Source organism: Centroberyx affinis, unplaced genomic scaffold, assembly GCF_046629955.1.
Source record: "Centroberyx affinis isolate AG114_WGS23_722 - 3 ecotype Tasmania unplaced genomic scaffold, CSIRO-AGI_Caff_v1 ptg000034l_1, whole genome shotgun sequence".
NCBI classification, from domain to species: Eukaryota; Metazoa; Chordata; class Actinopteri; order Beryciformes; family Berycidae; genus Centroberyx; species Centroberyx affinis.
In genome coordinates, this window is record NW_027278748.1 from 1 (window position 1) to 144,179 (window position 144,179).

The following is a 144,179-nucleotide window of genomic DNA, read 5'->3' on the forward strand; positions in this document are numbered from 1 at the left end:
CCACCAGCATATAAAATATATTTATATATATATATATATATATACAGTATATATAGAGATATATATAGATATATATTCTATATCTTTAACTTCCACTGTCAAACGTTAACATGACTGTTTTTGGCATTCAGCTGATAGACTCTCGAGTGAGAGAACATTAACCTGAGGATTGGTTGATGAGGTCTGTTGCCATGGATATGAATACATTTCATAGCAAACATGACAGTCAGGCAGCTACACTTAATCTAACATCACGTTGTGAGAGATTTCAATTGGGTAATAAATAAACCATGTCTACAGTATTTGATCCTCTACAACATTTGGTTTCGGATCCTTACTGAATTGGACACTTTGACTAGTGAGCCACAGTCTTGAGACCGTATCATTTAGTTTTGCATCAGAGCACTCCTTCAGTTGAGAAAACATTTTTATCAAATGTTTATTTACGATTACATGAAATGAAATGAAAATGTTATGTGATAATGGCATGTTTACTCAGCAGTGATTAAGGAGCTCTTATGGGAACAGTACATCATCAGATTCAATAGGGAATTTCTTTAGCCATCCTGGTATTGATGCACATTTAAGTACAGTTATTATAGAGGTCACATTTTTTACTCACATGTACGATAGAGAATCAAGTAGGAACTACTGGTGTACTGTTGCTCCATCACCAAAAGGAAAATCTAATTTTCCCTCTATACAGTCAGACGATTATTGTAGAGACACATTTTTTGTTCCTGTTATTTCATTCTTACAGCATTTAAAAAAACAATATGTTGTAAGGATAAAAGCAGAATTAATGCATGATTGGGGACTTCCATAGGATGTACAGTATATGATGTGTATATACAGTATATGTAGTATGTATATGTATTATGTAAATGACATGTATATGGTATGTAAACCCTTTGAGACTTGACTGTGGTAAAGGGCTATATAAATAAACAAGACTAATAATAATGGTCACCACTGTAATATATGCTGAAGAACTGCTGCAGGGATCTGCTATGGTTTTAACAGATTCCATTGATTTTGACGACAACATTATGTAACCCCAGTGCACAAAGCAACAACAAGTCACCTAGGAGATTGAAGGTTGAACTTTAAAGCATTTGTTCGTCCCTCCAGGACCGCGCTTCATACCCTCCCAACAGGCGAACGGCCACCACGACTCTGACTGTGGACGTTCTGGACGGAGACGACCTGGGCCCCATGTTCCTGCCCTGTGTTTTGGTCAACAACACCCACGACTGCAACCCCCTCACCTACCGCGTTGTTATCCCTGAATTCACCGAACCGGTAAGAACCAGACAGACAGCTAGCCGCGAAACACGCTGCAGTTCCACAAGGTCGTTTGGACAGAGATGATGCAGAATTTCCCCCTGTTAATGTGCAGACATGCGTGTATACGTGAGCATGCCTTTGTTTTTCTCTAGATTTGTGTGTGCGTATGTGTGTGTGTGTGTGTGTTCGTGTCTGTGATCCTGTGTCTGCATGTGCCTGTGTGCACATGTCATTCAGATTTCACTTTGTGGTACATCTGTGTGCTACACCCTCTCCTTAAATCACATCATTACTATACATGTCAAATGTTTAACTATGCAACACTTTTCACACAGTCATCTAATCTTTGCCTCCTCACCTGGACGTCAGAATAAGCCTTGCTGTTTTGTCTCAGCATGGTAATTCCAGGGGCATTTTCTGGTCCGTTGGATGAGCAATTAGAGCTGAAGGCTGAGTTGACCTCAGATGAGAGCTGAACACCGCTGGAATTCAGAGAAGCAAGGAAGAGGGAGAGAGTGGGAGAGAACAAGAGATAAAGAGTTTGAAGTGGAGAGAGCAAGTGAGGCACCAAGGCACCGATAGTGAGAAATGGACTGGGGAAAAGTGAAATATGATGGAGTCTTTTTTTGGAGTCTTGAACGGATGTGCACATGTTAGGGCAGGCATAAATGCTTCAGTTTTGCTTGGTCCCAGGTACACAGGTGGAAGACAGGCAGACAGACAGATAGAGAGAGAGAGAGACAGAGAGGGAGAGTGAGCGAGGGATGGGGGAGTGGGGGGGGGGGGGGTTGAATAACACTGGAGCTGGGAATAATGACGCAGAGGGAGATGTATAGATTGGTTGAAAAGATCAAAAGTTATAGATTGAGACCAACAGGGCGAGAGACAGATAGAGAGCGACACAGAGGGTGTGTGTGTACTGTATGTGTATGTGTGTTTATGGGTGTGTGTGACGGGGTGAGGGCAGCCATAGTGAATCGCTGTTGTTTGTTCAGAGTTTGCATTCAGAGTTGCCCATGTAATGTATAATTTATGATAAAAGGTTTGCAGACTGCTAAGTATGCAGGACCTTGAAGCTGTGGCTACGCAAAGCACAGCTTTTTCATCAGTGTGAGAAAATCTTGGCCTTTCCCCTCTTCTGCCTTATTTTTCCCCCTCTGAACACTGGTTTCATCCTCCCACTGGTTTCATCCTCCCACTGGTTTCATCCTCCCAAAGCCTCACACCAATAAGGCTACTGACTGGCCATTTTACCAAAGCAGAGCGTTGACTCACTCATTCACCCTCTATACACTAAAAATACACTCCACACACAGCAAATGTGAGCAATGAATATCAATGTTTCTATTTTAATTCAACATTTTTATACACTCACCGAGCACTTTATTAGGAACACCTGTACACCTGCTTATTCATGCAATTATCCATTCAGCCAATCATGTGGCAGCAGTGCAATGCATAAGATCATGCAGATACAGGTCAGCAGCTTCAGTTAATGTCATATCAAACATCAGAATGGGGAAAAATATGATCTCAGTGACTTTGACCGTGGCATGGTTGTTGGTGCCAGACGGGATGGTTTGAGTATTTCTGAAACTGCTGATCTTCTGGGATTTTCACACACAGCAGTCTCTAGAGTTTACACAGAATGGTGCGAAAAACAAAAAACATCCAGTGAGCGGCGGCTCTGCGGACAGAAACGCAAGAGAGGTCAGAGGAGAATGACCAGACTGGTTGGAGCTGACAGAAAGGCTTCAGTAACTCAGATAACCACTCTTTAAAACTGTGGTGAGCAGAAAAGCATCTCAGAATGCAACACGTCGAACTTAGTATGGATTAGTATGGTGGTCCTAATAAAGTGCTCGGTGAGTGTATACTGTATTCTCTGTACCACTGAGACAGATCATTTTTCGAAATGTTGCTGATCTATTAAGCAGGTTTCATAACATTTCTTTAACTTTTTTCCCTCTGTTTACTTTCTCTTAACAGCACTTAATTTAATTTCATAACACAGTGTTTTAGGAATGCCCTGTATTGGCTCTGCAATTTTCCGTCGTTTTTTGCTGGTCTCTGATTTTCTCCATTCTGCAGTGTAACCATTATGCTAACATATCTGTCCATGGGGAGATTTGTCTTCTCATAATTGATGAGTGTATTGTAATTAATCACAATAGCTAGACACGCATTATTAAGTTGATCTGTATTTATTTTTGCCCTGGGGGGATATAATGTGGGCTCTGGAGTCCCCTGGATAATGACTGCTGGAGGAGGGTATTATAGCTAATCATCATTGTGCAGAGCTAGGGGGATTTGATTTAGCACACCTCCAGACATTGTAAAAGCGAGAGGGCTGGTTAGGGAGGGGTGTAAGGATTACTCCAGAGCTGAGGGATATAAATATTCCCCTAAGGGAGAGATTCTTCCTGCCAGAGAGCTGTTAGCCATGTGCCTGTCTGTGCTAAGGAACTTCAGCACAAGCCCCTTAGCATATTCACGCATACTGTATTAGCCATATGGAGGTCCTCTGCAGTAGGGGAAGCATGCTTAAATACTGTGCGCTAAACATATTCCCACTTAGCCATATGTTGGTGCGCTAGGGCTGGATAATTACTTCTGATGATGCCTCAGTATGCGAGCAAGAAAAGTGGCCTACAGCACCATAAACAGATTAGCCTTGATGTACGGTACTATTAGGCATGTTTGGAAGCATGCTGATGAGTAATAGATCGAATAGCACTAGCTTATTAGTTAATTACCCTAATAATTAGCCAGTGTATAGTGTGCTATGGATTATGACTGATAGGGTACTGGCCTATTTAGTTAATTTTGGTTAATGAATTGGATATCAGCAATTTACTCTTTGTTTTTTACTTAATATTCAGTGTTGTAGGCCTTTGGAGTGCATTCCAGCACAATGTGTAAGAATCTCTGAGTGTGTTGCTGTTGGTATCTGACTCCCCACTCCTTGTTGCAGACCAAACTGAACCCGCTGAACGTGACCCCTCAAATCCGGGCAGTGGACATGGACAAGAACATACAGCCCCCGTCAGACAGACCCGGCATTCTCTACTACATCCTGGTTGGTAGGTGCAACACGTAACTTCATTGATTTTTACACATTTCATGTTCTTGTATTTTTGGGGCTTTTGTCTTTATTATGCCATGACTCCCGATGTTCATCCTGGTGTTCTTTTATTGTATCATAAAATGTACCGAATCCAAATCTGAGAATGTGATTATTCTTTGTCGCAGGTCACCCAGCCACATACAGAGAGTATTTCTCCCTGAACAGAACCACTGCAGAACTGCGTGTTCTGAAGCCTATCAGCAGAGACCTCTATCAAAAGTTCACGCTCGTCATCAAGGTAAACAGTGTAATCTCATTTAACTCTCATTTAATTTAACTTAGCGTGTATTGAAAACCTGTTTAGCTACGGTGAAGTTACAGGTGTTTCTCTCAACATGGAGACTAGCCTCTCTGATCTGCAATAGATGTGGTGTTCAGAGTCACCTGCTGGTAAAGACACGAACAGCTTCACTTGGTGACTACCACTAGCTCTCATATAAACAAAGCACATTAATGTAATGAAAGCTCCGTAAAAGAAACAGGTACCTCACCTCTTTTTAGCATTGAACGCTGAACCTGTTTTCAAGTTGAAATAATTTCAACTTTGTCTGAAGCGCACCGCTCATTAATGTCACTTCAGAGTTCTACCAACCAATGAGGATGAGGCAGGGGCGGGACCAAGAGCCGGCATTCTGCCGTTTTGCAGCTAACGTTAGCTAGGCTAACGTTTATCATAGCAACACCACCCAGAGACGTCGTCTCAACGCTCCCCACTCCAGCGCTCACCTCACGCTGCCAAAGCGCTCAGCACCAGCGCCTCAAGCACTCAAGAGGTTGCTTGGTGGACACGGCCCCTTAGTGATTCTGCCAGCTCCTCTCTCTGTTTTGCTGCAATTCATGAACCCAAAGCCTTCGGCTATGTCGTTATTTACGTTCGAGAGCGAGTATAATAAAAGCACGGCGGAAAAGTCATCATGCACCATATTTTCTCTGAACATTCGGCTCCAGCGATTCCGTTGTAGTGTGAATACTTGACCAACACATTATGGTTGGAGTTATCTTTATAGTTGTCGCTCTAGGTGTGAATGGGCTTTAACGGTATAAACAACGCAATATCACATATGCCACCATAAGTCTTGACGCCACTTCTTGTGTGACTTTCAACAATGGGTAGTCAGTCAGTCAGTCAGTCAGTCAGTCAGTTAGCTACATTCACTCTTCTGGGCCGGTCCCAGGGGCCCGGCAAAAATAAAATAAATAAGCATGCATAAATGACAGATGTGCAAATATATTTATCTTAATAGATATCCTAAATAGCTTACATATCAGTGATCATGTGTAGATTAGCAGGGTTCAGTCCATTATTTAGGTAAACTATCCTACACTTATTTGCCTATCCTCTTCTTGGCATCTTCACCTCCATTAGGTAAACAAAGCCATGTTGTACAAGACCTCAATTCTATCCTTCACATTATTTTATGCACTTGTACGACATCAAGATAAACACATATCCAGATAAATTTAGCATGCACCTTTACCCGCTTCACCAAGATAACCTCATTCATGAAGGCCGTTAACCTTATCTTTAGCTGCTTTGGAGATTGGGGTGAAAAAGATGTTATGATTTATGGGCTTGGCAGGAAGATAGGCTGCTGCACTCTCATGAATCCTAATTTAGAGTGGAGTCAGGGATTACCTCAGTGCTGGTGCAGAGCAGCAGTGCAGAGTAACTTCCCATCCACCCATCACTAACCTCTACACACCCCTGAGCGCTGTGGAGCCTGCTGTTTACCAGGAGAGCTAGGGAGTAAAGAGATGAGAGCAAGATCTCCACAAGAGGAAGGAAATGATAGATTGAGCATGTGTGAGGAGCATTTTGCATGTCTCCAGGAGCATTGCGTGTAGCTAGAGGAAGGGAGACAGTTGAGAGAGGGAGCGAGAGAGGAGCGAAAGATAGGAACCTTATCTGAGTCATAGAGAGATGGAGTAACCATTGCTCTAGGACTCAGTGGGGCAGGGAAGTGAGAATTAGACTTTGGTATCTTAAGACTGCTCTGATACAGTGTGGTATGTGGTGAACATACCTAATGCTAGTGGAATGAATTGAGGTCTTACTTGGAGAGATAGAATCACCACACTATAATGGTGGAATAAGATTTGTTGTGCTTCCAATGCCATCATTGATCCTGATGGAACAATATCCGCCAAAGGTGTCTAGAATGAAATGAAGACCTAGAACAAGTGACAAAGGCAGATGAAGATGGAGGGAGATGGGGTCGTCAAAAAGAAACAGAATGAGAAGATACAAGAGCGGAAGGACGAGGGGGAGATGGAGTCAGGGTGGGAGAATGAAGAGTGAGTGATAAAGAGTGACTTTTGGTCGCAGCGAATCTCCTGCAGGCCGGTGTATTGTAGCAGTGGAACACAGGTCATTTACCACTGCCACCCAGAAACGGGGACACTGCTAAAGAGCTAAATCACCAGGGAACACTCTAATCCTACACTTCCCCCATCTCTCTCTAATACATATATAGATATATATATATGTGTATATATATATATGTGTGTGTGTGTGTGTGTGTATATATATATATACATATATATATATATATAGCACAGTTGGTGGTATATATATATTTATATACACACACATCCACACACACACACACACTTGGTCTGTCAATGAGACCACTTTTCCCTCAGGTGTCTGTGTGAGCAGATTGGATCTTGGGGGAGGACTGTAGGCCGGGGCTGTGTGGGTGTTCTTTATCATCACTCAGATATGGGAAAGAGGTGGAGGAGGCTTGGGAAAGATAGTCTGGCACCCATGGTGGTGGCAATAAAAACAGGTGTGAATCTCGACTGGATGTGCCAACACTGGAGCAGTGCATAATATGCAGGGGCCTGCAATCTTAGGGGATGCACAGAAGACAAGAAACAACAATGCAGTCTTTTGGCCCCCGCACTTTACTAGTACAGCAATGGAACTATATCCTTCCGTTACAATCGGCACCCTGCAACACAAGCCCAGTGAAATCAAGTTAATGTGCAGAATTAGTTCCAGGTCATGGCTTAAACTGATGTGTCGCCTCACTCCCCCTTTCCATCTGTATTTTCAAAGCCTTAATGTTTCTGAAGCATCCCAGTGTGGGAGGCAATGGTGCCATACAGCATGTGTTTAAGAAGAGAAATATTACAGTGACAGCTTGACCAGGCCACATTCATTTGGCTCGGTCTCACAGGGGCGAGGCAGTGTCAGATGCAAGTCAGGTTAAAGTACAGCTTCTTCTGAGGCGCACAGGTTCTTTGCTCTGAGTTTGAATAGCAGAGAGAACATACATATTGATATGTGGTAATGTGTCCTCTCCCTCAAGCAACCATTCAGCCACCAACTGCACTGGAAAATGCAAGGGAAGGAATGTGTACGTTTCAGTAATTGTGCAATATGGTTTGGTACAGTATCACAGTTTTCACTGTCTGTTACACAAATACCAGCTGAATTTGTATCCAAGCGAGTGAACATCTCACTTTTGTATTTGACTGCAGAGCTCGGGGGATTTGCGCATTAGCTGTCTTTTAAAGTGTATCATGTCAGTTTGCACTGCATGTTACAGTATTTTGTAATTTTTAATAGATTAAGGAAGTCAAATCTATGGGGGGATTTGTGTTTTTTAGGGGGGAATGTAGTTGGTTTCTTCAGAACTTTATATTCTCTGATGCAGCAGAATCACCTTCACTATTCATCCCACATTGCTGTCTATAGTGGACATTGAAGATGACATTTAGATAACGATTTTTACTGCTATGAACGGACATAATATTTTATGTCATGGCTGGATGGTATATAGGGCTGTTTTTAGGAATAGACTGTTAATGTACTGAAGTGTAGTCCATTTGGATTTTACCATATCAAGTTCCCAATCCATTCATGTGAGAGCTCAGCATTCCACATCAGGAAAAATAGAGAGACACTATACAGAGACACAGAAATTTAGTTAAGCTTAGCTGAGTTTGCACTGTCAACTATAGCAGGAGAGACAGAGAGACTAAACTGCAATTGAGTGCTGATACATTCACTTGTTAGCTAATTGAACACAGTTTTTTGCTCAACCCTGGCATTGATTTAGCTAGTAATATTTCCGATGAGCCTTCTTCTACTGTTGGTCGCTCATTTGACGGAGTAGCAAGAGTCCCTAATTACTATCTATTCCTCACAGATGATGGTATTTGCGTTAAGTGCCTTGCCAATTACTGAGGCCTAATCCTAAGTGGACCTATGATTAAATTTAGTCAATGCAGCTTTTTTGTAATTGAAATGACACTCTGAGAAATTACGCCGTTGTGTCCCTGTGCCTGCACTCCAGCGGAATGGGACTGTGGAGTTGGGACTTAAACGCTTTTAGTTTATGTGCTGTAACTCCCAGCCAAAGGTGTTGCTCATGTCATCCTGCCTCATTATTAGAAAGACAATAGGAACGATTTCCAGCAGGGTGGTTTTCCGTTTCATTTAATAAATAAATACATTTTATAAATCAGGTTTACATCAACATGCATTCTTGCCATGCAACTGCATAGTATGCGTAGTATGCATGTCTCTCTCTCTCTCTCTCTCTCTCTCTCTCTCTCTCTCTCTCTCTCTCTCTCTCTCTCCCTCTCAATTTCCCTCAATTCAATTTCAATTCAGTGATGCTTTATGGGCATGACAAAACTCACACATTTGTATTGCCAAAGCATATTACATATGTAACAATATGAACAATGTGAAACAAGTAAAATAAAAATACTACACTATTACTACTGTTACTATAATTCTAACATCTCTCTCTCTCTCACTCTCTCTCTCTCTCTCTCTATCTCTCTCTCTCTCCCTCTCTCTCTAGGCTGAACAGGATAATGGTCACCCCCTCCCAGCCTATGCCGACCTCATCATAGAGATCCTGGATGAGAACAACCAGGCACCGTACTTTGAGTCTGCTAACTATCAGGGTTACGTCAGCGAGTCGTCCCCAGTGGGCACCACCATCTCAGTCAGTACCAACCTCACTGCCCCCCTGGGAATCATCGCTCTGGATAACGACATTGAAGAGGTAGAGAGAGAGCCATTGTTAGCCTATGCGCACTGTTGCCTACAGTTTACACTTATCCACCCATGCGTACACGTGTGCATACATGTGCACACACAAACACAAACATGCTCACAGTCCACTGATTACATATCCACATTCATTCATGTGTTTGTGTTGACAAGTAGGTACATTTGTATGGCACAAAGTCACATGTCCATGAGTCATATTCCTGCTGTTTGTTTCCCTGTTGTAGCTGGCTCCTGGTGATACACCTGTAGGTAAAAGGGCTTCTTTTGGGTGCTCTGACAACAAATACGCTGAAGTGCATGCATCACTTTGCAAAATGTAAAAACAAATTGGAGGCACTCATCACTGCTGGAGACATCCTCAATGTACAATTAGCAACTTTGTAACTGTGATTTGGAGAAAAACAATCTCTGCAGTTAGCTCTCCAGTGTGATCTCAACAATAGAAATTAGACGTTTTCTGTTAGTTCCAAATTCCATAAACAATGAATAAAACACCAAGCAGGTCTCCAGTAATGATGGGTGTGCATAAAGTAATGCAGCTGACGCATTGACTTTCGTGGCCTATTGGGAGTGTGTGTTTGGAGAGTTTTGCTGTGTTGTGTTCTCCTTGCTTTATATGCAGATGGATGTCTCTGCTGTGGTTTCTGCACTTGCTGTAGTCAAAACCAATACAGTGGTATTTTCTCTGAATACAAACTTTGTTCTTCCAAAAGAATATATGATGGTATTGCTTCATTCTTGATTTTTGTATGTGTGTGTGTGTGTGGTTGGATGAAGGGGGGCATTTTGACATAATTGGTTGACACAATTGACAAACAGGCACACAACATCAAGTAAGTGTGTGTGTGTGTGTGTGTGTGTATGTGTGTGTGTGTGTGTGTCTGTGTGTGTGTGTGTCTGTGTGTGTGTGTGTGTGTGTGTGTATGTGTGTGCGCGCGCTTGCATGCATGTATGATCATTCCAAGAGAACACAAAATTCCTGACAGGAGTGGGTTATCTGACATTTTCAACTACATTTTAAATGGGTGAAAACACATTCACACACATAGCCAAAACAAATAAACAACCTTCATAAGTATGTCAGCTTTCACCCCAATTGTCCGTATTTCTGAACTTTCTCATTGTGTTTTATGATGTTGAAAAGTTTGATGATGAATGTTTGTCCTTGTCATTTCTTCAGAAGTCCTCACAATGATCTCTCTTAACTTAGATACTTTCTCTTTCTCCCTTAGTTCATCTTTCCAAATGTGTCTCTCCTTCTTTTCTCAGTCTTTGAAGAAGATTAACAAATCAAAGTGGAGTGCGAACACAGATAACAAAATCAATAAGCCACCCAATCCCGGTGTTTACCAAACAGTCTGAGAGGACTCATTGACAGACATGAATCACAACTGACTCTCAGCAATGCACCATAATGGACCATAAAGTTTGTTTGTTAACAGAGTCTAACCATAGCAGTGATGTGAAGCTCAAAATGATGAAAAGTCCAGGCATCACTGTTCTGTAAAAAAAAGATCTGTAACACCCATATCCTTTAAGAGATGCTTAATGTGATCAATATTTTTCTCAGAAAAGGAAGGAAGAGTGGATAATGGGTCTACCTTGTTTTTACAGAAGACATTTCCTTTCCTCCTTCCTTTATTGATACATCTAAAACAGACATTGGTTTCTGGTTCCTTCCTTAGCTCTTTTCCCACTGTTTCCTGAGGACAGACGAGGGACCTACCAGCAGATTTCTTTTTTTCCACTCTTTGCCAGATCAAAATGTTCTATTTGGTAGCTTTTCTAAGCCCCACAGCTGCGGCCTTGAAAAAAAAAAAAAAAAAAAGATGAAACAGCCACATCACTATGGTAACATGCTTCTTTTTGAATATCTTTCTCTCGGAAGACTAAAGACCCCATGGTGAAGATTACTCTGGATGACTACACCACGATCTTCGGCGTGACCCCGACCGGGATAATCCGCTACCTGAGGCTCCTCCAACCCGTGGACCGGGAGAAGCAGATGACCTACACGTTCACGGTAGGCCCTGGACAGAAACACTGAACAGCAGCTACCCACAAGATGCAGCACTTCCCCCCTGTGACCCACATCCCGATATCTGTGTATATTAATAGAATTCACAGGTTAGGTCTATACCAAGAGGCATGTCCAGACACAAATTTGACCTGACACTTCTAGAGCAATATGACCTTTACCAGTGGTCAATTACCAACATTGCAGCTCAAGTAACATACTCTGTTCAATTGAATCGAACTTATAAATGTCCATCCCAAGCTAAACATATCAGATGTTATTGACTGTTCAGTTGAAACAAAGCGATGACATGCAAAGCTGATCTCTACTCCATACCTCATCTGAATTTGCCGTTCCAATGAGATAACCTACAGCACATTGAATCAATTTTAAAGAGGCATACACTGTTTTCTACAGTAACTCTCTCACCTGTGAAGAGCAGCATGGGATGGTACGGACTCATCGAACTCCCAGGCTACTTTCATGTTCCATTTGGATTCTTAACTAGGTTATTTGTGATCGTCGTGATGTTTAAAAAAAATAAAATAAATCTGACTGTATTCTGCAAGTTTCAAAGGGTTTATTTTAATTTCTGTTTTTACTGTTGTTAAACTGACGTCAAAGGCCTGGTTTACTGAAGTGAGTAACTCGCTCCTGCACTGCTCAGGAGGATGGCAGGATCTAGGAATATAGCTCCTTCCCTCCAGAGGGATTCTTCAGGATTAGAAAGCATCAACAGGCCAACGCTGAGCCTACAATGAACGCTGTGGGAATGGCTCCCTGGAGACTCAGAAAGTGCAGAGAGTTTCTGAACAGGGATGAATTGGTTTTCTTTAGTTTCTAATGTATTGCTGGGTTTGGTCAGGTTGGTCTATTTGGAGTAGTGGTGCTTTGGACATCACAAATTTCGGGCATCACAAATTTATAAAGCTGCAGTGTGTGTGTATGTGTGTGTGTACGACTGGGCCCTGTTGTGTAGGTGCATATGCATGTATGTTTTATTTAGTTGTTTAATAATGGATGTGTGTGGTTTTTCATCCACAAAATATAGGTGCCAGTGTTTGTAGACTAGACATGGAACATCAGACAAATAATATTATCTTAATTGGCTAATATCAAAAATTACAAGTGAATGCACAAAGCTTTCTGAGACCTTTCTAAAAGCTAGTTAACAGTAGCATAATGTTTATTAGATAACTGCATAGAGGTTTTAATGGCTGTCCTTTTGCTTTTATGAAGATGGTGTTCTTTAAAAGATGGTTATTGAGAGAAATCATGGCTTTCTGTAATTGCTAGCATCAAATAAATTACAATTATATCCTGGTCTGGAGAGAGAAAGAGTACACAGATACCATTTAGTATGTCAGCCCTTCAAAAGATTATTATTTTTGGGTTGTTTCATTGGTTATTTGTTTTATGGTAATGGTTTTAGTGTGTTTGCGTGTGCTCAGTGGAGAATAGAAACACTAGCTTTGTCCTGGGAATTCCACAATAAAGAGAGCTGCTCCCTCATGTATGTAATCACATGTTTCAGTATACCACCTTCATTGTGAATCTTTTGCTGCTACTAGAGGAGCTGTCCTGATGTCTAAACAGAAAGACATTTCATTTCAGCGCTGAGTGCAAATTTTGGGGAATGGCAATTTATTTACATATATTTCTCACTGCTGCTGTTACTTTTCCTCTCTCCTACACTTCATTTCTTGTTCTATTCAGTCCATTTTCTCTTTCTCTTGCCAAGTACTTGAGATCAGAGCTGCCAATGACAAGGAGGCATGCAGTTTGCTCAGTTTGCACATTGTCCTTTAGGCAAGCTTTCTACAAGCTTTCTCCTCTGCTCTTGTGGAGGGCTTTTCTATCTTTAAGAGAGTTGTAAATGCAAAGAATACAAAGGAGGAGTGTAAGTAACTTTGTTGTGGGCTCTCTGAAGGAAATGGAAGTGGTAGTAACCTGCTGCATTTTGACACTTTCTCATATCAGGAAAAAAACTGAAGCCATTACCTCAAACCATATAAGCTGAAAAGTATCTAAAGATCACTGTGATTCAATTCAGCAAAGCCATTTTCTTGATGGCATTTCACTTCAATTTCTATAGTCATGCATATTTTGTTCCTGTGTTTGTAAGATGGTGGCGTCGGACGGGGTCCAGAAAAGCAGCCCAGTGACTGTCAACATCCTGGTCATCGATGCCAACGACAATACACCCACCTTTGGCGAGGTCTCCTACAGCGTTGAAGTCTTTACCAACATGCAGCCAGGAGAAACAGTATTACAGGTAATCAATCAAACAATCGTTCCCTTGCCTTTCTCCTTCCCTTTCAATCTCTCGCTCTTGCTCTCTGCTTTACACCTACCTCTTTGTCCCCGTCACACAGTCTCCCTTTCTCTTGCTCACACACGTTCTTTCATGCTCAAAGCGAATAAACACAGCAGTCCGGCGCATTGTGTTGACAGTCAAACCTTTGGAACAATCCCCTTCCTCTGATCTGCAGTCATGACAAACAAGTCAGAGAATGTTTTCCTCTCTGTCTTCAATGCACAGGCATTTTACCTGATAGATCAGCTTCTATCATGACTGTGGCTAATTCACTGTGGTAGATCAACATCGGTGACCATTAATCAATCCCCCCCCCCCCCCTTTAGACTGATTTGACTGTAAATCCTCGCATTGCATCAGAAGGATTTGGATGTTTAGATGCTGGATTTCTGCAGTTTATTTTAATGGATTAGGGAGTTTGTTTATTTGATTTGATTAGTGCATGGGATTTAGAGGTCATGGTGTTTTTTTATGTTTAGACAGTCAAACACACATATATACATATACGCATGCCAACCCCAGGCGCATGTACATACACACACCATCAGGGAAACTTACCTCCAGACTTCATGCTGCTATATGTAGTATTGTGGGGGCTTTTATTGTCTCTTATTTGGTAGGCAGAGCATGATCTTTTGCCTTTCAGTCGATCACTCCGCTCAGCACAGCCTCTCCAAAAAAATGTCAGACACCGAAAAGGTCAAGTTTAATCTGTCTTAAAAACCAGCCGTTTCGCCCTCCCTGAAATGAGGCCAGGGGTCACAAAGCGTCTGGTATGACCGCTTAACCGATTTTTATAAGCCGTTTATGAGAGCCCCAGGGCCCCTGAGGACGCTGCTGCTTATTTGATGCTACAGCTTTCTCTCCAACGTCAGGAGCATGGAAAAGGAGGTCTAGTAGCTTGGATTAAAGTTTCATGGCCTTGAAAATATGGAGCCAGCTACACTACGAGATCTCATGATTACAAACAGTGGGGTGCCCAAAATAATTGGCTTGAAGGAACTAGTGGCTGCTTAATTCATTTCATAACATAGCATGAAAAAGATTTTTTTTTTTTTTTTTCATCTGAGTTTCCAAAAAACAGTATCTGATAGCTATCTGATAAGCTGCTTTTCATTATTCATGTACTTTCTAATCCTAATCATATGAAAGGTAGCATGGTATGAATTCCAGAGATTTGTTGTAAAGTAATCAATTTAATCCAAACCTTTATTATCACAAAGGTCACTCAATTGGAATCAATATTTAAGAGGGAGAAAGGAAATTGTATATTGCAGCCCATAGAAACAGTCAGTCGGTTTGTACACAGTGTGCAGCATGTATACTGTCAGCTAAATGACAACCATTTCTTCCTGTCTGTACATGAAAACAAGTGTCATGGATTCATGAATTAATAGCAGGGCACCAAAATGGATTCTAACATTTCTCCTATCATTATTGGCACAGGTGGGCAACTTGATTGAAGTCAGTCACCGCCCCCTACTGAGAAACATTTACTGCTTGACTGGTACACTAAGCATGGTGCTGATAGCTGTGCAGAGCTCCCCCTGCACTGCCACTAGACAGTGACAAGTATAGGAAGACATTACTTGTGTCTTAATCTTTAATTTCTATCTCCCTAATGCTCTCTCTCTCTGTCTGTCTGTCTTTCTCCCTCTCCCAGTTGACAGCAGTAGATGCTGACGCGGGACTGAATGGTCTGGTGACCTATGAGATACTGGCCGGTGCCCAGGGAGATTTCGTTATCAGTAACCACACCGGACGCATCACTGTGGCCCCAGGTGTCATGCTCACTGTGGGACGATCCTACGCACTGACTGTTAAGGCCTCTGACAGCGCACCAGACGTCCAGCGAAGGTATAGCTTGCTATCTATGTTTCTTCTTATCTGTTTTTTTTTTTTTTGCATATTAACAGTTCCCTTTGGATATTTTTATCAATAGCAATGAAAGATTTGTTAATGTTTGTGAAGTGATGTGTAGTTGTTTACTTATCAAAGTGCGGATATGCTCCCATGTTATTCTTTGTTATACAACCAAACCTTTAAACATATTCAGTCAATGTTCCATTTGACTGTATCCTATCACTAGTACATTGTTTTACATGGCTTTATTTAATTGAATGTGTGTTCATATAGTGATTCACTAATTAGCTTCTGAATGGCATTGAAAGCCCTCTTTGTGCTGAATTATGCAGAAAAGCATTTCTGACAAGCCTTTAGACAAGCTGTTGTGATTCAACAACAGATGGTCTTGTTCAGTCTAACATTGCAGACATTGTTTTCTCTCTTCCCTTATTTTGTGGTATGAAATGTTTGATACATTGTCTCGCCTTTATCTTGTGTTGATCAGGCAAAGAACTTTGTTTGAATACTCTGCAAAAGCAAATACTTTCAGATGCCAGCTGAAATTACAAAGCATTTGGGGGATTTTTTGGGGTTGTGGGTGGAATAGGTATTACATGAGATAGTTCCCCATGACTGGGTTTCACCGTGCAAACACATCAATTGGACCTGCCAAGAACAGTAGGCAAAGGCACATTTCAGCAGCTCAAGATTAAAGTGTAGCAGGTTGCATGTGGAAAGGTCCTTGGAGATAGTGTAGAACAGTACTGTACATTATTGTCCATGATTGTCCATATTTACCATGATCAAAGCTGGGCAACATTTTCTTCATGTACACAAGTACCTTTATAGCAGGCTAAACACAATGTTTCATGATAAATGAATGAATGAACACATTCATAGTTCTGTTTTCATGTCGGCTATGTCCGCTCTTAAACAATAATATCCCTCTTTAGCGAACAACTAAGACTCATAGCCCAGTTGATTACCGCTGCAAAAATGTATAATTGAAACAGTTGATTGTTCACTCATGAATATGTCATGAATAACAAGCCCCTACCAGTTTGTTCACTTACGAATGTGTCAAGAAACATGCTGTGAGTCCATTGTAAACCTGATAGAAGTGCCACTTACAAAGAAATGTTACCAAAACCTGTTAGTTTCACTTTAAATCCATCAGTTTCAAACACAGAAAAGAACCTTGGCTGAGAGGCTAGATGTTCTCAATGAGTAATACATAATAGATATACAGTATTTTCACCGTGCTATTGGCAAGCTAGTTCAATACTGTGACTCAACAACAAACGATGCAGGGAGTCAGTGGATTGATGTGCGCTTTTGTTTCTGGCAGGAGCTCCATCACTACGGTGTACATTGAGGTGCTGCCGCCAAACAACCAGAGCCCGCCTCGCTTCCCCCTCCTCACCTACAGCCTGGAAGTCAGTGAGGCCATGAGGATAGGAGCCATCCTGCTCAATCTGCAGGTGAGACACTCAAACATGAACACACACACACACACACACACACCAAGACACGTATATGCATAAAATTGTGGAATTTAATGAGACATATGATGCTACATTTTTTTTTTACGTTTTTCCAACTACACAAATACTGTCAGTGTTCCCACAGGCTTTATATATATAGGCTGTATTGTATTGATGTAGCCGATTTGACCATGACTTCTTGAGTAAAAAGAATGGCCTCTATGATGTTTTATTTTAACCCTAACCAATGTCATGTCTTACAACAAAACAAGGCAATTTTGAATCTGTGAATTTAACCAAACAAGACCATGAAAGTATATTGCAGTTGTAGTGTTCCCATCAACATATTTTGTCCTTTTGTATCATGCATCACTCTCTAGCATATGCTCACCATCACTCCAGTCCAACATCCTAGTTGCTAAATTGTCAGATCACTTAGCCTTCAGCTAAAATGGTACTATGTGACCTTCAAGCCCCTCCTTTTTTCTCCCCAGGCCACAGACAGAGAGAACGACCCAATCACGTACCGCATTCAGAGTGGGGATTCCCAGCAGATCTTCAACCTCTCTGAAACGTAAGCTCATCTATTTTTCAAGTACAGACAGCCCCATAAGGTATGCCTATGCCACCACAACGTATTAGAGAGGGAGGGATGGATGGGTGGGTAGATGGATGGAGGGATAGAGAGGCGGGTGCATCGGTTGCTGGATGGATGGATGGATGCATGGATGGAAAGGTTATTGAATGGTTGTTTGACAGAATTTTGTCACATGTTCCTTTGACAGCATAGTCTTAGAATGAAAAGAATATAGCAGCGGCTACATTGATCCATCAGAGAATGGACAGAATTATTGACAGATAGATTTCTGTCTATTGGTTTGCTTTGGAAGGTCAACATGGTGGGCGAGGCAGAAGTACAGGAAAGTAAAGCTTTGCTCATAATGGTGCTACTTCATAGAAAAAAGAACACTATACAGTATCAATTCAGTAAAAACCTACAGTCATCCCAATGTTTTACTGGCTTTCTCTGTTTTATCTTTGTTTTGGTCGTACCGTTATCTCCGTGTTCACTGCTATTTTTTCCAAAACAAAGGTAGGGTCACCTGTGATTGACTAAATAGATGGTGACAAATCCGTCCGTCCGTCATCAGCCCTGTCCAGACAACAGACAGCTGAGACGGATAGACACAACAGATCAGTGTGGCCGTGGCCTAAGAATAGGAAAATGCTTTCCTAGACTGTGGCCCAGTTACCCTAACAAGCCCCTTAGCTGGCAAACTGTTATATTTCTACAAGGGCACTCTACACTACAAGGATTTTTGAGGAATGGGACAAAATATATTGCGTACAGTGGCTGGCTTATCAAAGGCTCTGTGGAACATATGATCTAAGGAACTCCAGCAAAGGAATATCTTGACTATAATAATCTTCGATAAGCTTTAGCCTTTCATGTTGTTCTCTCAAGTGCAAAGGCTAGAGAAGGGCTTTGGCAAGGAGTAATGACATGTTGTGACCGAGAGTTCACAACTGTCCTTCCCTCCACTGTGTTGGGCACAGACCACTGGATGAAAATCAGGGGAGAGAGATGGGAGGGGAGGCAGAAGGAAGAAGAGGAGGCGCTTCAAACAACTAGAAAGAAGAGGGAAATCATCATCAAGCCTCCCACTGATGATACAGACTGTCAGAGGGAGTGATGGTGGTGGAGAAGAAGGAATGGGAGGAGAAGGGATGTGAGAGTGTGATGGTGGGGTGCAGGGGAAAGGCATAAAATATTTAAGTGGCCAGTGCTTTTTACTGTCCCTTAAATAAGCAAGTAAATATGGAGGGAAGAGGGCCTTGCATACAACTGAAGGGACGTGGGGAGACTGAAAATGCGGGGCACTGCCAGACACGTTTCTCACTAATTGATTAAAGCCTCTTTCGTCTGCATCCTCAGTCTCCCAGCTATGCAAGGACAAGCTGTGTTGCAGCATTGTATTCCTGCCTTTTGTTTACTCTTAATCTGCTCCGCAGTGTTGAAATGGTTTGTTTTATGGAGGGATGATTACTTTCCAGTTTCATGGTGGCAACAGTAAGAGAAAACATTGTGACACTATCAAAATGATGGGAGACAGCTGTTGTTGTTGCCACTGTAATCTCTCAAACCAGATATGACAGAAGTCTTGCTGAAACAAATACACACGTACTGCTCTAGTACATCCTCTGCGGGGCAGAAATATTACAATCACATCACAAGCTCTCAGCAACCTTGCAGTATAATAACTTCAAGCAGGTGCTGATATAGCGCATGATGAATCAAAGGATGATTAGCTGGTAATGTATGCTTGATGAGCATGCAATATACTGAGCCCTTATTCACACACATTTTTCAACCCCCGGAACTGCAAGATGATGCAGTGAAGAGTTTTTGCATAGCTGCGTGTTCAGATTCAGGCCACATATGGGGCTGGTGCGTTCGATCTAGCTAATATGAATAATGGGCTCTCTAGTCTATAACTCCCCCTAAATGGGGCAGGTTCCCCAGGGGGACGTGGAAGTGCTTCAGATTCACTCACCATTCTAGTGGTGAGCGGGACTCGGGGTCGTACGTGAGCCACGAGACACTACACAGATGGCTTACACTAATGACATCCTAATCAAACCTCAGGTAAAACAGATTACATTTACGCCAGCTGGAACTAAAGTCCTGTACAGTGAGTCCAATAAACCATACAGAGACACGATCTGAGTGGAATGAAAGATCAAATGTTAGCGTGCCTTTTCATCAAATATAATCCTTGGATGGATAGCCTCTAACCCCCGGCCTTCTCGCTCTTGACTGCGCTTTTAACAAGATCCTATCTGTCTGGCAACATCTTTCCATTTCTGGTGGCTGGGGAGAGGAGGCAAGCCGCTATCATACATGATCAGTGAACCTCTCAGACCCAGCCTCAAGTTCAGATCAGGACTCCCGCTCTAGCTAGGGATAAACTCCTCTTGCTGGCTAAAAGGCATATATCATTATTATCAGTGTCATTATCACCATCACCACCATCATCATCATCATAGTCATCATCATTATCAACATCATTACCATCCTCATCATCACTATCTCTCCTCATCTATTGCTTCCTGTACCTCTAGCTTCATTGAGCACAGAGAGGGCTTTTTTTTTTTAAGTATAAATAAACATGAGCATAGCAGCTTGGCTGTGAAGGATGGTGCTCTGCATGTTTATGGTGTTTGCTGGAAAGCAGCACTTGCTCTCATGAACCTCAGCTCAACTGGTGGATGGGATTAAAAACAATGTGCTGACTATAACTTAGAGCAAGTGCTTAGAGAAATGGACGACGTTAATCGAGGTTATAGCGATTTGCCTGTCAGATTTTAAGATGAGCCTCTGCGGTTGGATGTTATGGGCCAGGAGAGAAAGGCAGGAAGCAGCGGTCAGGCTGTGCTTGGACTGTTTGGCCACAGGAGCTTTAAATTAGAAATGTGAAGGAGCGGGGCGACAGGAGGGAAATGCAACAGGCATTAATCTAGCAGTGCATTCAGATGCAGTCGTCCTGCCTTCCATTTCTGGTACTGACGGAACCTCTCCTGAGTGCAACAGTGAAATTGTTTTGTGCACGGTGTGTGTGTGTGTGTGTGTGTATGTGTGTGTGTGTGTGTGTTTATGCTCACGTGTCTTGTGTGCTTGTGTGTGCCTGTGTGTGCAAACAAAGATAATTCGGCGTTCTGCTTGGGAATGCATCCACACTTTGTGTTTGGATTGCCAGAGTGCCAAATTATACCTTGTGAAGGAGCAGGAGGGCTGCTGTGCCTGCTGCAGTCATTGGGAGGAAAACGTGGATGCTTCTGTCTGTAGTCTGTGTGCTTTGGGAGCAAGAGGCGGGGGTGCAGAGAGAGACAGACAGAGTGGGGGCATTTAAAAGCCCACCTGCTCATCACCCAGAACTCATCCTCTTTTATCAGCAGCCGTGTTTTACATCTGTTTAATCTGGAAGTAAATAAAGTCTGAACCACATCTTTCCCATCTCCCTCTCTTGCGTCAGTGATGCAGTATACACAAGTATGGAACAAATCTCCCTAAATGAATGCTCTTTCTTCATTATGACAGAAAAAAAGCCACTCAGGAACATTTCTAAACAAGCCCTATCATTGTGTACTCCCCTGTGAGCTTGTTGTATTAATGAGAATGAATTGCATTTCCACATGATTCTGGCAAAGGCGATAGCCAATGCATTGCAATCCAATGCAGTCCATACAAAATCAGCAACAGATCCTTGGCTATCAACTACAAGTTAATTTGTATCTGATGAGTTTTTGTAGCTACTGAAAGGGGTGGATTTCAGTACACAAGCCATGTCCTATTTTTACTACCTCTTTTGTTGTTTAATAAATATTGGGAAAAGGAAATGAAAGAAATATGATGGTACAGATAGAATATGATAACATCAGAGATATTAGTATGAAACCTCTTTGAGAAATCCGGAGAGAACAGAAAGTTAAAGTCATAAAGTCAAGATGAGGTCAGTCAGGAGGTAGACTGAGATATTGCAAAACAAAAAAGAGTCAGGAGGCAAATAATTGCATATTGGTTCCAACTGTATTAAATCAACGTTTTGGTCTGCAGACCTTTCTGAAGACATACAGAGTATAGCAATGAGAACATCACATCATCTTCCCTTTATATGTTAACAGCCAGGAAGTAAACATCAGTTTTCAATTAGTTCATAACAGAAGGAGTGTCCTCTTTATACAGTGCTATCCATATATATATGCCTGGCTGTCAACCTATATAGGGAAGTGATGTTGTCATTGTTGTACTATGTCTTGAGAAAGGTCTGCAGACCAAAATGTTGACTTAATACAGTTGCAACCAATATGCAATTATTTGCTTTCTGACCTGTTTCATTTTGCTTTATGGATAGTCCATAGGAGGCTTTTGCTGCTCCTGTGTAGCACTGTGACATATGTCTTTTATAGACTGAGATATTGGACAGAAATCTGCCTCAGTCCTCTTATTCCCGTGTCTCTCTTATCTCCAGAGATGAAACAGTGGATGTGCAGAATAAGTGTTTGTGTTGTCTAGTAATGCCAGTGTCTTCTCTCTGTCCGCTCTCTCCACAGGATTGGCCTTCTGCTTCTGGGCAAGCCTCTGGACAGAGAGACCACTGATCAGTATCGTCTGATTGTCACAGCCTCTGATGGCAACCTTGGAGGGGTGAGACATAACTCCTTATGGTCAATGATCCTGAAATGTTTTGAACATATTCACCCCCAATTAGTTCAGCTCATATAAATTTGTGGTAGTTTTCCAAAGCTCTAGGGCCCATGAACTCAAAAATTTGGCTGACTGCAATTTACGAGCTCCATTAGTTTGGAAAATCTAATAGTGTGTTTGAACCCACAGGGCTTACTATCCGATGACTGTGTCAGGGATTCATAAGAAAGAGTGCTTGCAGTGGACAGTCGCACAGCCTGTCCAGACAATCTAATAGAGTGTCACAACATTACAGTTTCACCCAACAATACTACTTCAAACCAATCCCACACCAGAGTAATGAAGGCTAGCTGCTGATTAATATTCAGTGATAAAGCATTGTCATTATGCTAACCAGCACTCTTATTATTTTTTAAGTGGGCAGCCCACTCATCTTTAATTTTTATTTCTTTTTAATTTAGACTGTTGGAAAGCAGAGGGGGGCAGAGGAGAGAAATTTCTGTTGGGATTTGATTGCAGGCTTAACCATTCGTCTGTCTCTAGGCACATAGCACCTTTGTTATTACACCTGGTCATGATAAGAGGCATATTTTTTATATAGTATTGTTTATGCTTCATCCTTTATTGAACTTAAAGGTTAATACCCACACCACTATCACGCATCGGAATCTTTGGTATCTTAGCTATGATCTGGTGTCATGATACCTCGATATTATTTAAGTATCATGCAGTGCTAGATAAGACAGTGTTGCTTGAAATGACCGCAGGATTAGAGAAATGGGTCCCACATCAGTTTAGACAACACACTGTGTTTAGGGGCTCTGCTTGGACTGTATCATAATTTCAAGATAAGCAAGCAATTCCTCAGGCAGTGTGGATGGGCAGTGTTCACTGAGCTGGGCACAGGGATGGAGAGCAAGAGCAAATTCAATGCACAGAACATGCTGCAAACTAAAGGAAATTAATATTGATGTCAAATCTTGTCAGTGAATTTCTTTTGCAATATTGCCTTTGGAAACAGTTTTGGATTGATATCCATATGGATGATTTACAATGGTTTAGAGCAACCCCTCACTGTTCCACATGGAAGAAATATGCTTAAATAACTGCTGCCCATATAATGCCATCACAAGCAGTTGTGTATTTTGGTTGTTTACATTCACTGAGCTGTCTCTGTGATTTAGCCCAGAGAAACACAGCAGACACTGTAACTGAATATGAATGCTGGACCCTCTGTCTCCCAGCTAGAGCTGATAATCATATAAACCGTCTTAATTTAATCAGACTTAACCTCGGTGGGCTCAATTTCGCAGCTGCCTCTGTTTGGGGCCGAGGTGAAATGTGGTTTTCTCTTTAAGATGCTGTGTGTGATAGGTAATGAACATTAGCTGATGAGCTGTCACAGGAGTGATGTTGATTGCCCCCCCTCTCACCTGCATACACATAAACAACCAGTCCTACGGCTCCTTTTCATCTGTTGGCAGACAGAGTGCTCTGTGTGTGTGTGCATGCGTGTATGTGTGCATTTGTGTGTACATGTGTGTATGTATGTGTGTGTGTGTGTGTGTGTGTGTGTGTGTGTGTTGAGCAGAGCTATAAAAGAAGCATATGGGCCGCTGGTGTGTCCCAGTATTTAAGGATGCCCCAGAACACTACGAGTGCAGAGTAGAAACAGAGTGTCACAGTTAGAGAGGGAGGGGCAGGGAAGACGGACAGGGACAGGGTCAGAGAGGAAAGAGCAAATAAACAAAGAGAGAGGAAGAGGGGGCTTGACCTCACAGAATGAGGTAACCACAAACAGATGCACTCTGTCCTAATATTGATGGACGGATTGTAGGAACCAAAGCCCTTTACCTGGCTAGTGTGTGCGTGCGTGACTGTGAGTATGTGTGTCTGTCTTGTCCCCATAGTATATTATTAGCTGACCCTCGTGGGCTAAATGTCACAGCTAGGAAGAAACGCTGTCACAACAGGAAGGGGGCAGGTTGAGGGGTTGAGGGGTGCAGGGGGGCGGGGGGTGCAGGTGGAGGTGAGGAACTCAGTTTGTGAGAGTAAGAACTGTGAGAACGGCTGGAAACAGGCAGAGGATCAAAATAAGTACAGGGCGAGGAGGGGACAGAAAGGAGGAAGCGAGAGCGAAAGGGCGGGAGGGAGGAGGGGTGGGGTGGGGTGCACCAGGGATTCTGATATGTAATTAGAACAGAACTTCTGTAACCATGGGAACCTGACACAAGCAAGGAAGCAACCCCTCCTCCCTCCTGGTGCTACTCTTTGAATATAAGCAAATGTACATCTACACACACACACACACATTACATATGCGCGCAAGTTTAAATTGTTTTCCCGTTTGCAATAATGGTTGAATAATGGTTGAATAATGGTTGAATTTAAACTGTTATTAGTGCTTGAAACAGATTTTGCTCATCTGTGTGGCTGGTTCACAATTTATATTCTTAACAGCGCAGGCTGTGATGATAAGTGCAGTTGCCAGGTAGGCTTAGGGGCTAAACATTCACCCAGGGACGGTGGATAAACCTGGTCTTCTTACCCTCAGACGAGGCAATATGTGGTTCTTTACACTCAGAGCACATCAGTCCCTGCAACATGGCTTCCAGTAGGGTTGTCACTTGAAAGGCAAGCACTACCGGCCGAATCCTTGAGACTGCGGAGACAGAGCAGTAGACATCACAGAGCTGTGTCTTTTCTATGATAAATAAATAATAGCAGCTCATTAATCAGAATGATGGCCGTAGAGCAGCGTTGCTGTAGCAGCGGCATGTTTGCCTTTGATAGGAGCGCCCACGCCAGGATGGAGACCCTAATTGGCTTCAGGAGGTGTAGAATGCAACCTATCCCAGTAGTTAGTTTCATGTCTGTTTTTAAAATGAAAGTAAGGAGAACACGAGTCGAGTCCTCATGCATTCTAGCTCTAGTTCAAGTAGGGAAAGAGGGAGAGAGACATCAAGTGTGATGGCATTCGGCATGGGTTGCCATGTCAGTCCGCACATGAAAGGGCTGATTATGTACGTCTCAGAAGGCAGAACAAAGAAAACAACAATGGTGAAGGCATTCCCAAAGGACGGCGAGATGAAGGTGACATTAAGTAGGTCATTTCCCTCATGTCGTGTGCCTCTGAATGCCTCATCTGCCAGGGCAACTTCAAACGACTGTCTTCCGGGAAGTATTTTTCTTGCATGGGCCAACTCCTCCCACAACCAACCCATCCTTTCTCCCCCAAAGGAGACCGTTTACACCATTATGTACATTACTGCTTTGTCCCAGCACACTGAGGGATTATAGATTGTGCATATTCAGCTATCTTTCCATGTTGATTTATAGGAGGGCTTCAAAGGTATGCGTACTGTGTCATTGTCTGAAGGTTAACAGCAGCATATTGGTACAGGCTGGCCCTCCAAATCATAGATTACTACTATTACCCGGGTGAGGCAGCAGTGCATCCCATTTATGACTCGAAGTTGTTGTCTTTCATTATTGAAGAATCACATTTCTTCCAACGGTGAAATTGTACAAAAAAAGAATGTAAAAAAAAATAGCACTAAATATAATAAAAAAGCAGTTGCACATGGTTTTTCATGTAGCTAATCAAATATACCAGTGCATCATGAGCTCCAGAAAAGTCCTTTCCTACTCTAACTTCCTATAAGTATCATAAATAACATAGCTGCTAGTCTGTGCATGCAGATGAGATGTCTCCATAACACCGTAGTTGCCTAGTGATGGCAACAGTGTTCGCTGCCATGTTTTTTTGTTTTTTTCAAATATTGTATAAATTAGTTTGTGTACTGTATGTACTTGTTTAATTGTTTGGCTTCTCATAATACTTAGTTGTCACTGCAAAGATACCTCTTAAGATTATTTTTGTTATCATTTTGACTAAGTATTTAACTTTTGGCCTTGTTTTTCTAATGCTATTAATAAAGCTGTTTGTGCATTAGAGAATCTCATTTTCCAGAGTTCATCACATAAATTATTCATTTAGAGGTTGGTCATACATTTCACCCAAATGGAATTATCCAAAATATGTTTTTATGATAATGGCTCTGTAGTTTAATGGTTTTTCCAAATGACTCGTGTGTGTATAGAAATGTAAAAATGCTCAAAAATACGACATTGGTCAATGTCACAATGTGACATTGGTCTCTATTGCATACCTGTCAACATTGAGCTTTGAAAATAAGGGAGATTTTCCAGGAACCCCACCCGACCATAATTTTTACATTATGAAAGGGATTTCCTCTCTCGGTTCTACCAACTAGCATGCTGGTTGACATCTTTTTTCCCACCGTGACCAATACTAAACTCCACCCTAAACCTTGCAAAACGCATGGTTGTTTCCCAACATACTTCTGGTCAGGAATGGATAAATAGTCTCCCAAGTGTCTAAATATCTACAAAAATATAAACGCAACACTTTTGTTTTCGCTCCCATTTTTCATGAGTTGAAATAAAAGATCTAAGACTTTGCACAACTGCACATTTTAGAGTGGCCTTTTATTGTGACCAGCACACCTGTGCAATAATCATGCTGTTTAATCAGCTTCTTGATATGCCGCAGCTGTCAGGTGGATGGATTATCTTGGCAAAGGAGAAGTGCTCACTAACACAGATTTTAACAAATTTGTGAACAAAATTTGAGAGAAATAAGCCTTTTGTGTGCATAGAAAAAGTCTTAGATCATTTATTTAAACTCGTGAAAAATGGGAGCAAAAACAAAAGTGTTTATATTTTTGTTCAGTATATATATATATATATCTATCTATATCTATATCTATATCTATATCTATATATATATACATATATAGCAGGGACGGACTGGGACAAGAAAATGGCCCTGGACTTTTTGACCCAGACCGTCCCACATCCAGCCTGTGAATATTCCACCATCCCCACCCCATTGACGCATTGACCACAGCATTGAGATTTAGCATCATGATAAAGGGCTATATTTGAAAAGGCGATATAATCTATATCAATACAGATGAAATCAGTCAGGGATTGCCATTGCCATTTTTAGCACTTTCATTTGGTAACTTTCCACAATAAATATTTAAATTAACCAACACCAGGTAACAATAAACTCGAATAAACTATAACGTTGTCTAATAACAAACTATAAACAATTAAAAGGTGGAGTAAAAGGATGGGCATGTAGAGAGAGGCACTGAGCCTCTTGATGCCGTTCCACCGGCAATGGAAATGCTGCCGGTGCTTGCACTACTGAAAAGGTCAGTAATTTTTGCGCATTTTGATGCCTCAGCTTCACGGGCTGTTATTTTTTGTCCCTAAATTTCTCTGCCCCACCTTTCCATTTTTTGGAAGGATTCCTTTCTATTTTGTTAAGTTTTACTGCTGTCTGATCGCGCTGATCGGCTCATCTGAAGCTCCGTTCGCGAGGGGTGGGGGCATAGCTCACTCACCGCTCTCTCTCTCGCTCACTCACTCACCTCTCTCTCGCTCACTCACCTCTCTCTCTCTCTCTGTATAACTGTAAAAATAAAAAAAGGGAAACACAGGAGATTTACGGGGAAAATTACCAAACGGGAGCACGGCGGGAGAGGGGGTAAAAATACAGGAGAAACCCGGGAAAAAACGGGAGAGTTGACAGGTCTGCTCTATTGTGCTTTTTTCCCCAGACGTCCACTACCACTGTGAACATTGTGGTCACTGATGTCAATGATAACGATCCTCTGTTTGACCCCACCATACCCACCAATGTGACGGTCCAAGAAGAAGAGGCCGATGTCTTTGTGGGAAAAGTCAGGGTAAGCATGTAGTCTAATAAGCATAAAACATTGTGTTCTTGTTTAATGAATACATACATCTTGTTTTGACAGCAAACACCTGCATACCCCTCCTTTCTAATCATATTTCACCATCCATTCTTTCCACTCTAATATATACAGATGTCCTCGTTGATAAGTTGTATTGGCCACTGAGTGACAACTGCACCTCAGTTCTCATTGTTATCATGGCAGTTTCCAACATGGTTGGTCTTGTTGGGCAGATTTGTCACCCAAATCTACATCCCCGCTGACTGGTTTGGTTCAGCTCCACTGAGCAGTCAGCCTTTTCTAATTACTGTTGTAGATTAATTGGGCTGATGCTTGTCAGTGGATTAATCATAGAATAATGCAAGTATACTTTCTCTCTGTACTGTACATGATGTAGTCTTGTTTTTTTATTGCTTTTATGTCTCTCTTAAGTCAAAAAGAGTAAGGGAGATGCCTTAATTTACTTAAGGCTTAGCCACTACTCTTTGATACAGGTTCAAAATATTTTTTTTATGAAACATATAAAAATAATTATTAATATAATGTAAAAAAAAAGCTATAATTATTGTCCACAAAAACAAGAGGATGTTTTATTCTAATTTAGTGTAAAAGCTTTGGGTAGTGAGTGTACTTACTCATAAGCTCTGGCAAGGTCCTTCACATTCTTCTAATTTCTGATTATTACTATTTCTTTTGGTTTTTCAGAAATGTAATACTACCTCCTTATCCAGTGAATGTTAATGTTATTCCATTAACTATCGTTAAATTGGTTATTGCGTGCAACATTTGTATTTGGGGAAAGGGCTACAATAGATTAATTACCCAAAACACAATGATCAATGAGTTCCATGTTCCTGCTGACTGCACCCATCCGGTGCAGTCAGTCAAGTGGAAGTTCTCAATTTACTCCTTGTCTTCCCTTCAGCTGTGTTTGGAACATATCAACTATTTTTTGTGTCTATTTTGAGGGGTGAGATGCTTAGGAAATTCATGCTGAGAAGAAAAATATTATAGTATGTTTTCACTCTGTTATTTAGCCTATTGTCTCTCTGGAATTTGCAATTAAACAACATAGAAAGTCACCAACTACATTTTCATTGATTACAACATTATTGGATTAGAGCATATTTTTGCACCATTTAAATATCCCACAGAAAAAAAACCCAATATATATAAAATGTAGCAATTGCTTGTGCATACAACAAATTCTGTGATTAAAAAACACAAAGTGAAATGTTTGATTTCATCATTCCGTTCTGTAAAATTCAGATCTGGGTAAAAAAAAAAAGTTCAGTTCTGGCCAATTTACTTTTTCCTCCATTGCCTCTGGCGGGGGTCACCAGACGCTCTTGTGTCAGTCACATTTGCCTGTCAGCTTTCACGCTATACACTTTTAACATTATGCATTCCATTACATTTCTCAACAGGTTATAGTGTGGATTGCCAGTACATGTTACCAGTTTATGAAGTGTGAAATGAGAGAAAAGGACAGACGAGGGAAGCTTGGTGTTTGCATGAGGCAAAGCTGCTTCTAGCCTCACTCTCCAGTGTGTTTCTTCAGAAATGCAGCCTGCAGCCACAGTGGGGCCCAGCCCACCCCACCTTCTCTCACCCTCTGTCCCATCACAGAAGGTTTTCTCAGCACTTGGCGCTTAGCCAACATGAGCTGAGGCTGCGCCTTTCTGACTGAAAAGAAAAGTACATTAGACAGTTAGTGAGACACAATCCCTTTCCATGCACATGCACATGGAGAGGCTATAGCCCAGTCTGTGGTAGCTGATCAAGAAGGGATGCAGGCTGTAGTTTGATGTAACATAGTCTCATGACATTTTGCGAAATAAGCATGATCTCTGAGATGTCAGATTACATGTTGTGGACACAAATTATGTGACAATAGCACAAATCAGACATACCATATCCACCTGTTTGTCACGAAAAAAGTCAGCTAACAGTTTAAGTTAAGTTTAAATAAAACAGCTTTGGTTAAAGTTAAGCAACTAAAACACTTTGGTTATCCTTTTGTGGTGAGAAAATGTATTTCTCCCATTTTTGTGCATGGAGCATGTATTTGCATTATAAGACATCATGCTCATTTCACAAATTGAATACCAGGCTCTTCTATGTGAGACTTCAGGCTAATCTATTAACTTGGGCTATTCAAGATGGATCCAGCTATTGTTGGGTCTGTTTGTAGTGGGTTTTGCAATGTCACAATGGGATTAATATTTCGCTGTATCTTTCTGTACAGTTTCATTTATGCTTGTAGGCAAATCGAGACTTCTCACAAGACTGTGGCTCGTATTCAGGGTTAACATAAGCACATATAGTGGAGATTTATCCGCAGAATTGATTGACATTCAGCCTTGTCCGTGCACCAAAGCTCTCTCTAGGCGCCTCTGGAGCAGCTAGGCATGCGGAGCAGTTTCCCCAAAAAGAGGTGTTCCAGACATCTTTGGGATTCTGACTTTCAACAATTGTTCTTTCTAATACACAGCCACTGTGTGTTTTTGATTAAGCTTGCATACAACACCCACTATAAAGACAACAGCTTCAATTTATTTAGCCTGATATTGTATTCAATATAGGCAACCTCTTTGGCCTCAAGCCATTTCCAAATTATAGCACTTGATATTGAAATCAAATTAAATAAAAACACAGATTAGCATATTATAGGCCTAATGAATGAACAATGCAATGATGCAAGTCCATATAATATGCTAATTAAAAAAAGGCTATCATATAATTGGAAATATGGCACAGCTTTTAGGCCTCTTTGATCTATGCTGTTTCCCTGTAGGCCTACATAATTTTCAGTTTCTCAAAATTAAAGTCACGTGCTTCTCTTAAAGGGAATGTTACTGGCCCGCTGAGAGTGCCAGTCCACAAAAACTAAGGTCAGAAACCTGACAAGGTGTGAGAGAGGACTAATTTATCCCCAAACTCAGAGCTACGTGTTCGTGTGGCACGAGTCAGAATATGAGTATTTCGCCTTACATAGTTTTTGTCTTGGCTGAAGGGCGAAGGTGCATGACTTCAGAGCCTGTCTGCCTAGCAAGCCTACAGGGGAGAGAAACAGACTAAGAGAATAGCTTCTGTAGCTCTGCGCCTGTGTCTGTAGGCTGGCTGTGTGTGCATGCAGGCTTGTGAAGCTTATTCACTTTTCTAAGTACATCTTGACCTTAAAAGCATTCAATCTTTGTAAGTGAAATGAATTGCCACAATGCAGCAATGAATAAGAGAAAATGTAAAAACAAATTCTGAATACTGCAGATAATATCTGTTTAGAGAGCACTCCTCATTGCTGAATATGACATTTGTATTCACTTATATCCCTAGTAGGGTTGTAAAAGTTCAATACTTCGATAAGTATGGATACTAAAAATTTGAAACAGATACAATACTCATTTGCAACAGTATCGATACCAGCAGTGCTTTCTCTTAATGAAAAATCAAACATATTATTTCTCCGCCTCGACTAGCCACACACACATACACACACACACACACACACACACACACGCACACACCCTGGACCGCTGCCCATAGCCCCTGCTCTCACTAGTAGCAGTCAGCTGGGTTGTCACCTCAGTCAGCAAACAATGCTACAGAGTGGTGCCGACGAAGTGGGGTAACTATGGTAACACGTCAAACTTGGCGAAGCACCTTAAGGACCGACACGCCAGTCTATATAAAGAATTTCGAGAGGTTAGCGAAAGCTCCTGTTTCAACATCACTGAAGCATTAAACATTTATCATAAACGTTAACGTACCCTGCACATTATCCATTTTAGTTTAGCTAGCCAACCAAACGTTAGCTACAGAGCTAGCTAACGTTATCATGTAGGTTTGCCAGATGCCCGGTTTTTGACCGGACTGTCCGGTTTTCAGATGCATTGCCCGGGCCTGGTCAGAAGGCTCGACCGGACATTGAAACGTCCGATTAAAATCATTCTGTCAATAATAATCCACTAACTCTAGCCCTGCTGATTTTTCCCTATCATTGGTGGGTATCTGTTGCTTCAACAAGCTAAAAGTGTTCTGATAGGCTGATGACTAGAGCAGGGTAATCTGCTGTGTAAGTGCAAAGTTTTTAGAGCTGCAACGATTAATCGATTAATCGATTAGTTGTCAACTATTAAATTAATCGCCAACGATTTTGATAATCGGTTTGAGTAATTTTTTAAGAAAAATAAGTCAAAATTCTCTGATTCCAGCTTCTTAAATGTGAATATTTTCTGGTTTCTTTACTCCTCTATGACAGTAAACTGAATATCTTTGGGTTGTGAACAAAACAAGACATTTGAGGACGTCATCTTGGGCTTTGGGAAAGACTGATCGACATTTTTCACCATTTTCTGACATTTTATAGACCAAACAACTAATCGATTAATCGAGAAAATAATCGACAGATTAATCGACAATGAAAATAATCGTTAGTTGCAGCCCTTAAAGTTTTGAATGAGTTTTATGAATTCTTTTTTTCTCATTTTATGAATGTTTTTGAATGAATTCTAGTATCGTGACAACCCTAGTCCCTAGTGTATATATGAAAGTGTTACTTTTGGCACATTTTCTTAACTCTCACATAGCCTCTTAATAGATCTGAATCATCCACAAAGTGCAAAGGCAGCCAAGAGGGAGGAAAAGCAGTTTTACACAGATGAGGATATCTGGTCTTTTGTTTAACGTAGCATACACCATTTAATTATTGCTTTTTGTTTCATCACCCCTCCTGATAGGCTGACAAAATGTTCTATCACCACTAACCCTCTTTCCATGGGCCTCCGTATCGCCTTCTGATGTGGAGATTTTAAGAGCTTTGTGTACAACTACACGTCTATTACAAGTTGGTCTGTCGGTTAGTCAAGTGGCAAACCGACTATGGAATGCATTGGATGGGGCTTACAGGCTGTTTGAATTCATCTACTATTTGTGTTTACTCAATTATCCATTCAGTTGGCAGGTCATGTGTTAGTGTGAAATCCGTTCTTTTTTCTGCACTGCATTGAATTTACCTGCAGGGAGGGAGCTTTGATGCAGCAGTCTACCGAGCTACAGGCTGTTGCTACCAGTGAAGATGACTGCAGTGCAAACACATAATGCTGTTAAGTAGCTTAATGCTATCCCTAAAGCATTTTGGATTATCGCTATGGCCTAATTGGAACTGGTTCCCACCTGTTCTTATTTTACGCACACTCGCATAGACTTGAGACTATTTACCATGCTACCATCACAACTGACAGGATTGCTGCGTGTGTTTATGAAGCCATTTGTATACTTAGGGACATGTCCCACACTACACAAGCCCATACTGTTTGCTCTTACTAGGGAGCTGTCATCTAGGCGTGCAGATTGGCAATGACTGGAGGACAAATCGATTAGCATTCGTGTCAGCGGCACCATGAAAGCATCATGTAGCATAGTCGCTAATTGGAGAAGCTGTTGAACATGATATCACTCATTCATTAACAAAGTTATTATTACCCTTCCCTTGCAGATTACTTGGTAAAGCTGTCAAACCCACTGATATGTCACGCACTGTAGGCATGGTTATGCTGCATTTCACTTGGTCAATACACCTACAATAACAGGAATACTGTGAAGTGATCTGCTATCGTCATATCACACACAAACTGCACTTAACCATAATTTTAATTACGGCTTCATTATCACATCACTGTTTTTTTTTGGTTTGGTTGTGAGAGGTAGGCATCAGCACTTTATTCCACTCTATGCCTGAGTCTGGCCAAGATCTATTGAGACATCATTTGTACCGATAAGTGGGTAATCAGACTCATTCACACAGAAAATTTCAGGTTTCAACATTAGTTGTATCTCAGCAGTTTTTATTGTGGCAGGTCTAATTAACTTTTAATTGATCCAAAAGCAAGATGAATATGCTCTTTTTATGAGTACAAGGAAAACACCCTTGAACCAAGCCTGCAGCGCACAGTACAATGCTCGGTGTGTGCAGGCACAGTATATGCTTCGTCCACCCGGGGCTACAGAATATTCAAAATCGTTAATTGATTCATTGGGTATGAATTAATTGGATTACGCCTCTTTTAAAGCAAAGAGCTGTGAGGGTAATTTTGTTATGTAATCCCACTGCAGAGAGCTGGTGATCCATATGCACATATTGACATGATGTTCTTTCTTCTGTTTTCTAAAGGCTTTATTTTAAGGTTCAAACTTTAGTCTTTGCTCTGAATGTTTGTTCATGTAAAACAAATTGAGGGCAACGCTCTGTAACCATATGTGTATCTTCATTCTGCTCCCTCTGCTCATTGTGGTGCTTTTCTTTGATTTTCTTTTTTGCTGCCCTGTCCTTATTTGCACTGAGGTCAAGACATTTTCGCCGAACAGGCAGATGAAACGTTGCTTGATATCAAAGCCTCTCTCTCTCTCTCTCTCTCTCTCTCTCTCTCTCTCTCTCTCTCTCAATTACAAGAAGGAATTAGCACTACACTTTGGAGACTATTGGAGTGTGAACACACTCTTTCTCTCTCTCTCTCTCTCTCTCTCTCTCTCTCTCTCTCTCTCTCTCTCTCTCTCTCTCTCTCTCCCTCCCTCTCTCTCACACACACACATACACACACACACACACACACACACAATCCACAGGCTTACTAATGACCTGTCATATCCAAAAGGGATTTGGAATTTGTAAAGCAACTAACTTTTTTTTTTCTCCCCTGCAGGATCATCACAGAGTAGCACCATGTGCCTTGCCTTACTTTCGTCTCTCTGATGATTTTTTTCCCATTTTTTGCTGAATAAAGAATGAAGTGCATGCTATCAAAACGTGATTTAGCATTCAATGATTTCCTTTTGATGAAATGCAGAGTTTGCATGAAAAAGGCTTCTGGCCTTTTGAACTTGCAAATGATTAGTCATGAGTCTGTGACAAAGACACTAATCTCAATATGAAGAAGAGAAAATGAGACTGAAATGTATGAGGGTTGTGTCGGCTTAGATTTTTTTTCAGTCTCAGCACTGTAGCTAAAGTGTGTTTGTGCTTGAAGGCTGTGTAAATATGTAAGGCATTAAGATAAAGCCGAGCTGTAATGGATCATGTAATGGATCACACCGAACCCAAAAGAGCTGATATCTGCCTAAAGGGGAATACCGCTGCATTTCAGCGTTCAAAAATGTCATTCATATAGCCAAGGACAATTCAGCCTGCATTGGTGAGCATCACCACTCACTCCCGTAGCCATAGACTAGACAGAGTTTCACCTCCATTCATTATTTAGCAGTCATTATATAGGTTGCATATTCTGGTTCAGAAATGATATCAATACAATAAAATAATGTAATAGTTCACACAACCATTCACTGATTCATAATGTCTATCTGTCATTCTTTCATTCATTCATTCATTCATTCATTCATTCATTCATTCATTCTCTGCCCTGGGATGTACTTTGGTATAACATCTCAGATTGGAACACTGACGGCTCATATTGCTGATGGAGCTGTCCTAAACTGTGAGAAAGGCATATATTAGCTGAGAAGATATATGCTATTATTGATATATGTTAATGGTTTCTTAGTGTTTCCCACAGGTTGTCAGTTCACGTCGACGGCGTCAGGAGGAGGGATTATTACTGACTTGTTATTGACATTTCATTTAGCGAGCCCAGTAACTCATATTTATTTTAGGGCTGCAACTAACGATTATTTTCATTGCCGATTAATCTGTCGATTATTTTCTAGATTAATCGATTAGTTTAGTTGGTTTATAAAATGCCAGAAAATGGTGAAAAATGTCGATCAGTGTTTCCCAAAGCCCAAGATGACGTCCTCAAATGTCTTGTTTTGTCCACAACCCAAAGATATTCAGTGTACTGTCATAGAGGAGTAAAGAAACCAGAAAATATTCACATTTAAGAAGCTGGAATCAGAGAATTTTGACTTATTTTTCTTGACAACTAATCGATTAATCGATTAATCGTTGCAGCTCTAATTTTTTTCACTAAAGTCTTTCAATCTAGTATAAGCTAATGGTATTACAACATTAGCTGACTATTATACTTCCATCTGATTATCGAGGCTACGTCTCAAACTGTCTCTCCATTCAGTTTGTGTTGGCACAGGCACGCTGCGGCTCGAAGGAGCACAGATGCACTGGTGCAATGAATTACGGTCATTGTAGTTCACTAACTCGCTTTCAGTGCTTGGCAGCATTAAATCTTGATTGTTTGGAAACTACATTGGCGAGAACCACAAGCTTCATGCATCACGACACCTGAAATGAATCCAAAACAAAAATTTACTTGGTAGGCTGCTAATTTACCTGGGCGAGCCGCCCAAATATTAGCCTTGTATGTGAAACAATGGGATTCTTATGTTGAGGGGTACTTCCCTTTATCTGCTATTTGACAAAACAATCTCATATGTATCCTCATGTCTAACCCCTCTCATCATTTCTCCCCAGGCTACAGATCCAGATCTCGGGGCTAATGGTCAAGTGCGCTACCGGATAGTGAATCATCCTGACTTGTTCACAGTCGACGTTAATGGCAGCATTTTCACAGTGGTGCCTCTTGACCGGGAGCTGAGAAGTCAATACAACCTGGTGGTGGAGGCCTCAGATGGGGCGGTGGACCCCCGACGGACAACCCTGACCCTCTCAGTCAAGATCACGGACATCGATGATAACAGTCCAGTCTTCTCCCAGGAAACCTATGTTGTGAATGTACCTGAGAACAGCCCCGTGGGCACTGTGGTCCTCAACCTAACTGTAAGTCTGGGTTTGTGTGTGTGTATCTCCATTGTCAGTTTCTCTCTCTCTGTCTCTCTCTCTCTCTCCCTCTCTCTCTCTCCCTCTCTCTCTCTCTCTCTGTCTCTTGTCTCCTTTTACATCACACAGCATGCAGCAGGGGTGCATTAAACAACTGCTGTATTAACACTCCTTCAGCATCCTTTAACTTCAAAGGAGCCGGCAATTTGGTCTGTGTTTAAAATGTCATACGCTTCCAGGTGGAAACATTTAGCGTTTCACAAACGCAGCAGAGAGAGAAACGTTTTTGTTTTTTTCTTCCTTCATGTCAGAGCTCTCTGGGCATTTTTGGACTCAAACGGAGTAAGACTTAAAGCTGGATTTTTCCACAGGAGTCGTAACCAGGCTTTAGAAGGGGATCATTTTTCCTTCCCTCCTGACAAACATTAATGTAACGCTCCACAAATTTCGGAAAGCCTCGTAACTTGATGGAAGCTGTCTCGGGTAGATGCGGCACTGTCAAACATTGGCGCAGGTGTTTGCACTGAAGTGGAGACGCATGGGAAAACCGAGTGCATGCAGAGCAACGACAGAGTGGAGGGGGGAGTAATTGCTGGCACAATGTGAGTGACATCTCTCTCCGGTAGGAGTGAAGCAAGAGGGGAGGGTGAGGAACAGGAGATGGGGGTGGGGGGTGGGGTGTGAGTGAGTGACACTGGCACTGTGACAGCATTAATCTCCGAGACAACGACACCTCAACCCTAAGCGGACGGGGGTGGCTGGCATGACACCTGAAGAGCGAGATACAGCCAGAGAGAGAGAGGCGGGTGGGTGGCGGGGCAAAGACCAGTGACATACAGCCATCATCTGGGCAGATATGAAACCGACTGCTCAGCCTCCTTTTCTCTCCTTTACTCTGCATTCCATCTTCATCTATTTCTGAATGTATTTAATTTTTTTGTGTATCAGTGAATAATGTAATTCCCTCTGCATCCTTATCTCATCATATATGCAAATGAGGCTAATATCTACTTTGAGAGTTGCCATTTGATGCAAAAAGGACCAACCAAGCTCTTCCTCTGTGATTCATTTAATCAGAGCTTATTAATGATTCATATTTGTGCCTCCCCAGCATAAAAATGTTGAATTAAAATAGAAACATTGATATTCATTGCTCACATTTGCTGTGTCTATTTGTCTGTATGCAATATGCCAATTTTGAAATATATGCAGATCTCCCTCACTCTCCTGTCTTGCCATCAGACCACTGTCTCTCCACACATATCCTCTGCTGTCCTTGACGCAATTCCTCTTTTTCTACTTTTCCATCTCCTCCTGCTCTTCACAGGCGGTGGACTCAGACCTGTTCTCCAATGTCACGTACCGGATCAAGACTGAATCGGCCCGGCAGCTGTTTTCTGTGAACCCTGTCACTGGGGAGTTAGCTGTGCTGCAGACCCTGGACTTTGAGGACCTGACAGCCATGGGTATGGGGGCCTCTTACACTTTCCAGGTGGAGGCTGTCGACCAAGGAGGGGTCATGCCCCCTGGGCAAGCCACCGTCACGGTGCGCATCAGGGTAAGAGTCCCAGATCGTCAGACCACTACCCTTCCCAGTGTTCTGTATTCACCCTCCGTCTATCCTCATGGTCCCTCAGGAGCTGCAGTGCTGGCAGCGAATACGCTGTGAGTCACTCGCAGTGTTTTACCAACAGCTAGCATAAGCCACATGGGGTCCATATGGGGATTGGAAAGATACACCATTGCACACTGCACTGCGTGTTTGAAATATTTTGTTCCCAGTCTGTATTGACTGAGCAGAATATGATAGATGCATAACAGACGTTAATTGGGTAACGCTTTTTCTTTTTTTTGCGGGTCTGCAAATTCCTAATAATCCTAATAATTCCTTCATATGTAACGGTTGACTTCTTAGGAAGTTTCTTTGAAAGAACCATGACATTATGTACTAATGTACTATAATTATTTCAAATAAATAGCCTCTTAAAATCTTTAGTTATTTACAAATCTTTCAAGCAGGTACATTAGAACAACAACAAGATCCAAAGATAAAAAGTACATAAAAATTCAGATGACTCAAATGAAAACATCAGTCAAGGCAGCAGTATGTCTCTAAGCTGTTATTAATGTATTTTTGAAAACGGTGGGAGCCTATGACTTCTGGGAGGCGAAAACGGCAAACCTGCAGTGCTACAGAAAATAGTAGCGCCGAGCGCACCGTACCATAGGGAAACAATGGTTTTGGTGGCGCCGCGTTTCTAGCGACGCTTCTCGGTGTGATCACCCACTCATCCTTTAACAGTGACCTTAAAATCCCCACAGATCCTTGGAGCCTCTCTAGTTCTGCTAAGGCATTTTGGCGTGCTCCCTGGTTTGACAGTCAGCTTAACAGTGATGTGTTTCATACTGCCATGTTCTGCATTGAACACTTTTGAACGCTTTCTCAAGATCTCTTGCATTGAACCTGCGTTTCCCTCAGACCAGAAACAGTTTAACTTAAGCTTCTCCAGCCATCTGCGGTCTAGCAGAGCTCAATGATGTTTGCTTGAATGATGTACAGTTGGAGTATCATTGACTGCTTGTTATTCTCCAACTGACACGTCTACAGTGTCAACTTGCATCTGCACAGCTTTGCCCTCCAACAGCGGTGTCACCCAGTATCCGTTGTCACTGTATCTTCATCATCAGAGTCATACTTGCTTTGTTCTTCCATTTTATTTACATGTTCCTTAGCTTTTCATGTTATGCTAGCTTTTGCCATGCAGTGGCCAGTTTCACTTTAGTTCCACTTTACTCAGTTTAACTTCCTTCCAGGTAATTTTTCCATTTTACTCACTGTCCTAGCATTACTCTGTGGCACTTTACTTGTCTCAGGTTGTCATATTTTCAGTTTCCCTTCCACCTGCAGAGATTCTTGCCTCATCTGCAGCAGCATTGTTAAAATTCATATAGCATTATGACATTACGTATGAGGGGTGGAAGTAACTTAAAACTTAAAATTAAATGGGTAAAAATGATGAAAATGCATGTTAATTGTATGTAATTTGATAAATTTGTGATTTGATAAAAACAGACCAATTTTCATAATTTATCATATATTTATATAATTTCTATTATTCGTTATCGATAATTTAAACAACAAAATTGCCAATTCATTTAAGGCGAGCCCCAGAAGGGTGATGAAAATGAATGTGGATTGAAAAGCATTATGATGAAATTGCATGTGAAAAAGACAGTAATACATCGTCACGTGGCTTGATAAATTCAAATAGCTCTGTGTTTTATCGTGTAGCATGAGCAATTTTTGTCACTTTCACCCATTTGTTGAATGTTAGCCAGAGCAGCAAATCATTTTACGGTATTTTTATCACCTGAACGTTTGATAAAAAATAAATAAATAAATAGGGAAATTGGGTAAATAAACAAAAATCTAAAAAAGAACAGTATGCCTTAGAAAATGGTTGTGTATGCATGCAGTGTCGTAAATGGGCTAGAACCATAAAAAAAAAACCGGTATGGTCCAGATCATCACTAAACTGACATCTTCCATTTTCTATGTAATTACTACATCATTTCATGGTTCCATGTTGGAAAAGTAATTACAGGTACTTATCAACTCCACCAATTGCCCTGTTGCTCCATTTTCCCCATAAGTAGTACATACTGTTATGGCATTCTTTCCACGAAATGTCCTGACAATTAATAATTACACAGCAACCCGGAAAATAAAGTGTTTACTGGAAATTATTCTCATCGTAGCATCTGTTAGCACCTTGAGAGAGGATTGTTGTCCGGGGATGGCCCATTATTCTGAAACCCCAGTAGTCCGAAAAATGTCCACCCCATTGGACCGAAAGCCCATTTGTCCGACAGCCTGTTATCCCGGAGCTGGTTGGGTTGAGGCATGGGGTCACTGAGGTTAGGGTTAGAGCAAGCTTACGGTCAAGGCTGTCAGAAGCCACGGGTCTGGATGGAGCCAGGCATGGAGTTTTCAGACTATTGGAGTTTCGGAATAGTGGGCCGTCGGAACGATGGCATGGCACCTGTTGTCCAGCCTTGTCTAGTCGAGAACACCACCAAAATGTTTGATCTCATCACGACCATGATGATGGATAATACAAGTGTCCTTCAACGGTTTTTCATTTTGTCCCAGGAAACTCTAACCCAAAGTCAGAACCTCATACTAACTTCAGGTTAGAACAAGGTTAATGACTAAAATTATTTGTGTGTGGGATGTTATCGGTAACTACAGTGACGGTTTCGCACAAGTCAGAATCCTCTCTTGTCAAAGCCCACAAGCAGAGTAACTCTCACTCTTACTGTGGCATTGTATTCTGTATTGAAACCTAGTTTGAAAGATAGCGTGTCAAGATATTCAGTGCCCAGGCTGAATGTATTTCCTTCGTAAAACGTGTTTTGGCCTCCCAACCTACCTGTCCGCACAGTCTCACCCAGACAAAGACAGGTTGATGGATAGGTGCATCTGCCGTAGACCCGGTGCTATTCCAGGTCTGAATGACTCATTAGCTTTGTGACTGCAATTATGTCAGGATTTTCAGGAGCTTGTGTTCCCTTTCCAACCTTTCAAGAGATTAAAAGCTGAATCCAAACGAAAGGATTAGACGCCTTCTGTTGTGACACTGCATGTGTGTGTGTATGCTTTAGTGTTTGTATGTGCATGTGTGCATGCTTGTGTGTCTGTGTGCGTCTACATGTCTGTGTGTGTCTCCCTTCTCTCTCCCTGCGTATTACGTGCATTCATGTGTGTGCATGCATATTTATCTCTGTGTGGATGTATTTTGTCCGTATCCACCCCTAGTGACCGTAGGATGCAGAATTTAGCCACTGAGAAGCACAACAAACACTTTGTTCCCATACGTTTCCCATTTTACACTGACGACATGTAAAATGAGAGGAAGTGCCTGAGCTTATTCAAGCAGGCTCGCTGCATGGCCTACCTACCTGTAGCGTGAGTTTGTCCTCCGATAAGGACAAGCTTTGATGCAGTGTTCTTGCTGTCACCCAGGAACGGTGTTTGATAGGATAAGGCACAGCAGAGCTAACGTTATCAAACCCTTATGTCTGCTATTTGAAATGGCAGACATGAATTAGAGTGAGCCTAATGGATTCACGCAGGCTTCCCGGGGACTAGAGATGGAGCTGATTCCAATGATTCCACTTCCTTCCTCATATAACACCTCCAGAGGGTTATTTGAAGTCACTCATGTTTGATTTCTCCTTGTTTTGTTTTGTTGTTTCTTCCGTCGGATGCCTTGCAGTGATGGATTGGGTGTCCTGCGTGTCTTGCTGTTCCAAATGAATCTCCCAAACTTTTCCCTCTATTCTTTTACTTCAGCAATGTAAGACAGACACCCATCTGTGTGTGTGTGTGTGTGGGTGTGGATGTTGGAGTGCGCGTGCGCGTGCACATGAACACTAGTGCATGCATGTTTTTATCTGTACACGGGTGCGCCTGTGCATGCATTGTGTTCTCAACCTTCATTGTGAACAGTTGCAGCATGAGGACTAGGCTTTGCTGTTGAAAGCAAGCGCTGTGGGTCATAGATTTTCTGCTAGAAACACTAAACAAGCTGTGTATAGATCCAAGAGAGACTGCCCTCTACCACTGACTTTATAGAACACTTACTGTTGCCCGCGGCTTGGACAAGAGCAAAAAAAAACTAAAGAGAAAGAAAGGATCAGGCTCCAGCATACGTAAAACTAAGATATTCCTGAGAGATATATGAATGACTTACTGAATTTCAGCAAAGCAAAGGTTGCACAGTAACTAGGTTTCATTTCTTTGCAGGCCCATGTAGAGCTCTGCTGTATGCTAACTGAAGGAGAGAGATAGTGATTAAAAGCAGTGGTGATGTTATTCCATTCTCCATACTATCTTCGGAGCCGTGAATCACTGCTCTCCAACAAGAACCGTGTCATGTCCTGAGGTGTCTAAAGTAAAGTGGGGTTTTTTTTCTTTTAATGTAGAGATGAGGACAGTAGGACAGCAGCGACTTGGTGTATTCAACTGTAGTTCTAAAATTCATGAGGACATTTAATGTGTCAGTCATAGTGTTCTGCTGGTTCTAAGGGCCAGGATTAAGGTTAAGAATTAGTTTTTCATCCTGTACTTGTGTTTGAATGGTAATTGATCAACCGCCTACCTTGGTTTGATGTTCTATTATTCTCATGTTGCTCACTGTGTGCTTTTATGTCCGTATGGTCATGGTTTGGTTCAAGTAAAGGAGGCATGGAAACATCCATTATTGTTTACACCACATTTTCAAAGGATACCTGATAGGGGTGCAAACCCATAGTATTGAAAAACATTGTATTGCATTAAGTTGCACAGAATAATGAAACTAGGTTTTAAGGCAGCCAGCCACAGTGGCTTGTGTTTGCAGATTTTCACCTGCTAATTTAGTATTTTAATACTTAATAGTATTAATAATAGCATAGTTTCAAATTAGAATACAAAAACATGGCGGGTAGAAGTGACAGGCTTACCAGCCACTGTGAATAATTATCATTTGGCTGGAGACTATTTCCACATGTGATTGCATTTTGGGTGTTCAAAGTGCATGCTTCAAACGAAAATACAGAGCTAAATGTATACAAAAAAGCACATAAGCACATTGAAGATGGATACCAATAAACTGCTGCTGTAGATGGTCAGAGATGTATTGTAGTCACACTACAAATTGTGTGTGTGTGTGTGTGTGTGTGTGTGTGAGAGAGAGAGAGAGAGAGAAAGGGAGAGAGAGAGCAAGCGAGAGTGTGAAGCCTGGGGCATGGTGGATTACTGGAATGGTTGAATTTTCCTAATTTCCTTTTAGATAATTGGTCCTGAATAACTTGGTGGTAGTATTAATTGAAATCAAACAAAGTAGCTGCTCCAGAACCTTCACAGCTACAATATTACCCATTCAGTATGCAGACAAAATCAGCAAAAGTAGTGGTAAAATACATTAGTAGCATATTTAATTTGATCCTCACAATACCAACCATTATCCATCACAGAAGCCATCTTGGCTTCCACCATTCCTGCCCACTCTTATTACCTGCCAGCCTGTAGGACAGTAACTGAAAATGTTGTACAATGCTGACCCAACAGTGTTGCACACTCTCAGACAATTGCAATGTTTAGTCATAAGCCGTACACATTTGCAAATAGCAGCACTTACTGATTAACAGACCTAACTTTATGCCATCTTTTTCTTGTTTTAAGGACATGAATGACTTCGCCCCTGTCTTCAATCAAGCCCTGTATAAGGGCATGGTGGCACCCAATGCGGACTCAGGAGCATACATCACAACCGTGCTTGCCACGGACCAGGACCCACCGGTGAGTATCTGACTATAAACACACTGAGGTTTAGATTTAAGATGTGTGCAGTGTATATAACATTAGTGATTAAGAAGCACAGTAATGCCATCAGTAACCTTAGGGTACAAAGTTAAAAACATGGTTTGGTGATTTTTACCTACTCCCAACCATACACATGGTGCTTTCAAAACACAAGCCATTTCAGCCTTTTCATTTTACAGGATAAATTGTAAAGCAGTATTCAAGACATTATTGAGATGCACTCATTAGAGGTACAGTACTGTATGTGTCATTTCTGTTTTATTTTTTTTCCCCCTGCACCAGTAGTTTTAATTGTAAGTGTTCCTGTTTAGCATGCTCACTTGTATGAGTCATCTCCCAGCTACCTCGGATACCTCCATGCTGCCTCAGACTCCTTTACCTTATTACATCTGAGCAGGTTCTCCTGGGATCGGAGCTATGAAGTATTTTCTTTTTGGCATCTGCAAACGAAGGAACAAAATTACACGGTGCAGAAGAGAAATTGTGACACACTGTTGCGCTCAGAAATTGTTTGACTAAGAGGAGGCTACACAGGAGCGATGGAAATCATTATTGTTTTTTTGGGGGAATGCAGCACATGCCTGTAGCTTTTTATGGCCTTGATTCCAATCTGTCAATAGTACAACAAGGCCATTTAGGGTAATGCAAAGATGCATTTCCAAGCTAATAAATACTGGATAACAAGGTTATTTTCTCCTAAGAATATTTGGTTCCATGTCATCAACCCCATGCCAAACTAAACTGGCTTTATTGGCACCTTAATATTTTATAGCACTTGGTGAGTCAGCATTCTCCATGCCCTCACATGCCCCCTCTTCCTCTCCCTTTTCTCTTGGTTTTGAAACAGGTATTTTTCTTTATAAAGTACTCAGCATTGTTAAATGAGCCATATAAACATGAGGTTGGCAAAGTTTTGTTCCACACAGGTTCCTACTCAGGTTCCTATTCAGCAGAACATGAAGAGTACCGCGGCCAAACCAGCTTGTGACTCACAGTTTTTTTTTTACAAATTTTCACAGTGAAAGAGGAATAGAAATCCCCCAGCGCCCTCACCGCCATCCCCTACTAATAGCTTCCAGCTCTGAATGGGCTTTATAGAAAAGGCTAGTATGTCTGTACTTGATGCTTGGCATTAGTGGCCCTCCTGCAGGTGGGATCTCACCAGGGGCAGGGGGGCTTGTGTACTCTCGGTAGCACATAAACGCTGAGGGATATAGATGTCAGTCTCAGCTGTAGGGGGGCAGAGTCTTTCTACCACAAGAGCGCCACAATGACTGCTGCACATCTCTCACTCTCCTTCACTCTCGCTCCTCTTCCCTCTCCACCTCGCTAACTATGCAGCTCTAAAATCATTCTTTCTACTATGACCTTGTACCTGTTTTTTTTACTCATTGATGATTGTACCCTGAGCTATTCTAATATAGATGATGAGTCACAATGGATGGGTAGAAAACACTCATTGTGTGACTGTAGGCACAGTAGGGAGCAGGCAGTGTATGAGAAACCTGGGAGTGACTCAGGAGAGTGGTTTGACAGACAGAGGGATTAGATTCCCCAACAGGAGCAGGCTAACCCAGTCTCTTATTGACCTGGATTTGGGAACTCAAAGCACTTTATTGACAGGATGCCTGTCATAGACACCTCTGTTAGGTAGAGCAGGGCTTAGTCTAGTGCTCGCTAAACACACACGTACACACAGCCTTGCACACACACACACACTCCCTCTCTAACACACACAGAAAGAGAAGAGAGGAAGTGACTTGCTCTTGCTTGAAGTCTTGATATGACAAAAATGAGCTATGTGGATTTTCTGTACTGTCTGATAGATCATAATTGTGTGTGCACCATTCCTGCTCCTACTCCTCTGTGCAGGTTCACCAAGAAAGCATAATATCTATCCACCCACACCCAGGAAACGGTGACACAAAAGATTTTTAGACAGTGACTGTATTTGTGGCAGTGCCACTCAACCCCCTTAACTTAAAGGTCAATATCAGCCTGATTCAGAGAGTAGATCACCATGGAGACAAATGTGAGGAACATTGTACGGTTCCAACAAGAAGCTTTGCTTGTCAGCACCTGAACTGAACAGTCTATTACTGGATTTTTTAAATATTTTGAACAGTCGTTTCTGACTGGAAATTCAAGTTTTTTCTGCAGTATTCTTCATCTCAGCTGGAAAACTCACTCTTGCCCCTTTTTAGGGATGCCGTTTTTGTTTGTTTTTTTTGTTTTTCTTTGTTTCAGTCTCTCAGTCGCTCACAGACCTAATACATCATTGATCAAGTCACAATACTGTCAGATGAAATTGTTTTAATGTGTTGCCTGTGCTGTGTTACTCTCTCAGCTCAAACCTCCCTGTTCTGTGGTGACTGATGCATTATCCAGTGTCTCCCAGTGCTTGTGAGCTTATTCTTTAATTCATGAACTGTCTATTTTACACTGAAGACAAGCAGAATCCGATAAAAAAAATAAAAAAATAAACAAACAAAACAAAAAATTAGTTGAAAATTGCATTCCTGCTTGCCACTCTTTGCCCCCTTTAAAAAAGTTGCCCTATAAGTTGCAGTACGGGAGTCTCAACATAAATTTCTTAGATGCCAAAGTGGTAAATATGTCCACTTTTTGTTGCTTGCCTGCAATGTTAATGACTCAGTGCGTTTACTCCAGCAGAGGGCATAAAACATTCATGGTCTGTGAGTCGAAAGCTAGACAAGAAGAGGTGTTGTAAATCAGCAAAATTCAATAGACAGAGTAAGACGTTACTGTATCTACAGTGCATTCAGAGCCAGACTTGTTTTCAAACATCATTTCTGAACCACTGCGAGCGCCGGCAAGACAAGGTAGGGTGCCAAATCCGGAAGCATCAGTGACTTCAAAACTGTGCAGTCTATTCAAGAAAATATCAGATACAGAATTGAAATGTATTTTTACTATGTTATGACTCGGGATGTTCCCGAATCCGAATACCATAGTCAGCAAAGCACGAATAATGTGTTTTAAACTAATATTTGTTCCCTCCGAATTTTGTCAATGTTATTCCGATGTTTTAATAGTAGGCCTACAGTTATGGAGAAAACATGTTCAACTGAAAATAACTTGACTGCCTTTTCTCATTGAACTCAGAAGGGGCGGGTTGGTGTGTGTTTCCCGGTCTCCCTGTCACACACACAGACCCACAATAGAGAGACTTAGGAGTTGCTTGCTCCTACACTTTTTGTTTTCTACGGGAATAATTTGATTACTAAATTAGCATTGGTGAGGCCAGTGTTTCACTTGTACTTGTTCCGGTGGATCTGCTCCTCTGTTCTGCTGGTAGACTTTGTGAGGGGGAGCTGGTTTGAGTGGGAGTGGATGAAGACTCTCTGTCCTCTGAGTCTGTTCAGTACAGCAGGGATGCTGTGTCTCGCCATTGTTCCACACTACTTGTCTTCACAAAATACAAGTTGAGCATGGACATAGTATTTTTCTTAATTTGTATTTTTGCTAGAATATGCAGATTAAACAAGGTAAGGTAAAATGAAGTGATACAAAACATACATAAACACCAAAAAGTATGCTATTTCATTTGCATACAATAAGCTCAGGGTGGAGATTTTTTTTTCCATTTTCTCATTGTTCTATGGTTGATTCTGGCTGTGTTTATAAAAGCCAATGTTTATGGATATATAACATCTAGGTTTTTGTTTGTTAAATACAGCTTAAAAGCAAACTGCTTCTGTACTTCCCTTACCTAACCCTAACCCTGTTATTGATAGGTCATTGTAAAACCATGAGTTTAATGCTTTAATATCTCCACAATAGCAATGGCAATGATTACAAAGAAATGATAAAAATATAACATTTTAGTTTTTGGGTTTTTTTGTAACCAAATTTTATTCAACAATCTGCACGTATGATGAAACAGTATTACAGATTCATACTTTTCTTTTTAGACAGTAATATCCCCCCATTATCTCCCCTTAGCCGCCCAGCATTCCCCTCCCTGCTCATAGAAACAAAATAATAATAAGTAAATATACAATAATACAATAATAACAACAATAATAATAATAATAATAATAGTTGAATAATTTAAATAAATACAGATGACAAAATGATTGTACAACTAAAAAAAAAAAAAAAAAAAAAAAAAAAAAAGGGGGAGAAGAAGAAAAGGAATGGACAACATTTTAGTTTAAACCACACCCACTTCTGATCTAAATCAGAAGTGGGTTTATCAGAATACAATACAATTATTTTGGTTGGTTGAAGAAATACAGATACAAATACAATAGTACCACCTCCACACACCCCTAGTTATGACTCAGGAAAACCTGCTTCTTTGTTATTCAAAAGTGAAAATTGACTTTTCCGATTTGCTTTGTATGGTTCAAATGGCCTAGGGCTCAACTATACTTCTGAGTGAGTTTCTAAAGGTTAAATGGTTACTGACTTGACTGTACTGTAAACTGTGTGTTTGGCCTTGAGCGAAGCTTTTTTAACCAACTCTAGAGCCACACTGTAGAGGTCTCAATACTGGCTAGCCAGGCTGCCTGGGTAGGATGCTGCTGTTGGAGTTGCTTGGTATCAATGCTACTGTTCTGTTTTGAAGAGCTTTTAGAGAAAAGACTGTTTTTTTTATGGTGATTCCCTTCAGTGAAATCATTCTGATAGTTTCATAACCTCTCAGAGATATATTTGTGTGAGTAAGCCTCCCAAGGGACCTAGCACTCCTACGGGATTTACCTCCCTCCTCTAGCCCCAGGTTTTACCCAGTCCCTAGGGTGTAAAATCAGTTCAGGCTGGGGAACAGTGCTTCAAAAAGCTTATTAAAAATCAGACTGGATTTGAAGTCCAAAGGGATGAAACTGAAATAAGCTAGCTATAGAGATGATCAGCAATCAGGAACCGTGATTAATCTTAATCAAAGGGTCATATTAGAGTCCAAGCTCTCGCTAATGAAAGTAAGTGTGTGGCACTGGAGAGCGAGGGGGTGGGCCTAATTGGGGAGTTTTTAATTCCAAATGAAAGGGAAGAGGTCTGAATCAATGAGTAATAGAGAGTTAATATTAGGCAGTATGATAAGGGGCAGGCCTAATGAGGGCTATGACAAGCTTAAGAGTTGTTAATATGGATAAAGGTATGAAGTGATACATTTGCATGAAGAGCATCCTTCAGATGACACAGACAGAAGAGCAACCTTTTCCCACGTATACCACTTCAGTTCTGTCTCATGATAAAGATATGTGCTGATAAACAATCAACTAACAGTAGAGGTAAAAAAAATAAAAAATAAAAAAATATGTTAAATACCCAAGCAGGCTGTAGCCACACAGCATGGCTTTACATCATATAATGCCTTTTTCCCTCTATACTTTAATGCATTCTGTCTTACTTTACAGCTGAGTATGGTGGAAGACAGAGTACTGTCCATATAAATGTATTGTTATTACTATAGTTACTGTTTTTCTTCCCCTTCTTTCAGGACACTCCAGCCGGCGTTGTCCGCTACAGAGTGGACATGGACAGATCGGGCTACAGTGGGAAAATCTTTGACGTGAAAGAGCAGTCTGGAATCGTCGTCACGAGGGTCAACCTCAACGAAGAGCCGACCACCACCTTCAAGGCGAGTGATGGTGACGATGCGAATGACGGTTATAATGCAGAACAACACATCCACTTTATCATCTAAAACATCGCTATGCTAGACTTGAATGAAAGTGGTGCTGCTGCTCATTTGGCTAAACTGTAAACCAATGATGATAATGACTGTGATGATAATGACTATGGTGATGATGATGGCGCCATTGGCAATAATGATGATGATGATGATGATGACTGATGCTGCTCAAATCTCATATCACAGATACAAACACAAAAGAATCACATAGTTCCACTGTAGAGAAGCTACTTCGCTCTCTGCTGCCTGTTGCTAAATTCTTACTGCCCTGTGCCTTTTAACTGTAATAGTTAAAAGGCACAGGGCAATAGTGCCAATGAGGATCAATGGGTCAGAAAAATATGCATATTGAACTAATGGACTCTTCAATTTCTGAGATCATTTTGAGAGTATTAGCATCATGTTGCCCGCATCGCCTTAGCCATCAGGTCATTGCTCCTTTTGCATCTGTGACCAAATGAGTAAGCGCCAGTGATATTGAGTTTTCTCCTATCTTATAGTTGGATGGATGCATGCCCAGCCTCCCATGTAAGGGTATTTTAGTTCAGTTGAGGTGACATTAGCAAGGCATATCTGTGGTTCTGAATTGTGGAGCAGGTGCTGTGGGATATTAGGTCCTAATGAGGACCAGTCTCTTACACACCCACGTTGACTCTCTTCCTTTATTTCTGCATTTCTCCTTCCTACTCGCTTAGCCTATATTTTTTTTTCCTCTTGTGTTTTCCTTTCTCTGTGTCTGTCTCTGTTTCTTCTCCTTCTCTCCCCAAGGCTCCAGTCTCCACAGTCTATGAATGTAGATCGATACATTCATACTCGCTCCCTGGGAGGTTTGCAGGCTGCTAGCCAGATCTGATTTTGCTAGCCTGTATTTGTTATTAGGATGCCAAACATGTCTACAGAAACATGCTTGGCAACCACAAAGGGGATTGATTTAGAGTGTAGTGAAAAAATAATTGTGTGTGTGGTGTGTGTGTGTGTGTGTGTGTGTGTGTGTGTGTCTCTGTGTGCATGTGTGCATATTCTCTCTTTCCCTCTGCAGTTATATGTGATAGCCTATGATAAAGGGGAGCCGGTGAAGTTTGACACTACTTTGGTGCAGATCACCGTCCAGCAGCCCTCTCGCATCCCGGTCTTCAGTGAGAGCGAGTACATGTAAGTCTTCCTGACACACTATCGATGCTCCTGCTTCTGCTGCTAAATTCTCACACCCAAGGGTGTAGTACACTTTGCACATTTAAATGTAATGTAGTTTGACTGTGTGATAATATTTCAGAGAGAGAGATAGAGAGAGAAAGAGAGAGGGGAGGGTGTGTGTGTGTGTGTGTGTGTGTGTGTGTGTGTGCAGGTAGTGGACAAAGATATTTTCATAACACCTTGACACACATTCACATCCCTGGTCACATCTTCCATTCAGCTTCTAATACTTTAATGAATATTTAACCACTCAGTGAATTATATATTCACTACTTCATTTATTATTTAAAGCAGTTATCATTATGTGATAATGTTAGCTACCTGTGCATTATGTTCTAATTCAGGATTGCATTTCAAGAGGCACGCAGTATGCTTCAGACAGATTGTTTTCAACACCCAGTAAAAAGGCCTGGGTTCGGATATCTCCCCCCTGTTTCACGCTCTCTTTTCCCTCTATAACTGAATAATGAGTTTTGTGTATAAATATGTATAAGGGGTTCAGGGTAGATGATGCTGATCATCAGTACTGTAAACCACATTTGTTTCTCTCTGAGGGCAAAGCAGGGCTTCCCCCTGAGTTTATTAAGAGGGTCTATTGGCAAGATTAAATGTTTAGAGTGTTCAGCTGGCAGAGAGAGATGCAGGGAGAGGGAACAAATCTATACCGCTCTGACGTGACTGGCTGCTACACATGCAGTATAAAGCTGTATTGGGCCACCGCTGAGCTGAGTTTGTTTGCACTGATGTTAGTGTGCCTTAGGAGGAGGCCAAGAAATAATGTATAATTAAAAAACTTGGATTATTAACAGCTTGCATCATTAGCTGAAGCTGCATTGAAAATCTCTTATGAGTGAGTTCCAGCATCAACAATTTCATTGTGTAATGTTTTTGCCACAGTAGGTACCTGTTTGAAGTGTTTAAGGGATTCTAGCCAGAGTGTGAAGCTTGGAGTCTGGTGGTAAAGTTGCCTGGCTCAGAGTAGTCTCTGGGAGCTTAAAGTAAAGCTTGTTAGAAGTGGATTGATTTACTAGCTTGTATGTCAGTCAAAGTAGGGAGTCTTGGCAGACTGTATCTTCTCTAATAGAATTTGATATGCCTTTATGCATTAGACAGTGAATATAAGTCCTGCTCAACCTGTCAACACCTCAGTTGAGGTGTGTGTGTGTGTGTGTGTGTGTGTGTGTGTGTGTGTGTGTGTGTGTGTGTGTGTTTCTGTCCATTTGTCAGCCTGTTCACATGTGCATGGTAGTGTGTGTGCGTTTGTGTATGTGTGAGCATTAGTGTATTTCCCCATACAAAGGACAATGCGCACATTGTATACATGTTTTCTTGATGGTGTGTAATCCAACACTTTGTGTGTGTGCTCACGTTCTCCTATTGAGCTTTATCAAGTGATTGATCAATGTGATACACAGGCACAGCAGCATAGCAGTTGAAGGGCCATAGATTAGTGCTTTGAATGAGTGTTCTGTCCGACACACACACATGGAAGGTCGGGACCACAGGCGCAGACCTCTGTAGGGCATCACATTGACAGTGCTAACCGTACACAGTGGCAGCCCGCCATAAATTATGAGCCATGAAAGCATTAGCCAGGTGCTTGAGCTTTCCTGCTGGACAAGGTTCTCTCCAACGGAGAGCCTCCAATCTGCTCGCTCAACGATGAACGGTCTCTTCATTTCTCGCCTCTCTGTCTTGCCCCATCTTCCTCTCCCAGAGGAACCTTTTGAACACAAATCACTCTCTAAACGTCCTCAGAAGATCTCGTCCGTCTCAGTGAAGGCAGTTAGTTATAGCAGCAATCAGGTAAGCTGTGCCTACGGCCTCAGAGCACACAATTAAAACAGCTCTGCGGGGCTTTGGCCGACTTAATGATTTCTGCTCCGGCTTTATGGTCGGTTCCTTCCATCTGTCAGAGGGAAATGAGGAGTTCCCAGTCATTGTTGGCTTATACTGTAGCCACTACTGTAGCAGCATGCCGCCACTTGCTTCCACAGACTTTGAGCGGAAGACCTCGGTTCTTTTTCGATGGAAACAGAAATATTACATTTAGTATTTCATAATTGCCTTAATTACCCAATTAACAGTCATTCTAATCTTTGTATTCATCTAATGCATAAGTTTTCCTATTTTTATGTTAAATAAAATATGTGGATTAAGTATAGCTAATGTGCATGAACAGATTTAATTATATTTTAATTATATTATTCTTAATTATTCATTATATCATAACAGTTTATTTAGACCTATCTCTAGATCTAATTCTACATCTCTTTCAAACTGGCAGAGAAAAAACATGTTTTTTTCTAGATTATGTACCAGTTGAAATTGCAGTGTGCTTGCTGTCCAAGTTTAGTTCACTTTTCTGTAAAATGTTGCACAGAATCAGACTTAATCCAGTGTTCCCTCAGCTGCAGTTAACTATGGCAGCTATTACTCTGGTTTTCGTAGCCCTATCATTAAATCACTGTGAATGACTCTTTTATATGGAACTCACGGACACATCCCTGTGGGGAAGTCTTTAGCACTGGGCACAGGGGAAGAGAATGAATATTTATTTTCCCCTGCATGTGTGACTGCAGTAGATGAGGGTAAGCTGCTATCTAAGATAGTCCCACTATGTGAATCCCCCCTCCTCCACCCAGGCTACTTTTCTGGCCCGGCATTGCAAACCTGCAGCCTGAGCATTTTTCCGTGCTGCTTATCTCCCCCACAGCACTTCTCGTTCTAAATCTACTCTAAATCGCATGAGACTTTTGCCTCGCCACTTCTGAGTTTGTCATTTTGCTCTCCTCCTCCTTTCGCCCACCAAGCCCCCACATCCCTTGAGTTTTCTTCTCAGCTGACGTCTCTCGCAGTCAGTTTCTTTCTCACTTTGTCTTCCCTTGATTCTTGCTTCATTCTACAGTAGCCCTTCATTTCCTCCCTAGAGAGGGGGTGTATTTGTGTGTGTGTGTGTGTGTGTGTGTGTCTGGTGTGTCTCTGTGTGTGCGTCTGTGTATAAAGGCCTTAATTGATCGGTGCAAGTTTTTGGCTCAGTGTAATTAAATGTTCATTAGTCATCTATTACTGTACATTAACCTCAGTATTGACCCAATTGGTGCTTTGTTTTAACTGCAGTCTTCATTTAAACACATGCCACTGGAGGCAAATTATTATCATAATTACTATTAATACTGTGGTTTTGTATATTATAACAGGAATTATGTAATGCACTGCATAACAGAAAATAGTGATTTATCATAATAAAAGAAAGGCATTTTTTATTTATTTGTTTTGTTTATATAAGTGAAGTTTAAATAAGTAAACTTGATAAACTTGTAGCTTTTGCTTCTGTGACATCATTCAAAGGATGGCGTGTTTACTGAGTGAAAACCGTCATATGGAGCACTGCGTTAGTTCATGTATGCCATCATCTGATTGGCATCAGCTGTCCCATCCAAACATCAGTTGATCAGGATCAGCTGACAATCACCAATCACGTTCAAACAAGTCAATGAGGCGGTGTTTATAATCTGACAGCTCACACTCTCACTCTGCTTATCATTCACGCCACTGCTGCTGTTGACCCAACTCCCTCCACCAGCCCAACCTCCTCCTGCTGTTATCTGTACACAGGACGCTTGTGCAGGCTATCTTTGAATTATGTCTGGTTGTATGTCATGGTTTTCATATATTGAATGATGCATGTCTACTATGCTTTGGGGTCTTATTGCACTCCCTGCAGAGTGTCTTGCTGCTTGGATTCATTGGGGAGCATCCTCAAGAGCAGAGCCTTATCTGCCAAATACAACTATATAACCATTTGTTGCTATAATGGTCCAACTCCTTTGACGTAAAATTCTCTGACTGAATTGGGAGTTACAAGGTGCACTATTATCTTCTCCCTTCACAGTAGCACATTTAATGATCAATCTAGGGAGCTGTAGCTGCAGACAGCAGACATTGTCCACTACCTGCAGCATTAATATGCAGTCTGGCAATCCTGACAACAACACTACAACCCATTATTGAGCGATGCTCTTAGTTATACTGTTAGCATAGTAAACAGTGTCAGCACTGAGTATTACTACAAGCAACAACATCTTGTCAAACAAACACTTATGGTAGCTGCCCCACTAATGACTGAATTAGTGGCAATAGTGTTGCAAACTACTGCCACTTAGTGTGCAAACATTTGGTTTGCTGCTACATGCATACATGCATATGCATACATATTAGCCTTTCCTATTCTGAAAGGTGTCTTTTCTATGTAATAACCTAGAGAAATAGCTTTGTCCCTATTACTCCATGTGAGTTTGGTCCTCTGGCTCTGGCTATGAATGTCACGGTGGTAATAGCTCAAACTGCTGAATTTTGTACAGATGATCTCTGTTCTCCTGCTTCTCTGCTTTTATAGACCATAGAAACTGTCTGTGTAAAATTTCCTATGGCTCTCTGGTCACAATGTGAGCATTGATTTAGTGTTCTCAGTGGTCTGACTCACAATGACTGTACAATACCTGAAATAGAGGTTTGTCCTGGGGCTTGTAGCACCAGTCACGCTGGACTCCACTGACTTTTAGCTTCTCATCAATCAGCCATCAATTACCCATCAAATAAAAATGATATCCCAAGGAACCACTGCCAGTCATTTTGGAGAAATCTGAAACAAAAAGACAACCACACTCTACATCGACCGTTCTTGACCTCTGGAAGCAGATAGCATTTGTCATGTTCAGAGAAAACAAATCTATCCGTATCATTTTTCCAATTCAGACAGGGCTGTAATTCACACATAATTAGCCAGATCACTTGCTTTCATAGCACATAGCTCTTTCACTGGCAGCATTTTTGCAACTGTTGTTTCACCAGACATGATGTATGCAAGTCATAGAGGCACTCACAGCCTACTCATCCATGCTCATGCCAGGCACTTAAAGAGGCAGCTATAAAAGCTACAGTGTACTCTCCACACACTGTCTTAATGCCTGACTGCAATGCTACATAAACAAGCACTCTCACCCCTCTCTTCTCTTTTTCTAATGTCTCTCTGTTTAAGTACTCCCCAACAGACACACAGACACACACACACACACACACACACACACACACTCTCTCATAGAGAGAGTCGTCTGTCTGTCTGTCTGTCTGTCTGTCTGTCTATCTATCTATCTATCTATCTATCTATCTATATATATATCTATCTATTTATCTATCCTCAGCTATAATGTATGGAGCTCATTCGTACCTGTGAAGGGCATGATTGATTTTCTGCAGCAAGTTTGAAACTGCTGCCCTGAGCCTTGAACTCTCAGCACCAGCAGCATTGACCTTTCCCTCTTCTCTGCTAAGTAGACGGGCATCACATGTCTGTCTAACAGACGCCAAGCAGCACTCTTTGCACACACTCCAAATATCACCTAAAGGTCAATGCTTAAAACCCAGGAAAAAGCTGTGCTAGATACTGTTAAGGGTTTATGCTAACATTACAGATAAGAAGTATCAGGACCAATGAATGGTATTGATGGGCCCAAGCTATCTAAACCAGTGTGTGCTGCTAAATGAATGGAATTGCAAAGGCTGCAGTAGAAATCTGCAATCATCAAAATATCCCAAAAGTCATAATATAATATAATATAATATAATATAATATAATATAATATAATACAATACGATAGAACTTTGTCAGGTTTCGCAGAAATTTTGTATCCATCATAGCAGCTCCGTTTTAAAAAAGAAACACACATAACACACAATCACATTGAACATAAAACCCATAATCACACTATACACAATTACACATTATTATATTATATTATATTATATTATATTATATTATATTATATTATATTATATTTTTGTTTGCACAGTGTGGTTTCTGAACTGCTCAGTGATATAGCTGTTATATAGCTGTATAGCTGTTGCAATAGCCTCTTTTTACTGAGATGGGTGGTAAGGCTGGAAATTATTGGGTGAGAGTGTGTAAGCAAGTACAAGTAAGGTAATGCAGTGTCAGTGCAGTGTAAGTCTAGGTTAGTGTTATTCAAAGAAACATCTGAGATGGAAAGTGGCCACTTGACAACCCTGATATGCTCGTTCTCTCCCACACTTCATTCTTCTGACTTCCAAGCCACATTTCTATGGAGCTGCTCACCCATATTTAATAGCACAAGGGATAGTTATATCAGATCCTGTGCATTGGTGACATGTCACATCGTATTATATCTTGTATTATTATAACGTGGCATATGATCAAAATGATAATAGACATGACAAAGATAATATTAGAAAAAGGGTTTGCGGTAATCTGTCAAGGACATTCTGCTGAACTGTCCAATGTCGTCCTATAGGTGAGGCCTTCAGGTGTTAGAATAGATAATTCTGTCAATAGCGGAGAGATTTGTTGGTGAACCATGGAGGATGGCATGAGTACCTACATGGCACTGCATGATACCACATAGCAAGCCTGAGCAGCCGGCCCAGTTTGGACAACACAGTCGACCACCAGTGCCCATGCATTTCCCGGCCAGGCCTCCTCTTGCGTGTTAAATGACCCAGTGGATGATATGTGAAGTGATGTCCTGTGGGCAGAGATGGCTAAGCTGGCACAGAGTGGTACACACTGCCTGGCTGCACAATGAATGTTGTTATTCCAGCTTTGTTAACGTTTTCCATCTTCCCCCCCCACAAGATATTTTTGACTGAAGCCCCTTTCTTTCTTGTGGAACTCAGAAAAATGGCTCACCATGAATACAAAAGAGATACTGAGGTCTGGTGTGGCAAGATAAGTGATCAGAGGAATAGCTCAGGGAGGGAAATGATCAGAGTAGGAGTTGCAAACATTTTTTTTTTTATAGAGCGTGATGGTTTAATGTGAATACTTGCTTAAGCATTACTGCATGTCAGAGGTGGCGGATTTCTGAGTTGTTTGTTAGTACCAGAGCATTTCCTGGTAAATCGTCTTAGGAAGTTTGAGCCTGCTGCTCAGAAAAAATTATGTGCTAATATCCGCTAGCGTAGCATTTGTCTTACAACTGAGACAGCAGATGCTGGGGGAGGTGATAAATTGTTAATTTGTCCACAAATTTAGGAATTTGGTATGAATAAAATGTATAGTAATAGTTTTGAATTGAAGTAGCTGGGGATAATGTTTTGTTTCCCCACTGAAAGGCCCTCCTGTTTAACATAAGCTGTGTAATGTTGGGTAGCTGGAAGGACAAATCCACATTTGATATGTAACAAAATAACAAAATCCAATTTCTAAGTAGCATTTGAGCCAAGATGGTTTTGTACGGGATGAAATTGCCCCCCTCTTCTAGGAGGGTCAATGCCTTTCCTGGAGGAGGGCTGGAGGAGGAGGAGGGGGGGTAACAGAGAATGATGATCTAGCAACTGCTTCACAAACAGGAGTGAAATGCTGCCTCTTGAAATTTATTGCCAATTGAAGTTCATGAATAAAAGAAGAAATTCCCACAATAGTTACTGAAATAAGCTATGCAGCTCAGTTCAAATCCTCATATTCTAACATTTTGATTGGTCATTAGCAGTGCTTAATTTGTAAATGATGAACACCAAGGGTCGGTGTTCCCGCGAGTCGGTGTGGAGGGAAAAGGTTCCGGAACATATCAAGACAACAAGCGCATTGGAGGCACGGTGGTGCTCAGTGCAGCCATATAGCTTACTGTAGACCTAACAGCCTAAACATTACTAAATGACTGACTATATGACCTTAGAGCTCCGACTACTGGGACCTATAACATTTGATTATTGCATAGGCTACATAATGCTCATTTTTACAAACCTGCCCTTCAAGTAGTAGACTAAAGCTATAACTGCACTGTGCATAACAAAAATGCCCACATAGGCTACTATGAGACATCCTAATCATACATAAAGGAAACTGCAATGGCTTCAACCATTTACCAGAGAAATTCTGGTTTGAGTAGTTACGCATCAATATTCAATACAAATACTTTCATAGGATATCAATTTTGAATGTAGGAAACAATGTCAGCGAATAATGCAGTAAAACATGTCGTGGTGCAGCTAGAAGTAGACCTAAATGCGACACTCAGCTGGACCACGCTGGTTTTGAAATGCCCACAGTGATGTGGCTTACAGCCCTTCACTCAACCAATTCTCATATTATTACCAATTATTTCTGGACACTCAACATAACATGCGCAATTGCCTGCATATTTAACTGTGGGACTTACAGGTCCGCACTCCAAAAAATGTCTATTTCGCAGTCATCTATGCAAATATGAATTTTGATTGTCCCAGCAGAGACCTAATAGATTACAGAATATGCTAACACGTTTACAAAAAAAAAAAAAATCATGCTTACCTTGTCTAATTTTCCAAAATAGTCCACACAGCAGATATATGGACAGCAAATTCAACATTTAGCCATGACACTGTCTGAAGTTTACCATAACACACTCTGCAGAGCAGCTCACTCATGTGTGACGTGATTACAATGTGCTTGTTGTTACTTTCTAAAAGGGTAATCACATGTCTTCATATGGAAATGAGACAGTTAGGTTTTTGGAAGGGAGGGGAAAGGAAAGAAGAGTCAACAATTGGGAGTATTGCATGGCAGACAAAAAAAAAAAAAAAACATTTGATGCCACCAGGTGCCGGGTCCAAGCAAATAGGTACCGGAATGCAGGTAGTCCAAAACCGCGAGGTGCCAGATCCTGTTCCGGCAGGATCCGGCACAAATTAAGCACTGGTCATTAGTCACTGTTAAAGGTCCATCTCAAATCATTAACTGAATTCTCTCTGTATTTTAGTATTTTGTTTTACCAAAAGAGCAGAGTTGGCCACTTCTTGAGGCAAAAAATTACACTTGATCATAACTGCAAATCGATTGTCATAGTAAGGAGACTTTGGCTGCTTCACAACTGCTTCACTTCACTTCACTTCACTTCACTCATATACCCAAAAATAGGCCAATACCCTATTGTTTCTCCAGGAATCCAAAAACAAACTATACGCATCACAGTAGGCTGGTTTTGACAGTTTTAAATCCAAACTTTCAGGTTTCTATTGAAAATGTACTTTTTTTTTTTAAGTGTTTGACATGGCCATAGGCTGTCAATTGATGTGATTTTGTTCCACACAAACGTGAAACACATTTGATTCCATTGTTTTCTGTTTGCGTTGATTACACTGAATATATTGATTTATTTGGTACACTGTTGCAGTTTCAATTCTTTTCTGAAACAAATATTGACTTTAACTGCATTCATCAAATAGTTCATTAAGAACTTGACTACCCACAGAGAGCCCTAATGGGTTTTGGTTCGGATGTCATGAGTGAATGGAAGAGAATGATAGAGAGCTCAGCAAACTTGGACTTGGCTAAATCAGAAATGCTCTGTATTCTTCAGTGTGGTCTGGCTTTAAAAAAGACAAAATATTGCTACAATAGTATTTCTTAGTGAAAGTGATGACTAAAGGCTTCAGAGATTTGGCTTGATTTTGTGACTATCGAGAATTCGACCCAAGGAAGTATTAATTTACAGTAGTAAAATGCAGTACTGTGCTGTGCTGTAGGGAGTAGTTTTAGAACACACATGCACACGCATGCATACATGCATGTGCACAGTCGCAGACTTCACCACCCTGCACAACATGTGTTATTTGCCCAGTATGTTGTTCCTGCGCTTTGGGAGCTAAGCTGAAGATCATATGCATTACACCACTGATGGCGTGAGAGCTGAAGTTTGCTCCTGTGTTGTGACGTTACGCTTCACAGAGTCAGAGCAAGGCTGAGTTACCTCATTAGCATACAGCCAGCACAGTGGGCACTAAACACCTACACACACGTGCACCCACACGCACACTGATTCACACACAGGCAGAAACATGTGCACACAGACAAACAGCTGAATTTGCATGTTCACACATGTAGAACCCAACAAACTTAGAAAGCGCAATTTCATACTTGCCCAATCTTCCAAATGCATGCATTTCTACACATACAACATATTTGACACACATTCATGCTTAAACACATTTAGCTCATACAGTAGCCCATACCGCAGGGCATGCTTTTCCTCACACCAAGACACTAAACACCTTCACACCAATACACACGCACACACATATGCACACACAAGACTGCACTATAGTATCACAGTATACACACACGTAAACAAACACATAGGCACTATATCAATGTACCACATCAGAATGCAGTGAGAAGTCGTGCGACAGACACAGATTCTGTTCCATCTGCCGTCACAGTTTATAGCTGGAGTATTTGAATTTCAATAGCATTGTATTTTAGTGGCTGGCCCAGATCTCTTGCGGAGGATGCCTCCCCCACTTGGAGCAGGTTTCAGTCTAGATGCATTCTTTATTATGTGCTAATGCATTTCAATCTGTACTTTCTGACAGGCAACATTTCTGCAATAAGCTTTATGTCACCACGCCATTGTGGCCCAGCTGGAGTTTTTGCAGAGTGTTTTACACAAAGGTACTTGTATATTTTTTTTAAGCAGATAATTTCACTCTTTCCATAATGGAATTGTTATATGATACGCTAGCTGTCAGACCTTGCCCCAAAACCTTTTGAATAGCTTGAGTGGTTTTAAGATCTGGAAGTGGCTCTTTGTGTCTCTACTTCTCTCTCTCCCTCCCTTCCTCCATCCACTTCTCCCTTCCTGTCTTTTCCAAACATAACCTCTCATATTTAAAGTTCACTGTTCAGCCTAGAACAGGCTGCAGCTAAGGCTCTGTAATGATATTACATTATATCAAAAGCAGAGGAATCTTTAGCTTGAACTTTGACTGATTTCAATGGACTGTCGTGTTTGGAAAGGAAAAACAGATTGAGTACTGCATGTCAGTTAGTGTATAACGATATTATCTGAAGGGTTTTCAATTGAAATATAAATTGAATAGCAAAATTTGTACTTACCTGAAAGGACAGATTAGCTATTTTAAACCTAGTTCAGCCATGATCTTTACAGATGATACTGGCTTGGCTTATTAATGTAGCCTCATTTCCAGTTCCAGCATTCCATTGTATCAAATTGAATTACAAACAAATGGAGCTGGGATGTCCTTGATATCTTATAAAATGCACATATTTGGTATTCAGCCAGTCACTCTGAGTGTGAAATACACTAATGAAATTTGAAAACCTTTAATAAGGCTCAGGTTAAAAGGCTATTTCCTGCGTAAATCATGGTGCGTGACTGAACTGACTTTGTCTTGGCTGTCAAAAACACTTAGAACTGCGGTCTTAATAGAGAACATGAGCATTGGATTCAAAAGGATGTCTTCGTAAGTTGTCTGCTCACGTGTGAGGAGGAACTGAAGTGCCTTGCTTATGTGTAATTTAGTTTAAGTCAAATGAGTCTCTCGCTCTCTGAATTTGCTTCCAGGCAGGAGCAAACAAATAACACCGTGGGATGACATAACGGCTAGCTAACAAACTCCCAAGCACATATCCACCTCAGCAGTCAGCGTATTAGGCTGATTCATAATTGCTGGACAAAATGTGCAGCGTAATACCATCATTAGCAGTCAAGCAGAGATGTGCCGCAGCACTGTGTACAGTATTTATGAGCATTTGCACACTGTTTGTGATGCCGTTTGCTTATGAGCACATTACAGTGAAATTACTCATGCCGGCCCTCGGTGTTGTTCAAGGCTTTTATACAGTACTATGCGTCCGCTAGAGAAACGCAGACCTTAGCAGTGATGCGCACCCCCAGCCAGGCCATTCCCTGTGTCTCCTGGCCTGTCCGTCCGCTACTTGTTCACTGGGTTATGCAAAGCTGGAGGAAAGGAGGGAAGGTGAGGGAGAAAGAGAGTCGACACGGTAACAGCGGCCCCTGTGGCGCGCAACAAGGTTTGTACGCATCTGCCATGTCTCGTCAGCATCACCCCGCCATTGGCCCTGGGGCAGAGTGCTCGCTGACACCTCTGTGTGCCGCGCTTCTCAGTGGCGTGTCATTCACCCTCTCTTATGTTGACACCAGGACTCTCTGCTGCTGCCTGTAGACCTGTCAGCATCTTCCCCCTCCTCTTTCTCTCTCTCTCTCTCTCTCTCTCTCTCTCTCTCTCTCTCTCTCTCTCTCTCTCTCGTGCTCTATGGATGTGATTTTCCTCATCTGAATATGAAAGGAATGAAAAGTGTCTTTGGCCCTGCTCAGTGGTACAAGGTTTTGCACTATGCATAATTGACTCTAGAATACGCCTACTGCTTGATTCTTAGAATATGCCACTGATTTAACTTGCTTGGTAGCCTCAACTCTCACTATATCAGCATACTCATAACTCCTCCCACTTAATTAGTGGCTACTTACAGTGTGCTTATTGCACTCCTTCAGCTGTCTTGGTTGTGCATCTATCTGTCTATCTATCCATCCGACTGTCTGTCTGTCTGTCTCTTTGTCTGTGTGTCTCTCTTCATCCTTTCTGTCTACATGTGGATACACATTTATACTAATCTACACACATCACAGACCTTCACAACCCCCTTGGCATTTCTCAGTAGCTTACACGCCTCAGGCAGAGCCACTTTGTAGCGAAATGATAACATGTCAGCTCTGGCTCTTCCTGGCAATCATATCCATGAAGCTTGGTGCTATAGCGCCAAACAGCCTCAACCAGGGCCTCTTGGCATTAAGAGGATTGTTAGCGTGTGTTGAAAACGACAATCTCATCTGGCCATTGATATCCCCACTTCTGGGCTGTCAGTCTCCAGAACAGACACTGGATTGCTGCGATAAAGACATGAGTATTAAGAGTGAAGGGTTAGAGGGTCAATGAGTGCCACTCTGATGTGACTGACTCACAGTCTCACACTGAGCTTTGGTGCACCTCAGCCCGCTCAAGCTGTTCAAGGGCTTGCCATTATGTTTTTGTCAGCCTGTTCCTGAGCCAACCAGGTAATCTACTTATAATGTCAGGGCCACATTAATAAATTGGTTCCCATCACTATTGTGCGTGGTATTGCTGTGGTTCTTGATGCAGAGGAGACAGTGATTATTCAGTGGCAGCCCAACAATACAAGTAGAGGGAAACTGGACAGAAATCATTTAATGTCATTGAGTCATTAACGTCTCAATGACAGCATTGGCCTTGTTATGGAAGGTTTTGTCAGCTCATGCAATATGAATTCATTCATTTCAATGTAGCTTAAACTCAACAATATTATCCCCCAGGGGTGTTAGAGTCTGTAGTCTGTGCTATTGCAAATAATGCCACATCTTTCCCAGACCTATCCCCAACCCAAGCTGTCTTTGGGGATTGTTTGTCTCCACAGACTGTAACTGAAGCCTCGGGGATGGATACACACATCTCCTGTGCTCTCTCTTGTGCTCTCTATGTCCTTCAACAACACAGTGTTTGCACCTTTCTTTGTCTCTGAAAGTTTCAGAGAGATAAACACATTTTCTATATTTGATGTTTGCCCTGCCAACTGTCTAAAGAGTTACTGAGTATGTTGTTTTACTCCAGTGAGCAGCAAAGATGGTGCCATTTATCGTCTCTCACACCTGTGTCTCCTTTGAGCAAATTCCCTTGTGAATGAAGTTCTCCCTAGCCGTCAAATTCACCACGGGAAATTGCTTCAATCTACCCTGTGGAACCTCTCATAAATGCAATTTTATAAGGGGGAGTTGAGCTATAAAATAACAAGCAACCCTCAAGTGAATCCCAGTCTGACCGTGGTTTTGTTCTTACCTGCAGGATCATTTCATTATTCATGTAGTAAAATGTATGGGAACTGCGGGGTCAGCAAAGACTAGAATGATGAAGTAAAAGCGTTGACACTGTGGTCCAATCGCCTCCGGTTACCAATAACATTTATAACACAGACTGCCGAGATACCGTCTTCTCACGAAAATACCCTTTAACACTGACATTGAGTGTACATAATAAAATATGACTACCGCAGATTATGGTGTGAGCGTTACTCCCACAATGCACACGGCTTTCATTCTGCCAATATGAATAATAGTGGAATTTTGAATGAAAACTGCCGAGTGCAAATGAAGGCATACAACCATGCATGCACAAATGTGCGCACACACACACACACACACACACACACACACACACACCTCATATACAGAGATGAGAGAGTCAGAGAGAGAGAAACCACTGACAGTATCACAAAAGGGTGTCACACCACGTTTCAGTGAGATGACATTATCAACTTAAATCAGCCCTCACCGACACACTGCCAAGGCAGCGTTCAATGCTATTTATGGCATCTGTAATTTCTATGGAGAGTGGTGACAATCATATCTGCTGGATATGATTACACACTCTTATGCCTGATAGTCAAGCATAGTTATTAGCTGTTACACTGTCTCACTTATCAGTTGGAAAACACTTTAATCTATTCACAGAGCAATTCACGTTTCATTGAATATCAATCCTTTTGTTTGGGTGTTCACTCTATCCTGTGAGCATGGAGACATAAGTGGAGTTGTCTGGCAGTTAGTCTGTGGATTTATTTATTTATTAATTTATTATCTAAGCACTGCTCAATTATAATATGATGCTCTAAAGATTCTAAAGATTTCAAATTAGCATTACAATTATCCATTACTTTAGTCTTCAAAAAACGTAAAGCCTTGGAAACATTTTTATCAAACTAATTTGTTGTTTTTGTCTGGTTCTGGAAACATAGAACACTACTAACCCTGTATAAGTATTAGAGTTTTTTTGCTTATTTGGGAGAGACTAATCCTAAAGTGGGATTGACTAATTCTTTATTTGGGATAGACTAATCCTAAAGTGCCTCCACAAAATCAATGGCTGGGTTTTTGGATAGGTGGGGTTTACCAAGGACATGGTGATGCAAGCGTGTCCTGGCTTCAAATCAACCAGAATTGCATATGGCTATTTAGGGATTCAGTGAAATTGAAGTGACAACAGGAACAAATGAAACAAATGAGCTGCACCACGTTGCTTATGTAAGGCAAATTGAAGGTCGGAAATGTCAAAAGTTTATTCCATACCTTTATTATTGGATGAAGTGTTCCGAGAGTAAAATTGCATCCTGAGAACACAGTTTGCCAGAAAAAAGCAATTTGGCAGTTGTGTTTCCACCCTGCCGCCTCATTTACAATACAAAAAATCATATTCTTGACCTACTTTTGTTTATCTTCGCTTCAAAGGGTTATTATTGGATCTGTGATGAGATTTGGCATCAGTCTAAGCACTTGTGAATGATTACTTTACAAGTCATTTTTTCTTCCGAAACTACTTAGTGCCGCCATAGAGGAAAATCGTATGACTTATTCATTTACAAGTCAGGAAAAACATTATGTGCTGCGTTGTTATCTAGAGATTCTGTGAAATTAAAGTGAAGCTGGAAACAAATGAAACAAATGAGAGAAAGGACAAAACAATAATGAAATGAGTGGTGTTCAAATTAGCAGAAAGTGGCTTTCAGTGGGCCTTAAATAGAATGTTACAGGCTGTGTTTTTCACCTTTTCACACAGTTTCACTTAGATGTAAAATATTGTGATAATACTGTGAAAATATTGTTATCCATTTATACACCCAAAGTGGAGAGAGTAATTTCTAAATGAGATATCCACTGTTTGAAAAATAGTAAATTATACCTACTACGTATACCTACATATCCAAGTTAGCTGTTTTCATACCTGTTTACAATTATATTGGAATACTTGCCACTATGTAGGGCAGCTTCACTGATTCCACCCATTCCTCCCATGGTTTCTGTTTCATGTCCATCCAGGTTCGCTCCAGTTAGTGAGCTTGCTCCAGTTGGAACACCAGTTGGGATGGTCAAGGCTTCTGCTGCCAATCAATCCATCTTCTACTCCATTGTGTCAGGAAATGAACAAGGTATGTGGGGTAGAACGCACACAGCACAGTGCATTATGCCTACAACTAGGGCTTCTCTTCTGCAAAATCTCCAAGAAAGAGAAGTTTAGCATTTATGCTAAATAAGTTAATTAGCTAGTAAATATATTATTTTATTATACCCATCCCACCACACACACTGCCACACACACACACTCTCATACTGTTGAAAGATTATGACATGGACTTTGCGGATAGAGTGCAAAGCCCATTTGCCCATAGTGTCCAGTGTCAGCTTTTACAAAGCGTTCTCTCTGACTGTGGATGTCTGAAAACGATCTCATCATGGGAAAGCAAAAATTACACACATGTAAGATGTTGTTTTTAGAGTTTGGATCAATAAATGATAAACACACTTTTCAAATACCCCTTTAAAAGCTCTCAAATTGTTAAAAGATTGTGGGATGTACTTTGCCGGTATACTAGTGCCTATTAAAACATAGTTACTATTTGTCTTTCTCTAAGAATGACTAAGAATTTAGTGCCAGTTTGTCAGTCCCACTGTTCACTCTGGATGCTGGCTGGGTAAGTCTGAAAAGCACAATTCCATCCTGGGAGAGCACGCAAGACAGGTGTGAGGTTAGCTCCAGTCTCCGAGTCAAAGGTGGGAAACGAAAGTTGGAAGGAAGGTGGGAAGGTGGAGGAGGAGGAGGAGGCTGCCGATAACGGCTCTATTGATGTCTTCTCTTATGAAGTAGCGACCATGGATAGAAAAGGTGTAAAGGAGGGAATAGAAGAGCTGGTTGACCAAAGGGGAAAGCTCTGTGCGTCGCGTTGACTAGTTGTAACTGTAGAGTAACATTAAAAATATTCACCCATTGAAGCAAACAAACACAAACCATATAGCTCTGGTTGTCTTCAAAATGAGCACACTATGTGGTTAAATTGTGGCTTATCTTTGGCCTGTGTACTTCTTTACATTTACTTACCAAACCAACCAATGTCTCCATTTATCCCGTTTTTCATGTACTCTGACTGTGTGTTTCCAGGTGCCTTTGTGATGAATAACAAGACAGGCGAGATCTCCACAGCGATGCCTCTGGATTATGAGAATGTGACCAGCTATATCCTCATAGTTCAGGCAGACTCCCTGGAGACCGTCTTGAAAGACATGAGGGTTTTCTCCCCAAGTAAGAGAGGCGGTGGTGCAACTATGTGTTTCCATTCTTGGATTGAGATATTTTGATGGCAGTGTTTCAGCTGTAATGTGATTACACTCTTTTATGGTCAGTTTACTGACAGAAGTTGTGTATAATGATGATCAACACACTAGCAACAAATGGGATTTATACCTCACTCTACATCAATTTGGACTACAACAATCAATGCCCTACTTACCTACCTCTCTCCTTCTCTCACCCTTTGTCTGTGTCTTTCTCGCATACTAATGATAGCAAGCACACACATACCCAGACACACACACACACATGCACACACACACATGCACAGACACATCACACTTCTGATAGATGTGATGTAAAGTAGAGGGCGTTCACAAGGGAGAGAGCTTCCCTGGCATCTCTGGGTTGAGATCCTCTTTTGGCAGATGGTACAGAAGCCATCTCTTATTCCTCTCTTCTATTATTGTAATGCAGATCAGGGTTCCGTGATGGGGAACATCTTTCTTTTCATTATTGAAACTTTATTGAGCTCAAATTATCAGAGCAGAACTGGACTGATTTGTCAGATTATGATTCACTTAGCCCAATTAAGTCCATCACCTTCACACACACACACACACGCACAAATGAACACACACAAACGCAGACACACACACGCATATACATGCACACAGGGACATACACCCACACACATTTAATGACGCAGGGTAAGATAAGAATCAATTTAACATGTTTTCTAAATGAAAATGCACTCTTAGGCACACTCAAGAGCTTATTCTGCCATAGCCAATCCCTCCTTTTAATGGACCTATTTATTTTATGAATCTGTGTAAGTGTGTGTGTGAGTGTGCATCTCTGCAGTTATGTATATTTGCATACATCTTGAGAAAGGAATATAGCCATTTTCCAAAGCAAGAGGAGAGAGAGTGAGAGAGAGAGAAACTGCAGACCTCCTTCCCGTCCCCTTGGGTCCTCCCTCTGTGCCTCACACCACAGCTTTCGTGCCTGTAATTTGATGTGCTGTGTTTTTGTTTGTCCTATTCCCCTGGTGCATCCTTAGCTCCTATGCCACATGACTTTACATTTTTGTATGCCGCCAGAAGAAAAATGGTCCTTGACAGTGCATATTTTTCACTTAAACTGCAGTGTTGGAAGGGTTGCGCTCTGTACATATTTATGCTATACACTGCATAGGTGTAACTGTGACATTTTAGAGGGAAGAATGTTTACACTCACCATAATATACTTTCCTTTTAAGGCTACAAGACGCATGTTTCAAAGACCTAGCAAACAAGGCCAGTTGTAACCAACAAATTTTGGACTAAAATGACATATTTTCTGCCCCCTATCCTCACTCCCACTTTTCATTCTAAAAGCTAGTCAATGCTGGGTTAGGAATTTCCCTTAGCCCACCCTCCAAATTATTATTCCCAATAATGTGTAAAATGTGTGCTTGTTAAACCCTCAGGGCCTTTTATGGAGGGTGTTGTCTTGCACCAGGTTGTGGGAAAAAACAAACTCCTCAACAATAAATGGTGCGGCTGATGAGCTGTAGGCTAGCAAGCTAAACCTCTCTTAAAAGCCAGGGCCAAGAAGGAGAGATTTCATCTTCCTTTTTATCATTTCACCCAGCCATACCCACTCAAAGTGTGAGTGTTATGACTAATTGGTCGGTAAACAGAATGCAAACAGGCACAGTTGTTGTCTGATCTACTCATCAGGGGCAGTGAGAGAGACGAGCAATATCAACAAACTTCAATCTCAATTTCTCAATTCAAAACGGGGGTGTTGTAATCAAAACAAAATTAACCTCCTCATTATTGACTCCAAGTTGTCAGCTACATCAAAATATCTTCCCACACTGTTTCAGTGGAAAGAGTCCAGTTAGAACTACGATAGTTGTGCTTCTTTCCAGCACACAATTACAGATCCCTTTCAAATTGAAAATAATTATTAAATTATCAAAAAAAAATGTACACACAAAATAAGTTGTTCTAAAAATCAGTGGCTGCCAGCAAGTTGCATCTTATTCTAAAAAGCTTTGTTGACACACTGTGATGTTGTGAGTGATGATGACTAACTTGCAGAATGTTCTGGGAAGTGATTGCAAGCTCTCTTTTGAAGTTGTGGAGCAGCTGATGGTCATGAAAAAGCTTTATTCACATGACAATTTTGAAGCTAAATTACCCAATAGCTGTGATGGTCTATACTACTTGTGCTTGTGTGTCCCAATAAAATTTGGCATGTATTTATGGTTAAAGTGAATGTCTCCCACTGTACTTGAATGCATTCTGGTGTCATTTGTTTTACAGCCAACGTAGCCAGGGTGTTCATTGAGGTGCTGGATGAGAATGACCACCCTCCCGTCTTCTCCAGGAAGCTCTACATAGGCGGAGTGGCAGAAGACACCAAGTCCTTCAGCTCTGTGCTCAAGATAGTGGTGAGAAAATCAGCTCTGGTCTATCTTTTTGTCTATCAGTTCATGTATAAGCCTACAAGAGTGTGCATGTGTCCAAGAATACATGGACACCTGCAGAAAATAAAGTGCCTGATTCTGCTCCCACCCTCAACATTTACTCTGCAGCCATGGTGAGAGAATTCATCCGATCCGCTTTCTGCGGCACAGTTTCATCTCCTTCCCTATCGCTCCCTCCATCTCTCCCTCAATTCCACTCTCCCCACTGTCTGCCTTGTCCATGAGCATGTGGGATCAGAGTGGAGCAGTGTAATCCCAGTCTGTTCATAGAAGCATGGCAGGACATCCTGTCTGATTATCAGCCCGCTCTGCCTAGGAGGTTCCACTCTGTCATTCTATGTACTCTATGTCTGTATGTGCTTGTGGGTGTGCATGTATGCTTATGTTTGTATTTGTGCTTGTGTATGTATGACGTTCAAACACAAGACAAAATCCTAGAGAACCAGCGTCTCCAATGCCTACCTGGAATATCTGCGTTACGCTTGACATACATTCATGCATTTATGCATTAGAGTGATATCGCCACTTTGATAATGATCTACCCAGTAATGTCTACACGTGCGCGTGCCTGCCTTAGAAAAATAACTCAATATGCAAATTGTCAAATACACTTGAGAATGGTGTACCAAGCTCACCAAGACTCTAAGGAAAGGTAGATATTCTCAATTGATCACAATATTACCCAAGCAAGTGAAAGCAGTATACTGTATAAGCAACTGTCAGGAAAATCCAGCACATGGAGGCTATAGCAGCCTATCCAGCAGTGTGCTCATTGTGTTTGTTTGAATTTAATGTAGAATCATTTTGTCTCATTTGTGATTGAAGGATATTTTAATCCACCCAAAGGCAGTTGCACTGGCAAATTTTGTTATAATTCTCAGATGCTAAAAATCACTGTAGTTGCAATGAATAGCATTTGTTTTGATTAGAAGCATCCAGTTTGTAGTTCCCACTTTTGTAGATAGATCTGTACAATTAGCATTCGAATCAGCTGCTAACTTATTTAAAAATAATGATAAATGTTAAATTAGGACACAGAAACATTCCTTTGGGTCTTGGCAAAGCTAGGTGAACCATTCTCAACTGCATTTGACAATTCTGTTATTGAGCCTGGGGTTGGCCTATTTTCCCAAGGCAGGTGATTACACAAGAAGACATACAGACATTATAGGAGATGACTCTCAAAGTGACAATATCCTCTGTAAACACACATAATATGTCTAGCGTAGGTGTAGTGCAGGCGTTATTTACATTCTGAGCCAACATTACATGAAAACCACTTTGTAAATTCTTGGTGTAATCTTAGAGGTTTGGTCAGATGTTACAGGTAGGTGTTGCAGGTACTGGCTATTAAGAATATTGTCAGTCTTGGAACATTAATGTATGTGTGTGTGTGTGCATGTGTGAGTGTGCGTGTGCGTGTGCGTGTGTGTGTGTGTGTGTGTGTGTGTACGACATTGAAAGATGAGCATATGTGTCCCACCCACGCCCATACACACATGCACACAACACATGGAGGCAGCAGCTGTGGCATGCCGTGGGCTTTTCTTATATTCCGTATTAGAGACTTTCACCTTTAGTTAAAAAAAATTGAGCTTGGACATAATGCCTCAGACAAGTTAAATCAGTGCTGTGGCTGAAGCAACCCATCCAATTCATGAGTTCCTTTAATTTCCTTTAACTTGGAATAGACATTAAAGCATAGAATTATGGGTCAAGTGCTATCTATGATTTCCCTCAGGCCAAGACTTCTTTGGAGAAAGCGTACTAGAAGAGCAGTTGTATTGGTGTTAGTAGTATTGAAGCTGAGTGCCCCACTCTCTGGAAATAATCAGTAACATTCAACATATTAACATTTATTGTGACATTTCTGACCTGCTGCTTTTTCACTCTTAGTGTGATTCCCTTTGACTATAACCCAAATAGTCATAAGCAATACCTGCTTGACTGGTTCGTGTAAGCAAATTAACCTGGCAGTGCCAGATAGGTTAGTCTAATTTGCTGTCAAAGTCCCCTTCCAGTATTTTGGAAGAGTGGAGTGAAGCAGAAAACACTTCAGCAACAAGGTACAACTGTGCTTTTTGGAAGAAATGTCTGAACACATAATTACACTCTGCTCTATGTGGCACTTGCTTGCCCCCATTCCAGAAATAGAAATCATCCTCCCATGTTGTGTTTTTTTTTTTTTTAATCTGTAAGGAACTGGATTTCTTGGGTAGACAGAGTAGAGTCACTTAATGTCAGTTGCCTCCTTGATTCCTTGGCTTCTTGTTTATAACATCATGAAGTTATCTTTTTGGACATCAAGGAGACCAATTTAAACCTTCAAGGCTTTTGTGCAAGTTTAGTCTTTGGTGTTCTATGGGATGATTTATGTAAGCCATCAGGATCAGTACATTTTTCCCTTCCTGAGTTGACATTCTGAGGCTCTCAGTGGTGTCACTTGGAAGTGGTAACACTTGAGTTGCAGTCTGCAAACAAACCTCACTCAAAGACAGTTTTTTTCCCAGAGTCCATAATATTTTTTTCTTTCCTATATATTTATTCTATTCAAGGGCACACAAGTCAGAATCACAGAATCAGGAGTTTCCAGACCCATACTCTCCCACACCCTCCCTCCCATCACGCATATCAACAGAAAGGGAACAGGTACAACAAAACCCAACAATAAAATAAAAAAATATGTATATAAATAATAATAATAGTAATAATAATAATAATAATAATAATAATAATAATAATAATGATTAAAAAAGAAAACAATATATATACATATATATACTGTATATATATAAAATAGACTTAATAATAAAAAAGATAATAACAAGCAAAAAAGAAAATGCATCAATAAGTCAAAATTACAAGTTCATCATATCAGAAATTGTCCATTACATTTCAATCTGTCTCATTGCCTGCCATGTAGGCAAGAAATCCGCCTCACACCTTGTCGAAAACTCTTGGTTTCTTCTTCAAGTTATACATTATCTTTTCCAGTGGAACATAAGACAAAAGCTCCTTCAGCCACATAGTAGAGCATGGTGGTACAGCACTTTTCCATCCCAATGCAATACACTTATTGACAGCAATCAGAACCATTTTGATAAATCTAATATTTTGACTGTTCCTTGAAGGCAATATAGATTAATCTCCCAACAATACCAGCCTTAGATTTAAAGTAAGCTCTAAGCCAGTCGCCTTTTCAATAGAGTCCTTCACAACTCTCCAATATTATTCTAAATGGGAGCAAGACCAAAACATATGGACCAGAGATCCGATTTCTGTCCTTAAATGCAATACCAAGATCCTTTTACCTTAACTCCCACTGGGCCACAGTTAAATAATTTCATCAACATTTTATACATAAACAAAACAAAGTTCTTTACATATTGTCTGCCCCTTATGTTAATGTCTAACTCCATAGGGGCTAAAGGCAATAATCAACCACTTTGTTGAACTCTAATATAATTCCTAATCTGCAAGTACTTAAAAAATTGTGTGGAATGCAGTTGGAATTTTGTCCGCAACTGCTCAAATGTCAGTAATACCTTATTTTTAAATAGGTCCCCAAATGTTTGAATACACTTACTATACCAAATCTATACCCTAAGTACCTCAGGTAGAGCTGGGTTGGCGTAGAAAGGGGTAGCTGTATAAATGGATTGTTGATTTTTGTTTTTTTTCCTAATATCTGATGAAATTCTGCAACCATGCTTAACAAATGGGTTATTAAAAGCACCTTTAAATGTATGAAATAGAGGAATATATGGAAGGCTTGAAAGGGTAACATACAATAATTGATGTTGCTCAATTTGTAGCCAAGAGGGGGGACTCTGTGTGTTTGTTTGCCAAGCCCATATGACCATAGATTGTGCTGCTAAATAGTGTAGGTGAAAATCTGGTAGGCCTAAAGGCAAATTTATGGTTTCTGCAGTGTGCCCGGTGTTCGCGGTGCAGAGGGTCTGTGCGGCGAGTGCGGAGCTCCGCAGGGGGTCTGCGGAGGGTCCGCACCAAGCTCTGTGCTCCTCTCAAAAAATGAAACTCTGCGGAGGCCTCCGCAAACGCCACAGTCAGTTCAGAGGCTATGATTGGTTAATGGTTGCTATGTTATTTGGTTACCAGGGAAGTAGTCTAATCGAGCCAACTGACAGCTGACAACCGGCAAAAATTGACAATCGGAGGAGATTCTGCAATCTCCACGAACACCACACTGTTACCGCTTTTACCATAAAATCCTCTGGGTCTGCGGAGAGAACGGTCTTACCGTGAACACTGCGAACACCGGGCACACCGCAGAAACCATAAATTTGCCTTAATCCTCCCTCGCATGGGCTTAGACAGAGAACCTTCAATTTTATTCTAGCCGTCTTCCCCCGCTAGAGAAATTTTATTGTCATACTATTTAAACGTTTGAAAAAGTGCTGTGGGACATGAATGGGAAGAGTCCTAAATACATAAGAACTTAGGAAGTATACTCATTTTAATACAGTTTACCCTACCTATTAAAGAGATAGGCAATGATTTCCATCTATCCAACTCTTGCTCTACCTTCTTGAGCAGAGGGCTGTAGTTCAAAGAGAATGTATGGTCTAATCGATTTGATATTTGTAAACCAAGGTAAGTTAGACAACTATCATTCCATGAAAAGGGTACATTCAATTTGGACATTGCTTCTGCTGCTAAGTTAAGAGGCATGGTAATGCTCTTTGTAGCATTAACCTTATAGCCCCATAGATATATATAGCCCACATAGTTATAGCACCATAGATACCCAGCAATTCAACCAAATTTGTAAGGGAGATGCCAGGCTTTGTTAAATAGAGCATAATATCATCAGCGTACAATGAGATGGTATGTTTAACATTCCCGACTACTCCATGGATATGTGAATGTGATCGAATTGCTATAGCCAATGGGTCAATTACAAGGGCAAAAAAAAGAGGTGAAAGAGGGCACCCCTGCCGGGTTTTGAGAGGGGACATCAGAGTTAGTGAGGATAGCTGCTTTTGGATGTTGATAGAGAATTCGAATCATGGGCAGAAATCTGGGACCAAAGTTCATTTTTCTCAAGGACGGTAAACAAAAAATTCCATTCGACACGGTCGAAGGCCTTTTCAGCATCTAAGGAGACTGCTAGAATAGGCACTTCGATCTGTTTAGCAAAATAGAGAATATTATAGAGCCGTTGAACATTATCACAGGGTGAGCAATTAGTGACAAACCCAGTTTGATCCATGGACACAAGACCAGGTATGAGATGAGCTAATGTAGTTGCAATAATTTTAGCCAGAATCTTGTAATACGAATTCAGTAGTGATATTTAAGCAATATCACACAAGAGGGAGTGCTGTTGTACTGTATATCAGCACGGCTATGATTCGGTCGTAGGCACGAGGCCACAGGTCGAGTACCGAAGATAAGTCCGAAGATAATCACAGCCGTGCTGATATAAGGTACAACAGTACAACGTAATATTAGCAAACCTGGAGGTTTGCACAGACAAATTCCGCTTACTTTCCTGCCCCTCGTCCTCCCCTGACGACCATTCATAGTTTAGGTGAAATGTTATTTTCGGAAATATATCCATATTTGCGCTGTCGCTAGATGTCCGTTGGCGGTTGTTGAATGAAGTTAGAATTTTGTGTAATCAACAGTTACATTAGAACACCTGTGAAGCAGAGTGATTCATACAGGACAGCATCCCAGTGCTGTTATACTGTATATCAGCACTCATGGAATGCCTCTTGTCCAATCAAATTGCTCGACCGGAACTAACTGTTGTATAATGGTCTATATGAACCACAAAGATTAGCATCTTTCCTTGGTTTAAGTAGCAGAGTAATTAACGCTTGCTCTAATGGTAGCTTTCCAGGTCAGGTAGCTTTCCATTAACAAGAGTTTCCCATGTCTACCAAGGGGCAAAGAAGCCCAGGTAAGAATTTCTTATAAAAATCTATTGGGAATCCATCTGGCCCAGGGGATTTGCCCCCTGGCAGACAGTATATAGCCCTTTGGTCCTCCTCTTCAGTAATATCAGCTTCAAGGCTCTCTCGATCCTCTTCTGAAATAACAGAAACAGCTAAAGTGTTTAGGAAAGCCTCTGTTGAAGCTGTGTCGCTTCCCTGGGAAGTGTAAATGTTCTATAAAATTCTGTAAATGCTGCATTAATTAGCTGTGGCTCCCTAGTTACCGAGCCATCTCTCAGTTTAATTGTAGTGATTGTCCTATTAGCTTCTTCCCTTCGGATCTGCCAGGCAAGCAATGAGCCAGGCTTCTCTCCATGCTCATAGTATTGGGCTTTAGTTCTTAAAAGAGCATTTTCAGCTTTACGGCTAATAAGGATGTTATATTCTAATCTTTTGGCATTTAGCTGTAATAGGTAATTATCATCCTGAGTCTCTATATGTTTTTTTTCCAAAGTGGATAATAGTTTTTGAAAGGTTTGCCCTAAACAGTGTTGGTATATCATGAGGGAACGCTGTGTCTACCCAGTGAGGATGTCTCACTCTCTTGATTTAAAGGCAGCCTTTTGGCATCTTACTCCCCCCGCAACCCCCCACCCCCACCCTACCCCCCTCCTCTGCCAATACCTGGAGAAAAAAAAGAGAGATTGCTCCTATTCATCAATGTCACCGCAGACAAGCACTCTGAAAATTGATGCCAGTGTGTGAGCTCAAAGGCTGGCCAAAGCCTGTGTGATACCCACTGTATTTTCTCTGTCAATATTAAAACTCTATTTCTCCCTCTGCTGGTTAACTAACATCACTACGCTGGATCCTCAAGGGACAAACAATAAGATCGGTGCATATGCTACTTGTTTGTATTTTTCACTATAACACATTGACACTTTCTCGTCTTTTGTGGCACTTGTATGTGTGTGCTATATGTGTGCACGCATGTGTGTGTGTGCGTGCACTTATGTCTATGTGTGGGCATGTGTGTGATATTACAGGCCACCGATAAGGACACTGGGAATTACAGTGCCAATGAGTACCGGCTGATTATCCCACCCACAACAGAAGGTCAGGACAGCTTTGTCATCGAGACATACACGGGCATCATCAAGACCGCCATCATGTACCGCAACATGCGCAGGTCCTACTTCGAGTTCAAGGCCATCGCCACAGACGACTACGGGAAAGGTCTCAGCAGCACTGTCGATGTATTAGTGAGTATTCAGCATCGTAGCTGCACACAACTTTTATATATATATCGACAATGGTCATGTGGGAAAATTGTAAATGTATACATTCATTGGTCAGTGTGTAAATTGACCCACTGCATGGTGAGTGTGTACATTAATATTAATGTCATAAAAAAAATGATAATCACAGCGGCACAAGCCTCTCTCACAGTCCTTGACTTGCACAGTCACCTGTGCGCCAATGACACGGTGATTGTACATTGTGTGTGCCCTGTTTTCATTCCGTGCACTTCATGCATTTTTATTATCAACTGTGAAGCACTTTGTGACTGCTGTTTTGAAAAGTGCTATATAAATAAAAGTAACAAACTAACTAACTAACTCACAGTCCTTGACTTGCACAGTCACCTGTGCGCCAATGACACGGTGATTGTACATTGTGTGTGCCCAAAAGGTCTTTTAATGAATAATTGAATCCGATTGTGATATCGTCTGTTTCCTATTCACTGATAAAGTAGAGCCTTATTAAGAGGTTTCTGGCTTTATTGAGTTATGGTAGATTCTGTAATATCAATAGGCCTGATTTACCATTTTCCCTGCTTCACCTTAGTCTATGAATCTGTCAAAACATCAGTGGATGCCCGCACACATATGTACACACACACACAGAAAAACCGCCGGTGATGGTTTATTGGTTTCAGTGAAACCTCTGTGCAGTTTTTCCTGGTACTGATTTATTCATCAGGAGCCTGTATGATGATGACGCACATTTTTTTCTCCTCAGTAGACTGTGTCTAGCTTCCAGTCCACTGAATTATTCACAGAAGCCACAGCACACACAACATGTATTGTGTACCCAACTGAACCCTCTGCTTCTAGCTGATGATCCAATTAAACTCTACACAGAAGTCTATAGGTGTTTTCAGCTTTGTGTAATTGCTCTGTGTATGTGCGTGCATGTACATCTGTGTGTCTGTCTGCATGTCTCTCTGTGGGTAATTTTTTCCCAATAAATAACCCCACCCACCTGCTGTGATTGGGCTCAGTTTTGCCCCCAATTCAGTGCTTATCCTTGCTGGCTGTGGGCAGACTTATTTTGCGTTTCCGTGAAATATGTCGGGCTAACAAGCCTCTAATGAGACAGAAGGAGGGTCTGGGACATTGCCTGGATATGTGAGAGCAGCGAGTGCTTAACCATAGCGCTCGTTAATTTTCAAGGGGAAACCTAATTTCACAGGAGCCGCATGGGAGATTTGGCTGCAGAGCGCAGAGGCTGTTGCCTATGCACTTAACTGCGGCATCAGAATTGGGCCCCGCATGGCACCAATACAAGCAGGCAATTAGGGGGTCTCATTTTTCCCACCAGAGGAAGCATGAGAATGAGTAGACCAAACTCACAGCAGGAAGCAAGTGAAGTGGCATAATCACTATATATATCTCTATTTCACACACTGCCTCTCTTTTTTTTCTCTCTCTCTCTCTCTCTGCCTCCCAGGTTTCAGTGGTTAATGCATTGGACATGCAGGTTGTTGTATCTAATGTCCCACCCACTGTAGTGGAAGAGAAGAAGGACCAGCTCATTAGGTAAGGCGGCATTCAGAGTGATTGAAATCTGAAAGTAAAACCAAGATACTATGTTATGTGCGAAGAAATTTAATATTTGTATTTTCATATGTTAGGAGGAGTATGTTTTTTGTGCTCATTTTCACATACAGCATTCTGCCAAGATACAGTGTAACAAGAAAATGAAATAGACAACAAAACATATTATTTTCATAACTTTCACCAGGTATGACAGATTTGCTCTTATAGGTTCTCTCAGATTCCTAGAGCTATAAGGGGGTTCGTGTCATCCTGTCTCTTTTCCTACTTAGTTTGTTGCAAATATTTATTATTATACCTACCTATCAAACAAGATCTTATACAAGTAGTCTCTATGCAATGTACCATTTTCCAGTGCATTTCCCTGCCGTCCAATGAGAACACCTTGTCTGGAAGGATTCCTTTTGGTAATTGACTTCCCAGATAGACTCGGCTATTCAGAACACATTTCACTTTTTGATTGCTCACAGGAAGACACTGCAGAAAGTGGATTGCATCTTTTTATGCAGTATTTCACCCACTGTGACACTGAATAAGTGAACTTGGTTCAAGGTGGCACCACAAACTGGCACCTTTATTTGCATACAAAATTGTTTTTGAAGGACTGATGTAATGTCTATCCTTCGGCAGTGCCAAACAACTGATGAAAAACAACATGAATTAACAATAAGATTGACATTTAAATACTATGCCTTTCATGTTGCTTTGGAACATAAAGCTTTTTTTTTCATAACCATTGACCAGTCAATTAAAATAACAGATTAGCCAATGAGACAGTTGAGTCTATCCTCTAGAGTCTATTTCCCCTAGTCTAATTTAATTAATGATTGACATTTACAGAAATATCTTCTTTTTGCAGCTCTTGAGGGGAGCAGCTTTTAGCCTAATTAGTCAATCTGAAAGGCAAATGGGTATTAATAGTTGTTTTTCAAAAGCTTGTTGTGCCTCTCCCACACAAGTGACACTGCTCTTTAGGCTGAAAAACACACGCATTAGTCATGCTCAGCTCTTTGCTGTGATGTCATTGGAGAGGTCTCCGATTTTGCTGGTGATGATCCAGGGCCATTTTACCTGAGTGCTCAAAGTGTTTATCCACCTTGGCAAAGGCAGACCGAGAGGTTTTCCTTTATTGGCTGTAATCTGAGGTGTGGATTTCTCTCTGCCTGAAATGGATTATCTGAGCCTTGTTTTGCCAAGAGCCCAGTGTGGAGAAGCAAACTGCTGCCCATCGGGACAATCATTGCCAGAGTGGAGCACTTAGATTGGTGGCTCTCATATTGCTTTGGTCAAAGAGGTGCCAAAAATTAAACCCCCTTCTTGAATTATCAACGTAAATCTGAATTTTGGCCCATGTAATACATCTAGACATTAATTGCCTTTAGCATTTATGCCTTTATTGCCTTCATTAAATGATTATATGATTTTCTGTTTATTTCAGCATTCTTGAGCGCTACGTCCAGGACCAGATCCCAGGTGCCAAGGTAATCGTGGAGGCAATTGGGCCACGTCGCCATGGCGATGGCTACGAGCTGGAGGACTACAGTAAGTCGGACCTGACGGTGTACGCCATTGACCCGCTCACCAAAAGGGCCATCTCACGCCAGGAGCTCTTCAAGTGAGTGGGTGAATTTGATTACTAGATGCACACTTGACTGGATTATTCTCATTTCCCTGCTGTGCTGCATGTATTCCCACAATCTCCCTTTACCCTCTGTCCATACCGTGAGTCAGCAAATGTTTTCTCTTTCTTTTTCTCCCTTTGGCTCTCTCTTTGATTGTGTCTCCACCCAATCCCTTGCCACTGCTTTTCTCCAGAGGCTTTAACTTCCCCACAGGTGCACCAGATCTGTCATATGCCAACATGGGAAAGGGGAAGATATAAGGAAGGAGAGGCAGGAGTGAAGTTAGGGAGGGAGAAAGTGAGAGTGGAGCCGGGTGTATTTCCATCAATCCATCATCCCCCCGTCATGCCTCGGCCTCAAAGGCTGTTCCAGGAGTCTGGAGAAATGCCAGCAGTGCATTTTATTCCCCTTGTTTTGGGATAGAGAGCCAGTCCCTGTCAGCTCAGGGTCTCTATCACAGGCAGTGCGCTAAAACACTGTTTGACCACTAAGAGGCCATGTCCACTTGCTGTTAAAGCGCCACAGAAAAAGTGCTTCCAAGGCACCTTTTCACCCCGTCAGAAGAAAAAAGCAGCGCCTTGGCCTTAGCTGGCGGCATGAGGTTAACACACCACCCCAGGACAATGTTGCAACCACCTCTCTCATGTTCCCTCGCTCCTCTGACAGACCTCAGGCACTAATCTTACAGAGCCAACTCCCCCACTACAACATGAGAGGTAGCACTCCGTAGGAAACACACCCCACTGAGCAGCCCCCTTTACTCTCTATCCCTTTGCTCTCCATTTTTGTGCTTACCTTACATTTAGCTATCTGTCAGACTCTTTCTTTTTATTTTCTCCCTATCCATTTCTACTCCCCACATTGTTTTGTTTCTGGCTCTTAAGGCATGAAACCTCCCCTTTCCCTTCTTGACAATTCCAGTTCATTTGGTAATCCTCCTCTCAGCAAATTACTTTTAGAGGTGCTTTGCGTGTATGCTGAATTAATCTGTAAACATTACCTCCCTGTCCTTGACCAGCAGAAGAGCACCAACCTTGTGTTTTCTGTTTTGTTTTGTTTTTTTGTTTTGGAATGGCACTTGTGTTGTAAAAAATGGGGCCTCTTTCAGCCGGAGCCAGCAAGCGTTGGCCTTATCACAAGTGACAGCTTTTGAGAGAGCTGTCGCTAATTTTAAAAGAGACTTGCTACATCCCTGCTTTAATAAGAACCCCCCTCCTCCGATACAATGTGTGGCTGTCAGGGAAACTCATCTCAGTAGACTCATACAGTAGGGGAGAAAAGCTTTTTGTACATGCAGTGCATGTCTGACAGTGTTACAGGGTAATTGCATGTTGTATTTCTGTGGCTTTGCTGTCAGATCACAAGGGGGAAAGGGAGTGAAGGAGAAAGAGATAGTGAGAGACTTGGGCTGGGGAGGAGGGGGTCTTGCATTATAGAGCGTCCTTATGCCACCTTGAATCCAGCGCTCTCTGCTGTATGATGTCTCTAGAGGATAGATTGCCAGAGAGGCCAGTTAATGACCTTCGTCTCCACTCGTTTATTCACCTATAGGAGGGCGAAAATGACAGTAATTGGAAGTGGCAGTGTGATCACCCCTTCCTGATGCCAAATTTTTGAGAGTTGCTTTTTAATTAATGGTTATTTTCATTACAGTTTGGTTTTCTTTTTTTGTTTGAATTGAATGCAATCTTATATACATATGGTACATTTTACTACAATATTGATGCCAATGCTGCTTCAGGTCTGCAACTGAAACACTGTATGAATATGAATGACAATTTTTCCCAAAGAAGGGTTACACTGAGCTTTTAAATTTTTTCTGAAGACTCCCTTTGACAACTTGAGGAGAACAATACATGTGTAGCTCCCCAGACCTTTTCACATAGTTTAAAACATGTCAAATCTGCTGTATATAATTAGATGTCACTGACCGTGAAGTATTTCACTCACAAACATCAAGACATGGTAAGATAGGTTCCAAACTTGCCACTGGAAACCTAATCATGTATTTTTTTTACTGTATCCATCCTCGTTGTGCACTATTTATTGTAGGTTTCTGGATGGGAAGCTGCTGGATATCAACAAGGAGTTCCAGCCACACCTAGGTGAGGGTGGACGCATCCTAGAGATCCGCTCGCCCGACATCGTGGCCAGCGTGAAGAAGGCAGCACAGGCCGTGGGCTACACGGAGGGAGCTCTCCTGGCCCTCGCCATCATCATCATCCTCTGTTGCATCCCTGCCATCCTCATCGTCATGGTCACCTACAAACAGTGAGTGCTCTTGCCATAGTAATAGTCAGTGTGTTCCGTAATCGTCCTTAATTGGTTGTCAGGGAATTAAGAAGGAAATACATTTTAATGAAGCAGACCTTTGTCTTGGGAGATATTGAGTTACACTCCCTGCTGTTTTTTTTAGCTAAAGCATTTGCTCCTTAGACAAATCATGTATTTCATTGTTGGAATGGAAACCTTTGTTTGCTAGGATAGAGCTAGCATAACTGCAAACAGCAATGATCTGTGGACATTGCTGAAATGCAAATTTGTCGTATTTAAAATAAAACGAGAGCACCGCTCGCTCGCGCTCTCTCTCCCTCTCTCTCTGTCTTTCTCTCTGTCTCACTCTCTCTCTCTCTCATTAGACATGCTGACTGCGCACTCTGCTGGGCTAATCTCCCTGCTCATGCTCTGTGAAAGCAGATTAATTAACACTCATTTGTGACAAATATCTACAGCCAATTGTGACGGTCACAGTGCGTCTTCACGCTACCTAATCTTCTCTGCCCAACACACTCACAATAAACAATGTTCTCCCTCTCTCTCTCTATCACACGCACACATGCACACACACACACACACACTATGCACTTCACAACAAATGCCTATGCAAATATGATGCCTCTTTTTGTATCCTGTCATTCTGATTGGTGAGCCAGCTGATCGCCTGGCTGGTAGGTGGGGGTCATAAAGTGATGGCAAGTCAAGCATGAAGGCGTCTTCTGCACTCTAGTCGTTGGTATGCGGCGAGGGTTACATAAACACTGATGTCTGGTCGATGTTTATTCACAGCAGATGGGTTGAGTGGTTGTCCTACGCAAACGCACATACAAAACACACAGCAGAGCACATTGATGGTGACATTAGACCGAACACACAAACTGTCATAGCAGATGGTGTTGATGTTGGTTGTGAAATCCCTTTGGTGAAATTAAATTATATAAGAAGGGTAATTTCTGCATGTCCAACATGTTCACTGTCACATGACTTGAGAAATAATAATGTTTGGATTTTGAATAGTTAGATTTGGTTGTGAATAATGATGATGCTAAACATCAAAGACACACTCAAGAAAGAAGCAACGGCTACTTTTGCATGTAGCCTGCGGTCATCGCTTGAGGCTTGAGTGCCTCATACTTTGCAATGAGAGATGGGGGAGAATATGATAAGGGTTTTTTTTCTCTTATTTTATAGAGAATCAGGTAGAGATCTTTGATAGAGCATTTTATCCACAGTCTCTCTGTTGTCTGAGTATGTTGAAAGGTATTGCATGAACTAGAAGGGCACTCGGAGAGCGCAGACCTCCGCCAAGGCCAATAGTCCAGTCTGCTATGATATGCAAATTTCGTGAGTTGGATCTGATCCGCTCCAAAATTTAATGGGTTCTTCCTTGGCCCATGCTACACCCTTCCATGAAGTTTCATGAAAATCGGCCCAGTAGTTTTTCCATATTCCTGCTGACAAACAAACAAACAAACAAACGGCACCGAAAACATAACCTCCTTGGCGGAGGTAATAATGTACTTAATTATTTCACCTAGAGCGGTGTGTTTTTCAAAAGGACACCTCCCAACATTAAATAACCTCCCAGCATTAAAATTGAATGGAGTTGGAGTCAAAGCACCTCTATCTAATTATCTAATTATTCAACATTTTTTTTGTTTCCTTCCCTTCTCTCCCTCTCTCTCTCTCTCTCTCTCTCTGCGTCAAAAACCATCCATCAGATTCAAAGAGTAAGTAATTATTCCCATTCATGTTTTATAAGTGATCACCCTTTCAATTGCATGAAGTGTGTGTGTGTTAAGGACAATTTCTCACATCTTCATTATTCATTTTAAGACGAGCAGACTGTGTGAAGATGATGGGAAAACTGCATGTCAGCTAATGTCAGCACCCTTTTGAAATGACTTGCCTTTAGTATAATGGCACAATGCAACACTGATTCTTCTTACAGCATGCTGGGTTGATGTTTAATTATGCAGAACGATGTCCCTTCATCTGGAACATCTGATGAAATGTTATGGAAAATCAACCCAAAGTCAACAAGGCTTTTAGTATCCTTCCACTCACCATTGCCCTTTCAACGCCACCCATCAGTACAAGTTTATAAAAGTGTATTTTCACTGAATGTAACAACCTCAAAAATGCTAAAAGCAATACATAGTCTAAATCTAAACAAAAACAAGCATCTATGATCACTTTTTTTAGTTGGTTTCCATCATTCTGTAAGTAGATTTCACTGGCAATCACTGTCACAGAGAATTATAGGTAACTTTGATTTTGTTTTCAGCAACCTTCAAAATCGGTATATTGAAAGAACCTTCAGATTTGGAGTTACAGGAGTGTTCAGTCATAGCCTCATCCCCTCACTGCTTGTTCACCAATCTGGATCACTGGTGGTGTTTTGACAAATGTGTTTAAATAATGCTGTTGACAAATAATGAGAATGGTCGCCACCCATACCTTTCCCCCTGTACTAAGTTATTCATTCCCCATCTCCAACCCCTCTTCAGTCACGACTGAACACATCATTATTCTTAGTTTTACCACCAGTTGCTAGTTATGATTCTTGTTTGCAAAAATGCCTTGCGAAAACACAGGGGCGATACATGGATGAGGCTCCATGCATAATTGATGCGTCTGCCTTCTCCTCACCTATTACCACACTATTCCAAAGGGAAGAAGGAGAAGTTAATTTGGAGATATTAAGGTTGAGCTTGAGTCAGACTAACTTGGCACAAAAATTGAATTGTGGATAACAGATCGATTTACTCTGCTTTGATAGGCTTCTTTTGATTCCTTTCATTCAGTTTGGTATTTTGGGTTGATTTTTCCTTGCATATTGGCATATGAGCTATATTTTCTTTTTGGGTTGATTTGTGTCACTTGTGAACTGGAACCTCTGATCTTGGTGACTCAAACTGATGGCACTTCAAATTGCACAGGCGACAGGCTGAGTGTGCCAAAACGGCCAGGATTCAGATGGCTCTACCGCCAGGAGGCAAGGCACCTCCAGCCGGTGCTCCCACTGCTAACCTGTATGAAGAGCTAGGGGACAGCAGCATGTGAGTCAATCCCGACCTTTCATTATCTGCCTCCCATGATTAACCCATTCCCTTGATAAACAGGTACTGTATGGTACCATGCAGGTTCCTCTCTCTAATATAACTAAGTAGTGCTTTCAGTGTGAATGCTATCACTGCTGCCTTTTCTGAGCATATTTTCCTGCCTTTACTCCAATTATCTATGTCTCAACATCACATCACTCCTTTGTCCTAAAATGACCACTATCAGTCCTGTAGGTGGGTATTGATCTTTGAAGTCTACCCTATTGAGCCGTAGACACAGTGGCACCTGCATCATTGGCTGTCTCTGCTCCTTAGCTCCCTAACCATGATCCACTTTTGTGCTCTGCAAACCACAATGTATGCTGCCGCTCAGCTGGTGATTAGGGCTTCAGTTGCCTTTCCCATTAGAGCACATATGCATTTCAGCATGGCCCTCTCTCAAGGTGAGAGTTTGCTTAAGCTCATAAAAGACACCATAGTTTATTGGGAATAGAGAATCTGGCCTGTGCTTGGTAATTGATTTTGTGATAAATTACTTTTTACTTTCCCCGTATTATTACCCGTGTTGAATGCTTCATCAGCTTCCCTGTGTCCTGAATGTTTTGCCATTAGCACAATCGGATTTAACCTTTCATGTTAAATACTACCCTGAATGTGCAATGAAATGTTAATGGTTTCAGATTAAACAAGATTGAAACGAAATTGCACAGTCCCCGATGGTAAATAGGGGGCATGGTAATTTTGATTTAATGCGTTTTAAAGCAATACTGCTTCTAACTTCATGGTTGCTGTTAAAAAAGGGATAATGGAAATTTTACGGTGAGCTGTAAAGGGCCTGTGCAATGTTTACAACAGATGTTGACCAATACTCAACAGCAAGCAGAAGCTTTTGATTTCACGGCAGTAGAAGAGCTCTCATGGGGATAGTATTGTGGCCCGGTGTCATTTATTTTGGGGATATGTTCTAGGCTGCAGTAGAAACAAAAGGAGCTGATCCCATAAACAACCCCATTAAAACACTGTCAGAGTCTTCCTAAGCAGAAAAGTATATGTGCGTTTGTGTGTGTGTGTGTGTGTGTGTGTGTGTGTGTGTGTGTGTGTGCGCGTGCCTGTATGTGTACGTGTCTGTGTGTGTTCGCGCGTGGGTTTGTGAATGTGCGCGTATGCAGATATGCTGGTCTCCGCATGTGTTTGTGCCTACAGTATATTTTTGGATGCACTCAACAAATAAAACAGTGTATTTTTGGATGCACACAAAAAATAAATCAGTACAGTACATACATACAGTTGAGCTTATTATTCATCCATGTGTTTGTTTTACCTTAATACCTCTGACATTTCTGCACTAGTCTTCTTACAACTGTCTGTTTCTGTCTTCTGCATCATTTCCATTCCCTTGCCCCTCTCTGGATTCAGACTGCAGTAAGTAATCCCAAAATGTGTGAGGTCCATATATAGGATTACTGCTATCTGTGAACGCAGCATAGGAACAGCATAGATACATCCTTGTTTTACATCCCGCTGATAGATTTTGCTGAGCATAGGCACAAATCTAGATACAATTTTGGTGTGTACTTGACGTGTATTAAAGCCTTGAGATTTCGGTTTACAGTATGATTAGTACCCTTGTGTTGTAAATTAGTATTAAACTCGCATAGCTTGGTTTTTAAATTAATTTAGGTGAACAGCAATTGGAAAGATTCTTATTTAAGCAGATGTAACATTCTAATTGACTGCAGTATAACCTTTTTGCTTTCATGTAGACAGGAAAAATTAAGCTCCCTTTTTTTAGAGGTACTGCACTTTAGTAGGCGTCCCTAGTTGTCCCCCATCTTCCTTGCCATTGACATCAAGCCATGTCTGTTTTATGTGCCCTTACCTTCATTTCACTGTCTCTTAGTGTTGTGATTATGATTGGACAGATGCTTACAGTTTAGGTCGATGTTGGCTATTTATATAGTATCTTTGAACCACAGGCTATATAACACGACTTTCTGCGACCATAATTTTAACCAGTTGTTAGCTTAAACTTAGAATGTTTGTAGAAGATCATTTTCACTTGATTTGCCTCTTTCCTTATTCATATTAATTAAAGGAAGTAGCCATTGTTTCATTAGGGCTGAATTGTCGCTTTGGTAAATATTAGTCATTTCATATGATGTGGCTTAACTAAGTATGGCATTGAAGTCCAGTTCCAAAAATGTACAAAAAGAGGTCCCCAAAATATTTGTATACATCTCTGTCTGTTGGTGTAACCAACTTTGCAGACTCGTAAAGCACAGTTGAAAGTTGAACCATCTATTTGACCAATCACATTTCTTTATTGAATCTACTTATATAAATCTGAGTAGCACGCACGATACTAAGAGTCATATAAGTGAAGATTAAGGAACAAATTATAGCATAGTCGCTTTTGCCTCACCCTTTTCCTTTGCTTCGCTTCCCCTTAAGCATTCGTTTTTCACCTGTTTCAAGTCTTTTTCTTCTCCACCTCCACCTTTTATTGGGGCAGGGCTAAAAAGTCTGTCATTGAGGAGGCCGACCGCCAGAGGATTCTTAGCACCTTTGCCTGTCGCGCCATTGCAGCCCGTGGCAACGGAACATTGCATGGCAACTTGCCCAAATCAGAGAGCAACGTGACCTTCCTTTCTGACCGCCACCCGCTCACCACCCACAACCCTGTCTACGATGACAACGGTCCCCTCAGCAGTCCGGATGTCTTCGTAGGGGAAGCAGGCCCTTCTCAGAAACGGTTCTCGTTTTCTCCACCGCACTCAGCGGGGCCAGGGTGCATTTGGTCAATGCCCGGCCGCATCCGTGGAGGCCTGCAAGGCTACGAGGCGCTAAGGAGACAGGCTCTTATGGACCCAGCGGAGTGGGAGCTGCACATGCTCCAAGCAGGCATGAGAGGCAGGGAAGGGCTGGAGAGTTTGGACACGTTCCAGCTGAGTGGCTGCAGCACAGAGAGCAAGTTGTCAGTCCGCGAGCAGGCCAGGCAGTTTGAGCAGCAGGCCCTACAGGAACGGACCCTCAAGCAGGTCAGAGAGTCCCAAGGCTCCTTCTCTCCCGTCCTTCTCAGGGATCGAGACAGCGCTGACATGCTGGAGCTGACCTCAGAAACCCTGCTTTCCATCATGGAGTGCGCCTACAGCCCCATGTCAGTGGGCAGGGACATTCCCCCAAGGATTATCATTACCCAGGGAGACGACTCACACCACCTGGCCAACCAGAGGCCGACTCCACCTATCCTCAGGAAGTTCAGCTCCAGCATCTCCAGCTACATGACAGTGGAGCCTTGTGAGATCACCGTGGAGATCATACCGGACCCTCCAGATAATCCCCCCCCTCCTCCTCCACAGCAGCTACCTCCCCGTGCCCCGTCCACGTCCCCTCCCTCTAGCACACCCCCCTCTCCTCCACCTGCTCCCTCCTACCTTCCTGAGCCTCCTCAGTATCCCCCCCATCCCACTCCTCCTCCCCTCACTAAGCAGGCTGCTCCCCCGCCTCCCCCTCCACTCCCTCCCCCGCTCTCCCCTGCCAGCGAACTCATACGCCCCGCCGTCCAGTTTGTCCCAACATCTTTGCCGCCCGCGTCCTCACTTCGCCCCGTTTCGGCCCGTAAACACCCCGCTCCTCCTGTCCCACTGCCAGCTGATGGGGGGAAGAAGGAGCTCAAAGGGATCTTGAAAAATATCCAGAATCTAGCCGACATTGAGAGGTCCGTTGCCAACCTGTACAGCCAAGTAGACAAAAGTTGCAAGGTGCCCAAATTTAACAAGAAACCACAAGTGACTGAGGAATCAGAGGGTGTTAACAAACTGCCAGGCTCTGATCCTCCTGATGAGCAGAGCACGCCAAACCCACCCAACTCCAGCTCTGTGCTCCAGCTGATCTCGACAGCAAACTCTACTGAAAACGGAACAAGCCAAATGGACATGGCCGCAGAGGTTCAGCAGACAAGCCAATTGAACAGCCCAAACTCTGTTGCTTCCGAACTCAGCGAACACTTTTCCTCTCAGTCCACAGTGTTCTGACTCACTCCTTTCCCTCTGTCTCCATATTCTCATTATTTCTCTTTTTATGTCTCCATGCCTGTTTTTTTCTGTTGTTTCTGAAACTAAACTCTATTGATTTTTGTACAATCAATAGTATTTTATATATGCTGTAGACAAGTCAAAGAATTTTAAGGTGTGGGAAATGCTTTTTTACGTGATATTTTGTGTGAAAATCAAACTTTAGTGCCACGAGCCAACAAATGTATCCAGCTCTGCCACGACTGTATGATGTGCTTCTAGGCTTGCATTACAAAAGAGGCTTGTATATATCTATATCTATATCAGTATCTATTCTGCTCGGTTTCATGCCCTAGTTTTTTACCTGAAATGCCTGAATCATGGTGAGATGTATGATGAAGGTCAAACAGTATTTTATTTCAACCTAAGTATACACTAGAGTTCAGATCAGAGTTCATAGCATAGTTCAAAAGATGGTTCATCATGTTGTATGTAAGTTATTTCAGGTCATAATCGAATCTACTCTTCACGCTTCACAAACAAAACGACATAAATTATATTAAACAAGGAAAGCCAAGGGGCTTTTTCTTCCCAAAGAATTTGGTGACTCAATAGTGTTGATTTTGAATTTGTTCCTCAACTTGCTCAGACAGACAACAGCATGAACATTTAAGATAGTGTTGTTTGGCAGTGAGTCCATTTTCCAATTAATAACCAGAGAATTTACCACTGTTTTGTAAGAACCACCAGGAATTTCCCAAAGCTATGCAAGTTCTGGGAAAGGAGCTTCAGAGTGTTCAGGAAGGACGATCATATGTTTGTTGTCAAAACATTTTCAGGAAGTCGTTGCATTGGTTCAACTCACAGAACCAGACATTGGATATTATACTGAAGAAAGGCAGAAAGGTTTTTTTTTTTACTCTTGGTGCCTTTGAAGGATTTATGCAGATAATACAGGATAGAGCCAGGCAGGGGCAAGTGAAAACATCCTCATATTTTGGTTGAAGCATCAGCTGTAAAAATACATCGGCTGGGGTCCCCCGACAGGCTGATGTTGAATAGATGGAGAAAGCGAATCCCTGGGGGTCCTGTCTTTTCACATGTCGGCAAAGATCCTCCCAGCATGATAAAGTAGTCACTGTGATGTCGGGCTGCACGCTGGAAGAGGCTAATTAGAGAACCAATCAATCCTCGACCAGGGCCGCTGCCTGTGGGACTGTCAGCTACAGTTCCCCTCTCCTTTCCTTTTACATCCCTCTAACCTTCTCCATGTCCACCATTTCTTTATTTCTCTCTATCTCTCTCTCTCCCCCTCCCTCTCTTTCTTTCAATTCTAATACTTCCCAATCCTTTGTCTCTTCTTGTTAATCTTTCCTTGTGGTTCTCGGGAGATTCCATTACCTTCTTTACACTCAGCAATACTATCTCTCTCTTCTCTTTCTCCCCCTCTTTTCTTATTTTCTGTGCTCAGGCTTTTCACATCCACTCCTCTCCATCTCTCTCCCATATGCCCTTCATATGTTTGTTTCACTCTCTATGCCCTTAGGCTAATGGCCTTAGTCCACCCCACCCTCTCAAGAGCAGTGTAATGTTTGATTCATCACACATTCCCCTGATGGGCAGATCGAAGAACTGCTAATTCTGTATTCCATGTTCACTACATGAGGTAATCTCTTCTGTCAAGAGGCTAGCAGCTCACATGCTGCTTCTCTCAAAGCACAGTGCAGTCAGCACTGGATGGATGCAGTTCTGTTTGTTTTTTTAATTTCCATTGATACAATTGGTTTAATCACACTTGTTTTGTTTCTCTGATACTTTAACCTAGTAGCAGGAAAAAATGCAAAACAAACATTTGGTAAAAAATACTCAGAAAATTGTCAACATAGTGTTGGTTTTCAAGAAAATACAGACCAAAGACCATATACTGATCAGTAAAATAATAGTGAAACTATACTTAGTATCTTATGTACACTAAAAATGCTGATCAGAGAGATCCGTTTTCCCCTTCTCATACACCACATACACCACTAACTTAATTGATTACTGCTATAATGGTTAGGGTAACTTAGTTTATTGTTGGTAGAGTATTCATGACAGTAAGGCAAGGCAAGTTTATTGTGTGATTGCTGATTTACATAGCACATTTCATACACATCAGCAATTCAAAGTGCTTTACATAAATAAAAGAAAAATAAAGACATAGGTAAAAATAAGTAGAATAATAATGACTCTAGTATTTGTATTTTATGATATTAAAAATATGCTCAATGAGCAAATTATTTGGCATGGGTTAGGGTTAGGGTTGAGTACAGAAGTGATGGGTGAGGATCCTCTGGGTTCTTGAGCATTTAAGAGTCAAAGTTGACCTCACTTATTGTTGTACAACATCCCCTTATCACCCATCTACCCCCATGTCCCCTCTTGTGCAAACCTTTCTGTGGTAGCTGTCCGCTGGGCCATTTGTCTTGATGTTTCCTAGAAGCTGCGGTAGCCTGCAGCCAAGCCAGCAGGTCATCCATCAGATCCCATTGCTATCACCCCCTCAGCCTGGGAGGTGTGGCCATACGGGTCTGCCCTGTCCCTGCTCCCTGCCCATAATAACAGATTACAGCTCTCCAGAGGAAGCTCACATCATTGCTTGGCCATATATCTGAGTGTGAGAGTCGTCATTATTTATGGGCTCAGACAGGTTACAGTTGTACGCTTGTGAACCTGGAGGTTTTGGCCAGGCTGCTCCATTAACTCCTGTTTCTCATTGACTTGCACTGAATGCACTGCAGGTTAGTGTTTTCAAGAGCAGCTCTCAGTTGTTTTGTGATGTGTTGGATCAAGTGTGAAATTCTTAAGATTTACATACCACAATTTGGTTGGAAAAAGCATTGCTCTCTATTGAAATGAAGTGGCACGTAATGCTGTGATAACCAAAGACAAAGACAGCTTTATTAACAGTTTCTTTGAGTCAATAATTTCTCCCTGAATCGCCATGTCCTTTTTCATATCTGATAGGAGATGGCTCTAGATACAGAATGTCTGTATAAACACTGACTTTTTTCATATTCCTATCTTCCTAACCTCTTTGATATTTGCATTTATTATATAATTTTTTTCTGTTTGGATGCGATAACAGAAAAAGAAACAGCCAACACCAAAGTGATAACAGTGTGGCCTTAGGCACTCTTTTTTTAAAATGAACAATATCTGCAACTGTAATTTGACACACGAAAATGCACAGTAAGTAAAACAGAAATATCCTCACTGGTCAGCAGAATATATATGCTGTAGTGCTGTAGACTTTACATTTTATTTATCTAAAAGCACTTGAAATGTTGCTGTCAATCCATATTCATTATTTGTCTATTTTATTTCCTCTCTTTTTCCGCGGCACACAGCAGGCGAGGCTATGGGAGACAGGTAAGCATTCTTATTGTGATATGTTTTTATCTTATTCATTGTGTGCCAAGACATTTTGTCACTCTCAAGGCAGCTTGAGGCAGCTTATACCCTATTATTCTTATCTACAACTCACTTGATGGAAAACACTGAATGAGATTAAGATGAGATCTCAGAGATAGTACTTCTGACACTGACATTACAGTTTAGATTTGATTTTGAAAGTGGTTGGCATTGTATTCTCAAATCTCGCTGTCAAGTGACAGATAAGCATTTTGGGTGAGTTTTTTCTCCTCGGTTGGAAAAGGAAAACATAATCAGGGACGCAACAAAGATGAAGTGACTCTGGCAACGTTTGAAATTATAACTCTTTTTTGAATTGTGACCTTCAAATAACCTGGGAACTGTCAACATCAGAAGTATGCAGCATGATGTTTTATTTTTGATGCAGACTCACAAAACTAAAGTTTGTTGCATTTTTCTTTCTTCATCGTTGGTTGGTTTCTACTTCTTATTAAAAAGGCTTAGCTTCCTCATATTTTGGTCATCCTATCTTCCCCTCTTTTTTCCTTGCTTTGGATCCATCCATATTTCCATTAATCATTTCATCTTGTATTTATTCCCCAGGGCATATAATATGGCCCTGACAAATAATAATGGAAGAGCCCTGTTTTTTCTGGCTTTAAATCTTCAATATAAAGAGTGAGCTCTGCATTCTGTCTTTGTCTCTCCTGACCATCCCTTCCTTCCATTACCTTTCCCCTCTTCTCTACTAATCTTTGGCAGCAACAGCAACTGCTGAGGCCATCTCTTCTGAGACCTGAGGTAGAAACACTACTGCTTTTCTTAATTCACAGGGATTTAGTAATTCTGCTGTATACTCACCCTGTACGCTGCTGGTGCTTTTCTGCTGCTCTCTTTCACTAAGGAGTGCTGAGCTATTTCTCTCTCTGCCCCTCTGAAATGCAGGAACTCTCCATGGAGTCAGGCATCGACCCAGGCCAAGACTACTACACCCAGGACTACTATAATTACGACCAAGGGTGAGCATGCAGCCCACTGACCCTCTCCTCTCTCATCAGTCTTACTCTAATCTAGAGAATTGATCTCCATCGATTCATTTAAAGTAAAAAAAATTACATCATTAAGACTTATTTATCACAGACGTTCCTTCTAGCTCCCCATGCTGAGTCCTTGGGAATGGGGAGCATTTCAAGGAAATTGAGAATGAAATGATGAGCATAACTTACAATGCTTCCCCCTCATCAGTACATACCATCCCTGAGTATTTACCCTCTCCACTCCCACAAAATGAGATCAATTACGTTGCCTTGAGCCAGGCACCTGAGAGTGAGGTGGTGTTTTCCTCTGGCGTAATGGATAGAGGATGTTTTGGCTTGTGTGCTACATTGCCCATATGGTCCAAAGGAGAAAAAGCTGGAACGCAAAGCTGTAACAGCTGCTGAGAAATTGTTATTCATTAAACGCTACTGCTCTATGGCAGGTGACTTCCTCCACTCTGGAGAATTATGCTGCAAGTTTATCAAAATGGGGAGCAACCTTTGGACCCTACAGGCTCAAACCACTTAAAGAAAAACTGACAAACTTTAAAAAGTGGCCATGTTGAAATTAAGTGTTTTACTTGCCTCTTCAGTTACTCAGCGACTTACCTTCTCATCATCTTAGCTAATTCTAATTGCCTTAAACTGTGTCTGCATCACACTGCCCTTCATTTGCAACAAGCTGTAATTATATTTTGAAGGTCTGTCACAAAGTCCATCGTAAAACCTGCTACTGCTGCTGAGTGTGCTATCACTCTGACCTGGCCTGCCTTTGATCCGTTTCTATTTAAATAGTGGTGCACAATTTAACAGCAGTTAAGCTCTTAATCCAGCAATCACTAGCCCTTGTGGTCCTCCAAGCCACCCTCGTATGTTCACAAGGTGTCGGTGAGGCAAATTGCTCTTGCCTTCAGGCTCCTCACTGATTTAATATGGTGCAGTAAGCAGAATATTTGACGTCAGCATCCAGTGTAACAGGAGCACACATCTACATTGGCCTGCTATCTCAGGTCAGACCCAGATGCTAGCATAATGCAGATTGATGCTGGCCCCACATTGCACCTCATTTACAATATCTCCCAGCTACTGCAGCTCGCCACAATGGTCCCTTAAACTAATAATCTGTGACATTTCCATATAAATAAATGTCTGTTTTGCTACTTTCCATCACTGATTGATATAAAACAATTGTGATTCAATTCATACCCAGTTCATGAAAGCTTTTATATTTGTCGTTCTAAATTCTCAGTGAAGGGCAATTCTTTCCCGGGAACAATACTCTGGCACACAGGAAGTGATGCGTTTTACATCTCCAGCAGCAGCAACAGCAGTTTGTTTGGAAATTAATAGAAGAAAAAACTCAGTAGTCAGCATGACCAGCAAAATCTAACCTAATAAAACTCAGTCTTCATCAACAGAAAATTCAGGAAAAATACATCACAGTTTAATAACAGTAAAAGAAATATAGTTGCAAGCAACCACTATAGGGGTCACAGTGTATGTGCCATAATCATAACCTTGAAATATTGGAACGATGTTACATGCCACACCTACATTCACCAATCAGGACCAACTTCATATTTTGACTAGTACATAGCCCTAGAGCATGTGTACAAAATTTCATGCAATTTCAACAACCAGATTAGGAGTTACAGTATGCCATAGATTTGGGTGTATAAATTTGACATTTTGGTGATTAGGATCATGAAATTCATACTGACTGTAAGACAATTTAAAATGTTTCTCTTGTGCTTCTATAGGAAACTTAATGTTGCTTTATAGCATATGTAATATGAGCTATTCTGAAAGATATAATTTTTTTGTCTCTCTCAGGTATGACCTTCCTCAGTACGGCAGTCGTAGGAAGTTGATCGCCCCCATGTATGACGAATATGGAGAGGTGATTATGGAGGATGATGGCTATTACTACAGCCCCCATGGCGAGGTATTATGTGTCCTTAAATGTGAATGTCATACATACAATGATAATAATGTGAATAATGTCAATTAATGATTTAACAGGTTAACAGTCCAATGTGTTATTACAATGGCAATTTTGATGCCCTATGTGATAGAATGTGATAGATACCCTATTATAGAATTTATCATTATTGCTGTGTCTTCACTGAAAAGGTTGCTGAATTAAATGTGACTGTCTTAGGGCCGAGGCCGAGGCAGAGGCAGAGGCAGGGGTCGTGGCGGCATGCGAGGTAGAGGTCCACCCAAGAGGGTAGATTTTAGAGACTTGCCTCCAGAGGATGAAATCGAACAAGCTGAGCCAGCAGAGGATGTTGAGCCTTCCAAGGCTGCCAAGAAGCTGAAGTCTGTCATGAAACTCAGCAAACTACTGGCGAGGAAGGGAGGAGACCAGCCATCTGATGCTGGTCCTTCTGGCACATCTCCATGGAAGAAAGCCAAGATGTTCAAGATGTTTGGCGCAGGGAAGAAGGACAAGGATTATGCCAAACTGATGTCAGCCCGCCGTATCGACAGCCAGGAGAGTTTGACTGGACCGGGAGCTATAGGAGCAATTGACAGCAAGTCTGATGCTCGCAGCAAGCTCGGCAAAGTTCTGAGGAAAATCAACCTCGGCAACAAGTTGCAAGCCCGGAGGAAGTCACAGAGTAGTGTGAGTCATGTGACTGCTGCAGGCAGTGAGAGGGACGAGGAGGCCTCCCACGTAGCCACTGAGGATGAAGAGAAATCTAAAGTGTCTATTAGTGTGACTGAAAGTGAGCCGGAAGCAAGTGGCAGTGGAATCAGTAAGGAGAGAGGCTCTGATGAGGAATCCTCAGAGAAAGGCAGTGTTGACAAAGATTATCTAAAAGTGGATTTAGACCGGGATGATGCCAACGAAAGCACTGTGGACTCAGAGGAAGAGCCTGATGAAGACCTAGGGGATTCTGATGAGGAAGGCAAGTCTAGATCTGAGGGTGAAGAAACTGAGAAGGAATCCAGCGCTGAGAGAGAATCTGGGACTGAAAAAGAATCTGATTCAGAGAAAGAGTCAGGCACAGAGAAAGAGTCAGGAACCGAGAAGGAATCAGAATCCGAAAAAGAAACAGAGTCAGGAACAGGCACGGCGACAGAGAGGGAATCGGGTTCAGAAAAAGGTTCGGGAACAGAGGGAGACTCTGATGAAGAGTCTGGGGAGGAAGAGGCTTCAGGGGAATCCAGAGAAAGTGGGTCTTCTGCACGCTCCTCCATGAGATCATCTGCCACTGAGGCCAGCAAGGGGACCAGTGCTTCAGGTGCCAGTGGTAGTGAAAGTGGCAGTGGGAGTAGAAGTGGGAGTGGCAGTGGTAGCGGTAGCGGTAGCGGCAGTGGTAGCGGCAGCGGTAGCGGTAGTGGCAGCGGTAGTGGCAGTGGTAGTGGCAGCGGTAGCGGTAGTGGCAGTGGTAGCGGTAGCGGTAGTGGTAGCGGTAGCGGCAGTGGAACTGAGAGTGCAAGTGAGAGTCGCAGCGGTGCCTCTGCATCTGGCTCAAGTGTGAGGTCATCGCAGAGTGCCAGATCATCAGGAAGTGAAGGAAGCTCAAAGAAGTCCAGTGAGGAAGCCAGTGACGCTGAATCAGGCACAGGGACAGGCAGTGAGTCTGAATCAGGAACAGGGACAAGAAGTGGGTCCAGCCAGAGCAAACCGTCTGGTTCAGAGGCAAGTGGTTCAGAGGATGGAGGGTCTTCCAAGAGTAGCAAGAGTTCCGTGGGCAGCGAGAAGAGTTCCACTGGCTCCCGGTCCACCGGTGGCAGCAGCCGCTCCCGGAAGTCCACCCAGACCAGCGGGTCTGAGGACACCATCGAAGAGGAGAGTGAAGAAAAGGATTCAGATGAGGAAGAATCTGAGACTGCTGATGAGAGCAAAGAGTCAGGCAGCGATGTCAGTGATGAAGCAGCATCCAGGAGGTCCAGTGTGGCGTCCACTGGCCCTGAGACCTCTGCCCAAGCAGGTCCCCCATACAGCTCAGACGTCAGAAGCATGAGTGGCATCTCTGAAGAGACATATGGAGGACTCTCCCCTATCACTGAAGTGGATGAGGATGCCATCTCCTCTGAGAAATCTTCATCCAGTGGTTCTGGGTCAGATTCAGAGTCTCAGGGAACTGCCTTCTAAAGAGATATATGGTCGGCTGTGAAGTAAGACTGAATAAAATCAATTACCCTTGCATGGGAGTGAAGAGAACATTGCTTTCCTCTACAGAGTGTTTCACATGTACAGCTTTTCTCTTTTCCCCTTAGCAAGGAAAAACCTTGGTGGTTCCTCCTGCTGTAGAATTTGATAGTTTTGCTGTCTTTCTTCTACCTTTGACTTTTCAAATTCTTTGGATTATGGTTTTTGCTCTCGTTTGTACAGCATTATGCTCTTGTTTCTGCTGTGAGTGAGATTCTGCATGTCACAATGCTATCCTGTAATGTCTTATGAAGCTTCTATTTGCATTTTCTTAATTGTTCCTCTGTGAAAGTTGCACATGAATTGTAAATGAACTGTATATTGATATTGACCACTTCTCTGTTCTTTTTAGCCCGGGAGAAAGAAGCGGATTAAGCTGGTGGTAGATCGAGAGTATGAGACCAGCTCCACAGGAGAGGAGAGCACTACAGAGACCCAGCGGAACCGACTCTCCAATGTCAACAGCCACAGTAACATCAACGGGAACATCTACCTCGCCCAGAATGGCACTATCGTCCGAACCAGGCGGCTGCCCCACCCCAACAACCTCAAGGCAGGCTCTCCATGCCGGTTGGGCAAGCAGTTTAAAAAACTAGACAAGCTGGGTGTGACTCATGAAGAACCACCCCCTATTAATAGCATTGGGGACACGGGAAACGACACAGGAAATGGTACAGGTACATGCATTTCCTCTAATGTGGACGTCAACCTCAACACCCGACCCTCCTGTGGCTCACTGGGATCCAGCATCACAGGTCTTAAAAGTTTTGGGTCCAAAACCAATATTGCCAAGGCCCTGATTGACAGAAACAGCAGTGGCTCGTGTGTCACTGACGAGCAAGAGACTTCTGTGGACAACCACATGGAAGGTAGGGAGACACTGGAGTCCCACAGTGACCACACATTATCAGACGAGGAGGAGCTATGGATGGGACCCTGGAACAGCTTGCACATACCAATGACAAAACTCTGACTGGCCATGGAGGAGATTAGTTTTCATAACTTTTTTTTTTTCATTTTGCATTTTGCATTTTATATGTTTGCCATGCTTTTTTGTTTTTGTTGAGAAAATAAACATTAAAAAATGGATTGTGTGCCTCAGCTGTATAAGCACCAATCACTGTCCAAGACAGGTGACTGCACTTATGGTCAAATTTTGTTATTTCTTGTGAATGATTCGATGAGACGTGATATGTCGAAAGTTTCTTCTATCAAGCGTTTATCACAGACAGGGCTACTACAGATGGGGACATAGAGCTGCAAGGCAATGAGTGCCTCAAAGAAATGTGAAATTTTATGAGAACTGTGCTTGACTGTAATTGAATTCTATATTCTAAACAAGATGGGCCGCTCTCATTCAGTGATTTCATGTTTTGTTTTGTTTTGTTTTTTCTCAATTTTTTAGTTTTTTTTTGAGTCAGAGGTTCTGAAATACAGATCACATAGAGATTGTCATTCATTTGGCTGTGGAAGCAAAATGTTTCTTTTGTTACAGATATTTACAGAGAAATCATGGTGAACATATGATGAAATTGTGATTATATATATGATGCAGTGAAAAGCTTATTTTGCTAACAGCGTTTTATTTGCAAATAATGAAGATTGTCATTGATTATTTTATGTTGTGATCATTTGACAATGATTTTGAAAATTTATCTGAAAATATATGAAATTATTTTTGTCTATTTTGTATCTAACAGAGAGGATGGAAATTCTAACATATGACATTAAAGACATAATACATACATGTCTGTCAGAACTGTATTTCGACAATGAAATATGACATATTGAAATATTATCATTTTCACAGTGTTTTATATAGACATTTGTAACTACAGAATGTGGTATTTTCAACCCCTTTACATGATGCAGATTCACTCTGTTCATGAACTTTTATTAATTGACACATCAGGTCCCATACTTGGGAAAAAGACTACCAAATAATGTATCAGACTCAACAATAAAGTTCTAACCTATTTTGCTGTGTATTGTGAAGCATCATAATTGCAGGCATTGACTATTTCAATCCTGTCACAACATCCCACCACTTAACCTTGGGGTACTTTTGAAGCAAGGAGAATGTTAATAGTAGCCCACAGTTTCGAAAAGTTTAAGGATATGAAGATTAATTGTAGTCGAATAAATAATTGAGTCCTTGACAATCTATAATAGAGATAAAGGTAGAATATAAAGTAGTGCAGCACTAGGACTCAGCAGTAAGCTCATAAAAATACAATGACCACGAGAGAGGTCTGCCAGAAGGAGGCCTCTTCTCTGCGGAGTGGGCTTTCTCTTTGGAAAAGAGCAATCACAGGTCACCAACCACGGGGATACAGATAAACTGTCTCTGAAAACAACTGGGAAGTATGCTGGGAAGTCTGAGAAACCACCTTGAGCCCGGTTTCTCGCCTGTCAACACCAACTGAAAAAAACCTGTTGTTTTAAGAGACACGGATGACTCTGTGATTATAACCAAACAGGCAGAAGGCATTCAGGATCTCAAACACATTCTCTCTGTCTGTTACTGGGTTTATCAAAGAGATTGACACATCTTACACATCCAGAATGACATTTACAAAAATGTCCTGTAGTCAATCAAACTGTGAGAATGTCAATCAAGTTCACAGAATTCTTTGTTGGCTGAAGTTCACAAACTAGCTGGAGCTGAATGCCAGAGTGAAGTAGGTTAAAAAGCTGCTCTGAAAATAGGTCAAGAGGGAACCTTGTTCCCACCACAACAAGCCCGGTGTCCTAAAGGATCAAAACAGATCTCTGCTCTGTGCTGATGGAAAAAAAAAACCCAACATTGGCAGCAAGACCAGCAAAAATGCATGAAGATAAAGCTGTTTTTTAACAGTCAATTATGTCCTTTCCAATAGTTAAGTATGCAAAACCTGCTTGTGTGGATTAATTTGTGTATTAATGCATGTATTACCCCAGGGAAGATTGGGATCTCCCTCATACATGTAGTCTATCCAGAGCAACCCCCACCACCCTGTGCACACATACACACACACACACACACACACACAAACCCACCCCTGCTTTAGGTCACGGGAATAGCATTGTACACAACTATTGCAGATGGAGCTCATTGAAATAGGTTTTTTCATAAGATTTTTCTATCTGTCATTTGATGTATTTTGGCAATTTCTTATAAAACTTGTGTTGACATTATTTTACAGTGAACGAGCATTGCATAAAAAAATCAGCATTCATAACCAACAAAAAAATATGAATTAGCAGTAGATATAAATCTGTGCCCTCTGTCTTCTCAAACACAAGGGCGTACTTGGAGGTAAAGCTTTAGCAATCTCCTATTTTGAATATCCTCTTGGGATGAATTGGATTAAAACAGTGTCAACAAATATTCCAAGGGTTTCCTACTGAGCAGTTCAGTCTATTACAGGATTATGTCCCAACCAAATAGGCTTTTTTAAAACTTTTTTTTTTTTTCACCCTGATTATACCAGTGCCTTGATCAAATTACAGCATTGGACACAGGACATACCTCTGTGGAAAGTCTCTTTAAATGGGATTTACTTGCCCTTTCCATTTCATATTCAAACAACATGAGCATATCGTATCGGCATGACCTACAAAAATTATCTAAGCTTATCTGAAGTTCCTTTACTGTTCAGTATCACAAAATTCTGGTTGGCTCTCATACAGAGAAAAAACTGAAGGAACAAAGTGCTCATTTGCATTAATAATTCAAATACACTTTTAAACCACAAGCAATATCCAACCAATTTCAAAATTGGTTCTTTTTAACAGTTACACAGTATTTGTTGAAAACATTTTCACAATGCCCAGAGCTCCTCCCTGGGGAAAAAATAAATAAATAAATAAAATATATCCTAGTGGGATGTAGGCCACAGCACTGATTGCTTACAATCGGAAAACAGCTTTTGTCTAAATCCAGAAATTCTATTCTAATTGCATCCTTAGACAATGGTTTAACATACACAGATCAGTAGATGAGATTTAAAATATTAATTTGGTTGTTCAAATAAAATACTGCACAAATACATTTTCCATCCCCCAATCCCTCTTAATCCTAATGGGACTGATTGATATTGTTTGCCCATCTCAACGGTTATGCAAAATTTCTCTCTCTCTCTCTCTCTCTCATTTCTTTTCTCTCTCTGTCTGTCTCTCTCCGTCATACACACACTCACACACACATGCACACACAATCATACATACAAACTTGTCAAATCCAAAGAAATAAGCGATTGAAAGTTAGACAATACAGGCAAAAAACTGTCTGCTTGTGTGTGTGTCATGTCTGCGTGTGCATAACAGATTGATTTCTTCTTACACTTTTGGTTATGCCCTTAACTATAGTGCTATGAGTTCATAACCTCAAAATATACCCATATCCTTAGAAAACAGTCTTAAGCAGTGTAAACATTTTTTTTCCATCTTCTCTAAATTATTCTCAATAGACCTACTTAAAATATATTTTTCAGTGGGCATACAGATAACATGAAAGCAGATATTCAGGGGCTTTCCCCTTTAATATTCTATATCTGAATAACTGAGGTCATGAAAGCTTGTACAAAAGGTCTAGTTCTGCAATAGGAATGCACACTTTTAGAAATCAACAATATCCTAAATTTTGTGCCTGGTAGTAAGTTCGGTAACACTTTATTTTACAGCCCGCTAATTATGGTGTAACTAGTTTGTAATTATGGGGTACTAATAAAATAACAATACTGTAGTTACAGGGTAACAAAACAAGAAGTCCGGGAATTAAGGGATAACAATGTTGTATTTATGAGAGATTTATAAAGTAATTATGGTGTAATTGTTTTTGTAATTACCGCATACTGCAAAAATAATTACAGGGTACAATAACAGTTAGGGGGGGACTAAACAAATCGGTCAAAAGGCCATTGTAAAGTGCTACCCATGTTTCTATTAACTACATGGGTTGATGCACAGGTTGTTCTGGAAAAAAGAAATTCTACACCTGAAAAGCTGACTTGAAGATGAATACATTTTCTTTTTCTTTTCCAATCCCCTCAGATATGATAGTAGGTAATAGTAATATGTAATAGTAATATATGGCAGTAATAGTAGTAGGTAGTAGTAAGATTACAGTGAGCTAACTTGTGGCTTAAAACAGTGAAAGTGCAATAGGAATTAGCAGTTAAATTGTTTTCCTCATAAAATATATGGTATCTTAATACAAATTCCAAACATTCAGTTATGTCTTTTGTGTAGTTTATAAACCATGTATGAAGTGGGACATCTCTGTCATCAAAGTTTGGGGCCTGAGTTTCATCTGATGAATCACAATGCAGCTGGACAGAATGCAGCAGAGTTCATAAGAGCGATTGACCTGAACACAAACACAGACTCACAGTTTCATCTCTGATCGGTGTTCACCTGCAAATTGAGACAGAAAACTCACGTTGCATTCATTTGGAGAAACATAAACAATATTTACCTTTTAGAAAGAAAAACATGGAGGCTTACCATCTTGGTAAGCCACATGTATTTATAATTGTATTATTTAACAGGAAAAGATTAGTACAGAGGATTTTGCTGAACAGACAAACAACAGTCAGGATAGACTAGTTGTTTGTGTTGAAGGATTTGCATTTGTGTCCAGTTCTTCCTTAGTTTGATTTACATTGTAAATTGACCGTTAGATTTGTTGTTGAAACAAAACTATGATGAAAGGCATAAGATGAAGCTATGAGGAAGCATGTTGACCTTGAATGAAGCTACATCAGGTGGCCTTAAGGTTATTTGATTATTAAGATGTTGCCATTGCATTTCTTTCAGCATCCATGAAAATGGTCGCTCGACTCAATGCCCTTAATGACGATTGCCATGAAAACATCAACTACATGTTTGCAAAAGTCCTGAATAAAGAGCAGTACTTTTATGCTGAAGCCTCTAGTTTCTCTGGAGTGACTGCTGAGCTTGACTGTGACCTTTCACCTCAGTCTGCTGTTGGTCTCCTCTTCAAGCCCACTTGCGGATTTAAGAGCCTCAATATATGGGAACCAATAGCCAGTGCGGCTTCATCAGCACTTCCCTTGGATATGGACAAAGGAGACCTTCCCACAGAGAAAGAGTCTCCTCTCATGACAGAAGACACAGTGTTAGGTAATGCTGGAGCATCCATCCACCCAACTCAACATGTTGAGGCTCAATCCAACCTGCTCCGCCTTGTTGAAGCTCCATCCCATGAGGCTCAAATGACTGATGACTTCAAAATCATTGAGAGATTGAGGCTGCTTCAGCGCTCCCCCTTTGGTTTTGACGATGACTACCACCTGGAGGCAGTTGGAAAGAGATACCTCTATGCTCCCCCATGTGACACATCTGGATTTGTGGCTGACTGCTGCTCACCCTGTGGATCCACTCTGGGCTGCCTGGATGAGTGGGAGCCACTGGTCAAATCCCACTTTGATTTGGAGAAGGAGGGATTTGGTGAGAAGCTCCTCTCCGCTTCATCACATCTCTCTAAATTTGTAGTTGACTGCTCCTCACAGCATGGGCCGACTCTGAACCATCTTGACAAATGGGAACCACTAGTCAGTACTGATTCTCACCTGATGCAGTTCCTCTCAGTCCTCCTGGAGGAGGAGGAACTTGGTGAAAATCACATCTATGCTTCCTCAACAGTGAGTTCTACATTTATGGCTGCCTGCGCTGCACACCATGCTCCTACTCAAGATCATCTTGATGAATGGGAGCCAATCGTCAAAGCTGATTTTAAAATGATGTTGTTCCTCCAGGACTTGGAAGAGGAGGATGGAGGAGAACAATGTCCTTTTATCATCAAGAGGGAAACATTCAGCTCTTGTGCACAGACTGAGGCCGCTGCTGAAAGCTCTGTCACTATCCTGCATCAACATGAATGTTGTGAGGGAACAAAAGTCACTGTCCTCTCTGCTGGACCTGACAATAACTCCACCTCAGAGGAGGCTCTCCCCGTCTCTCTTGCTGAATACACCCTGATTCACCTGCTGAAGGAAGGATCAACCAACCTGCTTCAGGAGTCCCAGGTTCTAGCCATCCAGGTTGAAGTCAAAGCTCCACCAAGCCTTGTGGTTGAAACTGTAAAGGACACCAAGGATCTGTCTGGTCTTACCCAGGAAAAAACACTTTCACCCGTCCAACTGGTCAAACCTACAGGACCTCAGAGTTCCAGTGCCAAAGACAGCCTGTTGACAAAACCAAAGAAGAAGAAGAAGAAGTGTGGCTTCTTTTCTTGGCTATCCCGCATATTCCGGGGGAAGAACAAGAAATCTGCTGACAACATGGCTGCAACAGCAGAGTCGCCACTCCAACAGACCTGCCAAACAGAAGGAGATGAGCCAAAAGCCTGCTTGAACACCCTCTCACCTGCAGGCCACTTCTGAACTCTTGTCATCTTCCTATTCACTTACAGAAGTGAACAACTGAATCATTTTATTTGAATACATTTATTTGCACACTACTGTTACAGTGTCTTTGCACATTTCTTCAAAACACATCTTTATTCCTGCAGTTATGGGTAACCTGTAGCCTAAAGCAGTGAAAGTGTAATGGAATTAGCAAATATATGTGGGCCATACCATTTTCTATACCTCTATTACTAACAATATAATCAATATTTATTCTAAATGTGTCTGTTTTTTCACTGAGAGTCAGTTTTGCTTCTAACATATATAAAAACCCAAACAAATTATTATTACTATGGTGACGCTTTATTTTACAGCCCGCTAATTATGGTGTAACTAGTTTGTAATTACAGTACACCTTGTACTTACTCCATAACTACAGGGAACAAGCACCGATAACATTTGTTTTGTCCCCCTAATTACGTTATTGTACCCTGTAATTATTTTTTAAGTATGCAGTAATTACAAAAATAGTTACACCATAACTACCTTATAAATCTCTCATAATTACAAAATTGTTATCCCTGAATTCCCAGACTTCTTGTTTTGTTACCATGTAACTACAGCATTGTTATGTTATTAGTACCCCATAATTACAAACTAGTTACACCGTAATCAGTGGGCTGTAAAATAAAAGGTTACCGTAAGTTCTTATGCTTGCTATGGTTTTGGTTTAATTTATGTTATTACAGGTCTAGTAAACCAGATAGAAATTCAACTGGTCATGGCAACGATCTGGTGCAGTATGTCTATTACCCCATACCATATAATCTTCACGTCAGCGTTCATTTAAATGTATTTATATATCTGCATTTTTCTGTAAAGGTAATACTGTAATAGACCCATGGATTCAAATCATGACGGAAAAGGAGTCCTCATAGAGATTCATAAATCTGAGAGGACTCAAAGGAAATCTGGCCTTAGGAGGCCGATTATTGGTACACCAGGGAGTCTGCAAAGTTAGGAGATGCTTGTGTGCACCAGACATAAGGTGAAGGGTCAGGTTCTCTCTCTGCTAGCTTGTGACAGCATGCTTATTCTAATTGGCCTTTTGAGGCTTTCTTTCTGGCCCTTAGTTTAATCAGTGCAATGAGCTCATGCATGCATTCAGATACTCCTGACTTCTTTCTAACAAGTGGACAATTTCACTGGCTTGCCAAGTGTGTAGTGTAGCTGTAGCAGATCGAGCTTCAGAGCTCCTGATATGGTAACATTCAATTTGACAGGAAGAGGAAGTGGAAGCATCTTCACAGAAATGCATCAATATTGAATCACAGCGTAATCAAATATTCATGGTGAATGTAAAATAAGAACATAAACTCAATAGGAATTGGATTTCATTAAAACAAATTGTTTCTTTTCAAATATCCAAGGACCAAGATGAAATGTAATATGGACTAATGGTTCCCTGCTGCAGTTGATACTTTCGAAGTCTTATTATAATGTTCTTTGAAAACATCACTTCTCCAAATAGTCAATAACATTTCAGGAATTCGAGAAAAGCTTTGCTCTCTGGGTTCTGAAAGAGTTTCTTCAAGTGGAAAACAATGTGTGTTGTCAATTGCAATATAAAAATGCTACACTGGAGATATAAAGTTTCTGCAGGACAATGACAAACTGTCCTGAAAAAATGTTTTGTGAATATAGCAAGTATTTTGAGAACAGAATTTTAACACACTCCTCCTAAAAATATCAAGGATAAAATACAATAGCTTTTAAATGATTCAAGCTTCCTTAGCAACCAAGCAAACACGTAATGTGTAAAGAGATAGTACACTGATAACTGTCTAGATTAAAACAGGGGTCCCCACCCCACATAAGGAATCTGAGGTTTTTGCACTATCATGTGCAGACACAGTATTAGCAGCACTATTTGAATTGTAAGCCCATGTTTGTTGATCTTTACTTATGGGTGTGTGTGAAAAAGCAAATACGACTGCACAACACTTGTATCACATGGAAATATGACATAGATATGTTAAGAGATGTTTGATAGGTGATTTGATAGGTGATTTCATAACATAACCATGTAACTGTATGTGTAAGTAAAAGTATTTCCTATGAGTCCCTGCACAGTAGGAGTGGGTAATATAAAAATACCATTTCAACTTTCTCAGGAATTCCCAGGTACATGAACACTATTCTCATTCCAAGTCCACTAGGGATCTGCCTGAGTTTCACCTATTAGCATAGCCTATATAGGATATCCTGGCCTACAGCGGGCAATATGGTAATCTACCCATGACTCATTCTAAAGGAGATTATCGCAAATCCCAAACGGAGGCAGGAGGAAACTCCTCATAATACCTATCCGTCACCATTGCTTATTGCAGGCTCAGACCTGGAGGGCAGGACTCTTCATTTCCTTTTAAACCTAACCCCAAAAAAAGATCATCTATTCCACCACTTAGATCTTAAAGTTATTTATTTATAGCCTATATGTTTGTATATTTGATGAGTATTGTAAATATCCATTGAGGATATGAATACAATTGAAGACAGTGAGTGACTTACATATTACCATACATTTTATGAACCTAAGGGCAAATACAGTTACAGAGGCAGTGTGAGTTGTGTGTTTTGTGTGCCGGGTGTGTCAATTTTTTGTCATTCACTGAGCACTGGCGTTTGATTCATCAAACCAAACCATGTCTTCCCCTTTTTGTGTGAACAGCAGCCAGCATGGGGACAGATGGGAATAGTGCAATGTTGTGGGTGAGACTGGGGCTGCCTGTCTACATGGGCTGGTTGCTGAAGTGCTGATGGCAACCACACTAGAGGGCGCTGTGCAATACTGTTCATGCCAAAAATGCAGCCTCTTGTTCTACACATACCCATCTGGTCATTGCTTTGATATGCCACAAAACCTTGAGGTGAGGGTAATTTGTGTGTTTTTTATGGGTTAGAATAAATGTTTAACTTTGTAGTTTTTTCTTAATAAAACTCTGTATGAACTCTATATCCATGAACACATATTTCAAAAGGGGAGCTGGTTTGCTTTAATTTAAGCCTATTTCTGAGTTGCTAGGTTTAGCCATGTGGACGGTAGCTAAAAAGTTAGGTCAAAAAGGTCAAATGGGGTTTGTTGTCTCAGTGCATTTGGGCTGGTTGTCACGCTGTGATTCCTTTGATTCTGACTACCAAGTTGAAGCTTTGATGATTTTCTTTGAATGTAAGCAAGGTTCATGCTGATAGCTGTCCTGTTGCGGAGGTTTTGTCACACGTGCACACGCACACACACACACACGCACACACACCTCTTATTTGTTGCATGAAAGAGGATGATATTTCTGTTTTATATGCTTTTCACTTCAATACATGCTTATATGTTCTAAATGCTCTAAATGATTTTGCTGCTGTGTAGCTGTAAATAATGTGCTGCTTTCTATGATGGCACTTATCTTATCCTATCAATAACTATTTGATAGATATAATGGCATCAGCTGTTGAGATTCATTTGGTGTGTCTAGCATGAAAAACAAAAAAGTGAAAAGTTGTAAAAGTATAAAGAGATATCCATTTCAATCTAAGACTTTAAGTTTTCTGCTGATGTTAAAACATATTTTGTGAGATACACTGACTGACAGTTCTCCCCCTACATTTTGGGGGAGAACTCCTTGATACTCCCTTTCACAAGAAAGTATGTTTTGCCCTTTTTGCTTCGTCAGTGCCAGATGAAGTTACATATTGCAGCTCCTATTGTTCTTGTGCCCTTTTTTGCAGTGCTTATAGAGCTGAGACAGTTATTGAGTTGTGATGTTTTTGGAGTTCTCAATAGTTCATTAATCCTGCTGACAAGTGATGGTACTGTATGAGCGCTTTGACCACTCCTGATCAATGCTAAATTCATCAAAGCATCCCCATTGGCAATAACTTGATTAACCACACTTAATTGCAATTCATAAACATTCTGTGAATTCTCTTCAGGGCATCCAGAGTCCCTCATTTTCCTGGTGATCAATTTGGCTCTCACCTTTTCAGTTTTGCCCTGGGCTCAGCCACCGATTAAGATTCCACTTAACCTGGCTGCTTCAGACTCCAGCACATCATTGCTTACTAATTATATTTCCTCAGGAGTGTGGTGGGATCCAAGCACCGATGGGACAGATAGCAGGAGAGGCCAACTGAGAATATCTTTAGGAATCCCTATTTGACCCCTTGGAAGCATCTCAAACTAAATTTCCCACAGAGAGGCACACTGAGGAATGGATAGGGGGGGGGGGGGGGTATATGGCCAGCAAGAACATCATGAGCTATATTTTCTTTAAAAAAAAAAAGTTGCTTGACAACACTTGAATGAGTGATGGGATAACAGTGCATGGGTAGCAGGGATTTTATTGGAAGAGTAGAGAAGGGGAAGAAATGGATGAGGAAGGTCAGAGGACCAGGCAGACTCTGTGGATATTTGGCTCAGAGTCTGGAATTGCTGTCAAATGAGGCATGTTGGCTAGGAGGGCTTTTATACTGTGGGTTGGTGATCAAGGTAATTGAGCTCAGGTGAGCAGCAAGTGTTGGCTGGCTGTGTTTGGACAGGAGAAGGAAAGGAGAAAGGGACAATGGGAGAAAGGGAGAGAGAGAGGCTCATTCTTGTCTACTAAATTCAGCTCATAAATTACCTACATCAAGGTATTTGCAAAACTAAATGTAGTAAAACACTCCTCTCAGGTTATTCACATGCGGGCCTACAGCCTAATATTATGTGCATGCCATGCAACTTGTTCAGCCAGCCAACCTTGGGGCCAGTACGAGTTCCTATCAGAAGTTTGTGGATGTGAAGTATTCACAATTATTCATTCCACCTCTGCTCCTCTTGAAGGATGAGGCTCGATGAATATTTGTCATAGGTTTGAAATGCTAATCATCTCTCCGTCGCTGGATATTCCATCTGTCAGTCACATAGAATATATTTACAGACCATTTGAATTTTGGGTCATAAAACAGCAAAGCAGTGCTGAGACGATAATAAATATGATGATGATTGAGAGATATATTTCCATCTGCTTCCAGTGCCATTAGTCATCATTACATCAAATCCACTGCCTAGCTGTCATTCAAGCAGCTCTCAACTCTGTGATGTGATGCATTCAAGGGAAGAAAATCAAGTGATGTTGTGAGATTCACACTGACAGTGAAACCTGAGGAAAATAACACATAAAAACATGTAAAACAGCATGTTTGATGCTTGGCTTTTAATTACTGCTTTAAATTAGTTTGATTCATTCATGATGCATCCTAACCTCATGTTTACACAGGCATTGTACCTACATAGCCACAAGATGGCGCCTGAAACTTGCTGCTGTGACATTGACATGGGCCTGCAAGATGAGAGGGCAAAAAATGTGATGAAGATGACTTCTAAAGACGTGGTGTTGACTGAGTGGAAGATGATACATTCAAGTATTACGTTCTTGCTTCCTTTGAGTTTTTTCTTATATGGACCTTAGACTGTGCACAGATCCTGTAGCATGGATAGTCATTAATTGTGTGTGGGTTTTATCTCTCCACTAAATGGTGACATGCTGTAACTGGTTTACTATGATGATAATAACTCTGTAAGACCAATTTATTAGTATGAAAATACATATAATTTGGAGTCTTTCTGAGGTGTACAATGATGACAGCAGTCTTATCTGCCATCTTGTTTTGTTGCTGCTGTTGTTTATCTGTGTTTTTTTTATTGTCTATTTTGGTGGTGGTAGCCAATTTTGTATTACTTTAGCTGTACATGAATTGATTCTTTTTTGTGTCTCTCTCTTTAGACATGTGGTTATGATGAAAATGTTTGCATCAGTGACCTGTCGCTACTCCTGTCTGGCTCATTAGTTTTCATCTGTTTCAATCAGTATATTTTGTTTCTTTCTTTCTGGCATGTACAGGACAACAGATCAGTCCTATTTTAGGAGAGCGGTGCTTAGGCAGAGGGTAGATTCAAGTCCATCATCATCTCCTCATTTCCTGCAGCTATTTAAGACTGTGCCTCTCCAAAATAGGCGCCCGATGACCGCAGCCGGAGCTATCTGGGGACCTGCTTTCAAACTAATTCAAGGATATTAGGATGTCTCAGAATGTTTTGTTTTGACATTTCTATACCTTCGTCAACCGTTGTGTGTGCACAGCGCGTGCCATCTGATTTAATGCCATTTTAAAAGTAATTTCAGATGTTTTTAGGTTTCCATAACCATATATTGTACATTTTGAGTACTTTATAATTTCTATGCTGCACATTGTTATTTTGGAAATGTACTCAAACCCAAAGTAAGGTTTAACTGACAGACAGGTCGTACACACATACACAAACACACACAGTAGGACGTGCAGCTCAGTGCACCCATTCCTATGACATCCCGCCCAAAGGTTATATTCTATCTGAAATGTTGGGTGTGTAGTAAAATACATGCTCCACACTGTCTGCCTCTCCTAATGAAGGGGTTTATGACTCGTAGTCCTGTGTTTGTACCATGTATCATGCAGCGCTCTACCGCTGGATACAAGGACAGATCATATCTCATTCCACATCTCTTCCAACTAGTGGATGTCTGCATTGAAAGCACAGTCTATCAGAGACTCAGTAGTAACTTTATTCTAGGACTTCAAGTCCTATCAAAGAAAGTGATTTTCAATAAGCGCTGAGGCATACAAACAGAAGTAAATGTTTTGTTTTGTTTTGTTTTGTGTTTTTTTGGGGGGGCGGGGGTTGTTACATTGTTGTTGATTTTATAAATTGGCACATGAAGGAGTTTTTCGTAAAAAGCCTTTCTTATGTTATTCTGAGTCAGACGCAGCTGTACGTGGCCAGACTTGTCAGACTGTGAGCTTTCAGCACCCACAGTGTTAATGTATAATGTCAACGCAGTAGGGAGCCTTGTTAAAAAGCAATTAAGCCAAAATGATTTAAACATTGTGTGGTTTGGCTATTGGCAAGCCTCGAGGTACACACTGTGTTGTTGTCTTAAAATGAGAATTTCACTGTCTGCTCACACTGAAACCGCTATTTGTGTGAGTGTAGTTCTAACCACACTTTCCCACACCCGCCAAACCATACCAAACCACAGACTTCAGATGAGTATGCGCACCACACACACACAATCACACACTATTCACATGAAGAGTAATTGAGGGGTTTGACTAGTTTTTGGTGCATTAAAACAGTAGCTGTTTTAAATGGCAGGAGTTGAGACATACTTGCATTGATGTCTGTGAGGCTGGTAAAGATGGCTGATTGCTGAAAGAGGACGTGGCATACACTACCTCTTGCTATGTTCCCCTTTATTCAATAAAGTTTCACTGAATCACACTATTTAGCCGGTTCCTGACTCTATTACATTCTTAATCCATGGCTTTATTGCTCAATTTAATAGTTTCTCTGAATGCTTTCGTACACCAAAGACTTTCTGCAAACATTGTTTTGCTTGGCCTTATTTTTGATAATCAAAGCATTACTGCTGACAGTTGAGTCTTCAACAGGCAACCCAGAGCTATTAAGTTGTTCGCTGTGTCTCCAAAGCTACAGCTCATCCCATATTCCATGTGATAATTTGCCATTATGTGTGTGTCTCCAAATAAGTCTACCAGAGTTACGTAACCAGCTTCAGTTTTAGTTCCAGTGGCCGTTGTCTTTGACAAAGATTAGAGCTAGGCCGTAGTCAGAGACGTTTTAGCTGTTGGCAGATTGTTAGCTTACACTGCTGTGTGCAAATGTGCTCATCACAGCCAGACTGCTTGGATGTGGTTTGGAACATCTGTGTGGTCCCCAGTCCAGAAGAAGACAGACAGGGAGAGCGAGAACGAGACAGCGTCAGAGGGTGGGGAGGGGTGGGGGAGGGAGGGAGAGACCCCAGGGCTCAGAAGCCCTCAGTTTTTCCATCACTGCTGTCGCCACCACGGTGGTGTTGCCTCTTTAGTTGGTTTGAGCAGAGCCAGGGGACAGTGTGAGGCAGATACACAGTGTGTGTGTGTGTGTGTGTGTGTGTGGTGTCATAGTACAGTGGAGGAGGGTGGGGTAGTGGTCATGGTCGTGGTGTGGGCGTGGAGGGGGAGAAAAGCCTATAGGAGAAAGGAGAGAGGAAGTCAGTGAGAATGTGAAAGAAAGATGGAGAACAGAGAGAGAGAAAGAGAGAGAGAGAAAGTAACTGTGTGGGGAGCCATCAGTCTGGAGTCTCGTAGATGACTTATGAAACTGATGGTTAGGTCTGGCGTGGCTAGCGTTTCATAGAGCTGGTGGTGGGGGTGGGGTAAGGGGCGTTGAAAGTAGCCTTGGTCCAAACCTGCGGTCGACTCCCCCCCCCACACACACACACACACACACACACACACCTCCCCACCCTACCACCACCGCCACAGCCCAGCTCCCTGCCTGTATGCGTGTGGTGTTTATTTACGAGCCCGTTTAACCACGGCGCGGTCCCTGTGGTGGACTGACACAAGATGACAGCAGCCTAAATGTCTTGCCCTTTAAATCCAGCCTAATGGTCGCTTAGTGCTGTGGAGACAGGCACTGGGATAGGCGCCTGGGGTCTTTTCATAGGGGCCCTCTGAGTAACACATCAGCTAACACATCTATGGGCCAGCGTCCAGGGCCTTATTACTACCTGCTTCTGTGGCTGTGGCGCCACTGATTTAGCCATGGCTCTGTGACGAGGGACAATACGACCATGGGAAGAGACACTATCCACCTATTACAGCTGCTGTAACAATGATTTTGGACATGAATGTCTTTTTAATATCTGTGTCTGTGGCGTCTGGGACAGTTTGAATGGCTACTGGACGACTGGGTATTTGAAGCGGAGTCCCAAGAACAGCAATTTAATATGACGTTTGGGATGTCTGTACTCCAAAAGAGCTGAATTCTTAATTCCAAACCTACAATTTAATTCCTCTCTGAATAGAGTAGAAAAATGACATGTCTTTTTTTTTTTCTTTTTTCTGAAACGTTTCATTGCAGTCTAGACCAGGACATAAAGGGTTAATCCCTAGTGTTTCTCCCTGAAGTAACTCTGTGGTAAGTTAATAGCAGATGTGAGTGTTATTGGGCAAATTATATGCAATATGAGAGCAAACATACACTTCACATAAAAACGACCTGCGTAAACACACCATTCATAACTGCATACCATTCTGTGTGGGCTTGCCAGCCAATGCAATTAGACGCTTTCTGAGAGGAAGAAAAGATTATCATCTAAAACCTCTTGCCTTGCACAACTCAAGTGCAACATTTTTTTTATTGTGAGTCAGATTCTGCCTGTCAATAATCCGCATCAGATCTTAGTTAATGTCATTTTGATCACACCTCTAGGATCTATGAGAGGAAACAGGCAAAAGGAAAAAAGTCAGCCACTAATCCTATGGGAATCCATCTTTGTAGAAGAGTCTTCTCCTGAATCACCTGTTGGCCTGGCTCACTGTTGATATCCCAGCCTTGACTGGTTGCTCAATGCAGTACACACCTCTGACACACAAAGGCAAGAGCTTTGAGCTTCAGTCTGCATGCTTCGGTCCTGTGCAAACACAGATCAGACCATATTCATTGGGCCATGTCTCTAGCACTCATCAGGCTGCTTGTACTGCAATTTCCTCCCCACTCTTATCCGTGTTTTGTCCACTGTCATTCCAGCCGGATTATGGGATGCTTTCATCATGAAGGAACATCAACTGAGGCAGTGGGGGAAATGTAAAGGAATCATGTTGTTTTGCTCCTATCATCACACATATTCTTATCATCACATGTCATGATGAATGAAACACTGCGGTCTGGAGTAACCCCTACAGTAAATCCTCATGTTGTAGCTGCTCAATGTCTTGTCCATCTACTCAAATACAGGATATGAGGCAAATTCATATTCATTCTAGTCCTTTTAGTCCTTTTTTCTAGTCCATTCTAGACCGTATTTAGCAAAAGCTGAATATACTATACATAACACATTGCTCCTATGCCAATCTGTTTCATTATAAGCAAATAGTAATACTGTTAATTATAGTAATAGCCTACTAGTAATACTGTAATACTAGTGATGCTAATAGGTTTAATCTACTACCCTACTGAGAAATGTTCAGTATTACTCCATTTACATTTACATGCCATTTTCAGGCTTCCACTTGGACATTATCCACAAGCATAACATAAAGTTTCACTGTTATGCCAACAGCACAGTAAGTGCTATATAAATGAAGGTTGGTATTACTGTTGTGATTGTTTATGTGTGTGTGTATATGCATCCTGCATTTGTGCGTGTGCGCCTATACGTATAATTTTCTCCTTAAACTAGACCAATGATGTCAATATCCTCATCTGCAAGTTCTTAGAATAAGTCATCAGAGTAGATTAAAGTTCCGTCTAGACACAATCTGTGGTTAGTTTTCTGTTTTCTCTTCATATTAGTTAAGGCTTTGGTGAGGTTAAGATTATCCTAAGTCATTGCTTCGAGGCTTCGGCCACTCACGGCTCTAATCTGCGGGGGGACAGTTTAGTTGATTCAGTCTTTGATGAGGTGCCCTCCGTCTCCAATACTGATGAGCTGTTAGTCGTCACCACTGCCCAGCCTAGCTGCTGTGGTCTGGGCCTGCCGCCTCCCTCCTATCCAAGAGCCCCATTCATCCCAAGACAAACAGACACAGTCATTACAATTAAGCAGTGCTATTAAAGGGACAGGCTACTGGCAGATTAAGGGAAGAGAAATGATGTGGTTCTTTGTGTTATTGCAAGAAGTCAACTCATTTAAGGTTGAGCTAGTCAAGTTGTATTTGTTGTCCACGTGTCTATATACAGCTAATTACCTTGCATGTAGAGATGTGTGCACAAAATCATGTTCCTGGGAAAATGACTCATCTAGAAAAAAGTTTTTTGTGACTAAGAATTGTGCCAATTTCACTTGGTATCTCAAGTGAAATGAAATGAAAACAGGCCAGAGGAGACACCGAGTGCTCAGGTTCAGTTCTTTAAGAAGCCTTGAGACTTGGAGGATTAAGATTATGGGGGAGGTTCTTTTAAATGACTGATAGTACAAAGTGAGAGAGGGAGCAAGGGAGGGCAGGGCAGGAGTCTGTGTGGCGGACCAGCAGCAGCTTTACTCTTCAATCAGTGAGATGAAAATTGCCACTCCTGTCAAAGTAGAGGTGTTTACTGAAAGGAGGACAAGAGAGAAAAAGAAAAAGAGGGAGACCTCTTGAGAGGGAGAGTTATGCAACCTGTATGGCCCAAGGTTCCCAGAGAGGAGGGCTGCTGCAGATGAGCTAAATTTAAGCCCCTGGTTTGGCCAACCAGAACCAGAGTTTCTACCTTTAAAAGTTTGCGGACAAAAATAGCAGAGGTGTTGATAGGAGGATTGGATGTAATCTTGCAATGACGTCTATTGACAAAACCAAACTGCACATTTCTGAATGTGGCTAAATTGAAAACAGAATAACAATTTTCCAGGAATGCATGTGAGGCATCAGCGTGTTGGACAGTTGTAAGACACTCTGGATGGCTGAGAGAGAGAGTCATCACAGATTTCCACAATGTATCAGGGAGAGTGAGGCAGCAAAAAAACATCTGCAACTCCAAAAAATTGTTCAAGGCTAGGAAAGACTGTCAACATGTAAAATGTCATTCATGACCTCAGCTCATAATCATTCACAGGGGTATGAGCATAAGTGATATCATTCACTTTAGGACTACCCTAAATCTAAGCCCTGTGTGGTTTGGTAGCATGGTGGTCTGAACGGTGATTTATGATACAGTAGGGCCTTGTGGCAATGCTGCCCACAATGTATTTTGTGTCTGTCTGGATTTCATTGATCTGTGATGTGATGGAGAGCTGCAGTCAGGCCTATTTGTCAAGGGTTGATGTTGTTGTTTGGGCAGTAGTCTACACTTCAGCGGCGATGAGGATTCCCATGGTTTTATTACCTTTTAGGTTGGCTGGACACTGAATGCTGAAGGCATTCCTATCCTTGCGGTAGTGATTTTTCTGCATTTTGATAATAGTTGTTTGTTTGTAAAATGTATTTTCAAATTTAGGTTTGGCCCATCTTTCAAGCTCTGCTGTCATATTTAAGAACAGTGTGGCATGCATAACACAGCAATTTGCCATTTGATGTCATCACGCAAGGCCACTAAATTAAACGCTCATCCATTTAGCCTTTTAAAGAAAGTGGATCATATTTTTGTGGGGTGAATTCTGACATCTTCATAAATCAGCCTAATCATATGGTTGTGGTACACCCCTGCCTTGTTTGTGTCTTTGTTAATGCCCTGCACATGTGACCAATGACATGCTTGCGTAGATCAGCGAGCGCCGCCACTCGCTCAGCTGTAGAGGTGGTTGGATGTCTGCTTAGATTCAAGAACATATTGGAGGTGGTGGTGGTGGGGGGCATGCCAGACATTGCTGAGATGTTTGGCTGTGGGCTTTGGCACCAGAGACATAATAGTGTAGCATAAAGCAATGTGCTGCATCTTAAAATATAACTCCCTACAGCAGTGGATATTTTTCCATATAACTTCTAAAAGTCAGGCTTAAATTTTTCACTACTTTAAAGTCCATCTTACCTTCGGTCACCTTTGGCATTATCTATTTTTGACATGTTAGATCACTAAATTGATCTTGACCAGCTCTTTGAAATAGATTTAGCACATATAATTTTGCCCAATAATCGGCTGAATATTTGAGGATTATCTTCACAGGAGCGCTATAGAAACACCTTTTATTGTAGCAATATATTCTATTGGACTGAACTTGACCTGCTGGAGGCGAAAGACAGCTGGGCACCACATGCCTCATATCCCTGGTGAATTCCATGGCCCATTCAAAGACAAGATACTGCTCCCATCTTTGTTTCACTTCACTTCACCTCACTGGTTTCTCATCTATGTATTTTTGTCTCTTTCTCTTATCCAAAGATACATATCGCTTACTGTATCTAGTATCTACACAGGCTGTACCCATCGTCAGACACTGTATTTAAGTTCAAGTTCTCTTTAAAGAGATCCATGCTGTCTAAAGTGGAGGCAGACGGAGCTCAGATAGCAGCTGATGAACGCTGGAATGCTTTTGGTCTTATCACGTCGTCGTGGTGATCACCGCAGCAAGCTGGGCCCGAGACACACGAGCGAGACGCCGGGTCGTCTTGAACTCAAAGGGTTGAACTACACTGTGACTGCACTCTTTAAATCAACATGACATCTTCCCTCGTGCTTTTACAGCTGAAAGTCACAGACAAGCATACAACGCCTGTGAGGAAAGGGATGTCATATTTCATATTTCCTATGGATTCCTATGGGATCCTTTAATGTGTTTTTATGTTGAATTATTGCAATGTCTAATACTTGCTTATAAATAGCCCTTTGAAAACATTATCTGTCATGCCAAAGGTTACGAGAGTTTGTTGCACTTAGTGTATTTACTCAAAAGGAGGCAGCGTTTCCCCTGTGAGTCTATATAGAATATTCCTGGCTGTCTTGTCAGGCCCATTTGGGACCAGTTTGCTGCACACAGTGCTCCCCGGTACCTCCTGCCCCTACAACCCTTATCCCATTGATTTTAATGTTCCAAAACATGCCTTTTACATACCTTGATCCTTTTAAATATACTTGATATCCGTCTCAGTTGTATCCTTAGGTTGAGCTATCCATTTTCATATTTTATGCTGACACTGTATATTGTAATTCAGTAGAAATGCTACTACAGTCACTAATTCTCGTTGACCACATGAAGAAAAGAAAATATAAAATCCAGTGGGTGGATACATTTTAACATTGTGGTAATCATCAGACCAACCACTGAAATATGTCTAGCTTTTCTTTCATACCCAAAGCACTGGTGACACAGGCGACAACAGCAGACTGTACGACTGTCTGTCAAAGTTTCCAGCAGTCGGTTGTAGTCTACGGTGAGCACAGATCTGGTTGTGATTACTTTAACGGAGACAGTAAATCATGACGCAGCATGAGACCAATTTGTGGTGGGTAAAAAAAAAAAGACCTGGCCCCTGGTTTATGGAGTTGCCGTTAACTAAAAAGGACCCATTAACACGTGTGTGTGGGAGAGAGTTTCAGTGGCAGAGAATCAGAGAGGAGGAGCAGCCACTAAAATGGGATAGCCTATTAAAGAGCAATAATCTTTTGTCTTGTCTTTGTCCTGACCATGAAAGCCGACTAGGCAAAATTAAATAATATATATGTATTCCAGCACAAAAAAACCTGTTACTCGAGCCATCTTATTAAGCGCATTAGCTCTTGAAACTAAAAGTTAGAAATATGCCAAATGAGTAATTTTTATGCGACAACTCACCTGTATGGACTTCTAAGATAGAGGGATACGTGTATCCCTCTATCTTAGAAGCAAATTTAATAGGGACAAGCCCTCAAGTCAGAAGTTTCCACTCTGGTTGGAGGCCTAGTGAGTCAGCATCAATAAAAATTTTAGGGCCATCATGTCCTCTCTGAGCCAAAATACAGCGCTACAAACAGCAGGAAGATAAAGTGGGATTGCCTCACATATCATCTTTCTAGGACAGCCTGAATGGCCTATTAGGACACTTAATCCCCGTCTGTTTGTTTTGGGAAAAGAAATATGTCTTTTTACTGTAAAACCACAAAATGTGTGACATGCCCCAAAGAGCATCCTTGCATAGAGGCTACAAGGGTCTGGGATAACTAATAGGCATTGTAAAGACTCCTTAATTTTTCAAGTCTCCCGTACAACACAAACAATGTTTAAAGAAGCGCACAGTCTGCCCCTTAATCTTTGGCTGTTGAGATGTTTTCGTCTCCGCTGCTCTACTTTTCAGTTTTAACTCCTTTGAATCTACCTCTCTCTCCGGGTCAAATGATTCCCTGGCTTCACAGCAGTTCTGTGGTGGCTCCACTAATGGCGCTGTAATTTTGCATCTCTTTGAAGTTCTCCCGACCGTTGTGTTACCTGAAGTCTGTGCTTCTCTGAGGTTTTGGGATGGGGCAGGCTAGCTACCCTCTGCAGCCTAATTAAATGTAATTGCTCCATTTTGTAGTGGTGCCCGTGTGGAGAGGGGAAGCCTTGTAATAAGGGAGATTGCGTGAAGGGTCCGAGGATCACAGACGCCAAAGAGGAGCCACGAGGAGACGATCGGAGACGCTTCCCCCCCTGTCGCCTCCTCTGTCCTGAGCAGACCTAGTCATTACCCCCTCCACTCTTCTTGCTCTGGCTCTGTCTCTCTTTTCCTCTGTTTCTCTCTCTCTCTCTCTCTCTGCCTCTCTTTCTCCTTCACTCTCATCCCTCAGTCTCTCTCTCTCTCATTATCACTCTTTCTTCCATTCGCTGTCATGCTTGTACACAACATGGTGCAGGAGTGTTTGTAAAAGGTTCCACTTAGAAGTTGTTACAGAACTCATATATACAATGAATTTGTATCTCATCCCATTCATAAACTTTGTCAGCTGATGATGACGAATCCTATAATACAAACGGCAAGTCACAAAACAGCATAGAGGAAGCGTCTGCTATGATCTCTATGACATTCCCTCAGGTGGCGTCACAGTTGCGGGTGCAAAAGCCTGAATTCTTGGAATAGTTCAGGCACCTCCGCGACTCCGTGACTGAGTCAGACACCGAAATGGGCTGTTTAGCCCCCTGACACTGACTGGTGGAGGGACAGGAGACACATTCTTTCCGGGAAAGAGGAGAGGAAAAAAAAGGAAATTACAGAGCAGAGGAGAGACAACATGACACACAGAGAGAGGGAGCGCCAGCTTGACCGTGACCCTGCGGGATGAGAGAGGCTGACGGGGGATGTGTGATGATGTGTGTGCTGTGGGTACAAAGGTGACTTAGATAGAGGGATAAGGGCAGCATCATTCTCTCTCTCTCTCTCCCTCCTCTCTCTCTCCCCCTCCCTCTCTCTCTCTTGGGAAGGAGGTGCCAGAGACCTTGCAGTGGGGATGATGACATTCCTTCCTGCCGCCTTAGCTCCACATGCTTTTCCTGCGGCAGGGTGTCCAGCGATTTGCCTCCCTCTTCTTCCTCCTATTCCTCCTCCTACTCCTCCCTCCTCCTCTTCTCCGTGGTGCCAGCACGTCTGCCACTCGGCCCGTTAAGGCTAATGCGACACAGGCTCCAGATCACATTTCAGCCTAACATGAGCCACCCGTATCCTCAGCCCCCCTTCATGTCCCCCGATCCTTGTACCCCCCTCCCACCCCCTCCTCCCCCCCATTTCCTCTCTTCCAAGCTGACCAGGCCTGGCCCAGGAAGTATACATCTGATTGGAGAATACAGATCAATAAAAACACAGGATCCCAAAGCCCCTATTTAGTGTTTTATGATCCAGGAAAGTGTCCGCTAAATGATTTCTCTGCTTGTTAAAATAGTTTCATGGAGCTGTCTGGAGAAGGGGTATGGCGGCAGTAGCCAAAGCTCAGATTGGGGGAGGAGGGGGTGAAGAGGGGGGGTAGTGAGAGAAAGATGGAGAGACAGAGAGAGAGAGAGAGAGAGAGAGAGAGAGAGGAGGGGTGGGGTGGGGATATGGACTGCAAATCCAAGTGATACCTCCCTGCTTTACTGACTGTGAGAGTGTAGGGGTCTCTCAAGGAGCGATGATAAAAGTGGGGAGGGAAACATCAAAAGTGCTGTGGAGAATAAGTGTGGTGAGATCGCACACAGCGCAGGGCCTGCTGTCTCTCTCATGACCTCCCTGTCATGTGGCTTCCATGAGAACCAAACATCCAGCCACAGTTGTTTCCATATAAAACCAAGCCGCTTTGGTGATCCGACTCCCTCTTTTTTTTTTCCTTTTTTTTTACCACAAAGCTAATCGTTTGGCTGTTTCTGCGTGGCTGCTTTTTTCATCTTATCATGTGTGAAAGTCTCGATATCACACGTAACAGTAGGTGCTTTCTCATGTCTTAGAAAATGCAAGACACACCTATCTGTGTCATCTCAAATTCCCTCTCTCTCTCTTTTGTTGTTGCACTGGAAAGTATAAGGTCATGTGCTTGTCTCTCTGTCATACTCCTCCCAACTCCAATCACCTTGTTTTGCAAGTATTTTGGTGAACAAAGTTGAAATATAAAAGCAGTTTCCTCACATTCCCCACATTTATATTGTGTTCGTGTGCTGCTGGTCCATAAATCTGCCAACCTGATCATGCTCCCATTCTACACAGGGGGCATAACCAATTAACCAGGCCTACACAGTAATTAGCTGTCTGCATGTTGAATAACTCCTCACTCCCAGTTCCCATTAGTGGCTTATAGCTGCAGAAGTTCATAATTATACCATGAATTGTATACATGCTTGATTCATAATTATACCATCTGTATAATTATAGATTCATGCTTCCTCTGCAACCTGTTGTGACACATATTTCACCAACTCTTGTGATCAGAGCTATTGGAGTGTAAAAGTTATTGGGCTGGTTGGAGTTGGTGTAAGGATTCCAGTAGATCTTTGGGCAAATGTTTTTGTTTTTGCAAACATTGGGTAAAAGCTGTTTTCAATACCTTCATTAGGTATTACAAGTTGGAAATACTTCAATCCCTTGTCTCTGAGGATGAGACCATTCATTCCTGTGATGATGCCGACTGATTCTCACATTTTCTTTGTCTCGTGTTCACTCATGTTTTCTGCTCTTAGTGCATCACAGGCTCATGTTAATTTCTGGGTGATACAACTAGAGCTATGAAATATTCTCAACAAAACTCCACATTTCCTAACCGGTTTCACTCGGACAAAGCATAGTAGTTGCCCTGGAATTAATATAATTGTTTGAAGTGTAAAGTATAAAATCAGCATCAGATGGCATTCATTTACGGACTTATCAAGTCCAGATGGAGCCATATTTTACCCAGCATGATTCAAATATCCATCTCTTTGAGTCTGCTTGCAATTAAACCATTCAGTGAATGTTCAACAGCCTGAGAAAAATCAGGTCTTTTGGAATCAGTGGGATACAAAGCAGGGTGAGCTGTTAACACTGAGAAAGACCACCCTGATTTTGACTATAAATGATATTATACGTCCGTCAAGTTCAAAGCACTCTGTCAAAGTACAGAGACAGTACAACCTGCGATTGCTTTTTGCCCTGTGTGAGAAAATCAGGACTGTTTTGAGTGCTGTACAGTTAATCTCTTCTTTGGATACACAACAGTGATGGCATTCCACTGGAAGCATATAAAGCACAGCCAATCAGGTGTCAAGAAAACTGAGATAGAGCGAGAGGACCAATAAGAGTGCTTTATGGGGAACTCCAGATGTTTGGAGAGATTGAGAAAAACAAGAAGAGTCCCTGTCAGAAATTGCCCTCTAGCAACATGGGGTTGTAATTTCAACCCTATTAAGATGCATTAGTGTTAATTTGTTTAAAGACAAGGAGCTGTTGTGTTGCGAGAAGAAGGCCTATTGTACTGAGAGCGGGGTGTGGACAGTGGCAATTAGATTTATCTGCAAATGTTGGCAGATTAAAATGTCAATTCTTAATGAATGGAAAATATTTGTGCGAGGTTGATTATAAAAAAAGGCCCACACTTACAATAAGCCACAGATACCATCAATGAAAAATGTTGTGTGTGGCTTGACAGGACGACAAATTAAAGCCTCACTAAATGACAGCGCTAGGATTACCTGTGATACAAATCATGTTACAACCACATAATGAGACGGCAAAAACTTGTTTCATTGAGATGATATCGCTAACCCCAAAGCTAACGTGTCTGCTGTGTGTCTTTCTCATGAAGTTCAAAAGGTAAAGCTCCTTATCAGATGGCAGGCGGCTCAAATCTGGATAACGACTTTGTATCTCCTGTCACTCTCAACTGTACGCTGTCCAATAAAGCAGGAATACCAGAGACTTACCCAGAAAAGAAAAGTAATCATGCATGGAAAATAGGTTGAGGGAACTTGCAACATGATACGCCCATTATTGGTCTCTTTTCATTTTCCCGTTTTCATTCACTTGATCTGGGAGCAAGGCAGAGAACGAGCCTACGCTAGCACTCTTGTCAAAAAAAAGCTGAAGGTGAGCAAAGGAAGAGGAAGCTAGACAAGGGCATTCGGACAGAGCGTGTGGCTTCTTACCCGTAGGGACGGAGGCGGACCATTGAGCCACTCAGTCTTCAGCAGTAGCGTGCGCCGGAGAAGCTTCAAGGGGTCAGAAGGGCAGCATCTAAATGAAAACTTGAAATGAGTATTGGCCTCTCTCATTAGAGCGCAGTGCACCACGGGGACTTCCTGCGTTAATAACCGGGATGGGGTTTGCATTACTTTGTGTCTCAGCAGCAGGAGAGAGACACAGCCCTTTAATACAACAGCTTCAATTACACCACATCAGGAAAAAGATGCCCCTTAGATCCCATTAACAAAAAATAATACTCGGAAACTGTGGTTCCTGGGTATGTGTGTGTGTGTGTGGATGTTTGATGTTCCTCTCTCTTGGGACACAGAGGAATCACGCACTCAAATGAAAGAATCTATTAGTAAAACTCACTGAAGGTCTTGGATTACCCCTAGCTTTATTACAATAAAATTTGGTTCCTCGACCCACCGAACAGCTCCAGAATGGTGAATTTGCCAGGCTCACCCTTCGACAGCACTGGAAAGACTGGTGTGTTCAAAGGGTCCAACAGTGCAGGAACATCTGTTAAATTGCTCCCATTGATAATCATCACAACTACCGGCAAATTGCTGCATCTTATCGTGGGCAATTAACAAAATACGGAACTTCTAAAACACCCTCTGGCTGTCTTTTCTTTTCCTGAAACTCTCTCTCTCTCTCTCTCTCTCGCTCTCTCTCTCTCTCTCTCTCTCTCTCTCTCTCTCTCTCTCTCTCCCTTTCTCTCTCTCTCTCTCTCTCTCAATTCTCTTTGCATTTGAGCGGCTGCTCAGACATATGTAGCCTCATGTCAGGGGATGCCTGTCGTAGTGAATGCCCATTGAAGGAAGCTATTTTGCCAAATGCCAAAGCCATTGAGTTGCTTCATATCCTGTCAGATAAGCAGCCACAAAGAGCTCTCTTTTTTTCCAGCTCCCAAACCATTCTTAACATCTCAACATCCTCCTCTCTTCCTCCCCTTCCCCTCCTACTCCTCTTGTTAGTCGATAAAGAGCGTTGTAATGTCAGGAAGGACACACATTCCTCAAGATGTACTCACAGATCTCTGAGGAGCAGGGGGTTAGCTTCTACGCAATGCATGTGACAGATCAGAGAGAAGGAGATGGGGAAGGGGGAAGAGAAAGAGAGACCGAGATGAGAGGCACAGTGATACAAGAGGTTCGGGAGGAATACAGGAACTGAGCTGAGAAATGCATGGGGTGAAAAGAGTGGAGAGGAGAAGCTTAAAAACAAGGCAAAGAGTATAGCAGGAGAAATGTGAAATTGGAGTGACAGATCTCTGGAATTTGGCCACAGCAACAATTATAGACCTAGAGCGTAGCAGCCATATTCAAAATGCAATTATATCATAAATGAGCAGTAATTTGTTTTTTTCAAATGAATCAGCTATTCCACTCTGTGTGAAAACTGTAGCTCTGAGGGTCAAAATTGGCAAAGTGCTGACTCTTATGTCTCACAGCTCCTGCACAACATCCAAAACTGCACAAAGTAAAATGCGAGTTTATGTGATTGCACCATGGGAGTCAACAGTAGCAAGTTTTTAAGTGCATCAGGTTGATTGTAAATTACATGCAGAGCACAACAAAAAAGGCTCTGTGTTTTCAGCGAGCCAATGTTTCTAAGCCTCCCTTGTGGCAACACTTGGACGTCCTGCAAGTTGAATGCTCAATAAAAGGCAAGCTTGGTACTGAGCCTCAAACCATTAGAAGTGAATTGAGGCAGTCGACGTGGTACACAGGCGTTAATTGCCTGGCTGCCCGTAACTTTTTTGGAATTCTTCTTTAATGCTGTTGTTTTTGTAAACAAGGTTGTTTGGAAGGGATTGTAAACACCTGTGTGCTGGGAAATACAGTATGTGATCAGGACACTTGGATGCTCAAGAATCTGTCTCTGGCTGATAAGTGTAATGCTGCCAGTCTGTCCACAGACTGCTGGTCTCTGTTATCTCACAGAAGCATTTGTTTTTTCTTCTGTCCATTTAAAGACATTTGATCGCTTTATTCTCTTTTATCTTTAAACCCAGCGTTGGTTTCTAACTCTTCTTCTATTCCAATTAGCTTTCTGGTGAAACCAGATCTGGAAACTGTCTCCAAATGGTCAACTGGCCTGTTCTTTTTTTTGTTCAAAGCAAGTCCAAAACAGGAGGAAACTGTTCAGTGGAAACCTAATAGAGCCATCAAATATCAAATTTTGTCATTTAACTTAGATGCAAGAGTGCTTATTAGTTGATAAGCTCAACAATAATAAGTTTGCGATATTTGAGATTTTCACTCATATCTGGTACATTAAAACTATTGAGCGTTTTTTTGTATTCTATAGATGGTAGCAACTCTAATTTCTTTCCATTCCTGCAAAGTAAACTTCAGTCCTTGCTCATTAGGTTTACAATCCATAACTTTTTACAATCCATGACTGTCTACAGTATATACATATTTTTTCATTTTATTTGCACATATTTTCAATTTGTCAACATGAACTATTTCAATTGTGTTGTCGTTTCACTTGCTGACTCTGCAGAAAAGGTTGCTATATGTAGGACTAGCAAAAACAGCATTACATATGAAGCCTTTCCCAGTTTGGCTCCTATCAAAATGGTTGAGATGCTTGTGGCTTTGTGATTAAGCTGTTGCAAACCACACAGCCCAGGGAGAGTAAACCCAACATTTAAACCAAAAGCCAGAGACAGGCAGCCTGGGCAACAACAGTGGCATATTAGTAATTACCCCAAGACAAAATGTCCGTCATTTGTGTCTAACCCACATTCAGGCAATTCGGCTTCTCAGCACATGGAATTAAGTCTGGGAGGCTTTAGGGGGTTTGGGGAGTATTATGCAGCCCTTTGACAGTCCTGAATTGTCGTGAAGAATTAAGATGACTCGCTGTAAATATGGTGCATGTGATTAATCTTGGGATTTTATGCTTCATTGTGTCCCTGTCATAACTTTTTTCACATGCTGTTAATTTTTTTCTGTTCTTTTTATCATGGTGTTTTTCATTGAAATCATTTATTAAATTAACAGGCAAGTATGGATAGATAGAAAGTTTTGATGGACTTCAAAGTAGACATCAATTAGATATCAACAGCACCATTACTTAACAAGTCCCTGTGAATCCCTCTCTGACCGATGGGACCTTGTCTAGAGGGGAAAATAGTCCATCTGTCTGGCAAATGCTTCCATATGGACACAAAGAGTGGGGCCACATTCTTGTGGAAATGAAAGCTGGTCCTTTAATCTAAGAGACATAATCAATAAATGATAAGGCCTCTAGCCGCAGGACACAGCGGCAGTTTGAAGATAACTTAAGACAAGATTGGTGATGGGACAGAATGGAGGTTGGGGGGGGGGGGGGGGGGGGTAATGTTGAATTAAAACATTATGCATGGGGACTGGAGTCAGTTTCTTGCTAATCACGGGTTCCTATCAGCTCTTTAGATCACTTCCTGCAAGCTTAGCTGACTCTTATTCAAGTGATCATTGTTTTATCTGGAAGGAATGCTAATTAGAGTTGTAGAGAAGCCAGCCCTTGCCTACATCACCAAAATACACTTTGTGGTCAGTTTAAATGAGACAATGGATGCCCTCACGACAACTACTATGCAAAGGAGAAGTCGGAGTGCCAATTTGGAATGCAATCTCTCTCAAGCAAATATTTACCAACAGCTAAAGACAGGGAGCGTAGTCTGAAAGACAACTAGCTCGGTTTGACGGATGAGAGAAGAGAAGGGTTTAAATGTACATTTCAGCAACAGTAAGGGTTAGACTGAGGCTGCTGAGCTGCATTCAAGCCCCTGGGGAATGTGCTGAGTTGGACATTTGATGCGCAAGATAACCAAAGCAGTGGGCATTTTTAATCAATACGTCAACCCAAATTTCAGTAGAGATTCAAAAATAACACCAAGGATTGAGAGAGGTTTTAGGCTTGGCTTTGATTTCATGGTACTATAGGCTTAAAGACCAGAAAAACTTTTGAGTGCCAGGGGAATTTGTTCATCTCTGGAACTGTTTCTAATGATATGGAATGACCTGGACCAGCCCTGCTGGTCTTTACAGTCCCTAAAAAGCAGAGATGTCTATTTCCAGTTCCATATTTGGAGTATGCACACAGAGAATGGCAAACTGTGGAATCAGGCAAGGATTTTAATGTTCCCTCTTTTGGTTATTGCTGAGAATTTGTTGTAACAAGCCTAGAAGCCTAGATAATAATACATCTGAATATATATATTCTTTGTCTTCAGTATTAATGGGGATAGACTGGCATACACTGGCATAGACATCATGATTCAATCTTGATTTGTCCTGGTTTTATAATGATTCTTAAAAAAAAATAGTTTTTCAAATCTTCCAATCTTTCCCTTTTCCCCAGACCCTCACTCTTTCCTTCAATCCAAAAAATATGGCACCTATTCATTTCTATAATGTAAGACCAGAGGCTTGAAGATGATGATAAATGCTATAGTGGTTCTCTCCAACAGATCCATTTGTAGTTTGTGGTAAGTACCAACAGGGGCATTTGTGAATTCCTTCAATGTCCACAGTTTATTAAATTAGGAAAACTCTCCCACCGCCCTTAAATGCATAAGGAAAGGATGTCATGCGCTATAAACTTGATTCTTTGTCTTTGTGCTGCGGCTGACAGTGGGTGCCTGAGTGTGTGTGAGTGATTTATACCTATCTCTTTATGTCAGCTGTGAGAGTGACAGTAATATGACGTTTCCCACCCACAACGGAGGAACACACACAGTCTGCAACCTCAACATGACTGCATGCTGTGGCTATAGGGTATTCTCAATCACGTCCTTACCCACAGCACAGACAATGAGAATGCTACAATATTAAGATTTGGTCCTGCGAATGGTAAAACTGGCCAGGACTCAAGTAAACAAAGCAGAATTGCGTCAGACTGTAATTTGTGGACATTTTGGAAATGCATCAACACTTTTCAAGCATTTGTCCGCATGCCATTCTGTCCACTTAGACAGGTTTAGTGGTAAAAGTTCACCATGAAGAGGGGAAGAAGAGCTGTACTTTTGTCTGCACATGTCTGTCGAGAGAAGCGAACTTGACCGCTTTGCTCATTTACATTCATTGGGTGTTTCCTTTTGTCAACTCATCAAGGGCCCCTCAGATGTTGGTGTGAACAAATCAACATTTAGATAGCGTACTAATGTGCTGGGGAGATGACCCTCTGAAGATAACCACCTTTGATATGACCCCCCACGACTCACACTGTCCCCAGCTTAGCCCCCGCCAGCAGGAGCAAGACAATCCAACCCATTTGCCCCCAACGGAGATCAAAGCCCCAGCATCTCCCTTTTCATTCTGTTACCCAGACTCCACCTTTGCAAAGTCCCTATACAAATGAGATTGTGCATCAGCCTTTTTCTTTTGTTGGGTTAAAGACAGTCTTTTTGAAAAGGGAAAAACAAACTGGGACATTAAAGAGTTGGGGCGAGGAGGGAGAAGAGAAGGGGCCGGGGGCAGGGCAGCGGGGAGCATGAAAGGAGGTGGCGAGTGGCGGAAGAGGTAGGGGTGTTTGGCAGGGGAGGGGGCAGAGGGTCAAGCAGTCCTGATTAAGGCCTGATGACTCTTAATGGGACAATGGAGGAACTGCTGGGGCCATTACTGTGTCTTTGTCTAATAGGATGCTTCCTCTATTGAGCAAGGCAAGGACTTTACACAAGATCCAGGGCTTTTGATGCTTCTGCTTACGGCCAGGCCAGCTGGGCAGAGATATTGTCCACGTCCCATGAGAGAGGGTCGAGGGATCCAGGGAGACAGACCAATCTCCTGTTGAGGATTTTCATACTTTCATTTCAAAAACCCTGTTATGAAATAAACAGAGGGCTCGGAGACACCTATTTCCTGTCCTGTATACGGGGCAGCAGAGTCTGTCTCCTGTGAGCATATTGAATTAGGCATGGTCACCAACAATGCCTGAGATTTGCCAAGCACTGGCTAAACTGTCTCTCCCTGGTGCTATAAGGTCTTTTGCAAAGTATTAGGTTTCGGTGGTCGCTTCTATTGAATCAGCTGTTTTTATTGACTGACTTCATAAGCCTGCCTCCTTTCAATATTATATAATAGGGCAACTTTATTTTTACTGAATAGTGACTCTTCTCTCAGTCAGTGTTAGTTTTCCACCAACTCTCTCACTCGGCAGTATTTTTTTTTAACTTCTTCGAAAACTTTGTGAATAATGAGTAAATTATATGTGTGAAGCAGCTTTGCGCAATGTGGTTGTGGCTGAGGCAGACTTTACATAGCAGGCAGGAGCCGAGCCAGCTCTGGCCCTGGCCCTGGTCCTAGCCCCAGCCCCGGGCCGCCAGCAGCAAGGTCCTGGACCAACCATAATGAAGAGTAGGCATTTTTATCCCCAGCTGTAATTCTGCCCCCCTCCTGGTGCATCTGCTCGCGCCCTGTTTGTCTGGCAGAGTGGGCAGACATCGCATATTGGGATATTATTTGTATAAACAATGGGCAGATTGTTTGTTTGCACTGAATTGGTCCCAGCTGTGGAGGCTCTGGAATATCTGGCACATGGGGATTGGAGAGAGTGAGGGAATGCACCTGAAGGACGCAGGTGGAGGACAGAGTCAAATGGAACGAGGACTGCAGCCGCTGACTTGACTTACAGACATCATGAAATCAGACAGCAAAGTGAAAAGAAATATGTTCATGAGTACAGAAGTCAATAGAGCGTGGCAAAACACAGGGTATTGTGGTTGGGTATCTCTTTACACGGGTTTTCATGTAGTGTTACTGTAATGGGCATCTTATGCAATATGATCCGACCACTTGTTTCACTTTCAGCCCGACACACTAGCCTTGTACATGCCCCATCCACCATAGGCCCTTACAGCTAATGCCTTAGCAGCCAAGTTTCCTTCATGTGGTAACAGGGAACTTAAATATGGTATGACATCATCAGAGTGGGACCTGAGACCACAGTGGAGGTGTCAGCCACAGATGGAGGGAACACCAGGAGGGATCAAACCAGCCATCCTTGGGGCTCCCACCCCCCCCAGAGAGTGAACCCAGTGTCATAGCACCATCCCTGGGATAACAGTGACAGATAGGCTGGGCCTCATGGTTGCCACATGGAGAGCAGTGCACACAGCTCTCTGATGAAGTGGAACTACTTCAGAAACATCATGCTGATATTTTAAATTGCACTCAAATCTGTGCATAGTGTGTAAGTGTTCAGCACATGGCAGCAGATTCACCAATTCTGAAGTTTGTGTGTGTGTGTGTGTGTGTGTGTGTGTGTGTGTGTGTGTGTGTGTGTGTGTGTGTGTGTGAAAGAGAGAGAAAAGTGCAATACAATCCACGAATAGGTGAATGAGAACAATTGTCATCGCTGCAGAACGTAACATGACACCAATCAAAGTACAGTACGTCATCACCTCACTGTGAAAAGCGTTGTTTCCCCTGTTTTGTTGACATCACCCAGAAGTTAAATCAGTGCAGCTAACCTGTTTTCTGCTTGCATTCACACACTCAAAGCATTGTGCTGAATGAGTTGTCCTTTGTTTAATTATTATTTCCCAGGGACAGGGAGATTTCCCCTTATTGCTCAATCAGGCAGATTGTCATCGTGAGTGCTGCACAAAGATGAATAGTGTGCATTGTGCTTTTTTTCTATAAAGCGCACGGTGCCAGCACCCAATAGTTTGACACCTCCCTGTGAAATTGTGTTTTCATAAGAGCTCGGTTTTGATCTGAATCCTCATACCAGAGGTATGCAATCGCTTTCATGTGACAAAATAACATGCATTACCTCTGTGTACACTGCCTCATTTCTCTACCCTTTTATCTCTGATGGTTCACTCATGAGTTTGTTTACTTAGAGCCGTCTGTCAAGGGTGTTTGGCAGCCCTGTTAGAATAACAATGGCAGACACACCAGGTACTCAAGCAGAGAAAAGCTTTATTGTAGCTCTCAGATCTTGAAGTGAGATAGCGGATTTGAATGCCGCTCTGAAAACAAACGAGTTTGGGGTTTTATTGCCTATTAAGTGTTATCATAATGCACTTCACTTGCTGAATATTGATATAGCTAGATTTTCAGCAGGCTTGTTTGTTTATCCAAGCTGGAGGATATGCAAATAAAACACACTGTCATATGCATGCTGGAATGAAAAGCGACAGGCTCGTCACTGATAATGTGAGCATTAGAAGCGATAATTAGTGTTCTGATGAATCATAGCATTTGTGTTTGATGTGATAAGATAAACAATGAATGCTGTAGTTGAATGTTTCCAGTTTCCAGCTTCCATTTAATATTGCTCGCCCCATTTGAAAGCCACAGTACAGTAGCATGAAAATGCATGTCAGTGGATATGCTGATTCACTCTTTTGGTATGACAACATCAAATGTTGTTGGTTAGGATGCCATTGCGTTGGTGACTGCTCTGTTATTGTAAACCTCTCACACCCCAAATCCTAAGATTCACCGGTTTAAGGGTGTGTGAATGTGTGTGTGTGTACGTGTGTGGACTTGTGTATATGTGTTTGTATGTGTGCATTGGCTGTGTGTGAGTTTGTGCGAGTGAGTGGATTTGTGTAGACGTGTCTCTATGCCTGTGTTTGTGTGTGTGTGTTGTGCTGCTGTTGTTGTTGCTGTTGTTTCGCTTGAGTCCACTAAATGCAGTTGCATGTGTGACACACACACACACCCTGGCCTTCCTCGAGTCAGGGCACATGCCTGTGGCCTGTGTTAGTTTGTGGTTGGTGTAATGATGACAGGCTCACACACACACAGATTCCAGGACCCCCGCAAACATGACTTGGCTTAGGCCGCACAGTATATTGTAACGCTGACAATGCTGCCATTACTCTTAATTACACTGGGGAATGGACAATACTAAATTGGATAAATGGAGTATGTCTCTCTGTCTGTCTGCCTGTTTGACAATGCATCTATCTTCATGACAGTCAAAGTAAACCTTGCCTTTCTCCCATGCGGAAGCGCAGGGAAACTTCAAAATATATCAAAATATGTCTATATGAATATAAACAGATGAGGAGGTTATCTTGCTTGGTCAGATATCAAGAGTCTGTTGTGCTGCTTTTGATGTGACATGAGCAGAAAGTACAGTAATTTTCTCACCATCTTCTAATCTAAACGGGTCTAATTACAGGCACCAAGGTGCATTTGGGTGGATTCATAGCCTACATATTAGAGCACATCTATTGCACAACAGGCAGGAAATGTGGTGTGCTGTGCAATTGGAGAGATTGAGAATGAAGATCTTTTTTGCGTTGCATCACAAAAACTCAAAGTCCTGTGGTACACCTCATTTCATGAGTCCTTGTGTAGATTGAGTAAGATGAAGTAATTAGAGGCTTTAGCTTGGATAGCTATCTATCTGCTCTGCTTCACATGAAGGCAGGGAAGATATAATTAGAAACTAGCCAGGAACACCAAAGGGTTAGGTGGCAAACACTCGCCAGGACACACATAGTTTGTTATTACCTCTTTGCAGTTATCATTTGATATGGCAGCATCCTGTCCCGTCTTTAATGTTCCCCTGATGACATGGCCTTGATGGACCATCCAGTGCTGCCACAGGCTTAAGCAGGATATGGTGTTTTGAGGCTCCAGTAATGATTCAATAAAACTTGTATGTTTGTTGTAAGTATGCACATATCTCAGCAATTGCGCATAATAAGTATGAGAAGGATATCTGGGCCAAACATTTAAACCATCCACCCAGCCTCAACCACTGATTTGCAAAGACTGGGCCAGGAGTTAAATACCACCAAGTGAATGTTCAAATAACTCTTGCTTTCCAGAAGGGGATGGTTGTTATTTTGGAATGCCAGAAACATTTCCCACCCCTGACTCCTTTTCAGTGAATATTTGGACTAAATAGTTCAGCCCTTAACTACTGCAAAGACTTTATATTCTGCACATCTTCAGCGAAACCTCACTGAACTATCTTTCCTATAGAGACATTTGTTTTTTTTGTAACTCACATAGCCAAGTGTTTGAACAAAAAAATCAATTGCCAAAAAAGAGAGGGCAGAAAGATATATTAAGGTTATCGGAGTGATGTTTAATAAAACAAATATATTCACATTTTCTTTACATGTAACTTAAAAATATAGTCATTTACATAGTATATAACAATATATTGTGTACACATTTACAATACTTTAAACGAACCATGCAGCACCATGTCTTTATAATACTGGTGTTGACAGAATTCAATATTTCAATTAAGTGCCACCTCCAGGATACTATTTACAATACAGTAATTTACTGCAATAACTGAGGCTTTAAGTTCCATAAAAAGAGAAACAAAACAGCTCTGCCATTTTCGATGACATGAATCGATCTTTCCAAGACCTATGAAATGTCACTTCCTAACTTCCGACTCCTCATCTGTTGATGGGGAATTGGATCAGTCCATCCTACACTGCTGCATCCCTCTGGGTGTATCGCTTTTCCCAGGAATCATGTCTATCCTTCCGGGTGCTGTGTTTGTGTCAGCGACTTTGGCAGGAAAGAATGTTCTAGGTGTTGGATGTATATGTGTGTGTCAGCATCTCTGGTGTATGCACGACTGAATGTGTTTGTCAGTGTCTGTGACTGATTTGTAGGTTTTTCGTGGCTGTGTGTGTGCGTCTAAGTGTGTGTGTGTGTCTGTCTGTGTGTGTGTCAGCGTCTCTGACAGGTGTGTAGGTTCCGGCCTGCAGTCCTGCTGACATTGTGGTCTCGCTCTCCTTTCTCGGGTCGGCAGGCCAGGCCGTCGCCGCAGTCGCAGCGCTGGAACAGCTCCAAGCCGTGGGCGCCTTTCCTGCGGTGGCGCGTGCACACCTGGCCCTCGGTCAGCACCGGCTTACAGATGCGGGACCAAAAGTGTCGGGCGCAGCACAAACCCTCGGAGCAGTCTGCGGACCGCAGGCAGGTATCCCCCTCCTGACCTGGAGAGAGAAGACAGATGACGATGCGTTACGAGAAGATCCCAGAAAAGTTCTTATGTTATTTGAACTTATGACGATCGATGGAGGCTATTCTGTCGCAGATGTAAGATCACATCACATTCTCAAAAGCACAACGCACTCACCTTTCACAGAGTGGGGTTGATGGCCGTTGGCAACAGGAGGCCTCTTGGCATGATGCTCCATGGTGTTGTTGTGTCTCTGCCAACCACTGACGGTGACTGCGTCTACGCCGTCTATATCATTTGCCTGGCAGACACCTGGAAGGGACAAAGGACAAAAGAATGCTGCATTTAGACTATCTGTATTTGCAATATTAAACATTCAATCTTCCACCTCTTGCCCAAAATATACCTAAAGGATATCAATAAGAAAACAACTGCCTTATTGTCAGTGTCACTATGAGACAGACGTTTCAAAGCTATCAATATATCAAAGAATACTTAATAAGTGTAAATTCCAGTATTTCTTTATTTGCTTAGTATGGGATGCTCCTGCTCACCGTTGCTGCAGCGGCTTCCTGAACAGCACATAGAGTCGCGTGCGCACCGCTTCCTGTTCTTACGGCAGGGCAGGCAGGCACCTCGGGCGTCGTTGCAGAATTCATCAGCTCCGCACTCTTCATCATCCGTACAAACACTTGACTGCTATGATACGATAAAAAAAACAAAAGCAGGGTGTCACTGAGGTAGCAATATTACTAATAAAACCTTAAGTGTATGTGACCTTTTCTCGCGGCGCACAGAGTTGATATTACGCACGGGGAGGGTTAATTACCTGCAAGGTGTCCACGGGTAATTTGTGTCCCATGCTACCGGATGGTGAGGTGCGAGGACTCGGACTGACCGTGTCGGCGGTTTTGGCACCCCCACCACCGGGCAAGTTTTTGATGGCATTGGAGTTCATCAGAACCGTCCCAGCGTAAACATCCCCAAAGTATCCAAACAGCGTGAGATACACAGCCATGAAGCGACGCGCCGATGGTATTTGCATGATTCAAGACAACGATGATTGAAGTCAAGACTAAATAAAATCCCTTTTCTTTTGGGAAAACGAGAGACTAAGTGACAAAGTCCAGATCGGTGTTGAATCCTGAATCCAAAGCTCCAGAGAGAAGTTTCCGCGCGATGCTTGGAGGTCTCCTGACGCACAGCCCCGGGATGATCTCTTTATACATGTGGACCTGTTTGTCTTCCCGCCCCTCGTTGTGCACAACAAAGGCGGAGGGGTGGAATTTCAAAGAGAGCCCCACTGTACGGAAATGGCCATCTATTCTCCCTGCACAACACTGTGTTTCACAATGTTTGTGTATAATAATAATGACCAGCAAAGTCTGACTGGCTGCCCATCACTTGCATTCTTGGCGACATACACTGCACAAATATCCATCTTCACAAGAGTCTTACCATCTTATTTTTGTATCCAGTAGTTACAGCGTCATTAAATCTTATTTTTCTTAAAACAAATGAAAAATGAATCTGCCAATAGGGTGAGATAATCTCACTTGTTTCCAGTGACTTGTTTTAAGAATTTTCTTGAAACAAGTGTAATTTTCTTTATAGGCTACTAATGTAGTTATCTGCCTTGTTTCTGTCAAGATACTGACATCTGTTTTTAGAAAAGTTGGAAACAAGTGGAATTATCTCACCCCACTGGTAGAATTATTATTTATTTTGTTTGATTTTCAAATAAAAAGACTTTAAGACTGAATTTGAGACTAAATATCTTGTCATGGTGGCAATTTTGACATTATAGGCCTAGTTGTATGTTTTTTTTCTCCAGACTATTATGGGCTAATGAATCTAATACAACTTGGGTATAGGCTACAAAATGTTCAACACTTAACTTTTTACGTGATTTTCACCATAATTTAGCTTTATACACACATGCCGCGGCAGAGTTCTTCCAATCCTCTCAAAATATTTTCGGCGCTATCAATCGTGTTAACGCAATATAGATTTTGTTTGTTTCTTTCTCCATAAACGCTGATTTTTCCTGCTTTGTGAAAGCTGTTGATGATTTGCTTTGCGCTGACATCCAGATCCTTTGACATTCAAGTAGCCTAACTGCCCTTCGGCTGTGTGAAGACAGTGATTGAAGTTACTTTCGTCGATTAACTGGGCTACTTCATTTGATCCTTCTGATTGCAAAGGGGGCAATTATCCTCCAAAGTGTGCTTGATTACACTAGCGGCGGACATCAATGTGTAGGATATGCAGACCATTAAGGAGTGTGAAAAGTTTACCGAATTAACGGACTTCCGTGGAGAGGCCTTTCAGGGTTGACTGGCACGTCGAGATAAAAGGCAACTCTGATCTGTCCTGCTCTCTGACCCTTTGCGCTCCCACACTGCAAAAAATGCCCATCTTGACAAGAAATTTAGTCTTAAATATTTATATCTAGTCCTCAGATCTGCTAGTTGACCCCAATCTGCCAAAGTGAGATCATTTTACTTTTTTTCCCCAATGCACAGCAACTTGTTTCAGTAATTTTCTTGCATTAAGTAGCATTTTCTTGATCTTTTTTCTCGAAACAAGTGAAACTGCCTTGGAAACAAGTGGGACTCCCTGAGTTCATTGGCAGTAAACGTTCCTTTGTTTTCTTTGATTTCAAGACTGAATGAGAAAAACATTGGACATTTTTTTTCTTTTTCTTTCTTTTTTTTTGCAGCTTGTGACAAAGTCAGTATCCGATGGCTGATAAAAGCTTGCAGGTGCTGAAGAGCGTGATGGAAACGACCACTTTGGTTTCTCTATTAAGACACCTTGGCACTTGGACGTCATCTGCTGGTCGCGTTTGTTTGTAAAAGTGCGTGTGTGCGTGCGTGTGTGTGTGTGTGTGTGTGTGTGTGTGTGTGTGTGTGTGTGAGAGAGAGAGAGAGAGAGAGAGAGAGAGAGAGGCTCCTTAGACACCTGACAAACACAGTGTAGCACTTTGCCCCGTTTGAATTGCTGTATATCTTTTGAAGTAGAGCTTTTATCTACACTTTACTAAATGTTAGTGTTGGTAAGGTGAGCTCCTTTGATGCACTTTGATCCTCTTTGATCTCACAGAAGTGTCACCCTGTTGTTACGGGGCTGAAGCCATTTCCCTGTCCCCAAACAGATTTGTTGTGCGAATAACACTGAGGCCAGAAAGCTGAATAATCTACATTTACCTCTGAATTGATTACATTAACCCTAAGACTGGTTATTGTCTCTGAGGCGATCTTATTGGAGAATTTTTTTTGGATAATTTTATATCGGGCTGAGATGACAAATGTTGACATTTTACATCAGTCTGAGGCAGTTGGGTTAAGAGAGAAGAGGTCAAACTTACCTTCAGCTCCCTCATGTGGCAAAGAGAGGAAACTGCACCTTCAAAGTGCAGTAGCAAGTTTTGAATCATGAAGTTCAAAATAACTAAGAGACAAACACCACTCAAAAGTATTGTTTTTTACTCTATAATTTTAAAAATTTTACACTAGGCACTCTGCAAAATTAATTTACAGCAGAAACACATAACATAACACAAGGCAAATATCAGGTAACATTGCAGAAGGCGATCAACAAATGACTCAGAACCAGTGGTTTGGAAATTGATGACATGGATAAGGCTTTGTGATAAAAATGATCTATGTGGTATGCCTGGAACTAAGATTTTCTCCTCATTTCTAGCACTCCGGCAACGCGGTGACATTTATGCAGTAATTTATGAGGTATCCCAGTCTGTTTGGCCTCCTGGGTTGAAATATGTTGGAGCTGAGCTGGTTCAGCTTTACCAAAACCAAATAAATCAAAACAAATCTTTCAAATAAAAGGAGAATTTAAATTGATCATGATACAATATGATCAACGCTATCATATCCTTAAAGATCGTCAATAATAGTACACAAGAATACTGTTTTCATATCTATGTTCAAAACTGCAAATCATTCTCGCCATCTCTAAATGCTGAGCTTGCATGATAAAAGGCTTGATGGATGGTCATTATGAGCAATGCATCTCCCTTCTCTGGTGTCTTGTGTGAGGCCAATTGACTTCATAAGATCACGTCCATTACACGTCTAGAGAAAAGCATGTCAGTGCAGCCACATCAGGTATGATAGTTTTTATATTGTACGCCATTTCACACTTAACAGAATTGTTCCTGTGAGTTAAATCATAGAGGGGAACAGGGAATTTGTTTCATAGACACTTTGTCAGCCATTAAATGACTAGAAATTCTCTTTCCATAGTGATTAATGTATTTATTAGATATAACAAAGGATGAGAAGCAGCCATCTAAGAGGACACATAAGTTTGAGGTGTATATTTGTTCATGCAGCATTGAAAAGGTCTCGTGATGTTAATTTCGTATGCCATTGATTTAAGGCACTTGCATTTTTCTACTCTTATGCTCTGATTATCGATTATCGGACATGATGTGAGAGATGATGAGATTATGGTGCTAGTGGACAAAGTTATGGATGCGTTCACAAAATATCTCCTTTGGTCGTTCACCACCGGTCTCTAGGAGAAGTTTTGGGAATTCTGTAAGATGATATTGATGAAAATGAGGTTGGGTCAAGATAGTCTTTAGATGATGTAAGTGATGTCAATGTTGCCTCCAAAAGTAGGGGGGTGGTGAATTTGTTATGGATGTCCTTTTTCTGAGAAACATGGTTAATCCTCTTTAAAAACTTTGAGAAATACCACTGAGCACAATGCAACAAGGTGTCAAGTGATATAAAAGAATTGTTCACTTAAGTTTACAAATCAACACAAATGTCCAATTTTCTAAAGAAGGAAATCAAGTACATTACAAAGTAATAATAAAGCACGGACATATCACCATACAAAAACAATAACCAGTGCTCTCATCTCACCGTTCCTTGTTATAATTTGTCAATAACAGCACCAAAGACATTGAAACCATGTTCACAGTTATGTCAAAACTATACAGGAGCGAACAGAGGATTTGATTGGGAAGAGGCATTTGGGTGATTTGAAAACAAAACTGAAGAACTGGGTGGGAACAGAAGCATTCATATGTGTGATTTGAAGCATATTATAGTCCATCAGTGAGCAGCTGACAGCACTGGTGAAAAAAAGAAAAAAAAAAAGGCAGGGTTTAACTTCATTTATCTACTGATGCTTAAAATATAAGTTAGCTATAACATTGCTGATTTTCTCTCAGTTAATGGTCTTAAGTGCATAATGACACATTTCTTTATGGAAATCATAACTGTAATTGTATGTGTGTAGGTGTGTGATTGATTAAAGTTGAAGCAGGGCACTTGAAGAGTCACATTTTGTTTTTTTCATTGAACGTACATAACAGTGTTTGTGCTTTTTAAGGTAGGTTACTCTAATATAAAGTGTACTAAGTATTTGATTTCAGCCGTATGTGTGCATGTGTGAGAATGTAACTTGTAAATTGAAATATTATGTACGGTGCACAGGCCATATGGATGTCTCAAAGTAATAAGAAGAAAATCAGTGACATTCAGGTTAGTCTTGAGCACTTGATACCTTTTTGACTTGCAAACCCCATAGTGTGCAGATCTTGTTTCCCTTGATGAAAAGTATCAGAGACAGCAGCTAGCGGCTGCACGTCAAATGCCATGGGACAAATACAGTAACATTTAACACTCTCCCCAAGTCCACCAACTGTTGAACCAACAGCTGAAGAGTGACAAAATCAGCAAAAGAAAATTCAATCCTCATCCCCTTTCTTTTTTTTAGCAGTCCACCATCACATTTTTAACACTCTTATTTATCCTAGACCAATATTTAGAACAGACTATCACACATTCATGGGAAAACCTGGCTCCATTATCTGCTTCTGTGTTTTATTGTGTGTGTGTGTGTGTGTGTATGTGTGTGTGTCCCTGCACTTTCTTTGCCTTTGCCTTGTGAGTTGAGTGTAAAAGACAACACTGAAGAAGTGCTACAGCAGTCCCATTATAAATGCTTTATCCAGAGCCACAGTGAAGTGAAGGCATATCGGTGACCCAGAGGGCTTGCCGTCCATCCCTGTATCTTCTTCCTCTTCCTCATTTTTAATGCAGTTTTTACAACACAGCTATGTCCTCAAGATGGCCTCCAGAGCCAACAAAAGAAGAGTTTCTTTTTAGTTTTGGGGCGACACGGATTTCAAAAATCGACGTCCCAGCCAGAGTTGTCATCGGGAGGCGGGTCCTCGTTGTCCTCTGGGAAGCTGTCAAAGTTACTTGTGTCGATTGCTGATGTCACCTGGTAGACAGACGGATGAATCAATCACATGAACACAAATCATGAATTATCAATGAATACATTTTGATTATGGGGTTGACTAAAACAGAGGGAGAGAAGAATTATAAAGAGTGAAGTTATCAGCAGTGTGCACTTACATTAGGGATGATAGGAGGTGTCAGTGTCCCCTTCTTTAAGCCCTCCCAGTTAAAGCCCTCAAACCATCTGAGCAAAAAAAAAAAAAAACAGCATTGCCAAATCACTTGATGATGTTATGTTTTATTATTTTCATAATTCTCTCAGTGCACAAATATAGACAAGACATAACAGGCTCAAAACAGTAAACAAAACACAATTACTTACAAAGCACAACCCCCCCCCCCCAGTGATGATGTTATGTTTATGTTTAACTGCACAATTATCTGGTGAGAGAAAAATTTATGAATGAGCGGATTACATTGGTAATTCATATTAATGGTAATTCATGATCTTACTTGTGCTTTTGGATGTCTTTGACACCATTTTTCAAGTTTCCCAGTCTTTCAGAAGGATTATCCCTGCAGTGGAAAAAACATACGATAAGCGGTCTGTACAGTACCAACACCTAAACAAATCAGAATGAGGTAAACTGATGGAGGAGCCAACGCTCACCTGCATAGTTTTTTGATTAAGTTGGCAGCATTTTTGGTAATCTTCTTTGGAAATTCGATCATGTCGATGCCCCTCAGGATGATGTTGTATGTTTTCATAGGATCAGGGCCAGAGAAGGGAGGGCTGCATAAGAGTGGTAAAGATATTAGCTGGTGTTCAACTAGTAATAATATTCTTTACTTGCAGAAAATCGTCCCCTTAACAATTAATTTAGTCTAAAATTGAGTCTTGAAATCGTAAATCTCAGGTGAAATGGGTGGAAAAAATTGCCAGTAGAATGGATAATTTTATTGTTTCACGATTTTTCATTGAATCAAGTGATATTATATACTAGAGGAATGATTTGCAGATATTGCCACTTGTAAGAAACTTAATTTCACTTGAAAATCTGTGAAATGATCTAACCCCAGCGGCCAGTTTTTTCAGCTGTTTGAAATTTTAAGACTCAATACTAGGCTGAATGTCTTGTTAAGACGGATACATTTTGCAGTTACTGATTATCTCATCAAAGGGAAGACGTTTAAGAAATTGAAGCATTTAAGGTCATATCCAGGCTTGTGTGTACCTGCCAGTTAAGAGTTCAAACATGAGGATTCCTAGAGACCAGTAGTCAGCTGAGATGTCGTGGCCCTTGTTCAGGATGATCTCTGGTGCTACATACTCCGGCGTCCCACAGAAGGTCCAGGTCTTCTTCCCAAACCCAATCTTCTTAGCAAAGCCAAAGTCCACCTAAAGAACAGCATGAGAGGTGTGTTTTGTCAATCAGACACAGGCAAATGAGAAAAATCAGTGTCCATATTCATGATGATGGTGATACTAGAAATATCTCACTGATATCTCCCTTCAAAAGTAAGATTTTTTGTTTGATGCTTTGGCTTAATAGGTAGAAAGTGTTGAAAAATGTAAAACCCTCTTCTGGTTGGGTGCTCTGCCAAAAACTACAAACTGGCAATGGCGGCACTCCAAAAAACACAGAACAAGACTTAACCTCAACTATTTTATTAATGACCGACATCAGCTGAACATGTTTTTGCATTTAAGCCTACATCAGAGC

At 41.7% G+C, this 144,179-nt stretch overlaps 4 protein-coding genes across 4 annotated transcripts in view; 2 read left to right on the top strand and 2 right to left on the bottom strand.

Annotated features, from left to right (window-relative positions):
* Positions 1-110: 110 nt before the first annotated feature.
* Positions 111-98,753, top strand: LOC139641497 (protocadherin-15-like; the record flags this gene model as incomplete). Its single annotated transcript, XM_071515918.1, has 32 exons — positions 111-146; positions 1,132-1,302; positions 4,262-4,370; positions 4,540-4,652; positions 9,235-9,441; positions 11,338-11,472; positions 13,592-13,741; positions 15,447-15,640; positions 16,977-17,109; positions 17,607-17,686; positions 22,225-22,318; positions 27,973-28,101; positions 36,551-36,856; positions 38,184-38,414; positions 44,085-44,201; positions 49,693-49,833; positions 50,927-51,039; positions 66,804-66,913; positions 67,921-68,061; positions 70,365-70,492; positions 77,478-77,693; positions 79,165-79,253; positions 80,710-80,886; positions 82,946-83,164; positions 84,892-84,900; positions 86,113-86,232; positions 93,638-93,659; positions 94,425-94,463; positions 94,608-94,681; positions 96,533-96,651; positions 96,874-98,012; positions 98,154-98,753. Coding segments are annotated over exons 1-32 (5,661 nt in total), but the record flags the coding sequence as incomplete, so codon positions are not given.
* Positions 98,754-98,759: 6 nt separating this feature from the next.
* LOC139641488 (uncharacterized) lies at positions 98,760-99,837 on the top strand. The gene is made up of 2 exons (XM_071515907.1): positions 98,760-98,830; positions 99,217-99,837. The coding sequence occupies exons 1-2, from the start codon at positions 98,816-98,818 to the stop codon at positions 99,835-99,837; spliced, it is 636 nt and encodes a 211-aa protein (XP_071372008.1). The 5' UTR covers positions 98,760-98,815.
* A 35,547-nt stretch (positions 99,838-135,384) lies between these two features.
* On the bottom strand, positions 135,385-137,407 carry LOC139641506 (dickkopf-related protein 1-like). Its single transcript, XM_071515931.1, has 4 exons — positions 137,058-137,407; positions 136,783-136,927; positions 136,406-136,540; positions 135,385-136,262 (listed from the first exon to the last, which is right to left on the bottom strand). The coding sequence occupies exons 1-4, from the start codon at positions 137,271-137,273 to the stop codon at positions 135,997-135,999; spliced, it is 762 nt and encodes a 253-aa protein (XP_071372032.1). The 5' UTR covers positions 137,274-137,407; the 3' UTR covers positions 135,385-135,996.
* A 2,341-nt stretch (positions 137,408-139,748) lies between these two features.
* The window catches only part of LOC139641478 (cGMP-dependent protein kinase 1), a 6,057-nt gene continuing 1,626 nt past the window's right edge, over positions 139,749-144,179 (bottom strand). The window contains exons 5-9 of the mRNA XM_071515895.1: positions 143,691-143,854; positions 143,126-143,248; positions 142,969-143,031; positions 142,633-142,699; positions 139,749-142,495 (exon numbers count right to left, since the gene is read on the bottom strand). Coding sequence (XP_071371996.1) covers positions 142,397-142,495; positions 142,633-142,699; positions 142,969-143,031; positions 143,126-143,248; positions 143,691-143,854 — 516 coding nt within the window. The 3' untranslated portion in view covers positions 139,749-142,396. The remainder of the gene's footprint in view (positions 142,496-142,632; positions 142,700-142,968; positions 143,032-143,125; positions 143,249-143,690; positions 143,855-144,179) is intronic.

What these genes read in the sequence shown, in the direction of transcription:
- LOC139641506 (XM_071515931.1), bottom strand. Translation starts at nt 137,273, where the DNA reads ATGCAAATACCATCGGCGCGTCGCTTCATGGCTGTGTATCTCACGCTG. An exon ending in AGGAAGCCGCTGCAGCAACG is followed by an intron (nt 136,541 to 136,782) that starts GTGAGCAGGAGC and finishes TGTCCCTTCCAG; the next exon opens with GTGTCTGCCAGGCAAATGAT. An exon ending in TCAACCCCACTCTGTGAAAG is followed by an intron (nt 136,263 to 136,405) that starts GTGAGTGCGTTG and finishes TTCTCTCTCCAG; the next exon opens with GTCAGGAGGGGGATACCTGC.